The sequence below is a fragment of the Aulonocara sp. 'chitande type north' Nkhata Bay genome, linkage group LG23 (assembly GCF_057382095.1).
Source record: "Aulonocara sp. 'chitande type north' Nkhata Bay isolate Kocher_YH1m ecotype deep benthic linkage group LG23, A_spYH_male_GT1.1, whole genome shotgun sequence".
Taxonomy (NCBI): domain Eukaryota; kingdom Metazoa; phylum Chordata; class Actinopteri; order Cichliformes; family Cichlidae; genus Aulonocara; species Aulonocara sp. 'chitande type north' Nkhata Bay.
Window position 1 is genome coordinate 22972723 of NC_141365.1, and position 144179 is coordinate 23116901.

A 144179-nucleotide genomic window follows, 5' to 3' on the forward strand; every position below is an offset into this window, starting at 1 on the left:
AAACATCAGCAGCAGGCTGATATTATACTGATCCACACTGAGGACCTTCATGGTAAAGTCTGTTTTCTTCCTCTCTGGTTTAGTTCATTGACTGTACCAGAACAATATTACACATTTAAAACCTTCATAGATGAAAATGTCCTCCATCGGACAATTCATTCTGACACACTCACTCAGTTTCTCCTCATGGTTTTCTTCAGTTAAAATTCTTACCAGGGCTGGAACGAAATATTTTTTGGATTGATTAAGCTCTCACGTATTGGAATATTTTGTCTATCTAATTTTCAAAACATTAACTGTGTATGATGACAGTTCGATATTTAAATAAAAGGAGCTTTGGAGAAGGAAACATTCAAAAACATTTCAGACTAAGATCATAAAATGAAAAACAAAAACTGTAAACCTCCAGACTTGAATCGTTCACATGTGTTCAGCTCCTGCTTATACCCAGTATTAGCTCATAGTCTGTGGAAGAAGAGTAAACCAAGATAGCGCCAGTCTGCTCGGCAGGTTGTTTTCCTGCTACCTCTTCTTACCCTCGTCTCCATTTTCATACTTTTTATTTCGACTGTTGTGCGCTTCTTATTCTCGTCTTGGCTTTGTGCCTCTCTGAGAACAATGCTTTAATCACATATGATCGGCTAACTCTATTAAATCTCCGGCCACCTCTCTTCCATGAGCCGGAGCTACATTGGGACCTAGGAGACGCTACGCTGCCGCGTACCTGCCTGTCTACTAGAACTTTCTGCCTGCCTCCACCTTCCCTGTTCAAGAGGCACTCCAGGAGGCACGGTAAGCGGAGTGGACTTCGGGTTAACCTTAAAGCCTTACTTAAGGCACATGCTGCAGCTAACTCCTCTCCCTTCCTGGACTTTCTGCAATTTCCATTCACTTCCCACGGCCGGCCATCCTTCAAACTGCTCAGCCATCGCTGGATCTGCCCTGTTGGACTTCAATTTTATCTGGCCTTTCCAGTGGTGTGCTCATCGCTTCGGACCTGGATTGGGACCTTTGGGACTTGCGCTCAACACAGGCAAGCTGAGACGCGCCTCTGTCAGGGACAAGGTGACTAAGAGCGTTATGGCGTTGCTTAACACAAGATCACTGGTGAATAAAACCTTCATCCTAAATGATCTTTTTCTCACCCTGCACCTGGATGTTTTGTTCCTGACCGAAACTTGGATTTGCCCCAGTTAGCTTTTCTACTTCTCTGAACTCCTTCCCCTGACTGTGTTTTTTTCAGCTAACCGAGACTTTCAGGGAAGGGTGGAGGCATAGCAATGGTTTTTAAAAATAAACGTAAACTTCAGCGACTGCCTTTTTCTACATTCTCTAGCTTCAAGGACATTAAGGACATTGACAATGTTGGCATCTCTGATCATCATCTGGTTACGTTTATTGCTGCCTTAGGTGTAACACACATGAACACTGCTGATCTCTGTTGCCCTGTACGTGTAATCAACTCTGAGATTGTGGCTAATTTCACTACTGTCTTTGATATGATGGACCCCAAGTGTCGTACTCCCCCCTCGGCTGATGAAGTTATGAATGCTATGTTATCCTCATGCTCCACCACCTTGGACCTAGTTGCAGGACTCTAGAGTGCGACAAAATTTTTTAATGGGGCGTCTAAAAAAAAACAAAAAAAAAACCTCTGAAACTACGCTTCACATTTAACAAACATCGTCATGAATTCCCTCTTACTTTTGCTGTTTTGCTGCAAAAGTAAGAGGTTAAGTTAAGGCCTGATCCATCTGAAATTCATAGCCAGTGCTCTGACACGGAGCCATCAATCTTTGAACACTGAAAAAGCACAGTGTATCCAGAAAACACATTACATGTCGTGATAAATGCACTGCCCAATTGAGCAGGGCGATATGACCAAAAATATTTATCACATTTGAAAAATGTGATAAATGATATACATTTGAAAATTTGCGATAACAATATAACTGATGATATAATTGACACTAGACAAAACACTTTACAACTCCACAACTTTATTAGTGCAGAAAACCCCATCAATGTATTTTCACTTAAACAAGCAGCTGTTTTTTTTTTGTGCATTAAAGTTATATAAAAATGTGACAGTGCAAATTCCTTGCTGACAGTTTAACCAAAAGGCATTTCCAGTGGAAATTGGCCAACATATCCTCAGCATAGCCATGTATAATATCCACAAAACTTAAAAAGAGGTTATACACACACAATACGGTAATATTATGTTGAAGCACAGTACGTATCACTCCGCGAGGCTCCTGCCTACGATAGCCGTAATGCTCCGACAGTCCATCAAGTGGTGCGGGTCATAGCTTAGCCAAGTCGTATTAAAACATTTGACAGATTTTCGAGCGCCGTGTACCACATAAAATCGTTTCGAGGTCAGTAAACACAACCAGAATTCATACATAAGGCACACGGGATTATAAGGGGCACTGTCGATTTTCAGAAAAATCAAAGGATTGATTTTAAGTGTGTCGTATTTTCCAAACAACACGGTAATAATGACGACCCGCTAGCATGCTCTACCAAAAATAGTGCTTTGTTGTGTATCTGACGGACGAAAGCTAAACCAGTTCCGCACCACTGAAGTTGCAGCATTTTTACAAACCAATTCTGGTTCATCTGTTTCATTTAACGATCCACTTTCGCTCTTCTCTTTATCAGGATGTCCTAAAAACTCACTGAAAAGCCTTCAGCTAATCCAAAATGCTGCAGCAAGAGTCCTGACAGGGACTAGAAAGAGAGAGCAGATTTCTCCTGTTTTGGCTTCCCTTCATTGGCTTCCTGTTAAATCCAGAATTGAATTCAAAATCCTGCTCCTCACATACAAGGTCTTAAATAATCAGGCCCCATCTTATCTTAATGACCTTGTAGTACCATATCACCCTATTAGAGCACTTCGCTCTCGCTCTGCAGGCCTACTTGTTGTTCCTAGAGTATTTAAAAGTAGAATGGGAGGCAGAGCCTTCAGTTTTCAGGCCCCTCTTCTGTGGAACCAGCTTCCAGTTTGGATTCGGGAGACAGACACTATCTCTACTTTCAAGATTGGGCTTAAAACTTTCCTTTTTGCTAAAGCATATAGTTAGGGCTGGACCAGGTGATCCTGAATCCTCCCTTAGTTATGCTGCAATAGATGTAGGCTGCCGGGGGATTCCCATGATGCATTGAGTTTTTCCTTTCCAGTCACCTTTCTCACTCACTATGTATTAACAGACCTCTCTGCATTGAATCATATCTGTTATTAACCTCTGTCTCTCTTCCACAGCATGTCTTTTATCCTGTCTTCCTTCTCTCACCCCAACCGGTCGCAGCAGATGGCCGCCCCTCCCTGAGCCTGGTTCTGCCGGAGGTTTCTTCCTGTTAAAAGGGAGTTTTTCCTTCCCACTGTCGCCAAAGTGCTTGCTCATAGGGGGTCATATGATTGTTGGGTTTTTCTCTGTATCTATGAAGCGCCTTGAGGCGACTTTTGTTGTGATTTGGCGCTATATAAATAAAATTGAATTGAATTGAATTGAAATTCTCATTCTGCGTCGCCGCCATGTGCGTATTGTAACAGGGGTGTAACAGTATGTAAACATAGGCACTGCGCATGCGCGTTTTACCCATATTCTATCGCGATATTTCATTTTCCTATCGTTGCCCAAAATTACACCGGTATTACCGTGAACGGTATTGTAATGTTTGCATGCCTCAAACATTAATGATCACACCTTCAGTAGTTCTCAGTTCCATTCTTTAATTCTCAGGCTTGCAGCGATAACACAGTCTGCAGCGCTAACTTGTTCATTTTCCATTTCCTGTTCGACCTTTTCAAAATAAAACTTCTGTAAACATCACAATCACCTCCTTTTTTTTTTTTTTTTTTAAACAAACTTAGGTATTCAGCGAGGTGAATTATTAATCTGAACCTATGACAACGACACCTAATAAATTACCAGAGGTGGGACCAAGTCATTGTTTTGCAAGTCTCAAGTAAGTCTCAAGTCTTTATCCTCAAGTCTCAAGTCAAGTCTCAAGTAATGTCAGGCAAGTCAGAGTCGAGTCTCAAGTCACTGGTGTAAAAGTCCGAGTCAAGTCACAAGTCTGAAACTTTGAATTTCAAGTCCTTTCGAGTCATTAAAAAAAACGAAAAAAAGCATGTTGCAGTTATGCTAAATGTAAATATTAGACCATGTAATTTTTAAATCTGTGTTTTTCTCAACACATGACAAAATAGTGAACTTAGAAAATATACACAAATTGTGAAATTGCACCTCTTTAGAATGCAGCTCAATTAAACCTAGCTCCAAGAATAATTTTCACTGACAGTTCTGAGATAAGCTGCATGTTATTCTTGGATGCGGTTGTAGGACCGGCTTTAAAATCGCATGACAAAAATATCATACACATTAAAAAAAAACTGCATCACCAACGTAGCCTGGAAAACATTTGCTAGTTAGAAGTCAGCTATCTCATCGTAGCATATTTATATGCATATTTATAATTATACGGTTCTTGGAGTGAGTGCATACACTCATGAAGTTTAGTAACTTCCGGTCACTGCAACAAGCCCAGGTACAGTTTACCGACAGATGGGTACAGGACCTTGAAACGCACCGTGTAAAACGAAAGACCATCGTACGTATCATAAGTTTACCAGTCTCACAAATCGTCGTCATAAATACACATTCGTTAACCGTTTATTAATAGGACCTTTGAGCTCAATGGTAATTAATTAGTAGTGGAAATAATTTCTGGTACCCATCACAGAAATGTAGCAGTGACAACAATATTGTATGCTGTAATCGTACTGGGCAATTAGTGATACAAAAAACCTGTTTTATCCTGTGAATAAAAGTATATGTTTTTGTCAATGTACCATAATAACAGAAGCGAAACGCAATATTGTGTCAGGACAATTCACTATTTATGCACAATAAACAAAGGAGCATAGCGCGACAATTTCTGTTCAGCGCCAGACTTGCTTGTAACCTATATCACTAATTATGTTATGAAAATGACGTATTAACTACTAAAAAACACTGACCTTCGTGTAAATGCTTGGAGCAGACTAACCTGTGAGCTGGAGTGTTCTGGGACGTTATATTTGATCTTTGAATGGCTGCAATCCAGGCCATCCGTCGCCTGTTTGTCACTTCGGAAACATGGCTCGAACAATTTCTCTTAAACGTCGTAATCCGATAACAACCGATCTCTTTACCCGTCGGCTTCCCGTGGCTGTCATGCGACCGGCTATTGCAGTTAATAATACAACAGCTTCTTGACATTTTTGTGTTTCTTTTTATCGCTGTGTAACTGATTTTAATTGAAAGCCTGCGTGCGCTAGTACTTCTTGCCACGAGTTCCCAGAATCCTTTGCGGTTCTACCCGTGAATGACGTCACATTTTCAATCTCTATATAATATGCGTGTTAAATTTTATATTTGGGGTGAAATATCAAGTCTTTTCAAGTAAACCGGTTCAAGTCCAATTCAAGTCCCAAGTCATTGGTGTAAAAGTCCAAGTCAAGTCACAAGTCTTAGAACATTTTTTCAAGTCAAGTCTAAAGTCATAAAATTAATGACTCGAGTCTGACTCGAGTCCAAGTCATGTGACTCGAGTCCACACCTCTGTAAATTACTGAACGTTCTTATTACTTGAGTTTCTCCACACCTAAACATCACTTAAACAGCACTGCGTTTGCGCAGATCTGTGACTAAACACTATCAACATTCAACACTATAATACTGGTTACAGTGTTAGATTCAGGAACAACAAACATGTTACACGCAGCATAACCTTTAACTGGTCACTCAGATATTCAAGTCTTAGATCTGATGTAATCAGACAAATGCATAGGTGCGCGTCTGTTTGATCTGACTGGGTATCTGGGCTTGTCTGTTAAGGCGGGGTCGACATGCCGTCCAGGTGGGGCATCTTCAAGTCCATGTCTGATTTTCTTGAAGAATGAGGCATTCCTGACAATTGAGTGTCCATCCCGTGTAGCTGTAATTTCAGAACCCTTAACCTTAGTCACTTTGTAGGGTTTTGCATTGTATGGTGTGGATAATTTGTTGTGCTTGGGTTGGCGATGCAGCACTGTGTCACCCAGACTTAGTGTGTGTGGTTTGGCACGACGAGTTGCATCTGCGAACACCTTCATCTTGATCTTTGCACTATCATCCCTTGCTCTCACTTCAGCATCTGAACACTTCCGTGGAGTGGTGTTAACGAAAGGGAGCTTGGTGTATAGCTGGCGTTGAAACAGTATTTCAGCTGGTGAGCTCGCTGTTGTGCTATGAGGTGTAGATCTGTACTCACGAAGAAAGATGTTTAGTTGCTGTTTCCATGGTGTGCCCTGCGTCTCGGCAACTCTCAGTGCTTTACCTAGGGTTCTCATGAATCTCTCAGCAATGGCATTCGCCTGAGGCCAACAAGGTGTGATTTTGCGATGATGGAATCCTAGGTAGTCTGCAAACTGTGAAAAAGCCTCACTGTTAAAAGGAGGACCATTGTCAGTTTTTACTGTCCTTGGGATCCCAAACATGTAGAACACTTTGTCAATTACTGGGATAACAGAAGATGCTGATGTTGAGCGTACACTTTCAACGACTGGATAGCGAGAATACTCGTCTGTGATAACGAGCAGGTATTCCCCCGTAGGGAGTGGTCCATAAAAGTCTGCACTGACACTGTGCCAGGGCGTTTCCGGTAATGGTGACATCTGCAGAGGGTCAGTGTGTGTGACAGGTGTGCTAGCTTGGCATGGCAGACAGTTTTGAACTGCAGATTCTGCTTTCCGATCGATCTCTGGGAACCATACTTTGGTACGTAGCAACGCTTTGGTCTTGACGGTATCCTGGTGCCCTTCGTGTGCCAGCTGTATTGCTCTTTCTTGTAGGACAGTTGGAATGACTATCCTCGTGTCTCTGAGAATGAAGTCAGATGAGTCGGCTACTGTTAGTTCACTTTGAACATGTTTGAATGATTTCAAAATGTCAGCATGCTGGGATTTATCTGTTAGATGCCACGTGTTGTTCCTGATGTGACCAATGACTTCCTGCAGAACCTGGTCTTTCAGAGTCTCTGTTTTTATCTCGCGAAGTGTCATGGCTTTTGGGGTGGAGTGATAAGAGAAGAAATTGACATACTCTTCTGCAACCTTACATGCACGAGCACTTTCATTCTCCTGTGTTGGCACTGGATGACGTGACATAAAGTCAGCTGGATTATCTTTTCTGTATTCCACTCTGAAGTTATATGGCTGAAGTCTCAGTCCCCATCTTTCTATTCTGGCAGGTGGTTTTGATCTTGGGTTATTCCAGATGATTTCGAGTGCCTTGTGATCGGTCACCAGTGTGAATGGATGTCCATAAACATACAAATGGAAATGTTCGCAATTCCACACAATGGCGAGTGCTTCTTTCTCAGTCTGCGAGTATCTCGTTTCCACATCACTCAGTGCTCTGCTTGCATATGCAATAATGTGCTTCATCCCCTTTTCATCTTTTTGACAGAGAATGGCACCCAGTCCTACTGGACTAGCATCAACTATCAGTTCAGTCTGTCTGCTGGGATAGAAGTAGGACATCGTCGTGTCACTTGTGAGACTGACCTTGAGTGCCTGCAACGCAGTTTCTTGGTCTTGACCCCATGTCCAAGGGGTGTCCTTGTGCGTGAGCCTGCGCAGTGGCTCAGAGATCGATGAGAAGTCTCTGATGAACCTTGAGCAGTAATTGGCCATGCCAAGGAGACTTTTGATGTCAGCAGGTGTTTTTGGGTTGGGAGCGTTTTGAACTGCTGCAACCTTTTTAGGATCTGCTGAAACGCCACCTGCAGAGAAGATGAAACCAAAAAACTCAAGTTTCGTTTTATTAAATTCACACTTCTCTCGATTCAGAGTAAGACCTGACTCTGATAGTCGCTTAAAAAGAGCTGTAAGATTGCTGTCATGATCAGCCTGGTCCCTGCCAAAGACTATAATGTCATCACTGAGATTTTTGACTCCGTTCAGTCCTTGCAGTGTCTGATAAATAGCATTTTGGAACACTTCAGCTGCAGAAGAGACTCCAAAGCTCAGTCTTTTATAGCGCCGAAGTCCCAGATGAGTAGTGAACGTCGTAATGTAGCGGCTGTCAGGGTGTAATTCAAGTTGGTGGTATCCTGCCCTGAGATCAAGTTTTGAGAACACCGTAGCTCCATTCAGCTCATGGATTACATCATCAATCGTGGGCGTGACGTGTCGTTCTCGTTCGATTGCAGTGTTTGCTTGTCTCATGTCCACACATATCCGTACGTCATTCGGATTCTTTGGTTTTGGCAGTGTTACAATGGGTGAAACCCACGGTGTTGGTCCTGTAACCTTTTCAATAATGTCATCAGCTTCTAATTTCTGAAGTTCATCCTCCACTTTTTGACGTAAATGAAAAGGAACACGTCTGTGTGGTTGACAGGTTGATTTTACATCTGTGTTTATGTGCAATTTCACTTGAAAATCTTTGAGTTTTCCAATTCCCTGGAAAAGTTCTGGGTGTTGTTCTACTAGCTTGTCTGCAACAGAACGTTGAGACTGAGAAGAGACCGCAGTCACAATATGGAGGAGTCCCAAGGCTTTTGAGGTTTCAAAACTCAAAATATTGAAACCTCCTCCTTTAATGACAAAGAAGGAACACCTAACTGTTTTGTCTTGTTTTTCCACACTGCACCTGAATGCACCACACACAGGGAGAGACGTAGATGAGTGGTATGGGTAAATCTTGATGTCTGTAGAAGTCAAAGTAGGACGTGGTGTCAGTTTGTTGTAGGTAGCTTCAGTTAAGCAGTTAGCAGTGGCCCCAGAATCGATTAGCACTGGTATCTGGGTGCCCATTACTCTGATTTCAGTATGTGGGAGTTTAGGATGTTTAGCTGTGTTCACCACATATACATAGGCGTCATCACTGCTGGATGTGTGCCCTGTCTCCACATGTGCAGCGCTATCTGTTACTTGATGAACAGTTTGCGGTGGCAGATTTTTCTTATACTTCTTTCCACAATGTGTCTCTTTTCTCTTTGAGCGACATTACTTTGCAAAATGATTGTATTTGCCACAAGAATTACAGATTTTGTCTTTGGCTGGGCAGCCTTGCTCATGAGGATATCTGCCTCCACAGTTTCGACAGCGGTTATTCGGCTGCCATGAGGGTGTCCATTTGTTTCTAGCCACGGTATCACGTCCTGTTTTGTGCTGTACTTTATTAACTGCAGCTGTCTTGTCAGCTTCCATCCCTGTAGCTTGCAATTCAGACAACTCACATGCACGCCCGTGATTTAATAGATCATCCAACGTTAAATCAGGTTCTCTGAGTGCTTTTCTACGCAGCTGTGATGATGTACAGCTTTGGATAATTTGTGTTTTGATTTCTGCAGTCATGTCTGCAAACTCACAGTTTTTGGCTAGAATCCTAAGCCTGGTGTGATAGTTGTCCAACGTTTCACCTGACTCTTGCACCGCTTTCCTGAACAGATAAATCTGATACTGCACGTTTTTCTTAGGCGCAAAGTACGCTGACAATTTCTGTTTTGTATCTGCGTACTTGTCGCCATCCGTTGCTAACGTGTCGTAAACGTCATGCACTTTTTCACCAGCCACATGCAGCAATAATGCTCTTAATCTTGCATCTCCAGTAATATTCATTGCGGTGGTGTAGTTTTCAAACCTCTGAAGCCATTTCGTCCAGCGAGGTCCGACGGAACCGAGGTCGGTCTCCGTGTCGAAGGGTGGAAGTGGAGTAGCGTGTGCAGCCATGTTCTTGTCTCTTAAGCTCCGGGTAGGGCAACTTTCTTCGTCTTGCTTTGGTTGTAACCTTTACTCTCGTCGCCAATGTAATGTTTGCATGCCTCAAACATTAATGATCACACCTTCAGTAATTCTCAGTTCCATTCTTTAATTCTCAGGCTTGCAGCGATAACACAGTCTGCAGCGCTAACTTGTTCATTTTCCATTTCCTGTTCGACCTTTTCAAAATAAAACTTCTGTAAACATCACAGGTATGATATAGCCCAGCCCTACTGCCCAAGTGTCCCCTCTCCCCACTGCCTTTCAGTGGCAGGCAGCAGCAAACAGGTCATCAGAGGAGGCCAATGTGATGATTAATTTTAATATTGTCTACAATATTTCCAAAGAGTGCAAAATCACTTTAAGCACAAGATTGTTAGTTAATCATTTACAAATCAATATTGTCTGTATGGACATCAATTTACCCCCACAAAAAGTGCACATGTAAAACTGTGGTGTTAAGCGATGCGGTTGAAAAATTTGGATGCGCCTAACTTTTTTGCTGGTGCACCAGTGCAACCGTGGCAAAAAGTTAGTCTAGAGCCCTGCCTAGTGGCCCCCGTAAAGATGAAGCGTCTTAGATCCTCCCCTCAATCCTGGTTAAATGACTCTATATGAGATTTACGTTGTATCTGTCGTCAGTCTGAGAGGAGGTGGAAAAAAGATAAGCTAGACTAGACTAGACTTTGCCTCCCAAGCCCTCTGTGAGCAAAAACCGTGACCTAGGACAGGCTGATGGCATAAGATGTAAGTACAACTCCTTCGGTTTCATATGCAAAAAAAATTATTGCGCTAGCCTACATGGTTCCAGTTCTACAGGGATTTAAAAATAGTTATGCAAAACGGAGCGTGCCCGCTCCGACCGGTTTTAAATGGTTAATGGAAAACCAGTTATTGTGGTCATCAAACATGCAGAAATCTCAAACAGTGGAAACAGTGACTTTTTCAAATTATGTTTTGGTCTGAGCAACACTCCAGATTACAAAAAGACTGACTTTACTGTCATGCGTGTCAAAGAAAAGCATCAAATACTGTGTTTTGGGGATTATTTTTCAATGGTTGGATACCCAACACTTTATCCTGATCTGTTGATAAAATGTGAGAAAAATGAATTTTCCATAACTTTGTTGGAGTTTCTTGAAAACTGCTGGAAGCTGTATCCTGTTTGCTTCAACTGTTTGGAGTTTCCATTTTCTGAACTTCTACATTATGAAGCTACATTATGAAGTTTCAGGGGAAACCTCTGCGGATAAGAGCTGTGAGACCTTGCCTCATCCTATCATGTGTCATATTGAGGTCACCTGACACAAGATGTGAGTCGGTTTTCTCTTTCCAAAATGTGGACATTGTCATCCTAGACAGAGTCACCTTTGGCCTTTAGATGCAGATGTACCGCTGAGTGTTGTCCTGTCAAGGTGGCTCTATGTTGTGTCATCCTGTTATGAATTGGCTTTTTTTGGTTTCTCTCTAAAGGCCCCTCACATCTGATGATGAAATGATCATGAATGACATCACAGCCTATTGTTAGTCAGTGGTGCTAGTGTCATCATTATGCAAATGTACTGTTTATAAGGTTGGAAACCTGTAGTCAGCTGAGACTGAAGAAGTTACTTGGATACGTGATTAAACGTTTCTCCCACTGAAAACGTCCAGATGAACAGAATTAACTTTTTAAGATCCAGACAGGTTTTATTCATTTGAAAGCCTCATTCTTAGCCTTCTCCAGTCTAACTGGAAAACTGAAAAGAAGAGGTCACTGTAAAAAACATAATAATAGTACCAAATAGTTGATTTTTTCCATCCATCCATCCATCCATCTTCATCTGCTTTATCCGGGGCCGGGTCGCGGGGGCAGCAGCCTAAGCAAAGAGGCCCAGACCTCCCTCTCCCCAGCCACCTCCTCCAGCTTATCCGGGGGAATACCAAGGCGTTCCCAGGCCAGCCGAGAGATATAATCTCTCCAGCGTGTCCTGGGTCTGCCCCGGGGCCTCCTCCCGGTGGGACATGCCTGGAACACCTCACCCAGGAGGCGCCCAGGGAGGCATCCTTGTCAGATGCCCGAACCACCTCAGCTGGCTCCTTTTGATGTGGAGCAGCAGCTGCTCTACTCTGAGCCCCTCCCGGATGGCCGAACTTCTCACCCTATCTCTAAGGGAGAGGCCAGCCACCCTTCGGAGGAAGCTCATTTCTGCCGCTTGTATCCGCGATCTCGTTCTTTCAGTCACTACCCACAGCTCGTGGCCATAGGTGAGGGTAGGGACGTAGATCGCCCGGTAAATTGAGAGCTTCGCTTTTACACTCAGCTCCCTCTTCACCACGACGGACCGGTGCAGCGTCCGCATTACTGCAGCTGCAGCCCCAATCCGTCTGTCGATCTCCGGCTCCCTTCTCCCATCACTTGAGAACAAGACCCCGAGATACTTGAACTCCTCCACTTGGGGCAGGAACTCATCCCCGACCCGGAGTGGGCACTCCACCCTTTTCCGGCTGAGAACCATGGCCTCAGATTTGGAGGTGCTGATCCTCATTCCCGCTGCTTCACACTCGGCTGCGAACCGTTCCAGTGCGAGCTGGAGGCCCTCACCCGATGAAGCCAACAGAACCACATCATCTGCAAAAATCAGAGATGAGATTCTGAGGCCACCAAAGCGAAAGCCCTCCGCCACTTGGCTGCGCCTAGAAATCCTGTCCATAAAAATTATGAACAGAACCGGAGACAAAGGGCAGCCCTGGCGGAGCCCATCACCCACCGGGAACGAGTCCGACTTATTGCCGGCAATGCGAACCAAGCTCTTGCAACGGTTATATAGGGATCGAATGGCCCGTAGCAATGGGCCAGACACCCCATATTCCCGCAACACCTCCCACAGGACACCCCGAGGGACACGGTCGAATGCCTTCTCCAAGTCCACAAAACACATGTAGACTGGTTGGGCAAACTCCCATGCACCCTCAAGTATCCTGGAGAGGATAAAGAGCTGGTCCAGTGTTCCGCGACCAGGACGAAAACCGCATTGTTCCTCCTGTATCCGAGGTTCGACTAACGGACGAACTCTCCTTTCCAGCACCCTGGCATAGACTTTCCCAGGGAGGCTGAGGAGTGTGATCCCCCTGTAGTTGGAACACACCCTCCGGTCCCCCTTCTTAAAGATGGGGACCACCACCCCGGTCTGCCAGTCCACAGGTACTGCCCCTGATCTCCACGCAACATTGCAGAGGCGTGTCAACCAGGACAGCCCTACAACGTCCAGAGCCTTCAGGAACTCAGGGCGGACCTCATCAACACCAGGGGCAGTGGCGTGTCTAGAAAATTTTTGTTGGGGGGGCAGGTAGGGGCACAGATTTGGAGAAGGGTGGCAGATTTAATTGGCAGATAATGTTTAAAAAAAAATTCTACCAACCCTTAACCATAATTCAATAATCCTATAAACCTAATAACCAAATGCACTTTTAACTCTTATTAGAATGAGATTTTAACCACTACGGTGCAAAGTTTTTAGATACTGCGTTGATAAAGTACAAGAGATACAATCAGTGCTTTGTCAGTGTTTACTCAGCATTCAAGGACAGCAATATTTGCATAGTATTTTTATTGACATATAGTGCACATATGTTTTGGGCAAAAACATTTTTGAATATTAAAATACGAACATTTGTAACAAACAATTGACAAATTAGCCAATGCCAATGCAAAACTTTATCTGCCTGTTAAAAAAAGAAGATAATCTTCTCACAAACTGGTGTTTGATTTTGAAACAGGAAAAAAGTGGGGAAACAAATGAAAAGACTAACATTTGAATAAAACCTGAAAGCAAGTAAATACTTTCTATGCTGCCTTATCGTAAACTTTGGTAATATTGATAAAGAACAACACTGGCTGATGATAAAATACAGTCAGCTGGCATGGTGACACTGCCAGTATTAACCTGCAGGGCTGGACTGGGACAAAAAAATTGGGCATTTTTACTACTGACCGGCCCACCAGGTAGTAAAGCCATAAAGACTTTGACTGAAAACAAACCCTGTTGTGACAGTGATGTACAGTCTTGTTGGTATATGTATGATTTCTATACATTTTACGTCAGATAAAAACTTTGGTTGTAAGATTTAGATAATTATTTAATAAAAACTAGGTATTTTAAATGAGAATGAGAAAGAAAAGTATTTCTTTGTGCCCACCTTTCCCTGTTAATGCCCTACCTGGCCCCCTGGCAAAACTTTGCTAGACCCGCCCCTGCACAGTTACCAGCTGTCAGCTACATAAAAAAGGATCCTGGTGTTATTTGTCTCTCAGAAACAGTTCATAACTTCCCTTCAACTCATTCATGTCACCTAAAAGGTAAACCTGTTTCTCCATCACCTGTTCAGCTCTGATGGTTCAGTAAGGACATCTCCTGGTTTCATCTTCATGTTTCCCTCTCACCACATATCTAAACAGACATCATGACCAGCAGCTTTACAGCTGTGGCTCCAGCAAACATCAGCTGATACTAGAAATTAATATTAAATACATTCTAACAACAGCTGATCAAGCTTAAACGTGCTGCTGTTGTTTAGCGCAATATCTGCTGGTTTCCTCTTTCTGGCGCAAAGTGGGCGATAAATAAACAAGAGAGAAAAGCTGATCAGCTGATCATTGATCAGTTTCATGATTGAAGTAGCAACAGGAGAGGGAGGGGGAGAGAATGAGAGAAGAGGCAGCTGTGCAGCATAAAGACAGAATAAATCCAGCTTTGTGTCTTTTTTCCATTCTAGCTAAAGTCCGGGACAAACTGCGTCTCTTCTCAGCTCAATACGAAACGCGTAATATTTTCTCTGAATGAGGGACCATTCCATTTTTTTAAGGAGCCGTTGGCAACTCTACTAACTAATCTTATGAATAAAATAAAGTTCACTATCAGTAACATCATAGCACCCACCCAGCTGTATAAAAACTCCGTCACTCCACCTAAACTTGGTTTATATCTGACCCAGATAGACTGCAGGTCATAACTTCTTACCTGAAGTTCAGTTCACCTGACACTCGGACTGGCGGCTGCCTCGGGGCTCTCCTCCTGCCTCCCCTTCCCTCATCCACCTGTTGCCTCTGTGGAAGCCCCGCCATAGCCACCACCAAACAACGGAGTTATTTCTACACATCGACCTGCATCTGGCCAATCCACCACCTGTCATTGTTCATGCCATTACAAAAAAAAAAAAAAAAAATAAGTCACTGGGGATATGCCCGGTATGCCCGATGGCCAGTCCAGCTATGTTAACCTGCAACCAAATCTGCAGCTCCATACAGCAATGTTACGACTTAGATTATATCTTATAACTCATAACTCTTATGTTAGCTGCCCTCAGTAGCATACTGTCTGAAATATTCCACAGCTGCAATAATTCTTTAAGTGTTATTTTTTTCCTTGGTATTCTAATTTCACCGAAGTTTACTAAACTCAACAAACTTGATATTACTTACCGGGACATTTATTCTGTCCTCATTTTCTTTCACCGAAAAATTGTTTCCTGCAGTGCCATCTCCTACCTTTGCTAACGTGATGCTGTCATGATCCTGGGTCCTTTTGACCCAGCGTTTTGTGTTTTCTCTTCGCGATTTTGGTTCTGTTCTTCCTCTGGTTAGTGTTTACTCTGTTCTGCCCGTGTGTTCCTGTATCTAGTCCGCGTTTCTTAGTTTGTGTCCTTTCATGTGTAAGTTCCTGTTTTATTGTGAAGGTCTGTGTCTTATGTGAGTGTTTTCAGTTTGCCTCCCTAGTCTCGTCATGTTAATTACTCCCAGCTGTGTCCCCACCTGTATGTAATCCCCCTGTGTTCTCTGAGTGTATTTAAGTTGTGTCTTCTGTCATAGTAGTTGCTGGTTTGTCTGTGTTGTTTCCCCTCGGTCTCCCTGCATGTATTTCCCCGGACCTCCCTGCATGTATTTCCCCGGACCTCCCTGCATGTATTTCCCCGGACCTCCCTGCACCGTCATTCCTGGTTTGTGTGTTAGTTTACCCAGTTTAGGTTTCGGTTTCATGTTCACACCCTGTTGCTGTTTGTACCCACTGCTGTAAATAAACACTCACCTGCACCAGAGCTGCCGCCTTTTGGATCCTCACTACAAATCCACACGGCTTGCCCCTCAAACCGTGACAGAACGACGCAACCATCAAATGGATCCTGCGGACTCACGGTCTCAGTATCTCGCGCAGTTGTGGAACTACTGCCGGGAAGTAATCCACGCTGAGGACACCCCCAAGAGACTCCTTCAGGTGGTCTTTTTTGACAACTTTTTGTCTTCCACCCTCTGCACAGCTGGTTTTTTGGACATTAACAGATTAAAACAACTAATAACAGCTCTGAGAGCCAGGATATGCGTCGAACTGTTTGGCATGGGCGGTCCAGGCACGGTAGAGTCACCCTCCTGGAAGCCCTCGCTGCCTGGTATTCTCAGCATCAGCATCTGTTCCCATCAAGCCTTATCACTAAATCATTCCATCCTCCCTTAAGAGAGGGACTGCATCCTCGTTGCCTTCACCCCAGTACACCAGCGTCACCTGTGTCTCCAGCAGCTCAGCTCCCAGTGTCACCTGCCCCGCAGCCTCCCTCAGCTCGGTTAGCTGCCCCGCAGCCTCCCCCAGTAGCTCCAGTGCCGCCTGTAGCGCAGGCCCCAGTAGCTCCAGTGCCGCCTGTAGCGCAGGCCCCAGTAGCGCCAGTGCCGCCTGTAGCGCAGGCCCCAGTAGCGCCAGTGCCGCCTGTAGCGCAGGCCCCAGTAGCTCCAGTGCCGCCTGTAGCGCAGGCCCCAGTAGCTCCAGTGCCGCCTGTAGCGCAGGCCCCAGTAGCTCCAGTGCCGCCTGTAGCGTAGGCCCCAGTAGCTCCAGTGCCCCCGCTACCCGTAACTCTGGCTCCAGTAATAGTGGTCTCACACACTCACTCCATGCAGGGAGAAAGTATAGTTTTACCTCAAGGTGCTTTTCGTAGTTCAGCCGCCTTTGGCACAGTTTGCCGCTCCAGGGCTTCCCCAGAGGCTAGCACTGGCAGTCCCAGGCTTCTACCTTTCTACCTTTAAAACCCGCCACCAGCCAAATGGCTGGTAGGCTTTTAGCTAAGCTTTAGCTTCAGGCAAGTGGAAGCTAAATTGGCTAGTCATTCATATGTAAATTGGGTTGTTACCTGGGAATTCTGGAGGGAGGGGAGTGGGGGGGTGTGGATGAGGGGGTGGGGGAGCTGCTAAAAGCGGTGAGCTTCCTTTTGTGTTTCATCTTGATGCATTCTCAATCATCTAGGGAAACAAATCTCCAAAAGTCACCAACTTGGAGTGTTTCAGTTTGCCATCTTAGGGAGAAATCAACACACATGGGTGTATGTCCTTTGTTGCTGAGATTTATTGATAAAAACAGTACAAAAAATCAACCATTTGTACACATTTTTACAAATAATTATAAAAAGTGAGTGAGTACATTTCAACATTTTCAGCAATCACTCACAATCCTGGCACTGCCATGGTATCTGTAGTCTGCATTTACCTTGGCTTGGCTTCCTGATCAATTGTCCACTACCAAAAGGAAGCCAAGCCCTGTGATCACACCTTGTTTTGTTGTAAAGGGTGGCAGGGCTTGGCTTCCTTTTGGTAGTGGAGCATTGATCAGTCGTCCATTGTGGCATCAATGTGATCACACCTTGTTTTGTTGTAAAGGGTGGCAGGGCTTGGCTTCCTTTTGGTAGTGGAGCATTGATCAGTCGTCCATTGTGGCATCAATGTGATCACACCTTGTTTTGTTGTAAAGGGTGGCAGGGCTTGGCTTCCTTTTGGTAGTGGAGCATTGATCAGTCGTCCATTGTGGCATCAATGTGATCACACCTTGTTTTGTTGTAAAGGGTGGCAGGGCTTGGCTTCCTTTTGGTAGTGGAGCATTGATCAGTCGTCCATTGTGGCATCAATGTGATCACACCTTGTTTTGTTGTAAAGGGTGGCAGGGCTTGGCTTCCTTTTGGTAGTGGAGCATTGATCAGTTGTCCATTGTGGCATCAATGTGATCACACCTTGTTTTGTTGTAAAGGGTGGCAGGGCTTGGCTTCCTTTTGGTAGTGGAGCATTGATCAGTCGTCCATTGTGGCATCAATGTGATCACACCTTGTTTTGTTGTAAAGGGTGGCAGGGCTTGGCTTCCTTTTGGTAGTGGAGCATTGATCAGTCGTCCATTGTGGCATCAATGTGATCACACCTTGTTTTGTTGTAAAGGGTGGCAGGGCTTGGCTTCCTTTTGGTAGTGGAGCATTGATCAGTCGTCCATTGTGGCATCAATGTGATCACACCTTGTTTTGTTGTAAAGGGTGGCAGGGCTTGGCTTCCTTTTGGTAGTGGAGCATTGATCAGTCGTCCATTGTGGCATCAATGTGATCACACCTTGTTTTGTTGTAAAGGGTGGCAGGGCTTGGCTTCCTTTTGGTAGTGGAGCATTGATCAGGAAGCCAAGCCCTATATATATGATACAATCTCACTACACTTAGCCTAATCCTTCATTGCCCTGAAGAATTCTGTGGTGTACGGACCTCCTCTCCAAGGAAAGAAAATGCAGAGAAGACTCACCACTCAGCAGGCCTTGGAAATGATCCTGAGGGAAGTCGACCCTTGTGACTCGGATGGAGAAGACCTACAAGTTCAGCCGGATTCGGACTCAGAGCTGTCTGATCAGTCTTCCGGTTAGTTGCATTTCATGTTATTTCCTATTTCATTTCAAATAAGTAAGTGGATGTAGTTTGTAAGTAAGATATTTCAGACATTATTCTGATACAGAGGAGGAGATACTGGACCTTCCCATTGCTCACAATTTGAATTTGTTCACACTGCAGATGAGGAGACTGCTTCTGCACCTAAAAAGAGAGCTTGTTTGGGGACTGAGACAGCGAAAGATGGCACAGTGTGGCGTGAAGAACAGGTGGGGACCTGTCTCCCTTTCACCCCAATAGAAGCGTACGCTGCAGATGGAGAGCCAACGGCTAAGGCCAGGAGAAATATCACGAGTCGCCTTCGGAGCTTCCTGTGTTTCATCACTCTTGACATGCTTCGTAGCATTCAAGAATGGACTGTTCAACATGCACAGCAAACGGAGCATGTTCATTGGTTCATGGACCTCCCTGAACTAATGGCATTTATTGCAATTGTCATCTTGCGGGGGGTTACCAGGGTTCCATCTCTAAATGACTGCTGGTCAGCAAACCTGGGAAACCCACAGATAATTGGAACTATGGCACGAAACCGCTTCCAAGAAATCATGCAACACCTACGCTTTGATGACAAGTCCACCCGCAGTGATCGAGCAAAGACTGATAAGTTCGCTGCAATTTCCAGTTTGTGGGGATCATTTGTCACCAACTGCATCACGTGCTACAACCCTGGTCTACATATCACCGTTGATGAACAGCTTTTCCCATCAAAGACTCGGTGCAGTTTCCTGCAGTATATTGCAAGTAAGCCGGACAAGTTTGGGATCAAGTTTTGGGTGGCTTGCGACCTAAAATCCAAGTACATTTGCAATGTCTTCCCATATCTTGGCAAGGACCCCAGTCGTCCCACTGGGGAGAGACTTTCTGAAAATGTAGTAATGAGGCTGATGGAACCATTCCTAGACAAGGGCAGAAATGTTACCACGGACAATTTTTTCACATCGCTTTCACTTGCGCAAAAACTTCTTAGACGGAAAACCACCATCCTCGGCACAGTCAACAAGATTCGCAGGGAAATTCCTCAATCCACTAGACAGACAGATCGCAATGAATTCACCACTCAGGTATGTTGCAGGTCTTTTGTGGTTCTATGTTTATGTGTTTCATTGTGTGTAAAAGTGCTATGGAAATAACAATTTATCTTATTTCTTAGGTGTTTTCAACCTCTGCTGCCACGCTGACGGCGTATGCGGCCAAACGGAAGAAGACAGTCTATATTCTTAGCAGCATGCACGGCGTGGTTCAGACTGATAACACTACCAAAAGGAAGCCAAACACTGTCACCCTTTACAACAAAACAAAGTGTGGCGTGGATGTGATGGACCAGATGGTTCGGGAGTACACTGTCCGCAGAGGAACACGGCGCTGGCCAGTTGCCGTGTTTTATAACATGATTGACATGGCAGCACTGAATGCACATGTGCTGTATCAAGCATGCTCCGGGACGAAGGAAAGACGGGTGGACTTCCTGGTGGAGCTTGCAAGGGAGTTAGCTCACTCTCATGTATCCCGAACTGTATCCACGTCGCCGCCGTTGCCGTCCGCACGGTCGGCCCCCCCGAACTGTTTTGGACTCCTGTGCTGTTGGCCCCCTGGCCGGCCCCCTGAACTGTTTTGGACTCCTGTGCTGTCGGCCCCCTGAACTCTTCTGTTTTGGACTCTGTTTTTTTTTCCTGTGTTTTGGTGTGCTTCGTTTCTTTTGGTTTTGGGCTCGTTTTTTGTTTTTGTCTTTTGGCCTTCTGGTGCTCCGGTTTTGTTTTGCTTCGAGCCCTCCTTCCTGGGCCCCCGCCGCCCGCCCTGGTCGGGTTGTTTTCTGTTTTTTCTGGCTGTTTTGTTTCTTGTTGGGCTGTCTGGAGCCAGCCTTTGAGGGGGGGGTACTGTCATGATCCTGGGTCCTTTTGACCCAGCGTTTTGTGTTTTCTCTTCGCGATTTTGGTTCTGTTCTTCCTCTGGTTAGTGTTTACTCTGTTCTGCCCGTGTGTTCCTGTATCTAGTCCGCGTTTCTTAGTTTGTGTCCTTTCATGTGTAAGTTCCTGTTTTATTGTGAAGGTCTGTGTCTTATGTGAGTGTTTTCAGTTTGCCTCCCTAGTCTCGTCATGTTAATTACTCCCAGCTGTGTCCCCACCTGTATGTAATCCCCCTGTGTTCTCTGAGTGTATTTAAGTTGTGTCTTCTGTCATAGTAGTTGCTGGTTCGTCTGTGTTGTTTCCCCTCGGTCTCCCTGCATGTATTTCCCCGGACCTCCCTGCACCGTCATTCCTGGTTTGTGTGTTAGTTTACCCAGTTTAGGTTTCGGTTTCATGTTCACACCCTGTTGCTGTTTGTACCCACTGCTGTAAATAAACACTCACCTGCACCAGAGCTGCCGCCTTTTGGATCCTCACTACAAATCCACACGGCTTGCCCCTCAAACCGTGACAGATGCACATAGCGCAGAAGCCGATGCTGCATTCACTTACACTCGGATATCTGAGCGTCACCGTGAAAACATAATCGGACATTTGATATTTGATTGAATTTTATTGTTTTGCCTTTGGGGTGGCACCTGGGGTGGCCAGTCTGGTTTGGGGGGTGGCCTGTGCCCCCCCAGGCCACCCCGCTGGACACGCCATTGACCAGGGGCTCTGCCACCAAGGAGTTGTTTAACTGCCTCAGTGACCTCGCCCCCGGAAATTGGCGGGTCATTCCCCTCATCCCCAGACTCTGCTTCCTCCTCGGAAGACGTGTCAGTGGGATTAAGGAGGTCCTCGAAGTATTTCTTCCACTGCCTGACAATTTTCTCAGTCGACGTCAGCAGCGCTCCGCCAGCACTATACACAGTGCAGGTAGAGCACCGCTTTCCCCTCCTGAGACGTCTGACGGTTTGCCAGAATCTCTTCGAGGCAGTCCGAAAGTCTTTTTCCATGGCCTCTCTGAACTCCTCCCACACCCGAGTTTTTGCTTCAGCCACTGCCCGAGCCGCATTCCGCTTGGCCTGTCGATACCTGTCGGCTGCCTCCGGAGTCCCACAGGCTAACCAAGCCCGATAGGACTCCTTCTTCAGCCTGGTGGCTCCCTTCACCTCTGGTGTCCACCATTTGGTTCGGGGATTACCACCACGGCAGGCACCAACCACCTTGCGGCTGCAGCTCAATGCAGCAGCTTCGGCAATGGAGACGCTGCACTTATGGACACTCTTATGTTCGAACAGGGTGTTCGTTATGGCCAAACTGTGATTAGCACAGAAGTCCAATAACAGAGCACCGCTCGGGTTCAGATCAGGGAGGCCGTTCCTCCCAATCACGCCCCTCCAGGTCTCGCTGTTGTTACCCACATGTGCATTGAAGTCTCCCAGCGGATGGGCCCATGTCTCCTCTTCGGGCTGTGCCCGGCCGGGCCCCATGGACTAAGGCCCGGCCACCAGATGCTCGCTCTCGGGCACCCTCCCCGGGCCTGGCTCCAGGGCAGGGCCCCGGTAACCCTATCCCGGGCAGGGTAAACTGTTCCGTCGGTGTCCTTTTCATAAGGGTCTTATGAATCGCTCTTTGTCTGGTCCCTCACCCAGGGCCAATTTGCCATGGGAGACCCTACCAGAGGGCAAAAGCCCCCAGACAACATAGCCCCTGGGATCCCTGGGACACACAAACCCCTCCACCACGATAAGGTAGCGATTCAAGGAGGGGTAGTTGATTTTTTTTTCAATAAATTCTTCCATTAATGATTTGATTTATTCCACATACAGTATTCATTCTTTAGTGGCTCTATAGTATAGTTTACACATTTACCTAAAATTTGACATGTCCCTGCTTAAGACCAGGTATTAATAAGGGCATTATCAAACAAACAAACAAAAAAACAAACAAAAAAACAGGTCAAAATGTGCAGATCTGCTGTGGCAACACATTCTGAATAAGGGAGCAGCCAAAATAAGTGTTATTCTCTTTATTTACATTTTAATTAAATAAATGATAAATGTATTTCAATTTGATGTTTTTAGTGTGTGAGTTCAGGAAGTTGGATTTCTATAGTATCACTCTCCTGCTAAGTAGTTTAGCTTGTTTCAACAATTTCAGCATCGTTTGGTATGATTCACATTGTAGGTCTTACAAATGTCTTTAAAAGCATGTATTTTGATGTTTTAAATGGTCCTGGAAACTAGTATCAGTGTATGTAAATGTGAAAAAAAAATTTGTTCGAGTTTCTTGAAGAGTTTTAAAAATGGATCCTGTTGGTTTCAGCTGTCTGGAGTTTCCATTTTTTAAACTTCTACATTCTGAACTTTCTTCAGCTCTGAACAGAACAGAATAGAATAGAAGAATAGAATAGAATGGTCTTTTATTGTCACTATACATATGTAAAATGAAATACAGAACATCTAAGTGCAGACGTGGGAAAAGAAAGGGGTGTGAGGTGCACAGTTCTGCAGCACTATATACATATGAACAGTGTTCAAGAAATATATATAAAATGTACAAATATACAAATTGGGGGGGGGGGGGGGAATAAATAAATAGTGTTATATATTTACAGTGTGGGTTATTGCATGTAAAATTAAGTATTGCACATTGGTGATGACAGTTGTGTAGTTTTTAGGAAGTCCTGTGATATCAGGGTGGCTTTGGCTTTTAGGAAGAAACTATTTTTGAGTCTGTCATTCTTTTTGCTGATGCACCTGTAGCTCTTCCCTGAGGGAAGCATGTTGAATAGCTCAGAAGCTGTCCTTGATGATGTTTGTTGCTCTGCTGAGGCAGCGGGAGGAATAAATGTCCACCAGGGACAGGAGAGAACTGTAGGTATGAAACACTGATTTCAAATGCAAACTTTCTCTGATAAACTTACATCTCTCATTCTTTATACAGGTTGATGAACTGTGGTTTGTCAGAAATCTCCTCTCTGATCTCAGCTCTGAAGTCCAACCACTCCCAATTGAAACATCTGGACCTGACTTTCAACAACCTGAATTATTCAGAATTGAAGGAGCTGCATAGTTTTCAGGAGAGTTCAGGCTGCAGACTGGAGTAACTGAGGTCAGTCACCATGTTGCTCATTGCTCATTAGAAATTATTTTGTTAAAAAACGTAATTCTAACAGCCATTCCCCAAATCTCTGTGAATGGTACTCACAGCCACTGGTTGCCCATTGATCAACCAGTGGTTGTTGATCAATGGGCAAAACAATTTGCATATTAATGATCAAGGAACTGACCTCACAGCCCATTGTTCATTCTGTGGTTCTAGCTTCAGTCTTTGTGCAAAGATACTGTTTATAAGGTTGGGGAAACTTGCAGTCAGCTGAGACTGAAGAACTGAAAATGTCCAGATGAACAGAACCAACTTTTTGGGATTTCCTGACCTGGATGATTGAGCATGCATCAACACGCATAAAATGTCAGAGTATATATATAAATATGTATAATTTAAAAAAACCCAACATATTCTCACAAATAAACACAATCTAAAACATCGTTACATATTTACAGTTCTAAGGGACTGATAAAAGGAAACCAAAAAAACTAATAAAAACTATACCAGACTCGGTCCTTTACATGCTCAAATGGCACATGGTGTATGAACATGACCCAAAAGTCAAATTATTCCGACCCAACAATTGGAATAAGCTGATAACTCAATACCTCAAGTGAGGGGAAAATTGGACAAACTTGACCCGAGAGAAGGAAATAAGATTATGAAAAGTTCAATCAACTTGACCTTTGAATGTGATCATTGAGCTACTAAAAGGACAACTTGAACAACTTATTTTTTTAACTTCAACAATCTCAAAAAAATTAAAGCTTTTACTGAACTTGTTTGTAGATATTAAACTGCTTTCTTTATTTAAGAGTGCAGTGTTGCTTCATATTAGAGTCAGAGTTTATATTATGGTATGTGTTTTCTTCTCTGGCAACATGACACTAATCAAACCTTAGCAAATAATCACAAATGTCTCTGCCCTCTTACACACTCTTCTCCACTGGTCTATATTTATTTGATTTTCGTGTTCATGTTCTTAGTTCTTCTGCAATAACATTAAAGGCAAAAATCATCTTCAAGTTTATCAGGATTGATCTTTGGCTGTTTTTAGATCAGAGTTCCTCGTCCTCAGGTTTTATAGTATCAGTCTAATTGCCTGAGATTCTGTATGAGCGGCAGGTTTTTTTCATTAAAATCATGTCATTGCAGTAAATAAACAGTAGAATCCAACAAAAAAACTGCAAAGACAATATGATTTGTTGTAACACTGATCCTGTTTCACTTTGTTCCCTCTGCTCAAAATATCCCCTCGTGTTTTGTAGATTTAAGATGAAGACGCCTGTTCAGGAGCAGCTATTAGACCTGTTGGATGATTTGGGAGAGGAGGAGCTGAAACGTTTCCACTGGTACCTGCTGAATGTACCTGTAGGTGATTTTCCAACCATCAAAAAGAGTCATCTGGAGAACGCAAGCAGAATGAAAACAGTGGATCTTATGGTGGAGACATACACTTCTGGCCGTGTGATGGAGGTGTCCAGATTGATTTTAGAAATGACGAAGGAAGGTCAGTAGGAAAAAACACCTGGTTTAGTGTACGGACACAACTGTTGTAGTTATTTTTCAAAATGTCTTTTTAAAGCATTTTCAGTTTGACTTTATTTTCTTTACCTTGGTTTTGCTCCTCCATAGCTGATGTTTGAGAACAAAAACCCTCTGTTTGATTTTCAGGGTTTTTCTTTTTATTTCCTGGAGTGAAGTCATTCAAGTGTTTTTCTTACAAAATGGCAAAAGATTTAAAATGGAACTGAACTCTATCAGGAAATCGCAGAGCATCAACAGCTTCATCGGCACATAGGAGGCATCAGAGAGTCAGATTAAAGCAGGCACTTACAGGCATGCATGGGCAAAAGTTTCACCTCTACTGCACACTTGTATCGAACTAGTTGGGCATAACAAGTTTCCCAAGTACCAACTGTGGCCACAAGAGGATGCCAAATCATACAAAGCAAAAGCATATTAACACATTCAAGCTATAACAACACACTCCCCGCCTGGCATAAATTATTTTATACTGCTATTTCTTTTACTTTTCTGTTTTTTTTTACTTTTTCTGTATACCTCAGTCTTTGTAGTTTCCTTGGGGAACATAAGGATGAGCTGAGAGACTGGACCTAAGTAAATCAGTGGAGTATTTAGAAGACTGTTTATTTAAAAGTTTTGCAGATGCTGTTTCTGACACTCCTCCAGTGGAGGAGTTCAAGTATCTCGGGGTCTTGTTCGCGAGTGATGGGAGAAGGGAGCCGGAGATCGACAGACGGATTGGGGCTGCAGCTGCAGTAATGCAGACGCTGCACCGGTCCGTCGTGGTGAAGAGGGAGCTGAGTGTAAAAGCGAAGCTCTCAATTTACCGGTCGATCTACGTCCCTACCCTCACCTATGGCCACGAGCTGTGGGTAGTGACTGAAAGAACGAGATCGCGGATACAAGCAGCAGAAATGAGCTTCCTCCGAAGGGTGGCTGGCCTCTCCCTTAGAGATAGGGTGAGAAGTTCGGCCATCCGGGAGGGGCTCAGAGTAGAGCCGCTGCTGCTCCACATCGAAAGGAGCCAGCTGAGGTGGTTCGGGCATCTGATAAGGATGCCTCCTGGGCGCCTTCTGGGTGAGGTGTTCCGGGCATGTCCCACCGGGAGGAGGCCCCGGGGCAGACCCAGGACACACTGGAGAGATTATATCTCTCCCCGGATAAGCTGGAGGAGGTGGCCGGGGAGAGGGAGGTCTGGGCCTCTCTGCTTAGGCTGCTGCCCCTGCGACCCGGCCTTGGATAACGCGGATGAAGATGGATGGATGGATGGATGGATGGATGGATGTTTCTGACACTAGTCGTGTGGATGATCTATCTAGAAAGGGGTCAAGATAACAGTTAAGATCTCCAGCCACTATTATATTAGAATCCTTGTTATCTGTGAGCAGATCAAAAACTCTCTTAGAGAAACTCTGTTCATCTGTGTTTAGATCATATATATTTAGAAGTGGTAATGAGTGAGAATTTATAGTACCAGAGACCATTATATATCTACCTAAGGGACCGCTAACCACACAAGTCATCTGAAATGGGACATTCTTCCCCAATAATATGGTGACTGACATATCTGAGATACCCAGTTGCACTTTATCTATGTTGTGTGTCTTTTTTAATATGAGTCTCTTGCAGAAGGATAATACCTGCAGGTAAGGATTTCAAATGCTTGAAAACTTTCCCCTTTTTATAGGATTGCATAGTCCATTCACGTTCCATGAGATCAACTGCAGGTTTCTCCCCTCTTCCTTTACACCACCCTGGACACCAGCCATTATAAATATAAATGAACACACGCATCTGAGCTATAAAACAAAACAATACCCCCCCACACGCACACACACACAGAATTATTACCCAATAATTCAGGGATGAGGATGGAAATAAACTCGGTCTCCCTTCTTCTGAGCCCTTGTTTATGTCAACAATTTTTATATTAAGTCTCTGAGAACGAGCCTCCAAGTCCAATAGTTTGGGTTGAAACTGATCAACAAGCTTTGCCAGGTCCTCGCATTTGGCTTCAAGCACATCCATTCACTCGTCCAGCGCATTGACCGCTAATTCCTGACCTTCCGTTTGGTTCTGTAAGTCATTCTGTATGGACAGCACTGACTGGAACCTGGCCTCAAAAGCATCAAACCACTCATCAAGTTTCTCCAGGATTGATTTAGATATTGTCTTGCATATTTCCTGGCATATCTTATACATTTCACCCTTGTCATCCGGAGTGACAACTTTAGGCTCAACCAAAACCCTGCTGGTGCAGCTATCATTAGCATCAAGCTCGCTAACATTAGCGTTGCTAATGTATCCGTCGATGGTCTTATTCTTGCCTAGGTTTGAGGCTTTCTTCGGCGGTGACATTTCAGATATGCAGGGCAATGATTAAGCCAAAGGTACGAGTCGATTATATCAGCTCCTGAATGGTTTTATCATGGTATCTTGTGTTTTATGGAAAGCTGCGGTGGAGAGCTCAAACCCACACCTCTACATCACACACATGCGCACTAACACCTGTGAAATGATGTTTAAAGTGCTCCTTGTCATGTGAGTATGTGTAGGTCCTGAAGCAGAAAGCGTGGTTTAACAGAGAAATGATAATTCCAGTGATGATACTCATCATCTCTGACTGGGATTTTAGGTTTTGTCAAATCAGCTAACACAAAGAAAACCTGGACTTCCCATGATGCTCTGCTTTCTTCTCCACTCCCATCTTTTCAGCCATGCTGTCTGTTTTCTAGATGGTATAAAGTTGGTATGAGGGTGGAATTCAGTCAGTGATACACTGGGGTGAGGTCACCAAAAAGATAAAGAACCAATCTGACTCTAACACTGACTTATAGCAATGGCCTGTGTTCAGGATCAACATGTTAAACATACTGTAGAATATTAAACAACCTTTAAATAATGCAATTAGTCTAGTTTAGTTTGTTTTGCAGCAGGTTTCACAGTATGTCTAGCCTCAAATTGATTTGATGTGTGAAGGCTCGCAGTGACATGAAATAACTCTCCGCAAATGTGTTAAACCAAAACTAACAAGCCTGTTCTCAAAATATGAGTAGAAAGTACAGAGATTTGTTTAAAAATGTTTGGAGTAAAAGTAAAAAGCTGACAGAGAAGTAAATACTCTACTTAAGTCCATTAACAAAATACTTCGTTACTTCCTGCCTCTGGCCAGAGGTGTACTGTACATAAGAAAGTTGCCACTTTGTACCTAATAAAGTGTCAGCCATGTTAAATGTGTGTGTTTCTCATGCTGTATGTCCACAGTCACAATGACAGTCAGTGACACTGACTGAAGGATGAACAGGTTAAGATAGGTTGGAAACTTGTTGTCTGTGAAAGAAACAAGGCTGTGAATCATTTCAGTCTGTGTGTATGGATTGAAGTGTATTCGTGAAAATGTTGGATTGTTCCTTTATTAGTGTCTAACAGTATGTGTATGAGAGAGATGTAATGTCCATGTGTGCATATTGAAAGAGACAGTGCTGGTCTGACCCCCCTCCTCCTTTCAGGGTGCAGCCTGCTGGAGGCCGATGGTTGAGACCAGGTCTGAGGAAGTGTAAGTGTGTTTTTAATGTGATTCATGAAAACAAAGCAGCACACATTCAACCATCTTCAAACTGTCACATCACTCATTCACATCTCTGATGTCAGGAGTCATCATCAAAGTGTCAATCAATGAACAGATGATGGATCAATAACTGCAGCTGGATTGTGTTTGTTTCTCCATCAGATTCCTGTCAACTCACAATCGACACAAACACAGTGAACACAAACCTCAAACTGTCTGATAACAACAGGAAGGTGACACGTGTGGAGGAGGATCAGTCATATCTTGATCATACAGACAGATTTCATTATTGGCCTCAGCTGCTGTGTACAAATGGTCTGACTGGTCGCTGTTACTGGGAGATTGAATGAAGAGGGGACATTATATATCTGTGAGATGCAGAAGAATCACAAGGAAAGGAGACAGTAATGATTGCTGTTTTGGAGGGAATGATCAGTCCTGGAGTCTGTACTGCTCTGATGATGGTCCTTCTCGTGTCTGGCACTGTAAGAAAGTATCATCAATCTCCTTCTCTGTCTCTAACAGAGTAGCAGTGTATGTGGCACTCTGTCCTTCTACAGAGTCTCTTCTGACACTCTGATCTACCTCCACACCTTCAACACCACATTCACTGAACCTCTTTATCCTGGATTTAGAGTCCATCCTGGTTCTTCAGTGTGTCTGTGCTGAGTTGAGTGTAAAGAATGTCCTCCTGTTAGAGAAACTCTCTGACGGTTGAACAGGTAGTTCAATCTGTACATGTCTGTCTCTTTCACTCAGAAACATGTGTCCAGATTCATGGATTCAATCAGTTGATGTTCTAAACTCTTCTAAATGACTCCTTGGGAACTTCTTCCTCTTCAGTCCATTAATGATGGAAGCTGCAATTATTCCAGGATCCACATGTTCTTTTTCTGTCCTTTTCCACTCAAAGTTATTACAAGAAGTGTTGTTAACTGTTCTTTATGAATCATGCAAACAGTGTTATGTTAATATAAGTGCTGTATTAGAAATTTCAAGGATGACAAAATATAATATGATTAAAAAATAGTAAGTTACCTCAAATTGCTTTTTAATTTAGTAGAACTTGAAATGTTTTTCAGTTTGTAAACAATTAGTATTGCAGTCAGAAACATCAAGTTATTCTTTGTACTGTATAGTTGCAATGAATAAGTTGTCCTAACATAGTCATCTTAAGTAAGCTTTACTCATTTTTTTTGAGGCACTGAGTTTGCATAGTGTTTTTGTTTTGTTTTTTAGTTCTGGGAACTAATTTTACGGTGTACTCAAAGGTAGATTTGGTGGATTTGGTCTGCAAAGAGATAATGTGAGTTTGAGGATTGATGGCACATCAATCCTCAAACTCACATTATCTCTTTGATGTTATTGTAATAAAATCCCCTCCATCCATCACTCATCCCAGCTGATCCAGAGTAAGAATTGATTTAATGATAATCCCAAAGGCTGAGATACGCATAAGTATGACTTAGTTTCTCCAACCAGACAGCTGACTGCAGATCAGAAGAGGGTTGCTCTGATGGTTGGATAATACCAAGAGCCTTATTGGATATTTAAGCTTTCACTGCAAACTATGACACTCTCCAATAGAAATTCATCAGAACTGAACAATATGAACTGTAGCTGCAGCTCAATAAAAGCCAAATTTTGTTTTTTACATTTTTAGTAGATGTCAGGAAGGACAACACTTTATCAACATATACAGGCAACATATTAAAGGGTTATTTTGCTGGCAGCCCAGCAGTTAAAATGTTTTCATATTAACATATTGACACATTTGAATCTTGAAAATATGCACTCATTGTATGTGCGTGCACTATATATGGAAATGTATATCTAGAAGCTGATTCATTAGGAACTGTTGTTTCTCATTCAACCCTTTATTGAATGAGTGTGTCTGTTTGGTACATCCAATCTGTGAGGGCCTATGGTTACTGGGTTTCCCTCTTTTGTTCGCAACTTATAGATGTTACAGCATCTTTGTGTTACTTGGTTTGAGTGGACAGCATTATCTTAAACGTGTCCATTCCCCTGACCACTGCTGCCCATGGTCTTGATTAAAAGCTGGAATAATGCTATTGATTTTATTAATATATATTATTTCGGCACTTTCTGCTTGTGTGTGTGTGTGTGAGAGAGAATGTGAGATGCTGTGCGATCACAAATTCATAAGCCTCGGATAGCCATGTCATAGCTTTGTTTCTAGCTGCACGCTTTGCTGTCGGTGTCTGGTGTTAGTGTTTGTACAGAGTACCTACAGGAAAACCTCTCTAAAATGTGTGCACATTATTCTGACAATTCTTTCCTCTGGTCACTGTTTAGGGGCTGAAATCAACTCACAAAAGTACATGTGTTTTGCGGAGCTCATTGAAATGACTTGTCTTTTGAATTTTCTTTTTCTTTTTTGAGTTGTTTGTTCTCACATGATGCAATCCAATTTGCATTTCTGCTATGAAATCAGGTTTGTTTCTCTTCAGTACTTTGAATAATTTTCCAGAATGTTTGAGCTTTTAATTCTTCCATGAAACATGCTGTGTTGGATACATGCCATCAGTGTGACGGAAATAAATCATTGTAAACAAATATTCTATAAAATATAGAACAAAAAACATATTTTGATGTATAGGAGGAAGATCAGTCACACTTAAATCAGGCTGAAGTAATAGAGTGAAAAAACATAACTGTACAAGGGAGCTGAATTTGCTTTATTACTTGTTCATCTGGATACTGGTGAGGTAAATTAGGGTCCGTCCTGTTGGTGCTCTTTAGTATGTGAGGCCAAACAATTTTAAATCTTAATGCTCCAATCTTAATTTTTAAAGTCAACCTGGTCTTAAATCTTAATTTATCTGCAGAAACTTTTGTCAGCACCTGAAGCGGACTGTGATCCTGCAACATGAACATGATTTACTACAACTATAAATCACTGAGACGGAATCATCAGTTACAGACATTTGGCCTTTTATAATTTATTCCCTGAGTCCATTTGCAGCTGTAAACTAATATGGTAGAAGGTTTTGTTAACATGTTCCATTAATGAGGAAAACTGTCACAGAAAAAATAACCACTTTCACCCATGTCATGTAATATAAAATATGAAAACCGATATATGTTAACATGTTTATGCCCATTTGTTCCAGTTATGTCAAAGTACCAAACATAGTTTTCTCCTGATTGCTCACTTATTGCATCGTTCCTCTGAGAAGTGATTATAGAGTCTCTCTACTCTGTCCTGACTGAAAAATGCTGAGTAGAATAAGTACAGTTATCACAAAAGTACAATGAATAAATATGGCCGACTCACTGCATTGATTAAAAAAACAAAAACAAGTTGGCCTCTTTGTTTTGTCTCAATAGTCTAACAAAAAATAAAATAACTGAATCACCATTATTACAGAAGTTTCAGATGTGTAAACATCAGGATGGTCATCTGTCAAGGTTCAGCTGAAAACAGGTCCCAGGTAGCTGCCTGCAGGACTCTCAGGTTTAACAGGTAAATATAAAAATAGGCAAATTAAAGGAGCGTAAAACAGCGTTGGAACAAAACACAGCTGAAACCAATCAGGATAATGAGATGCATAAGCAAATATAAATACAATATACCAGAGACAAATCAATATCAAAATAAAACAGGAAGTAACTACATGAAGGATCAGATGCCAAAGATAAAAACTTGACAACATGATACAAATGGACACAGGTGACGCTGTACTTAACTGAAACACAAAGAAGTAAATATAACCAATACTCAAAATGTAAACAGAACCCAAAGTAAATGTTGCCCAGATATACTACCTCCCTCTGTCCCATCTGGGACTCTAACCAGTGTTGGTCCCACACTGCAATCTATCATCAACGTGTCGCTGAGGCAAGTTTGTGTTCCATCCTATTTTGCTGAGGTAACTCCTCTGTTGAAGAAACAGCTCTACTGGTAATCTAATCTTCTTTTAATCTGACATTCAGAATCTTGGAGAAATATTTGATTCTCCTCTGGGCCTTGGCTCGAATGTAAAATCATGAATTTTTCTTTTATTTTAGGAACATTTCTAAATTGCGACATAAGGTCTCCAGAGCTGAACTGGAAAAATTTGTTCATGCATTTGTGTCATCGTGTTTATATTATTGTTATGTCCTTTTTACCAACTTGAACAAATCATCTATTTCTCGACTCCCAAGCTACACAAAGTTCTGTGGCCAGACTACTAACACATTCTAGTAAGCATGTTCACATTACTCCTATTTTGTACTCTTTACATTGGCTCCCAATAGATTTTAAAATTTGTTTCAAAATTCTTGTTTTAACATACAGAGCACTAAATGGCCTGGCCCCAGATTATGTCTACTTCTTACTAAATACACTGCTGCTCGTTGTCTCCATTCAAAGACTCAGAATTTGTTGGTTGTTCCACAAACACAACTAAAGACGAAAAGGGACGGAGGCTTCAGTCTGTGGCACCAAGGCTGTGGAACAGTCTACCACCACAACTACATTTTGTTGACTCTGGATTGTTTTAAAACGCAGTTAAAAACTTTTCTGTTTAATCAGGCTTTCTGCTGAGATTTTTTTAATTGATTTATTTATTTTATTTTAAAAGTACCTGTTAACTTTACTGTATTTTATTATTATGTTTTGTATCGTCTATTTTGGCACCTGACGTTCTTGTTTATTTTAGCCTTTTGTCAACAGTGCTTTGTGACCGCTTGTCTGTGAAAAGCACTTAGTAACTTTACTTTACTTACTTACTATAATGGAGCTCGATTAGACAATTGAGCTCCATCAAAGAAAAATCTGTAGCAGCTGAGAAACAAAAGATACATCAGGATGAGATATATCCTGAGCCTCCATATAAACTGTCTTCTTAATGATCATAGAAAAAAGAAAAAAAATTAACATAGCACTCTAATGTTACTGTGTTGTACATTGCTGACTCCATGAACACAGCACCAGTGTTCATACTTCCTCCAATGTTTTCATTTAATGATGACGAGAAGAGAAAAAACCAACAACTACTTGACGATGATTCCTTCATATCTCACACTGCTTGTGTTCCTTGAAGGCTGCTCTGTGCACGATGTTGTTGCTGTAGAGTCTAGAAAGAGACCAAAGCAGAGAGAGCAGACGTCACTCATTCACTCAGAACAACATGAATCCATGTGAGCTCAGACTGTGAATGATTCCTCTGAGAGTCTGAGGAGAAACTCCTTCACTGATGGAGACTGATTCATGTTGGCTCACCGCACACAGTCGATGGAGGGGTTGATGGAGAGCAGCTGCAGTAACACATCAGTCGAAGCATCAGTGATCTGATTGTGACTCAGACTGTAACACAAACACAACAAGAGGCTCTAAGTGATCACTGCACATCATATTATTGTAGTGTGTGTGAACAGGCTGATGGTTATTGGTGTCTCCCAGAGAAGGATCAGTGTGTGACACTCACTCCAGGACTTGGACTTTGTGCAGATGTGTGATGAGAGGGAGCAGCAGCTGGTCAGTGAGCTGACAGTGACTGAGGTCCAGCTCTGTCAGCCCTTCACACGAGTCCAGCATCTGGACCAAAGCCCCACAGACCCTCTGATCCAGCGTGCTGTGACTGAGATCCAGCTCTCCACCCAGAGCTCTACACAGGGACACCGCCCGCCTCACTGTGTCCCTCTCACTGTTCACAGGAACCAGAGACAGCAGCTGGAGGAGGACAGTTTTACTGACTCTAAACAGGACAAACAGAGCAAAGAGAAACTGTCAGGATGCATCAACACCAGTGTGAACGAGCTTCTCTCTGGTTTAGACTCTTCTGTGGTCTTTCCCACCTGAGGCGGACCCTGTGGAGGACAGGAAACAGCAGGTCCAGCACGCTGTCCTCCACCTCACAATCTCGCAGGTCGAGCTGTGTGTCCTGGCTGCTGTGTGTCAGGATGGTGGAGACGGCCCTGCAGTCATCAGCAGTCAGACTCAGAGGCTCAGGCTGATCCTCCTCTAGTAGCTCCACACAGGAGGAGCAGGACAGATCCAAGCTGTGCTGCAGAGTCCTCAGCAGGCCTGACGCTGCCTCCTGCTGGACGTCACAGGCAGCACAGCAGTGGATGAACCTCAGCAGCTGATTCCTGTCAACACTGCAAGGAAAAATACAGGCAAACATAAACCAATTCATACACAGATACAATTATGACTACTCAGTTTACCTCAGCTGATCAGTTACTAACATCAGCTTCAAATCCAAATATCGCAAACTAAAAATAAAACACAGGAAATTAATTTAAAGGGAATTTATTGTCCATTTCCATTTTTGCCTTCATGATAATGTGCGCTTATTTGTCAAACTTGGTAATAGTGTAAGAATGTTAAAACTCCCTTTCACTGGGAAGATAATGGGGATATGGAAACTCCTAGAGTCCAACCTTAAGCCAATTGCACAAGTCACCATAAAGTACAGGATTTACCAAGGAGAGAGTCCCCACTACTGTATAAACCATTGCCACCTGCTCTACATCAGGGACATCAAGCTGTTTGCCATGAGTGAAGAATAGCATTGAGGACAGGTACAAGTACCTTTGAACAAATGGGAACCATGAAGAGGCCATTGGGAAAGATGCGTCTGCAACATAACCTCAGAAAGTAAGGCAAGTCGTGAAGAGTCAGCTGAATTGGAACAACAGAATTGGGGCAATCACCACCTATATGTATCCTGCTGTGATATTAGCTGGCCAAAGGAGGAGATAGAAAACACTGTCATTAAGAAAAGAAATCCCCTTGCTATGTGTGAAATGTTTCACCCCAAAATCCAGCACCCTGAGACTGTATGCTAAGCAAAAGGAACAATGCCAAGGACTAGTGAGTGTCAGAACAACAGTCCAGGGTGAAAAAACAAAGATTCAAAGAGGAAGTGGCTGATATCGAGAAATCCGGCAAATGGCTGAACAAATCTGGACTGAAAGACAGCACAGAGGCACTAACCATGGCAGCACAAGGACATGGTCTACCACACCAGGCAAGACCCCAGCTGCAGGCTGTAGAAATATGCCCCTGAGAAAACCCAGCACTTAACAGCAGGATGCAAAATGGAGCGCCATAACCAAGTGGCTGGCATAGTATACAGAAACATCTGAAAGGACGTGCTTGCAGATGTGAACACTGCCCTAAGCACGATCCCCAACCATCATAACTTAAACCAGTGAGCTGATATATGCCACTGCCACAGTAATCTCAGTATCACTCGGGTTGGAGCAGTTGGAGAAGAAGGCTGGAAGCAGAACTACAGTGTAGACCATGTCAACTTTCATTGTGCTCTGGGCTACAATTGCTTAATTCTTCTTTTTTTGTCTTTTAACCAATGTATTTAATAAAGTAGTCTGAAAGTAGCCTCAGTATTATAATTTCAAACCTGTGCAATTTTTTTTAGTAAGTATAAAGACATGCTCTCTTTATATTTTCTAGGGGTGTAATTCCCTTAGGTGGCGTTGGAGCCACCAATCATACATGACATGAAGATGTATGCCAGAAATCAACTATCACTATCTATAGTGAGGAAATCGGGACGTCATTCTGACTGTAAGTGTGGCCAAATGCTTGCAAAGAGAGGGAAGGTGATCCAGACTGATCGGGTGGTGCTACCAGAAGGCAGAATAGCAAATATACAGGACAGCTACAAGTATCTGAGTATTTCAAGTGCCAACATGAACCATGCTAAAGATGTATCCATCACCAAATACTCCCAGAAGGTAAGACAGAGGTGGAAAAGCCAATTGAACAATAGGAATAAAATCCAAGCTATCAATACATATCACCTGCTGGCTGTCAGACACCTAGCTGGAATAATAAGGTGGTCACAGCAAAAGATAAATGCCACTGATGTCAGGACATGAAAACTCATCACAATATACAAAGGTCCATCCATCCATCCAAGTCTTTCACAGTCAACAGGTCCCAAGCTTTGTAAAGGTGACCCAGGGACTATCGTGCACATAGTAGCAGGATTTAAGATGCAAGCAGGGACAGCGTACACTGAGAGGCACAAGTGGCTGGGATAGTTTACAGCAGAGCTTTCCGAAGTGTGGGGGGGCGCGGTACGAAAAGGAAAAAAAAACCCCAAAATGCTTGGACACTGCTAGCAGAGGGCACCCACACAAACGCAAAGCAGGAGATGAAGCATAGCTAATATGTTTCCAAACCAACTTCATTCTAAGCCAAAGACTAGAAAATATGGTGAAGCAAATCTTCCCTTTGGCTTCACCTGCACAAGTGCCAAGGTAGGTCTCCCCTGCAGAATTAGTTTTCCCTTCGTCGGGAGCAGCGCTGGGCTCTTCAAATCACGGACAAACAGTATCCCACATTCTTGATTTTTAGTTCACAAACACTTGTTGCAATGACTAACTACTCCTGACATTTTGGAGATGTGAGCTCTTTATACAGTAAAGTTACCGTGGGATACAAATAATATCAGACTGATCCTGCCATGATTTGTTCCCTCGGTTCAAATCACGGACAAACAGTATCCCACAGTTGTTTATGTTTTTAAACCCATTTTGCACAGAGAGGCATTTTTCGAAAAATGTATTGATAGCAATGTTGAATATTATTACACAGGAAAAAAACAACTACACATAAAATAATCACACCGTGACGCCTCTGCCTTTCTAAATGGAGGGACAGTAACTGCATGTGTATATGTAAACGTGTAAAACCTGCAGATGGTAAGATTAACAGTATTTTGTCTCTATCTGCAATTCATCTCATGTAAACAATAACGTGGCGCACAGCGTGACGTGAAAAAGGCAGATACCTTTGACATTACGTGACGAGCTCTGTATTCCTCGTCCACACGTAAACGCAAAAAAGGAGATTTAAAAAATCTCAGTTTTAGGTGATTCGAAACGCCGTTTACGTGTGGACGAAACAGCTGCGTGTTCAAAAATACCCGTGTAGGTGCGACGCAGCGTAAAAGAGTTAGTAGTTTATTTTATTACTACCTGTAATTTATTGCAGATGACTTGTATTTGCTTAATTGTTTACTAAATGTTTGAGGTGTGAAATAAACCGCAATGGAGCAAAATATGGGTGTGTGTGGTTGGAGGGTGGGTTTGTGCGCGCGCGGGTGGGGGGGCAGGGGGCCTAGCAAAAAAAGTTTGGGAACAAGCTCTAATATCTGACCTGAGATGAGAAACGTTGTCCAGCATGAAGAGGATGGACTCTGCTCCCTCTGCTGGTATGGAGGTCCACAGGAGGTTCAGTTTGACTCTGTCTCCGTGTTTGAGGATGAAGATCAGAGCAGCACAGTCCACTGAGTCCAGCTCTCTGCAGCTCAGGTTGATCACATGACCAAGTGACCTCAGTAAACTGGGTACAGCGTGACTGTCATGAGCTCTGCAGAGCTCTCTGATGGAGCTCATCACAAAGCTGGGACTGGGCCTGAAAACAAACAGTTTATTTCCAACTTTGTTTAAAGGATCCATAAACTGCTGATTAAAGATGAGACAGCATTTCAAATCCTCCTGATTAAACAGCAGAAACTGTGTTTGGTAAAAGATCAAACTACATTCAGCACCTTTTAAACACAATCCTGTCCAGAAAGGGAAGCAGACGTGTGGTTTCCTCCTGTAAGAAGAGGTTCTTCCTCAGGTTCACAGTGATGGTCTGAGCTGACGCCTGCTGCAGCAGATAGTGAAGAAGCTCCCAGTTCAGACAGCAGGAGGTCAGGTCTCCACCAACCTTACTGAAGAAGGACAGCGTCAAGTCCTTGTCCTGGATTTCATGGAGGAGAGACAGAAGCTGCTGGAAGCTCTCTTCACTCAGTCTGCAGAGACCATAAATATAAAATAAGATTTAAAGTAAAAATGTACATTTTATTTGGCCTGTGATGTCCAGGAAAGACATTTACTTGACTGTTAGAGGACCATCATGGAGCAGCAGAGTAATCAGACCCTGAGCAGGGATGCAGCTCTCAGTCAGGTCCAACCGTCCGACTGTCCAGTGTCTCAGCAGGGAAGCCAAACTACTGACAGCCCTCAACATCACTCTCTGTGATGGTCGGGCTTTCTTAGGCACAAGAGAAAGCTCTTCCACAGCCAGCGGACAGACCACTCTGCCTCTTCTTACCCACTGAAACAGGAGCAAGACCATGTCTATGGAAAGCCTGAAGATCAAAGAGACAAAAGAGCAGAAATGATGAACACCAAGAACCAAAGATTCAAAGTGGACAGCAGATAAATGGTGTTATAAGAACAAGAGAGTCATGATTTCACTTCCTGCCTCAGACTGTGTAGTTGTGTTGTGTGTCTAAAGAGGAGAGCGGCTCCTCTGGCAGACATCTTGCTGGGTGTGAGGACGAGATCCACTTTAGAGCCACACAGTCTGAGAACTCTCCCCACAGACCAGCAGCTTTTCCTGTGTAACTCTCCTGTTAACAGCAGCTGGAACCCCAGGAGCTGCAGCAGAGACTCCAGCTGCTGGGCCTCCTCTCTGGATCTTACAGACATGGATGTACACACACTCTGGAAGAAGTCTGGATCACAGCTGGAACACAGTGGAGATGAAATCAGAAAACACAGGCAGACCTACTCACATTACCACAAACCACATTTTGTGTTTCAGTCATCGATGAACAAGCTGATAAAACTAGCAATTAGTTTTGTTGTCATTCCATGAAAAATCAGGGTCTCTATTAATCAGGGGAATTTTTTGCACTTTAGTAAATTTAATGAAGAAATGTCCAAATTCCTCTTCATTAGTATTTTTTAGAGTTATAGGCCATCAAAGTAAACATGCATGGATCCATGTTATTTTTTCCAGCATGTTGATCCTCATGACTTAAGAAGCACAGTAGATATTCACATGAAAATGTACAGTTCCTCACTTACTAAATGTTAAATTTGAAGTTCTGCTTACTCAGGGAAATACAGCCATGATCATTCAGTGAACGGGTGAGGACTAAACATGTATACAGCATGTACAAAGGTGTAGTTTGTAACTAACTTTGACTTGTCCATGTTTCATATTAACGTTTAATCAAAATTCTGGATGGCTTCAGTAGAAATGTGAATTTCCCATTTGCCCCAATGTCTCCTCCTGTGTGCATCTGTCTGCGTGTTTTCAGAGGCTGAGCTTTGTTCCTGTACTTTTCCCTGTTGTTCATTCATCAATTACTCACCTGCTGCAACACTAGCCAAATCACCCATGTTTTACTAGCTAAATGTTCATGGAAACACCTACTCCCCCTCCCCTATATTGTATTATCTGAGGTTTTTTTTAAATAAATTATTAACTAATTTCTGTGAACTTTAAAAAAAGAAATACAAAACAGCTGATTTGGGGTCCAGGTGAAAACTTTTTTTAGATTAGAGTAAAAATAAGTTCTATCAAACCAGGCTGTTTTCACATAGCAATAGATAAGTTGAAATAATTACTTGACCAATACATGTCATTTGTCTACATTTTTACACTGTTAATGAAAAGTTGATTATTTCCAAGACACTACTGACTAAGTACTGTATTGTTTCTATTTACCTGAGCTGTGAGATATAAGGCAGACACTGAAGAAAATTCCTCACTTCACTCTCTTCATGTGGGCAGCCTCTCAGCTTCAACTGTTTTTTCCCTGATTGGACTTTAAGAATTTCCAGGAGGATGGAGGTCTTTCTCTCTGAGAGGTTTATGAACCAGACTGCAGGAGCTGACTGGAAAACTGATGTTTGTGTCTGTGTGTGCCTGTATGTCTGTGTCTATATGTCAGGTCGGGTATCAGACGCCACCTCTCTGGGGACATCTCAGGCCCTCCAAGGTTTGGAGGCCTATCTCCCCCTACCACCACTTCCCCTGCCAGTGGCGGACCCCCTCAGACATCGGTGCGTTGGTGGTTCTTTGTGTCCGGGGGTGGGCGTCCAGGTACACACCGGCTCACTCCTTGGCGGCCGCTTATCGGGGCCTGGAGCCTGGGGCTCGCTCGGGCCACTTCGGAGTTGGGGTGCCCCCGGCCTCTCGGCCTGGGGCTCGGTCACTCAGGCACAGCTGGCTGCCGGCGGAGCTCACGGGCACGTCACTGCAACTCCCCCTGGCTTCTGCTCCGCGGCTGCTGAGTGAGCCCTCATCTGGGACTCTCCTCAGCTCTTACTGGGACAGTGGCGCGGCTGCCCCTCTGTTGGTCTTCCTTGGTCTCTTGTGTTCTGGGGGCCTCTGGATGTCTGGAGTTTTGATCTCCTCCATACCTGCTTCATGCCCTGGAGGACGGGGCTGTGGCTCCCCACACTCCCTAGCAGATCGTTACATGGAGAAACCTTTGGAATGCAAGCATGCTGATCCACACAGGTATGCACACAGGTGTACACACGGGTATTCACAGACGCGGACTACAGCTTTCTTGGCTGCTGCCTCAAAGCACATTGTGCGCTGTCTATCTTGCGTGCTGCACAATATCGTTTATTATTTAGTATCTACTGCTAGCTAGTTTATTGTGATGGTGCCATTTTTTTTATTATGTTGCTCTTTGTTGTTTGCTTTCTCTTCTGTTTTTTTTCTCCATACAGGTGACCCAGGTGTTGTTTTTTTTTTTTTTTTTTCTTTCTTCCCCCCTTCTCACCGTCTCTTCTCCCCTTTGGTTTTCTTTCTCTCCCTCTCTTTCTTTCATTCTTTCTCCCTGTCCTATCCCCCAGTCATGTCTGTCCCGTTTGTAGCAACTGAAAATAAAATAAATTCATAATTATAATAAAGGTCAATCAAATGGACCAATATGGCAAGGCCATGATGATCCACTTGGTAAAATAAATCCGCTTGGCATCTTTCTTGGCCTTAAGACAACAATTCTGATGGCTAAAGATCCAAACGGGACACAAAAAAAAAAAAAAAAAAAAAAGATTTATATATATTTCAATTTCAAAGCACCAAAGTTATGTAAAAAGTTGATGCTATTTGTTTGTTAAAATCTTGTTATTCACATCATTGCATTAACTGTCACTGTCATATGGGTGGAAATTGGCTAAGATGTTCAGGAACAATCCAAGAACCCCCAAGTCACAGCTCCAAAATTGACACCTTCAATTTTGACTGATCAACTGAATGTTGCTGCTGCCCACATTTTATGGAGAAAGGTTTTTATTGTCAGATGAGACTAAGACTGAGCTACTTGGCCACAATGGAAAGAGATATTTTTGGAAGAGTAAAGGTGAAGCTTTAATACCTGAGAACACTGTACTAATTGTCAAGCATAATGGTGGTAGCATAATGCAATTAGGTCCGTTTTGCTGCCAATAGTACTGGTACATTGAACAAAGGGGATTGATAATAAATAATATAGTAATATTCAATTCAATTTTATTTATATAGCGCCAAATCACAACAGCAGTCGCTAATCTAATAAAGATGAAAATAATAAATAATAATAATAATAAAGATGAAAAAGGACTACTTCCAAATTCGTGAACTTCATGTTACCTCAACAACTGAAAGTTGCACAGAGTTTTCTGCTCCAACAGAATAATGATTCCAAAAACCATCAGAACTGGATTTAGAGTGGATAAAGCAGGCTAACATTCAACTTCAGGAATGGCCTTCAGGTTGGACCTAAATCATATTGCAAATTTGTGGACTACACTTAAAATCTGAGTCTGTGTCAGAAAACTAACCAATTTAAATGAACTTTCCAAATTCTGCCAAGAATGGTCAAATATCAGCCAGCATTATGTTGGAAGCTTGTTGATGTCAACTAAAACTGTTTGGTCAAGGTCAAACATTTAAACTAAAATTTAGTGGGGGTTTATATATATATTTAAGTCTCTCTGTATGATTTTAATCTGGCGTGAAAAATCCCAAATAAATCCAAATCTTGTTTTTTTTCTTATCTTCTTTTTTAATCATTAAAGTCATCTTGTACAACCATTCCAGCTGCTACCTGTCAGTGAGAGAGGCCACATCCCTAATTTTAAGTCTTGACAAAATCCAAATGGGCGAGTCACACAACTATATCATACTCTATGATTAGGTAATGTGATACAGCACCCATCTCTGAAAAGACCCCGTGGTCTACAATGGTGAACTCACCCATCGGAGAGATACTAGTAAAATAAAAAGTTGCTTTTCTGCACTGATTACAATCTCTGAGTCTTCATTTTGAGTCTCCAGATGTCTGTTATTTCTTTGTACTTATTTGCTTTCATCTTTCTGCATTCATCCACCTATTTAAAATATTAAACTGCAGAAAAAGCTCCGACAAAAACAGTTTGAAAGTGGACAGCATAAAGATTCATTGATACACATGTTGAGTGTCTGTAAACTTCTGACGACAACTGTAATACTGATGACAAATTATAATTTAATAATCTGTCAACTCACTTGGTGAATTTATTAGACTTCAAATACGTTTATAGCCCCTGGTAAGATTTCTGAAGTTGATATAAGTTTTATATACCTTTCCTGAGTTGATGCGCTTTTCCTGAAGGAAATTTTTTAACAATGATTGCTCTGTGACAAAATCCTGTAAAATTATTTTGCTATTGCAAACCTAATTTCTAACCAGGCAATGAGAAAAATATTCTAATATGCAGTGTACACCTGTGCATAAACTGTTTGGGTAATGATTAACATGAGATAAAAATGGATACTGTAAATTATTTTGCTGTGAAATTTATTTTTTCAAGACAAAATATTTTTTCCTGTTCTGTTGCTTCGACCATCCACATCTGTGATCTGCCCTTACGTTTTCCTTTTATGGTATTATTGGCTTTATGTGCTCTAAATTTTAATCACAGCTGATCGGGAACAACCAACATTTTGCCAAACTCAATGGTGGTGTTCGTCCTTGAAGGAGCTGTATGAACCTTTCTATTGTTTCACCTGACTGCTCTCTTGTTAGGTCCATTCTTGCTTTCCATCAGCCAGGCAGTAGAGCTTCATAAGGTCTGCAAAACTCTCTTTAATAACACACTATTTTGCATATTTAGATGTGTGGAGATTTGTTTTAGTAATCCAAATTATAATGTGATTACACGTTTTGTTTGTCTTCAACACTGAGTGATTCCATAAAACACTCCTCTACTTTATATGGAAGGAAGTCTGCTCTAAATAAAAATAACTGAATGATTCTTTGAATACAGTTTTATACAGTGTTATGTCACACATGTGATTTGTATGTTTGCTACAAATGAAAAGAGTTGAATAAAAAGCTTCCAAGAGTGGTGATTCAAGAAACGTTTGTAGTATGAAAGTGTAGCATGACTCATTTCAGGGAAAATTTGAAGCAAAAGAATGGATGAAAGTGACGTAAAAGAAAAACTGTCATAACTTTTTATTGTTTAAATAGGTATCTGTTCTGACGCAGTGTGAATTGTATGAAGAAGAATTCATTTACCCGAGCTGTGAGATATAAGGCAGACACAGCAGGAAACTCCTCACTTCACTCTCTTCATGTGAGCAGCCTCTCAGCTCCACTTGTTTCTTCTCTGGTTGGAGTTTCAGCACTTCCAGGAGGATGGAGGTCTTTCTCTCTGAGAGGTTTATGGACCAGACTGCAGGAGCTGACTGGAAAACTGACTGTAATGATGGAAGGACACTCAAGCCTGTTTTAGTCTCATAGTCCTTCACATGAGAGTACAGATCCAGCAGGAAATCAGACACATAAGAATCATCCATGTATCTCTCCTGAACAGGGAATGTTTGATAGCTGCACACTGATGATAACAGCTCCAGTATCTTCTCTCCTGTCTGCTGTTCTCTCTCTGCTGCTGCACAGAACAGATTCACAAAGCACCTGATTTCTTCATGAAGATCTGACCTCCAACGATCAACACTGGAACAATAAGAAGGAAACATTTAGTGATGATTTGATCTGAGCTGCATAAACACAACCACACACTACTGATGGACTCCATCTTGTCCATGTGTGTCCTGTATATAATGAAAGTCCATTTTCAAGCCGTCTTCCATCAGAACAGCTGAACATTGTTGTTAGACTGTTACTGACTCACAACACAAACACTAATCCTGTGTGTGAAATCACTGCGTGCTGAACTGTAACTGTCATTTTATTTACTGTCTGACTTTAGAGAGTAAAACACTAAATATGAACAACATAGAAACACAGAGTGGAACAACAACATCTACACTTCATATCTTGTACAACAGCAGCTTCACCTGCTGCTCAGATAACACACGTGTAAATCACACTTATTCTGCACATCTTCATGTGTTACAGGATTAAATTTAAGGGGGTGGCTGTAGCTCAGGAGGTAGAGCTGGTCATCTGCTAATTGGAAGGTTGGGGGTTCGATCCTTCAGTCTACCTGCCAAGTATCCTTGGGCAAGTTACTAACCCCAAGTTGCTCTTCAATGCATCCATCGGAGTGTGAATGTGTGTGAATGTAGTTAGACAGCACTCAGTTTACAGTCAGAGATTGTGAGATTGGCTGAATGTGACATGTTGTATAGAACGCTCTGAGTACTCCGGGAGAGTAGAAAAGCGCTATTTAAGAATGAGTCCATTTACCAAGATATAACTAGTTCACACATAGTAACTGCTCTTTTCTTTCTTATGAACTTGAATCTGACACGATATTCCAAAATCCATCAGCAATAGTGATTTACAGTGTTTCTGAACATCCAAGAATTATTTGTATCTTTCATGATGATGTTTCAACATGACTGTGTTGTTGTTACTGAGCTGCAATTTGATCATTAATCACATTATTTCAAATATTTTCATACAGCGAGAAGATTATTGCGTTTCAGACTCTTTCAGTCAAATAGTTCAAATAATAACATCTGTGTACTCCACACTCTTCTGTGATTCATTTGTTCAGTCACACAGGGACCTTCATTAACTTAGATTAGCTGCTAACAACTCACTGAAACACAACTGATTTTAAACATTCAAAGTATATTACTGATTACAACGATAAAATTAAATAAAACAATGTTTTGAAAATACAAGATTACTTTTTTATGTATGGTTGAAGAACATGTCATAAGGATTCAGCTGTTTTGAACTGATCACACATACATCTATAATATCAGGTTCAAGGCAACAAATTACTGACAATAATTAAATAAGCACAGTGCTGTGCAGAAAACAATGTTTCCCTCTGATATTAGGTACAGTAGAAATATAACTGAAATATGGACTCCAAGTGGATGAAATCAGAATGTGTAAACAGAAATATTGGTGACAAAAATATAATATTGAAATATTAAATTGTATCATTACAGTAAATTGTTGGAAATTAAAACATTTTTTTCCACTGAGTGAGTTCATTTACCTGAGCTGTGAGATATAAGGCAGACACTGCAGGAAACTCCTCACTTCACTCTCTTCATGTGAGCAGCCTCTCAGCTTCACTTGTTTCTTCTCTGGTTGGAGTTTCAGCACTTCCAGGAGGATGGAGGTCTTTCTCTCTGAGAGGTTTATGGACCAGACTGCAGGAGTTGACTGGAAAACTGGCTGTAATGATGGAAGGACACTCAAGCCTGTTTTAGTCTCACAGTCCTTCACATGAGAGTACAGATCCAGCAGGAAATCAGACACATAAGAATCATCCATGTATCTCTCATTAAAAGGGAATGTTTGATATCTGCACACTGATGATAACAGCTCCAGTATCTTCTCTCCTGTCTGCTGTTCTCTCTCTGCTGCTGCACAGAACAGATTCACAAAGAACCTGATTTCTTCATGAAGACGTGACCTCAGAGGCACAACACTGGAACAATAAGAAGGAAACACTTAGTGATGATTTGATCTGAGCTGCATAAATACAACCACACACTACTGATGGACTCCATCTTGTCCATGTGTGTCCTGTATATAATGAAAGTCCATTTTCAAGCCGTCTTCCATCAGAGCAGCTGAACATTGTTGTTAGACTGTTACTGACTCACAACACAAACACTAATCCTGTGTGTGAAATCACTGCGTGCTGAACTGTAACTGTCATTTTATTTACTGTCTGACTTTAGAGAGTAAAACACTAAATATGAACAACATAGAAACACAGAGTGGAACAACAACATCTACACTTCATATCTTGTACAACAGCAGCTTCACCTGCTGCTCAGATAACACACGTGTAAATCACACTTATTCTGCACATCTTCATGTGTTACAGGATTAAATTTAAGGGGGTGGCTGTAGCTCAGGAGGTAGAGCTGGTCATCTGCTAATTGGAAGGTTGGGGGTTCGATCCTTCAGTCTACCTGCCAAGTATCCTTGGGCAAGTTACTAACCCCAAGTTGCTCTTCAATGCATCCATCGGAGTGTGAATGTGTGTGAATGTAGTTAGACAGCACTCAGTTTACAGTCAGAGATTGTGAGATTGGCTGAATGTGACATGTTGTATAGAACGCTCTGAGTACTCCGGGAGAGTAGAAAAGCGCTATTTAAGAATGAGTCCATTTACCAAGATATAACTAGTTCACACATAGTAACTGCTCTTTTCTTTCTTATGAACTTGAATCTGACACGATATTCCAAAATCCATCAGCAATAGTGATTTACAGTGTTTCTGAACATCCAAGAATTATTTGTATCTTTCATGATGATGTTTCAACATGACTGTGTTGTTGTTACTGAGCTGCAATTTGATCATTAATCACATTATTTCAAATATTTTCATACAGCGAGAAGATTATTGCGTTTCAGACTCTTTCAGTCAAATAGTTCAAATAATAACATCTGTGTACTCCACACTCTTCTGTGATTCATTTGTTCAGTCACACAGGGACTTTCATTAACTTAGATTAGCTGCTAACAACTCACTGAAACACAACTGATTTTAAACATTCAAAGTATATTACTGATTACAACGATAAAATTAAATAAAACAATGTTTTGAAAATACAAGATTACTTTTTTATGTATGGTTGAAGAACATGTCATAAGGATTCAGCTGTTTTGAACTGATCACACATACATCTATAATATCAGGTTCAAGGCAACAAATTACTGACAATAATTAAATAAGCACAGTGCTGTGCAGAAAACAATGTTTCCCTCTGATATTAGGTACAGTAGAAATATAACTGAAATATGGACTCCAAGTGGATGAAATCAGAATGTGTAAACAGAAATATTGGTGACAAAAATATAATATTGAAATATTAAATTGTATCATTACAGTAAATTGTTGGAAATTAAAACATTTTTTTCCACTGAGTGAGTTCATTTACCTGAGCTGTGAGATATAAGGCAGACACAGCAGGAAACTCCTCACTTCACTCTCTTCATGTGAGCAGCCTCTCAGCTTCACTTGTTTCTTCTCTGGTTGGAGTTTCAGCACTTCCAGGAGGATGGAGGTCTTTCTCTCTGAGAGGTTTATGGACCAGACTGCAGGAGCTGACTGGAAAACTGACTGTAATGATGGAAGGACACTCAAGCCTGTTTTAGTCTCACAGTCCTTCACATGAGAGTACAGATCCAGCAGGAAATCAGACACATAAGAATCATCCATGTATCTCTCATTAAACGGGAATGTTTGATAGCTGCACACTGATGATAACAGCTCCAGTATCTTCTCTCCTGTCTGCTGTTCTCTCTCTGCTGCTGCACAGAACAGATTCCCCAAAAAAGTGATTTCCCCTGACTCCAGAGGCACAACACTGGAACAATAAGAAGGAAACATTTAGTGATGATTTGATCTGAGCTGCATAAATACAACCACACACTACTGATGGACTCCATCTTGTCCATGTGTGTCCTGTATATAATGAAAGTCCATTTTCAAGCCGTCTTCCATCAGAGCAGCTGAACATTGTTGTTAGACTGTTACTGACTCACAACACAAACACTAATCCTGTGTGTGAAATCACTGCGTGCTGAACTGTAACTGTCATTTTATTTGCTGTCTGACTTTAGAGAGTAAAACACTAAATATGAACAACATAGAAACACACAGAGTGGAACAACAACATCTACACTTCATATCTTGTACAACAGCAGCTTCACCTGCTGCTCAGATAACACACGTGTAAATCACACTTATTCTGCACATCTTCATGTGTTACAGGATTAAATTTAAGGGGGTGGCTGTAGCTCAGGAGGTAGAGCTGGTCATCTGCTAATTGGAAGGTTGGGGGTTCGATCCTTCAGTCTACCTGCCAAGTATCCTTGGGCAAGTTACTAACCCCAAGTTGCTCTTCAATGCATCCATCGGAGTGTGAATGTGTGTGAATGTAGTTAGACAGCACTCAGTTTACAGTCAGAGATTGTGAGATTGGCTGAATGTGACATGTTGTATAGAACGCTCTGAGTACTCCGGGAGAGTAGAAAAGCGCTATTTAAGAATGAGTCCATTTACCAAGATATAACTAGTTCACACATAGTAACTGCTCTTTTCTTTCTTATGAACTTGAATCTGACACGATATTCCAAAATCCATCAGCAATAGTGATTTACAGTGTTTCTGAACATCCAAGAATTATTTGTATCTTTCATGATGATGTTTCAACATGACTGTGTTGTTGTTACTGAGCTGCAATTTGATCATTAATCACATTATTTCAAATATTTTCATACAGCGAGAAGATTATTGCGTTTCAGACTCTTTCAGTCAAATAGTTCAAATAATAACATCTGTGTACTCCACACTCTTCTGTGATTCATTTGTTCAGTCACACAGGGACCTTCATTAACTTAGATTAGCTGCTAACAACTCACTGAAACACAACTGATTTTAAACATTCAAAGTATATTACTGATTACAACGATAAAATTAAATAAAACAATGTTTTGAAAATACAAGATTACTTTTTTATGTATGGTTGAAGAACATGTCATAAGGATTCAGCTGTTTTGAACTGATCACACATACATCTATAATATCAGGTTCAAGGCAACAAATTACTGACAATAATTAAATAAGCACAGTGCTGTGCAGAAAACAATGTTTCCCTCTGATATTAGGTACAGTAGAAATATAACTGAAATATGGACTCCAAGTGGATGAAATCAGAATGTGTAAACAGAAATATTCGATGACAAAAATATAATATTGAAATATTAAATTGTATCATTACAGTAAATTGTTGGAAATTAAAACATTTTTTTCCACTGAGTGAGTTCATTTACCTGAGCTGTGAGATATAAGGCAGACACAGCAGGAAACTCCTCACTTCACTCTCTTCATGTGAGCAGCCTCTCAGCTTCACTTGTTTCTTCTCTGGTTGGAGTTTCAGCACTTCCAGGAGGATGGAGGTCTTTCTCTCTGAGAGCTTTATGGACCAGACTGCAGGAGTTGACTGGAAAACTGGCTGTAATGATGGAAGGACACTCAAGCCTGTTTTAGTCTCATAGTCCTTCACATGAGAGTACAGATCCAGCAGGAAATCAGACACATAAGAATCATCCATGTATCTGTCATTAAAAGGGAATGTTTGATAGCTGCACACTGATGATAACAGCTCCAGTATCTTCTCTCCTGTCTGCTGTTCTCTCTCTGCTGCTGCACAGAACAGATTCACAAAGAACCTGATTTCTTCATGAAGACGTGACCTCAGAGGCACAACACTGGAACAATAAGAAGGAAACACTTAGTGATGATTTGATCTGAGCTGCATAAACACAACCACACACTACTGATGGACTCCATCTTGTCCATGTGTGTCCTGTATATAATGAAAGTCCATTTTCAAGCCGTCTTCCATCAGAGCAGCTGAACATTGTTGTTAGACTGTTACTGACTCACAACACAAACACTAATCCTGTGTGTGAAATCACTGCGTGCTGAACTGTAACTGTCATTTTATTTGCTGTCTGACTTTAGAGAGTAAAACACTAAATATGAACAACATAGAAACACACAGAGTGGAACAACAACATCTACACTTCATATCTTGTACAACAGCAGCTTCACCTGCTGCTCAGATAACACACGTGTAAATCACACTTATTCTGCACATCTTCATGTGTTACAGGATTAAATTTAAGGGGGTGGCTGTAGCTCAGGAGGTAGAGCTGGTCATCTGCTAATTGGAAGGTTGGGGGTTCGATCCTTCAGTCTACCTGCCAAGTATCCTTGGGCAAGTTACTAACCCCAAGTTGCTCTTCAATGCATCCATCGGAGTGTGAATGTGTGTGAATGTAGTTAGACAGCACTCAGTTTACAGTCAGAGATTGTGAGATTGGCTGAATGTGACATGTTGTATAGAACGCTCTGAGTACTCCGGGAGAGTAGAAAAGCGCTATTTAAGAATGAGTCCATTTACCAAGATATAACTAGTTCACACATAGTAACTGCTCTTTTCTTTCTTATGAACTTGAATCTGACACGATATTCCAAAATCCATCAGCAATAGTGATTTACAGTGTTTCTGAACATCCAAGAATTATTTGTATCTTTCATGATGATGTTTCAACATGACTGTGTTGTTGTTACTGAGCTGCAATTTGATCATTAATCACATTATTTCAAATATTTTCATACAGCGAGAAGATTATTGCGTTTCAGACTCTTTCAGTCAAATAGTTCAAATAATAACATCTGTGTACTCCACACTCTTCTGTGATTCATTTGTTCAGTCACACAGGGACCTTCATTAACTTAGATTAGCTGCTAACAACTCACTGAAACACAACTGATTTTAAACATTCAAAGTATATTACTGATTACAACGATAAAATTAAATAAAACAATGTTTTGAAAATACAAGATTACTTTTTTATGTATGGTTGAAGAACATGTCATAAGGATTCAGCTGTTTTGAACTGATCACACATACATCTATAATATCAGGTTCAAGGCAACAAATTACTGACAATAATTAAATAAGCACAGTGCTGTGCAGAAAACAATGTTTCCCTCTGATATTAGGTACAGTAGAAATATAACTGAAATATGGACTCCAAGTGGATGAAATCAGAATGTGTAAACAGAAATATTGGTGACAAAAATATAATATTGAAATATTAAATTGTATCATTACAGTAAATTGTTGGAAATTAAAACATTTTTTTCCACTGAGTGAGTTCATTTACCTGAGCTGTGAGATATAAGGCAGACACAGCAGGAAACTCCTCACTTCACTCTCTTCATGTGAGCAGCCTCTCAGCTTCACTTGTTTCTTCTCTGGTTGGAGTTTCAGCACTTCCAGGAGGATGGAGGTCTTTCTCTCTGAGAGGTTTATGGACCAGACTGCAGGAGCTGACTGGAAAACTGACTGTAATGATGGAAGGACACTCAAGCCTGTTTTAATCTCATAAGAGTACAGGTCCATGAGGAAGTCACACCAATTCTCTTTAAGAGGACTGTTTTTGTATCTGCACACTGATGATAACAGCTCCAGTATCTTCTCTCCTGTCTGCTGTTCTCTCTCTGCTGCTGCACAGAACAAATTCACAAAGAACCTGATTTCTTCATGAAGACGTGACCTCAGAGGCACAACACTGGAACAATAAGAAGAAAACATTTAGTGATGATTTGATCTGAGCTGCATAAACACAACCACACACTACTGATGGACTCCATCTTGTCCATGTGTGTCCTGTATATAATGAAAGTCCATTTTCAAGCCGTCTTCCATCAGAGCAGCTGAACATTGTTGTTAGACTGTTACTGACTCACAACACAAACACTAATCCTGTGTGTGAAATCACTGCGTGCTGAACTGTAACTGTCATTTATTTACTGTCTGACTTTAGAGAGTAAAACACTAAATATGAACAACATAGAAACACAGAGTGGAACAACAACATCTACACTTCATATCTTGTACAACAGCAGCTTCACCTGCTGCTCAGATAACACACGTGTAAATCACACTTATTCTGCACATCTTCATGTGTTACAGGATTAAATTTAAGGGGGTGGCTGTAGCTCAGGAGGTAGAGCTGGTCATCTGCTAATTGGAAGGTTGGGGGTTCGATCCTTCAGTCTACCTGCCAAGTATCCTTGGGCAAGTTACTAACCCCAAGTTGCTCTTCAATGCATCCATCGGAGTGTGAATGTGTGTGAATGTAGTTAGACAGCACTCAGTTTACAGTCAGAGATTGTGAGATTGGCTGAATGTGACATGTTGTATAGAACGCTCTGAGTACTCCGGGAGAGTAGAAAAGCGCTATTTAAGAATGAGTCCATTTACCAAGATATAACTAGTTCACACATAGTAACTGCTCTTTTCTTTCTTATGAACTTGAATCTGACACGATATTCCAAAATCCATCAGCAATAGTGATTTACAGTGTTTCTGAACATCCAAGAATTATTTGTATCTTTCATGATGATGTTTCAACATGACTGTGTTGTTGTTACTGAGCTGCAATTTGATCATTAATCACATTATTTCAAATATTTTCATACAGCGAGAAGATTATCGCGTTTCAGACTCTTTCAGTCAAATAGTTCAAATAATAACATCTGTGTACTCCACACTCTTCTGTGATTCATTTGTTCAGTCACACAGGGACTTTCATTAACTTAGATTAGCTGCTAACAACTCACTGAAACACAACTGATTTTAAACATTCAAAGTATATTACTGATTACAACGATAAAATTAAATAAAACAATGTTTTGAAAATACAAGATTACTTTTTTATGTATGGTTGAAGAACATGTCATAAGGATTCAGCTGTTTTGAACTGATCACACATACATCTATAATATCAGGTTCAAGGCAACAAATTACTGACAATAATTAAATAAGCACAGTGCTGTGCAGAAAACAATGTTTCCCTCTGATATTAGGTACAGTAGAAATATAACTGAAATATGGACTCCAAGTGGATGAAATCAGAATGTGTAAACAGAAATATTGGTGACAAAAATATAATATTGAAATATTAAATTGTATCATTACAGTAAATTGTTGGAAATTAAAACATTTTTTTCCACTGAGTGAGTTCATTTACCTGAGCTGTGAGATATAAGGCAGACACAGCAGGAAACTCCTCACTTCACTCTCTTCATGTGAGCAGCCTCTCAGCTTCACTTGTTTCTTCTCTGGTTGGAGTTTCAGCACTTCCAGGAGGATGGAGGTCTTTCTCTCTGAGAGGTTTATGGACCAGACTGCAGGAGCTGACTGGAAAACTGACTGTAATGATGGAAGGACACTCAAGCCTGTTTTAGTCTCACAGTCCTTCACATGGGAGCACAGATCCAAGAGGAAGGCAGACTGATATGCGTCATCATCATCATCATCATCATCATCAATGAAAGGGAAAGTTCCATGTTTGCACACTGATGATAACAGCTCCAGTATCTTCTCTCCTGTCTGCTGTTCTCTCTCTGCTGCTGCACAGAACAGATTCACAAAGAACTTTGTTCTGTCTTCATCTGATGTCTTTGTATCAACACTGGAACAATAAGAAGGAAACATTTAGTGATGATTTGATGTGAGCTGCATAAAAACAACTACACACTACTGATGGATCAAACCCTTGTTTCACTCAGTGACACACAAATCACTTTGTAATGTTTGTGTGTTTAATCTGGATCTTTGTTGATTTTCTGTCTTCAGTAAAATGAAACTATGATAAAAATCAGAGACTGTTTATTACTTTGTAATTCAGCAAACTTATAAATTGAGCAGAGGATCAAATAATTATTTCCCGCGCTGTAAAAAGGTAGAATACTCTGTGTGAGAACAGCTGTGATAGTGTTGTATTAATTCATGTATTTCAGAGTATTCTGAGAGTTGTCCATGTGTGTCCTGTATATTAGAGCTGGGCTGTATCATACCGTTCACAGTAATGCCGGTGTAATGTTGGGCAACGATAAGAAAATTAAATATCGCGATAGAATATGGGTAAAACACGCATGCTCAGTGCCTTTGTTTTCATACGCACATGGGGAAAAAGCATTTCAGCGACGGAGAATGAGAAGGGCGAAAGTGGATCGTTGAATGAAACAGATGAACCAGAATTGGTTTGTAAAAATGCTGCAACTTCAGTGGTGTGGAACTGGTTTAGCTTTCGTCCGTCAGATACACAACAAAGCACAATTTTTGGTAGAGCATGGTAGCGGGCCGTCGTTATTACCATGTTTTTGGAAAATAAGGCGCACTTAAAATCAATCCTTTGATTTTTCTGAAAATCGACAGTGCCCCTTAAAATCCCGTGTGCCTTATGTATGAATTCTGGTTGTGTTTACTGACCTCGAAACAATTTTATGTCGTACACGGCGCTCGAAAATCTGTCAGATGTTTTACTATGACTTTGCTAAGCTATGAACCCGCACCGCTTGATGGATTGTCGGAGTATTACGGCTATTGTAGGCAGGAGCCTCGCGGAGTGATACGTACTGTGCTTCAACATAGTATTACAGTATTGTGTGTGTATAACCTCTTTTTAAGTTTTGTGGATATTCTACATGGTTATGCTGAGGATATGTCGGCCAATTTCCACTGGAAATGCCTTTTGGTTAAACTGTCAGCAAGGAATTTGCACTGTTACATTTTTATATAACTTTAATGCACATAAAAAACAGCTGCTTGTTTAAGTGAAAATACATTGACGTTTGTTTTTTTGGGGGTTTTTTGCACTAATAAAGTTGTGGAGTTGTAAAATATTTTGTCTAGTGTCAATTATATCGTCAGTTATATCTTTATCGCAAATTTTCAAATGTATATCGTCATAAATATTTTTGGTTATATCGCCCTGCTCTACTGTATATAATCAAAGTCCATTTAAAGCCATCAGAGCAGCTGAACATTTTTTTAGACTGTTCCTGACTCACAACACAAACACTAATCCTGTGTGTGAAATCACTGCGTACTGAACTGTAACTGTCATTTATTTGCTGTCTGACTTTAGAGAGTAAAACACTAAATATGAACAACATAGAAACACACAGAGTGGAACAACAACATCTACACTTCATATCTTGTACAACAGCAGCTTCACCTGCTGCTCAGATCACACACCTGGAAATCACATATTTACTAACATTTGCTGAGAAATTAATTAATTTAAATTTTGATTCATTTACTTTTGAAAGTTTGCAAAATTATATTACATTAATATTTTCTGCAGCTGAAGAAGAGTCTTAAACACAAAGTGGATCATGTTGAGCCTCCTGTCAGAGTGTTTAGTTTCACCAAAGCAGCTCTCTTTGTACCTGGCTATATCACCATGGTAACAGATGCTGAACACACAGCCTGGTTTAGATCAGGTTATGTTCAGAGTTTCAGATTAAAATCAGCTGTAAGTGCCACATTTTCTCTGATTCTGTTATTTCCAGTCTGCTCTGAGTGTGATGTAGAGTCTCTGCTGAATCAGTACGTGTTATATATACAACCTGTTGATCTGTATCAGTCTGACTAACAGCACTGAATGAAGCCCAGCTGTAAAGTTACAGCAGCACAGTCTGTGTGTCACATGGTCACACAAGTTTACATGTATGCAGCTGCTGATGCAGTGTGAAACAGATGTGGAGCCTAATCTGCTGTTTAGTCCATTTATCACAGAGAAGATCCCACCAATAATATGAACTTCACTTTGATGTGGTGACAAACTAAAGAGGTTTCCTCGTCTCCTTCATCAGATTGTGTGTCAGACCTGAATGCAGCGAGTAACCTTTAATCTTTAAATGGATCAAGGTTAAAGTCTCACAGCTCTAATGTGCAGCTGTCAGCTTACAAATAAACTGCAGCACAGAGCGCTCAAACACATATATTCATTCATTCATTCACTTCATAGATCTTTATCATCCATTCATGTGATCATGTTTCTGACTGATGAAGGTGGCATTCGATTGGTCCATTTGGTGTGGAAGAAGAGACAAATCAAACTCCTCCTTTTATGTGAGTGTGGGCAGAGACTGAAGCTGAGTGAACACAAAGTTTTGAGCCCACATTGTGACAGCTGTTATCTCTGACTGCAGCTTTAGGTTTCATCAAGCCAGCGAACACAAAGAAAGCCTGGTTATGATGAACCTGCTTCATTGTTCAGCCCTCTGTGCAGCAACAGACGCTTGATCCTGTTTTATCTTAAAGTTGATGTGACATGTTCTTGTCCTTTTAACATGGCTGTGTTATTGTTACTGTTTGATTCTTATTAAACATCATTTCATTATTGTCACACAGACAGAAGACTGTCACATGTTTCAAAGTGGAAACTGATTGATTTAGTAAGTCAGACAGTGAAGCTTCAAAAACAGCTCAGCTCTTTCATTTGAATGTTCACGGGACTAAAAACTCAAGTGAGTGTTAACAACAAGTCAGTAAGAAGAAGAAAACATTGAACCCTGATCTTTAGTCAATTTACAACATTAATGTGAAATTAAGGATCAATGTGGATAAAACTAATGTGGCACTATAAAACTGATAGCAGAGAAATATTACATTAAAAATCATAGAACGGAAAATATTTTCACTGTTGATTTCAGTAAGCATCTCATCTTGTGTCGATTTAATCATGTGAAGAACATTTTATTTACCTGAGCTGTGAGATATAAGGCAGACACTGCAGGAAACTCCTCACTTCACTCTCTTCATGTGAGCAGCCTGTCAGCTCCACTTGTTTCTTCTCTGGTTGGAGTTTCAGCACTTCCAGGAGGATGGAGGTCTTTCTCTCTGAGAGGTTTATGGACCAGACAGCAGGAGCTGACTGGAAAACTGACTGTAATGATGGAAGGACACTCAAGCCTGTTTTAGTCTCATAATCCTTCACATCAGAGCACAGATCCAGGAGGAGATCACACCGATATTCCTCCAAATCATCATCACCATCATCATAGCCAACAAAAGGGAATGTATCAAATCGGCACACTGATGATAACAGCTCCAGTATCTTCTCTCCTGTCTGCTGTTCTCTTTCTGCTGCTGCACAGAACAGATTCCCAAAGAACCTGACTTCTTCATCACGATCCTCAAAATCAACACTGGAACAATAAGAAGGAAACATTTAGTGATGATTTGATGTGAGCTGCATAAAAACAACCACACACAATTGATGGACTCCATCTTACTGACTCACAACACAAACACTAATCCTGTGTGTGAAATCACTGCGTACTGAACTGTAACTGTCATTTATTTGCTGTCTGACTTTAGAGAGTAAAACACTAAATATCAACAATATAGAAACACACAGAGTGGAACAACAACATCTACACTTCATATCTTGTACAACAGCAGCTTCACCTGCTGCTCAGATCACACATGTGGAAATCATAATTATTCTACACATGTTCATGTGTTATTAGAGTAAACTGAAACGGATGCTAGTTCATCTGTATAGTAACAATTTGTTTAATTTTTTTACTTGAAGCTGGTGAGCTATTCTACAAAGCAATACCAGTTTTGTCCTTCAGTTTGTCAGTACTTCTAAGAAGTATTAATATTTGCTAGCAAACAGGACCCATACAAACATGATACAATGATTATAGTAACATGATTTGATACATTGCACTGTGACACACCAATTTAATTTACAATTTCTGATCAAATAAACTGTGAAATATATTTTTATAACACAGAAATATGTCACTGAAAAAATTTAAAGATATAAATAGTTCACATATAGTAACAGCTGTTTTCTTTTTTATGAACTTAAATCTGACATGCTATTCAAAAACCCAACAGCAGTGTTGATTTACAGTTTTTCAAAACTAGTATTTAGTATTAATTTGATCTTTCATGATGATGTTTCAACATGACTGTGTTGTTGTTACTAAGCTACAGTTTTTCTAGTAATCACATGATGTCATCATTTTCATACAGGGAGAAGATTATGACATATTTTCAGACTCTTTCGGACAAATAGCCAAATAATAACATCTGTGTTCTCCACACTCTTCTGTGATTCATTTGTTCAGTCACACAGTGACTTTCATTAACTTGGATCAGCTGCTAACGACTCACTGAAACACAACTGATTTTAAACTTTGAAAATATATTAATCAATGTGAGCATCTGGAAACTAACAAATTACTTTTTTATATGAACATGATGAATTGATAACAAGCCTTAATTTTTATGAAGTGATCACACATGTTTAAGATATCAGCCTTCAGGGGAACACAGAACTAAAAATAATAAAACAAACACAGTAGTGTACAGAGAACAATGTTTCCTTCTGAAATTAGACAGAGTACAAATATAACTGAAAAATTACCTGATGTGTGAAAAAAACAAAAATCACAATATCTAAAAACTAAACAAACTCAAAGACAAGAATATTAATTTTAAATCATACAATAACAGTAAACCTTCTGGAATTAAATTTTTTTTTGTACTGTTTGAGTTGATTTACCGCAGCAGCGAAACAATGAAAATGATGAAAAAAACTGTTGTAACTTTCTTTGTTTAAGATGTTATCTGTTCTGACGCAGTGTGAATTGTATGAAGTAGAATTCATTTACCTGAGCTGTGAGATATAAGGCAGACACTGAAGGAAACTCAGTACTTCACTCTCTTCATGTGAGCAGCCTGTCAGCTCCACTTGTTTCTTCTCTGGTTGGAGTTTCAGCACTTCCAGGAGGATGGAGGTCTTTCTCTCTGAGAGGTTTATGGACCAGACTGCAGGAGCTGACTGGAAAACTGACTGTAATAAGTGAAGGACACTCCTGCCTGTTTTAGTCTCATAAGAGTACAGGTCCATGAGGAAGTCACACCACTTCTGTTTAAGAGGACTATTTTTATATCTGCACACTGATGATAACAGCTCCAGTATCTTCTCTCCTGTCTGCTGTTCTCTCTCTGCTGCTGCACAGAACAGATCCCCAAAGAACCTTGTTGTGTCTTCATCTGATGTATTAGTATCAACACTGGAACAATAAGAAGGAAACATTCAGTGATAATTTGATCTGAGCTGCATAAAAACAACCACACACTACTAATGGATGAAATGCTAATTCCACTAATTGACACACAAATCACTTTATCATGTCTGTGTGTTTAATCTGGATGTTTGGTTGCTATTGTTTCTGTCTCTTTAGTAAAATGAAACTATGATAAAAAATTACAGACTGTTTTATTTCTTTGTAAGTCAGAAAACTTAGAACTTTACTTAAGGAGCTCTTTGGAACTGAACCTGACTGGACGCTGACCTGTATACTAAAACTAAATGACTACAAACCAGAGGAAAGTTGAACTTGATGAATGAACTAAAGAAATGAACTAAAGAAAAAACTCTTAAACGTCCCAGAGACACTTTCCTGCATTATCATGTGACAGCTTTTGTCACTTAAATATGAACATTATGTTTGTGCTGTTTACACTTGTCTGTGATGCTCTGTGAAATATTCCCTATTATTTATCAAAAGTTAATATTCACATCAAAAGTTTAAGACCACACCTCCAAAAAAAACCTGTATCCCCGACAAACAGAAATCAAAGGCTGTAAAACAGCCTGTACACTTTAAGCGTTGTTTTCAATAAATTGCATGGTCAAAAAATGTTTTCTCTCTCCCATTTATTCTTGTTGCATGTCTACTTGGAGCCTTGTTAAGATCCAACCATGCAAAAAATTATTTTCTGCCATTTTTCAAGTGGTCTTAAACTTTTGATCAGGACTGCACTTACCAATATTTACTGAGTAAATAATTAATTACATTTTGATCAATTTACTTTTAGAAGTGCTGCTGGAAGATTAAAAAAATAAAAAATTAAGTTAATATTTTTTAAAACTATATTGAGTTAAAACTATATCAAGTTTACCCAATTTCCTTCGGGTCAATCTTCAGGATCAATAAAGTTTTATTGAATTGAATTGAAGTTTTGTTTATGATGTGCTCTGCTGGACGGAAAAAGAATGTTTGCAGCAGAGTGGTGTCATACAATGAGCTTTATGAGTTAGTGTTGCAGAGTGTAGCACGGTGGAAAAGAATGGAGAGAATCCTCCACTAAACATTTGGGTTGCCAGTGCCACTACTTTTTTTTTTTTTTTTTTTTACATGCTTTGGGGTCTGTCGCTGCATCCCAATTCAGGGTCTGCAGCCTTAAACTACGCAGCCTTAACAGTCCACAAGGGCCGCGTACTCAAAGACTGCTAAGGCCTGAAGCGCGAGGCTTCTGAAATGGGATGGTCTAGCATCCGTCACGCTGCCCATGCTGCCTATCAACCGTGATACCAACCGCTGGAAACGTTTCATACAACATTGTTTGACAGAAATGAAGGAGAAAATCTTTTGTTCATTTGTTTGTTTGTTTTTATATGATTGTGTGATTGATAAGTATCTGAGGCTGAGACCACGGGACTGTGCAAACATGATTGTTGGGCTTCATTTCTGAAACGGAACAGTCATTTTATTATATTAACCATAATAGTTATTACAGCAGTGAACTTGAACTCTGTGCCCAATACTGAGCTTCAGTAAAGATTCAAGTTGCAGTTATTTATATTTCCTGTCACCTTAAATCTTCACTCAAAGATTTACTCAAAGATATATATAGATGTATTATATATAAGAGACAAATATTGTTCTTTTATTATGTTGGCATTACTAAATTTGGCTCAGTGCTTACACATATGTGTAAAAAGAAAATGTACAAGCTGTGAAAACTGTTTCTGATAGAATGAAGAGTAGACTGATATATGAAATATTCCTTTATTGGGTGAGAAAATCAGACCATGTCATAACTGCTTTAAGTCATACAGAATAGATATCAGAGCCTTAAACTCGCTGACTTCTGCTAAATGGGTCAAACTGGGCAGAAAGTCTACAAACACATAACATCCTTATAGAATATGATGTAACACTATAGATCAACTTACCTCAGAATATATAAAGCATATAAACAATTACAAACAATTCCAAAATACTCAAAGCTTCATAGAACTGAAACAAACATTTATTTTTAGGTCCATTCTGCTGCTGATACATACTTTAGGTTTCTGAATATTACACTTGTTGCTGCCTTTCATAGTGTGTAACTTGAAGGCCCTGAGTACTTTCTCCCACACTGAAAACACTGCAATGATACAATTATTTGAACATTACCTAATAAGACTGATTCAGGACAGACAGTTATGTTACAGTTTTCTAGCAGTCCTTCACAAACAGGGAACAGTCTGTCTATTCTCTCCATCTGTCAGCTGCTGCTGGCTCTTCCTCCTCCTCTTCCTCACACACTGCTGAGTTTGTCGTGGTGGATCATCAGGGGTGCAAAGCCTCACAGATGATGTGCAGCAGTGGGTCCCTCAGTCTGTCCTCACTCTGGACACTTGCAGTTGTCACACATGGAAATCAAATGTGTGATAAGCTGCAGGATTCAAACACAACTGTGACTTATAAATGAATGTTCATACTTTTGTTACACAATCAGAGAGAAAGAAACAGAGAGAGAGTGCAGGACAGACAGACAGGTTAAAGTCTCAGGTGTTTACACTGCTACGAAACAGCACAAGAGAAGGAGGATTTAGTGTTTGTGTTATTACGAGTGCTAAACAAGAAGAGTTCCCAGATGGTACAGTGGACACATGTGTGACTCCTGTGATTAAAGCATCTTTCTTTCAGCTTAACGAGTGAACCGTCAGCTCGTTCAAACACACGTTAAAGTCCGTTTGGCTCGACACCACCGAACAGAGGCAGCAATAAAACATAGCTAACATTAACAGTGCAGTGAATCCTGGTTGTGCCGTGATATTCAGGACTGCAAACCGAGCAGCATCACTGACTTTCAGCTTGTTGTGTTTGTGGATATATGACTGACTTTAATTATCCACAAAATCATCACAATCTCTGTAAGATTAAGGCCGACTATTGAACGGCGTATATTTTGAAGTAAAGGCTTTAAAGCAAAGCTGACACTGAGAGTACAAACAGCACTAATGTCACATAACTGCCGACATGTGGCCAACAGTAATGTTTTAATGTTCTTCATTATTAAACATTCACACATAAATAAGTGACATCATATTCAGTGCTTACTTTTAAGAGTTTACTCTTTGGCCGCCCCGCTTCAGCCGTCTGCCATTTTTTGGGGGGCAAAATTACCCACACCCACCGCTGCGCTATGAAGTCTGGGATATGTTGGGCCATGAATTCTACACTGCCACATCCTTAAAATTCAAGGAAATGAAGGACGCATTTGAGGGCCGCATTTGGAGCAGCCTTTGAATTGGGACAGCCTTCGTCGCGTCGATGTGACGTAATCGGCCTTAAAATGTCGCCTTTAAGGTTGCAGACCCTGAATTGGGATACACCCCGTGTGTCTTGTGTGAGGTGTGGGCCACACGCATGTGGGAGTGGACTACTCTAATCTAGCTGCCAGCTATTTGGAGTTGAGTACAGGGAGCAGTTGATTGGGAAGGATTGGAGCCCTTGTCTATAAAGGGGAGAGGAAACCTGAAGGGGGGTTGTTGGTTTTTTTTTGGTAGGACACTGTTGCAGCAGGAAAGCCAGTTGATCTTGGAGACTCCAAGCTGAAGAGTGCACATTTTAAAGGAGGTTTTCCCCTTTAAAAATGGGATTTAAGCAGTACTCTGTTACTTCTCTGTCATAAGAAACTTAACCATTGGGTACCTTCGCGTTAACTTTTATCAAGTGGAAAAAAGTTAGCATTCATCCTCCAGCTTCAATGTTGTTATATTATGCTAACATAGCTGTGTATCTAGCCACCACGTAGCACATCATTATATACACTCAACAAAAATATAAACGCAACACCTTTGTTACTGCTCCCATTCCCCATGGGATGGACGTAGAGACCTAAAATTCATTCCAGATACACAATATAACCATCCCTCCCAAACAGTGGTCACAAATCAGTCCAAATGTGTGGTAGTGGGCACATCTGCTATATTGAGATAATCCATCCCACCTCACAGGTGTGCCACATCAGGATGCTGATCTGACATCATGAGTAGTGCACAGGTGTACCTCAGACTGCCCACAACAAAAGGCCACCCTGGAATGTGCAGTTTTTTGCGCTATTGGGGGTCTGGGGACCCAGAACCGGTCAGTATCTGGTGTGACCACCATTTGCCTCATGCAGTGCAACACATCGTCGCATGGAGTCTATCAGATTGTCAATTGTGGCCTGTGGAATGTTGGTCCACTCCACTTCAATGGCTGTGCGAGGTTGTTGGATATTCGTGGGAACTGGTACACGCTGTTGTATACGCCGGTCAAGCACATCCCGAACATGCTCAATGGGTGACATGTCCGGTGAGTATGCTGGCCATGCAAGAACTGGGACATTCTCAGCTGCCATCTGCCCTGAACAATGTGAACCATGATTCATCCGTGAAGCGCACACCTCTCCAACGTGCCAGACGCCATCGAATGTGAGCATTTGCCCACACAAGTCTGTTACGGCGACGAGCTGGAGTCAGGTCAAGACCCTGAACGCCTGGTCAGAGACTTCATCATTTCTTCACTACCAGACACACTGGACCCACTACAGTTCGCTTACCGTCCAAATCGTTCCACAGACGATGCCATCTCTCATCTCCTCCACACATCACTCACTCACTTGGACACTAGAAGGGGGAATTATGTTAAAATGCTCTTCATAGACTACAGCTCTGCATTTAACACCATAATTCCCTCCACACTCACCACCAAGCTGGAGCATCTGGGACTCAGCTCATCTATGTGTCAGTGGATCTCCAACTTCCTAACTGGCAGACCACAGGCAGTAAGGATGGGCGGACATGTCTCAGCCTCCACCACTCTCAGCACTGGAGCCCCCCAGGGGTGTGTTCTGAGCCCCCTGCTGTACTCTTTGTACACATATGACTGTGTGGCCACTACCAGCTCCACCACCATCATCAAGTTTGCTGACGACACCGTCGTGGTGGGCCTGATCTCTGATAACAACGAGACGGCCTACCTGAAGGAGATTAGGAATCTGGAGAACTGGTGCCAGAGGAACAACCTCCTTCTAAACGTCAGTAAGACAAAGGAGCTGATAGTGGACTTCAGCACTAAGCAGGAGAGGAACTACCAGACCCCCGTCATCAACGAGTGCCCAGTGGAGAGAGTGGACAGCTTCAAATACCTCGGAGTTCACATCACGCAGGACCTGTCATGGTCCTGTCACATCAACACCATGGTGAAAAAGGCCCGACAGCGTCTCTACCACCTCAGACGCTTGAGAGACTTCCAACTGCCCTCCAAGGTGCTCAGGAACTTTTACTCGTGCACCATAGAGAGCATCCTGGCGGGAAACATCTTAACCTGGTTCGGGAACAGCACCATGCAGGACAGACGAGCTCTACAGAGGGTTGTGCGGTCAGCTGAGCGCACCATCCGCTCCGAGCTCCCTGACCTGCACTCAATCTACAGCAGGCGGTGCTGGACCAAGGCCAGGAAGATCGTGAAGGACCTCAGCCATCCCAACAACAGACTGTTCTCTCTGTTGAGGTCAGGAAAGCGATTCCGCTCCCTGAAGACCAACACAGAGAGACTGAGGAGGAGCTTCTTCCCGCAGGCGATACGGTCTCTCAATCACACCACCACACAGTACTGACCCACACATATGGTTCTTACACACACACTGGACTTTCTGGACTTTGGTTTTGCACAACACTGGTCACTATATTCTTCATTTCCGGTTAATACTTGTACAGCTGCTGTTATTGTGTATATATTTATTTATATTTAGATTTCTTCATACATTCTTATATAGTTCTATATTGTGTATTGTGTATTTTGTTGTACAGTTATTTTATTTTCAACTTTAATTTATATATTTATCTTTATCTTATTCTTCCCAGTTAAATTTACCCTTCATTCTAATTTGTGTTGTACAGTTATTTCATTTTTAACCTTAATTTATATTTTATTCCTTCCTAGTTAAATTTACCCTTTTTAATTTTTCATATTTATTTCCTTTCTTATTCATAGCCTTTTCCTTTTTTGTTTTCTTTAGGTCACGAGCAGTTGTCCAAGCATTTCACTACATATCGTACTGTGTATGACTGTGTACGTGACAAATAAAAATTTGAATTTGAATTTGAATTTGACCCCGATGAGGACGACGGGCATGCAGTTGAGCGTCCCTGAGACGGTTTCTGACAGTTTGTGCAGAAATTGTTTGGTTGTGCAAACCAATTGTTCCAGCAGCTGTCTGGGTGGCTGGTCTCAGACGATCTTGGAGGTGAACCTGCTGGATGTGGAGGTCCTGGGCTGGTGTGGTTACACGAGGTCTGCGGTTGTGAGGCCGGTTGGATGTGCTGCCATATTCTCTGAAACGCCTGTGGAGACGGCTTATGGTTGAGAAATGAACATTCAATGCACGGGCGACAGATCTGGTTGACATTCCTGCTGTCAGCATGCCAGTTGCACGCTCCCTCATTGCTTGTGGCATCTGTGGCATTTTGCTGTGAGACAAAACTGCACATTCCAGGGTGGCCTTTTGTTGTGGGCAGTCTGAGGTACACCTGTGCACTACTCATGATGTCAGATCAGCATCCTGATGTGGCACACCTGTGAGGTGGGATGGATTATCTCAATATAGCAGATGTGCCCACCACCACACATTTGGACTGATTTGTGACCACTGTTTGGGAGGGATGGTTATATTGTGTATCTGGAATGAATTTTAGGTCTCTACGTCCATCCCATGGGGAATGGGAGCAGTAACAAAGCTGTTGCGTTTATATTTTTGTTGAGTGTACCAGCTAGCCCAACTTCAGTAACCCTACAAACGTCACTGCTGTTTAGTTTCCTGTCTTCATTTATGCCAGAAGTGATAGCAGAGCTGTACGTTTTAATTTTTCAGAAATCCCTCAGTCAGAATGTGGTATGTTAGGTTGGAAATTAGTGAGCTAGCTCCCTGATAATTTCTGACTCCGTTAAATTTCATAAATTCTGTTTTCATGGATGCCTGGATGTTAAACTTCATTGTTACAACTAGTAAAGCAGCCACACTGATCATTTTCCAGGGTATAATTGGCTGTTTTTGACTACTTTTGATTTCACCTCTGCATTTCACCTTTAAAAACTGTTTATCTTGCCTTGTTTGGTATCATTCTGTTCAGCTCAACCTCACGTGTCTGAATTTGGAGTCTTTTTCATTTTGACACACTATAATAGCATAACTGATCTAAATTCAGACAAAAAAGCTTAAAATCTGAGTAGAAAAAGTTATATTTCATACTGTAAAAACCACAAACATGTTTCATAACTTGAAATGCAAATTTAAATTGTACATTTCTAAAAAATTATGCACAAGTTTTGTAAACAAAGTTATATGGTACTATTTACCTAAAAATGCAGCCAATGCCTGAGGCGTTTTTTATATAACCATTTAAAACTATTTACAGAACAATCAGGTGTACTGCATCAAATAAAAACCCAAACAAATTATTTGTGCCACTCCAAAAAATAGTCTGTCCACTATAAGACAGAGGAGCACACCACAGGCCTAAACTTTGCAGGTACAACATGAGGTGTGTCACTTCTCCAGTTTTCCACCTGGAGACAGCGTTTACACTGCAGTCTGCCTTTGGTGGCTTTTTTGGAGCAACTGTGACATTCACCAGTATAACTGACACACAAAACAAAACAACGACTACACTACACACTAACTACACAAGACAACACACCAAGTACACACTCCAAACACGCTAAATGTCACAAATCTCTCACATGTGAAAACTCGCTCTCTCTTTCTTTCGCTCGTTCGCCCTTGCCGGTCAACTCCTAAAACTTCCCCCCTATTCCTAAATAACCAAATGCCACATGTTGCCATTTAATTTTTTGATTGGTCGACATGATACGCTTTAACAGCGATAGGAAAGGGGTGTTTTCTTTTTTTTTTTTTCTTTTGCTCACAAGCGGAGAGTGCTTGCTAGTGCTATCCTTAGAAAACTGCGTTTTCCTTCTGCTGTAAATACCACTGTTTTATTCAGTAAAAACATTGTGAGTATTTTTAATTATAACTCTGGTTTTACGTGGCCTTTCAACACAATTTAAAAACTGGTATATAGTTTGAAGTCTGCACTTTCGATCCAAGTTGAAATGGAGACTGGGTTGCTGCATCGTGTTGCTGTGTCGTCTTAAATTGGGGTCCCAGAGGGTTAAAGATTAAATAATTTCGTTTTAAACTCTCAGTGATGCCTCAGTGTTTGTTTGACTTTGGGACCTGAAGTGGAGTTTGGACCCAGAAATGGCTAATGACGTCAGACTTAAAGACCGGAGAGCAAAGGAGAACAACATTTAGTCTATGTATGTTGTTGGTCAGAGTTTTTTTTCTCTTTAGTTCTGATTAAAAAGTTCTGATTGAAGACACAAAGTTGGGTTTTACTCTTGTGCTTGTTGGGAAATGAGGACACCTTTTGTTTTGATGCTGGTGTACCTCTGTTTAATTATTCCTTTGGATGTCTGATGAGTTACTGAGTTAGCATAGCAAGATAGCCATTAGCTAGGTATAACATAAATTCTGTGTGTTCCTTTAAGTGCTCTATTATCTTGTTTATTTAAAACTAAGAGGTATGTTTTCTTGACTGTAAACAGGTGATAAATATAACAGTGTTTTGTAATTCCCTCATGTAACAGTGAGGTGAATTCTCACAATTCAGTAAGAACTGGATTAATGTGGCTGCTGTTCAAAAAAGACAAGACTGTGTTGATAGCTGTAGATGGAAAATGTTTTAAGGTCCTTTAATTCAGTTTTTTATTTATTGCATTAAGTTGTTATATATGAAGAGATATAGTCACTTGCGGTGATGAAATTATCATGCAACACTGATGCAAAATGGTTTCACTGCCTGAGCAGGGTTTTCTTTTCTGCAGTCTAAAATCGTTCAAGTGCGACACATTAATCCACCTCTGATGAGTCAGGATGCAGGATCTCCAGCTTTGATGCAGCAAAATTTCCAGCCTACTTAGAAGTGATAGCTGCATTAATTCTGGACTGATAATCTTATGAGATCTCCATACAATACATTATCCGGTACTAACAATAACACTACACAGACACCTAAAGTGAGAAGACTGAAATGTTGTGAAATTTCAATATTGTGAAATGTTAAACTGCTGTTTATGGGGTTGTTTCAATAATTGTTTTAACTTTTCTTTTAGCTGTGTGTCAGTTGCTCCTTAGTTTTTACCTAGAGAACATAACCCCAAAGATCCTAACTTACTCTACATTCTGTAGTAGTGAAGTATACTGTGTTACACATGCAGATATGTTTTTAAAGGAAAACATATTTACCTGAGCTGTGAGATATAAGGCAGACACTGAAGGAAACTCCTCAGTTCACTCTCTTCATGTGAGCAGCCTGTCAGCTTCAGTTGTTTCTTCTCTGGTTGGAGTTTCAGCACTTCCAGGAGGATGGAGGTCTTTCTCTCTGAGAGGTTTATGGACCAGACTGCAGGAGCTGAAAATACTGACTGTAATGATGGAAGGACACTCAGGCCTGTTTTAGTTTCACAATCCTTCACATGGGAGAACAGATCCAACAGGAAATCACAGTCTGCACAGGAGCATCTCTCATTAAAAGGGAACGTTCCATGTCTGCACACTGATATTAACAGCTCCAGTATCTTCTCTTCTGGTTGCTGTTCTCTCTCTGCTTCTTCCCATGTCAAATCCGTTTGACTTGAGAGTAAAAATGAAGGAGAGAAACTGGAAGGAAAATTGAACATTTTGTCAGAAGTCAGTTGCATTACAGAAATGTCCATTATCATTTATATAAAACTGTTACATTTCAACATTATTTCATGCAGGGATGTCCTGGTTCATCCCAGAGATTTGGATGTGCAAAGATGCACAAACTGTTGAAGATAAACATGACAACTTGGACCTGTTACATTACCGGCTGTGAGTGAGAATGAGAGATGCATTTAGTGGAATTTTGTTGATTGACCTGACAATAAAAATTTTTTTTGATGATTCACATTTTCCCAACTGTACCTGACATCATGTAAAACTAAAACATTCCCCCTCCAAAAAAGACATTAAGAGGCAAAACTGTGTGCCATAATCAGGGTTAAATAGTGCTGGCATTTTTGTTTTCTTGGCACAACACCCAAACAACTGCAGGTGTCCATAAGTGTTGTTTGCAGTACTTCAGCATCTAGCTAGCCATACTAAAAATGAAAACAGTCACCTTATAAAACATCTGCTTACATCTTGTTGAATTTAGTTCAAAGACCTGTGAATCTCAGACAAGCAGCAGCCCAGATCAGCTAATCACATCACTTCTACACTAAGAAACAACACTAAGAAAATCTACTGGAGCTCTCAATAAAAATTATTCTGAGATGTGATTCTTTTCCCCATCCTGAGCCACTACAATGGATTTTCAGGTCCCACTCCCCCCATGCTGAATACCACTTTAACCTCTTCCCCACTTATTTCTGAAAATAGGCAAAGTTGAATCACTACTTCAACTTTTAATAAAGTATTTTTTTTTAAAAAACAAGTATCTGTACTTCTATTTAAATACATAATTTCTAAACTTTTGCCACCTCTGCTCCAAGCTCTGGCTAGTGTTAGCTTTAGCCACTTACCTTTTTCTACCTTCTATGAACTAGATATGTTTAGCTGGATCAAGGTGTGCTGACTGCCCATTTCATGGTCCTTGGTTGCTGACCCAGTGTTTTGGTTTATGAAATTTTAAGTTATGTTGCTGTTAAATATCTGTTAGTCTGCTACTGAATAGTTTAATTCTTATTTCAATTTTTTTTTTTAACATTTTATGCATTTCCTTTTTCTTAGTTTTGATTTCTTTGTTCCAGTTTGTGTCTCAGTTTGCTTTTCATTCCCCCATCCTGTTATGTCAACTCTTCTGTGCTAAGATCTTGTGTCTGTCTTTACATTTAGTTCTGGTTCTCACTGCTCATTTTTATTTTGGATAGTTACTTGTCTCCAGTGTCTTGTGTTTAGTCTCACTGTGCTTGACTGTGATTACCTGTGTCATGTTATCCAGCTGCTCACTTCCCCCAATTGCCCTCTTGTATATAAACTTAGCAAAGAAGGTAAGGACATTTGTGTTTGGTCAGCTATTTATTTGTTCTCACAATACTTCTTAGTAATAAATTCTGCTGTTGCTGTTGCTGGCCAAATGAAGGTTTCTGAAGCATTGAAGCTTGTATTGAAAAACAGTTCATTACTCGAAGCGTTTCAACACAGTCATCTATGGTGACATCTGGTGGCCAAAAATATGAAAAACAGCTTGAATCTACAACCTTTAATGAACTGCTTCATTATGATTGCCCACTCTACAGAGCTGAATTGACAGCTTCTGTTTTATGACAGTTCTGTCTGGTATCGGGCTGATATGGTGAATAAGGCTTCCTTGTTTAAACATGTACCACGGAGTGCTCTCATTTTCTTTATGACTTCTTGATGTGTTTTTATTAATAGAAATAACAAAAACTCTATATATAACAATGTACAACACAATCTTAAAATAAGTTAGGAGTATGTTTGCTGCCTCCATGTGATTATGTAATTAACCAGTGGGACAGGTACGTTTATAACTTCTATAATTATAAATATAATAATATCTTGTATTTCTTATGTACTTTTTAGACCTGGGAGCAGAATTGCTGATGTACTGGTTTTTATTTAGGAATAGGCAGAGCGTCCTCTTTTCCTGGCTTCATGTCTCTAATTGTGTCACACACCGGTTTGCCATCTCTCACACAAAATTACCAAAACACAGCACAAATCCCGCCATTCAATTCCTTATAAACCATTGAATCAGGTACTGAAGCAGTGATGTGCCAAATGAAGTTCAGAAAACGTTGATCACATAATTCTGTTCAGCTGAAGCAAGCCTCATCACAGTGTTTCTGAAGCACTGTGTTAGGTTTTTTTACCCATGGGCAGGAGCTTCAGCTTCAAACAGGCCATTACCAGCTGTTGGAAAGTCTGTGTGTTTGCTCTTAAATGGTGCCACACTTGTAAGGAAAATGCATTTGTGTGGTGAGCAGCAGAGTTAAGTATGTGTGTTGGAATCATGAAAAAATCTCATTCTTCTACTGACTCTTGTTTGGAGCTTTTGGTTCATCCAGTGCTGACATGCAGGTGCCCAATTCTATTGTAATGTACAACACAGAAGAGCATCTTTTCTTTTCTGTGGTAAATTGCTGTAAAAGCGTAATCTAAATGTTAAAACAAAATCAGAATTTTATAATATACTAAGCTTTGATTAATTTACCTAGTTTACATCACAACACTCTATATGTAGAGTATATCATGTAAAGTACAATTCATTTACCTGAGCTGTGAGATATAAGGCAGACACTGGAGTAAACTCCTCACTTCACTCTTTTCATGTGAGCAGCCTCTCAGCTCCACTTGTTTCTTCTCTGGTTGGAGTTTCAGCACTTCCAGGAGGATGGAGGTCTTTCTCTCTGAGAGGTTTATGGACCAGACTGCAGGAGCTGACTGGAAAACTGACTTTAATGATTGAAGGACACTCCTGCCTGTTTTAATCTCATAGTCCTTCACATGGGAGTACAGATCAAAAAGGAAATCACACCATATCTCTGTCAGAGGGAATGTTTTGTATCTGCACACTGATGATAACAGCTCCAGTATCTTCTCTCCTGTCTGCTGTTCTCTCTCTGCTGCTGCACAGAACAGATTCCCCAAGAACCTGGTTTCTTCTGAAGGCTCTGACAACGGAGGTATGACACTGAAATCATGAGTAAAAAAATGTGACATAGTTTTTAACTAAAAAGAAATATAGTTTTTGAACAGAAAAAGTGATACTATTACAAATTAATGTACATGCAAGATTAATTTCATATGCCATTATTGATGGCTGTTGGCAGAGTGCGGCCAACAGGGGCCCAGTGGGGGCACTGGCCAACTCCCAGATTTTCAATGTGCTACCAGAACTTTTTCTGAAATTTTACACATTTATTTCTTGCAATATGTCCACAGAGTCCTAGTAACAGATTTCTTTCTTTGTCACAGCAACTTATTATTTATCATATAGAAACACAGTTTAACACGTACTGTATTTTCCGCACTATAAGGCGCACTTAAAATCCTTTAATTTTCTCAAAATTCGACAGTGCACCTTATGTATGAATTCTGGTTGTGCTTACTGACCTCAAATAGATTTTGTGTGGTACGCGACGCTCAAATCTGTCAAGAAATGTTTTAGTATGACTTTGCTAAGCTACGAAGCCGCACTGCTTGATGGATTGTCAGAGCATTACGGCTAATGTAGTCAGGCGCCTCCCGGAGTAATCTGTTTCCAAAACTCCATCCTTTCAGGTCCCAAGGTCAAACGAACACTGCAGCATCACTAAAAGTTAAAAACTGTCTAAATTCTTTCATCTTTAATAAAATGATCAGCATTGCTGCTTTACCAGGTGCAACAATTAAGTTTAACATCCAGGCATCTATGAAAACAGAATTTATTAAATTTAACTGTGTTAGAAGTTAGCAGGAAGTTAGCAGAAAGTTAGCTCGCTAGCTTTCACCTAAACATGATATAGCATGTTCTGAATGAAAGATTTCTGAAAACGTTAAAACGTACAACACTGCTATCACTTCCAACACAAATGAAGACACAAAACTAAACAGCAGTGACTTTTGCAGGGTTACTGAATTTGGACTAGCTGGTATATAATGATGTGCTACGTGATCGCTAGCGACACAGTTATGTTAGCATAACATAAACACAGTGAAGCTGGTGGATGAATGCTAACTTTTTTCCACTCAAAGGGAAGGGTTCCCGATGGTTTGGGACAAATGCAATCGCATGGCAGGATGTTTTAAACGGACCAAACTTCAGTCAGGAAAACAACTGAGATAATCCATCCACAATACGAGGTTAGTCATTAATATACTGCAACAACATGGGAATAGAGCAGCTGCGAGACAATTCAGCATTAATGAATCAATGGTACAGAAGTGGAGGAAGCAAGAACAACAAGTTGAATAAAGTTTGACATATCTGACTGTTTTGTTTCACTTAATGCGCCTTATGTCGTGGTCCTGAGTCTGACGACTCAGTGTTTTGTAGTGATGTGCGGATCGATACTGAAATGTTGATTCCTCCGATACCAGTCATTTATGTTCTAGAATCGATTCTCACATTAAAATACTGATATTTTAGTAATTTAGGGTAAATTTGTAGTTTAACATTAACAGGAACACAGTGGAAAGAACCTATTTCATTCGCATTGTCTACATTGGAAGGAACTACTTCCTCTTCCGCCTTTCATAGTCATGTGCAAAATACGGCTGTATAAATGTGTCGCAGCCCCTTGGCGTGCGCACTCACAACAATGGCTGAGCGTAATTGGAGTCATGTGCGGACGTATTTTACATCCACAAACAGCCGAGACGTGGTTTGCGATACATGTGGCAAGAAAATGAGGTGTTGTGGTAACACCACAAAGTTGTCAAACACCTCAGAGTAAATCCTATCACAGAATATGACGAGCGTATGTTGGGGCGAACTGAAGAGGAGGAGTGGACAGGGACAGGTGCTGCTAGGGCGAGACGGACGTCTCTCACGGAGCCCTTCAGTGCTGCAGGCAGGCAAGGTGTTCAAATAGCGCACAACTTCAGGTTTTTTATTTCTATATGATGAACTTTGCATTATTAAGTGATAAGAACAAGCAATCTGATGTCCTGTAATCATTATGACGCTATAATTTGAGATACAATAAAAGACACAATAAATAAAATACGTTTTTGTACCCTCCTGTCTCCCATCCCTTGATTACTGCTTTGTGTATTTAAGCCCTGTGTGTTCTCCTGCCTGTTGCCGGTTTGTCTGCATTAATCCCCTCCATCATCCTGAGTGGTTTCCCTGCATCTGTCTGTGTCTCTCTGTCCTTCACCCCATTTGGTTATCATTTTAGGTTTGCTCTTTAGTTTTCCCAGTTTAGGTTTCCTCAGTTGCTTCTCATACCCCCACTGCCTGTTGCTGTCTTTTTGCCACTTTGAAAATAAACATTCACTCATATCATCCGTCCTTTTCCTGCGTTTTGGGTCCTTTAATAATTCCACACGGTTCATCCCACGAGCCGTGACACCTTATAATCCGTTGCGCCTTATGTATGAAAACAGATCCGTTCATCGACAGTGCGCCTTATGGTTCAAAAAATATGGTAACTTATTAACACTAACAGAAATGTGAATTTAACTGGCATGGTCCACTTAAGATCAAAGTGGGCTTATGTGGCCCATATTGTGAAATAAATTTGACAACTCTGACATAAATTAGAAAAATGTCATTCATTTACCTGAGCTGTGAGATATAAGGCAGACACTGCAGGAAACTCCTCACTTCACTCTCTTCATGTGAGCAGCCTGTCAGCTCCACTTGTTTCTTCTCTGGTTGGAGTTTCAGCACTTCCAGGAGGATGGAGGTCTTTCTCTCTGAGAGGTTTATGGACCAGACTGCAGGAGCTGACTGGAAAACTGGCTGTAATGATAGAAGGACTCTGAAAGCCATTTCAAAGTCACTGGAGTAGAGGTCCAGTAGGAAATCACACCATATTTCTCTAAGAGGAAATCCTTTATATGTGCACACTAATATTAACAGCTCCAGTATCTTGTCTCTTGTCCAGTGTTCTCTCTCTGCTGCTGCACAGATCAGATGGCCAAATAACCGGATTTCTTCTGAGAATTCAGGAACAACACTGAAATGAAAGAATGGACCTTAAGATATGGATTTTTAACAGACAGAGCAAAACATCTGCTTAAACAGTACAAAATGTGTTTATTTATTTTACACACTAGAAAAATGTACAATGGTGCAATTTCTTTAATTTAAGAATAATTAAATAAAAAAACAAAAACAAACACACATTGCAAAGACAATAATTTACCTGAGCTGTGAGATATAAGGCAGACACTGAAGGAAACTCCTCAGTTCACTCTCTTCACCTGACCAAGCTATGAGACTCAGTTGTTTCTTCTCTGGTTGGAGTTTCAGCACTTCCAGGAGGATGGAGGTCTTTCTCTCTGAGAGGTTTATGAACCAGACTGCAGGAGCTGACTGGAAAACTGACTGTAATGATGGAAGGACACTCAAGCCTGTTTTCGTTGTATAATAGTACAGGTCCATTAGGAAATCACACCATATCTCCTGCAGAGGGAGATTTTTATATGTGCACACTGATGATAACAGCTCCAGTTTCTTCTCTCCTGTCTGCTGTTCTCTCTCTGCTGCTGCACAGAACAGATCCCCAAAGAACCTGACTGCTTCTGATGATTCTGATGATGTAGTACTAAAACTGAAATCAAGAATATCAGCACATTTCATGAAAACTGTAGTATGAAAGTGAGTTGAAATATTTCATGCTTCTAGTATGACATTTCGTACCTTGTTCTGTTAACCCGAAATGCTGAAGTACATCAAAGAGACTCTTATGAAAACATAAAAGCATAAAAGCTAATACTTTACCTGAGCTGTGAGATATACGGCAGACACTGAAGGAAAGTCCTCCCTTCATTTTCCTCATGTGACCAGCCTGTGAGATTCAGCTGTTTCTTCTCTGGTTGGAGTTCCAGCACTTCCAGGAGGATGGAGGTCTTTCTCTCTGAGAGGTTTATGGACCAGACTGCAGGAGTTGATTTGAAAACTGACCACAAGGGTGGAAGGACACTCAAGCCCCTTTCAAGCACACTGGGGTAGAGGTCAAGTAGAAGATCACACCACTTCTGTTTAAGAGTGAATGTTTGATAGCTGCACATTGATGATAACAGCTCCAGTATCTTCTCTCCTGTCTGCTGTTCTCTCTCTGCTGCTGCACAGAACAGATTCACAAAGAACCTGGTTTCTTCTGAAGGTTGTGAAGCCTGAGGCTTGAAACTGAAATTAAGCAATATATATATGTTTTCAATGACAATCTGATAGCTTCTTTAGATGATGTTAATGTTCTTGGAATATTTAAATCTGCATAAGGAAAAAAACATCAAAGAGAAACACAAATAAAAAAAATGCTGAAAATTTACCTGAGTTCTGTGATATAAGGCAGACACTGCAGGAAACTCCTCACTTCACTCTCTTCATGTGAGCAGCCTGTCAGCTCCACGTGTTTCTTCTCTGGTTGGAGTTTCAGCACTTCCAGGAGGATGGAGGTCTTTCTCTCTGAGAGGTTTATGGACCAGACTGCAGGAGCTGACTGGAAAACTGACTGTAATGATGGAAGGACACTCAAGCCTGTTTTATTCTTATAACAGTACAGATCAAGCAGTAAATCACACCATATGTCTTTAAGAGGGAATCCTTTGTATCTGCACACTGATGATAACAGCTCCAGTATTTTCTCTCCTGCCTGCTGATCTCTTTCTGCTGCTGCACAGATCAGATTTCCCAAGAATCTGATTTCCTCTGAAGGGTCTGATAACTGAGAAATGAATCTGAAATCATACAGATTCTAAATATAATACATAATATTTTGAAGGCATACAATAATTTGATTGAGCAGCTGCTATCTTAAATAGATATCCAACATATTTACCTGAGCTGTGAGATATAAGGCAGACACTGCAGGAAACTCCTCACTTCACTCTCTTCATGTGAGCAGCCTGTCAGCTCCACTTGTTTCTTCTCTGGTTGGAGTTTCAGCACTTCCAGGAGGATGGAGGTCTTTCTCTCTGAGAGGTTTATGGACCAGACTGCAGGAGCTGACTGGAAAAATGGCCTCAAACCCTGAAAGTCACCTAAAACCTCTTTGCTATTCACATATTGAAACAAATCAAGAAAGATGTTGTCTAAGTCAGTTTTAACAGGAAACAATGGGAGGAGCATCTTCACTACATTGTAGAAGTTTGGTTCATCATGAAGTGCTGCTTTCAGGCATAAATCCATGAACAGCCTCTTCTGCTCCCTCTCCAGTGTCCCATGGTACTTCTCCTGGCTCCATGAAACTGGACCTCTGAAGCTGAATAAGAGAATTTCACATGTACAAACACATTTGTGTTAATCTTAATCTTAAAAAAAAATAATACAATTTACAGCAGGGAAGACACACAGGGTCCGTGCCATGCTGTAGTACAAATAGGTAACCACAACATTTATGATGGATATTTTGTGCAGAATGTCAGTGCTTGTACAAACCGAATTCTAATAAAGCTATGATGCTGTGTGACATATAAATACAAACAGAATAAAATGATTTGCGAATCTCATGAAGCAGTATTTTGGTCATCATAGAACATTAAAAAAAAACATATCAAATGTTGAAAATGAATTTGATGGGAGCAAAATGTCTCCAAAAAGTTGGGATGAGGCCATGTTTACCACTCTGTAGCACCCTCTCTTCTTTTATCAACAATCACTAAACACCTGGGATCTGAGGAGTGTGGTCCCAGTCCTGCCTGATAGAGGATTCAAGCTACTCAATGGTTCTTTTCATTTTGTTGTGTGTCAACTGGTGAAAGGTCTGTACAGCCAGCAGGCCAGTTCACCACCTGAACTATTCTACTATGATGCAGTATCTGGTTTAGCATTATCTGACTGAAATATGTAGGGCCTTCCCTAAAAAAGGTCCATTGTCTTTAGTTTAAAGGCATATATAATATGCCTTTAAACTTAATACTTAATATATATAATATATATATATTGCTCTAAAACCTGTTTATAAGTTTTAGCAGTGATGATGCCTTTCTGTTTGAGCAAGCTGCAGATTCCATGAAGCTCTATACTGTCAGAGATGCAGGCTTTTGAACAGAGGACTTAGTACTTTAGTCCAGAGGATGAGGGTCCAAATTTTCTAGAGAAGACAGCAATGTTTCTGGAGCAGTGTTTCATGTTCTCATATGTCTTCTTTACACGATCTTATATGAGCTTTAACATGTGGAGTTCAACCTGATATCATGGTAAAGTGTGTAATAGACACTGTGGCCATTTCACATTTTCCCTCTCCAAAGTGTGAAGTGGGCACACATGCAGAAGTTCCAGTACCAGCAGGGGGAAATAATACATATGTATATATATAAAAAAAAAAATTTCTATTTATACCTTATATATAATCTTATTTTGTCGGTCACAATATATTAAATATAACTTATTTTTAAATCATACATGTTAAAGTCAGACATTCCTTTAGATTACAGCTCCTTAGTGTCTGACTCACTCACTCCCCCTCCCATCCTTCTCTCTCACATCAACACACAGCCTCTGAGGCCATCTTGTAGCTTAAACAAGCCGCTCCATATGAAATGTCAGTGAGATGCCTGTTATTAGAATCATGTCGTAGATGATATTTTCTTTTTCATTATATTGGTTAAATTTAGACCTGATTATATTTTTATTTTAATGTATTTTAATTAAGTGTGGTTAAATATCAGTAAAACCATGTATAAATTATGATTTTGTGTTTAACAATTACAAAATACTTTATACAATTTCTCTCATTCAGAATCATGTATAACGATGGGCTGGTGACACATTTCTTTTCATTTTGAATTTCTGCAACCAGTTTCACACACACACAGGTCCTTATCGGCCAAGGCTGAAACTTTTCCCCCCTATACTCTCTGACAGTGTAGCAATCACAATTGTTGTCTGAAGCCTAAAAAATGTCAAGCAGATTTATTTTCACTACTGAAGTAGAGCTGGGCGATAGAACGATAACGATATGTATCGCGATATAACTTTTACTCGATAGAGAAATTAAGCTATCGCGATAGACCTCGCCGCTCTTGTCCTCTTAAAAAAAAAAAAAAAAAAAGAAAAAAAAAAGGTCAGCCAATCCAAATTCAGTAGCGCAGAGCCGAACCAATCACAGCCGCAGCGTCACGTCGCGTGACTTGTTACGTACAGCACAAGTGCCAAGCCGCACGTGTGTTTGTTTGGGAAGCAGCCAGCTGGTAATGGAGGAAATGAGTGTGCCGACTAGAAAAATCAACCGAGCGTGACCGAAGAGAAAACAGATGATGGTTCCAACGCCGGAGAGATTGTCGAACGGAAGAGCCATAGAAGTTCCGTAGTGTGAAGGTATTTCGGCTATTTCAAGTCTGACAAAAAACAGAGTAGCGTGCACTGTAAATTGTGCCGAAAGCAAGTCTGGAAATACAATAAACTGGTGCATGCGTCACACTGTGCGCCACGTTATTGTTTCGGTGAAATGAATTTCTACAATACTGTTACTGTTAATTCTACTCTCTGCAGTGTTTAAATGCTTACATATACACACAGTTACTGTCCCTCCACACATACGACTCGGTTCTGCTTCTATGCCCCAGCTTTGTTTACTTTTTCCCACCGAGGCTTCTAGACTTCTGATTGGCCAACATTTCTGCACGGTTAGGAATCTAGCGCCACCTGCTGCTTTGGCATGTTCATAGCAGCGTTTTCCTTCATTTCTGCCTTTATGTGTGGACGGGATTATTTTTTAAAATGGAAACGGAAAATCTGTTTTCAAAAATACCCGTGTACGTGTGGACGTAGCCTCAGTCTCTGACTGGAAGCGCTAATTCGTCATTCGTCTTTTGTCAGACTAAAGTAACTGTTAAAACTGTTTGAAAAGCTCAGCTATACAACAAGGAGAGATTGAGAATTTCCTTTTAGTTCTCAGTTTATTTGATATTGACAAAAGTTAGTCAGTTTTGTCTGTTCTTCTGTAAAACAAACTAAGATTTATTTTTAGAATTAATATTTTGTTTCTAAGTGGAATTGACAATTTAGTCTGTTTCATTTGTTCTATTTTGAAACTTAAACGCTTTAGCGGCTGCCTTTTGTGTAGTTTGCAATATTTGCCTTTATTTATCTGAAAAAGTCTCATGTTCCTTAAGTACATCTACCCTGTTGAACTTATTATGGGAAATAAATATTTAAAAACAAGCTGCTGATTATTTCACATTTTACTTGTGAGCAACGGCACATTTAAATCTTACAAATATAGTTATTTGGCTTATATCGTGATAGATATCGTTATCGCCTGAAATGAAAAAAACATATCGTGATATGAAAAAATCTCATATCGCCCAGCTCTATACTGAAGCATTTCAACATTTGCTATAATGGTCCACTTGGTAGTCATATTTTATTAGAACTTTACTAGGATTTTTTTATTTTGAGTTATTACAACCATAATGGACAAGACAGGGGGATGGAAAAGAAAAACAAGAAAGAAACACCGGGGAGAAAATTAATAGAAAGAGAGGGAGAGAAAAATAGAGGAGAAAAAGATGGATAGAGAGAGAAAGAGAGAGAGAAAACACTGATAATCTGCACCTGTTGAAAAGAAAAGAAAAGTAGAACACAGGCAGTCATGTGATTGAGCGGGCGGATGGAAACAATTAGTGATGGGGAGAAAAGGACCCAGATGCAAAACCCCTATGAGTGAAAGACCTAGGCAACAGCTGACCCTGCCTGGGATAGGGTCAAAGGGGCCCCACCCTGCTGCAAGGCACAGGGAATATGCATAAGGGCGAAAGTTGAATCCATGGGGTCTGGCCATACAAAGCTCACAAAAAGAACACCCTTCTGTAGGGCCACCATCTACATCACTGAAGGCGTGGAGACATTGGCAAACCGATCCCCAGCTACCAAGGCTAGCCAGTGGGACATGAAAAGTCACGTCTCTGGTGGCGTAAGGATGCTGAATAAGTGCATGAGGCTGAGAGCTACCGGCCAGATATAGTTGGGTTCACCTCAACACATGCCTTGGGCTCCAGAGCCAGTCATCTGGAGAGGGGCTGGACTGTCTCAATCTGGAGTTGCCTTTAATGAGAGGTGGCAGACTGGGGTGGGTTAGTATGTTCTCTGCGTGCTGCCTGTACATTGGAGTTTTTCCTAATGGATGAGAGGGTCTGGTTCCCTACACCTTTGCTCGGGAAACAGGTCCCGATTATGGTCTGCACGTACAGTTCAGAGTACCCAGCCTTCTTGGAGTCCCTATGTGGGGTCTTTGAGGGTGCTCCACCTGGGGACTCTGTCGTCCTAGTGTGATACTTCAACATTCATGCAGGCAACAACAGTGAGACATGGAGGTGTGTGACTGGGGGAAATGACCTGCCAATTCTGAACACAAGCGGTGTTCTCCTAGTGGACTTCTGTGCAGACCACAGTTTGTCCATAACAAACACCATGTTCGAACATAAGGGTGTCCATAAGTGCACGTGGGACCAGGATACTCTAGGCCACAGGTCAATGATCAATTAGATAATCATGTTATCAGATCTATGCTGGCATGTTGATGCCTGTTGTTGTGGTAACCACCAAACCAGACAGTGGACACCAGTGCTGAAGGGAACCATCAGGCTGAAGAAGGAGTCCTATCTGACTTGGGTAGCCTGAAGAACTTCAGAGGCATCGACAGGCTAAGCTGAGCATGGCTTTAACAGTGCCTGAAGCAAAAACTGGGATGTGGGAGGAGTTCAGTGAGGCCACGGAAAAAGACTTTGGGAGTGCCTCAAAGAGATTCTGGCAAGCAGTGGCTGTCCTTTGTCACTGATTCTGTTCATAATTTTTATGGACAGAATTTCTAGGTGTAGCCAAGTGGCAGAAGACTTCCACTTGGATGGTCTCAGAATCTCATCTCTGCTTTTTGCAGATGATATGGTTCTGTTGGCTTCATCAGGTGGTAGCCTCCAGCTCAAACTGGAGTGGTTCGGAGCTGAGTGTGTAGCGGCAGGTATGAGAATTAGCAAATCCAAGTCTGAGCTCATGATCCTCTGTCAGAAAAGTAAGTAGCTCAGGGTCTTGTTCGTGAGCGAGGAGCGGGAGATCAACAGAGAGAGTGATGCTGCGGCTGCAGTAATCCGAACGCTCCCAGTCTGTCATGGTGAAGAGAGACCTGAGTGTAAAAGTCAAGCTCTCAATTCACCAGTCGGTGTATGTCCATACCCTCACCTTTGCATGCTGTCCATGCTTTGGTGTGGGAAAGCATGGAAGGGACATTGTGGGCCAGCATGTCTATAACAGGCTTTGCCATGATACTGGGTTGGTATAATACAGTGAACTGTGTAAACAGACAGTGATTTCTGGAAATATTCCCAAGTTCATGTAGTGATGCTCTGTCTGTCCTGGTCGTTGTGTCCCTGGGCAAGACACTTCACCCTACCGCCTACTGGTGTTGGCCAGAGGGGCCGATGGCGCGATATGGCAGCCTCGCTTCTGTCAGTCTGCCCCAGGGCAGCTGTGGCTACAACTGTGGTTTGCCTCCACCAGTGTGTGAATGTGAGAGTGAATGAATAGTGGAATTGTAAAGCGCTTTGAGTGTCTAGAAAAGCGCTATATAAATGCAATCCATTATTGTTATTATTATTATTATTATTATTATTTTCATGACATAATCATGCTGGTTTGCTGCCCGAGGGCTCAAAGGTCATAAGTATCCAATATTGTTTTTCATCCTTGTCCTTTGCACACAGAGATTTTTTTCAGATTATCTGAATCTAATGATGATATTATGTACTGTAGATAATTAGATCTTCAAAGTCTTTTTTTTTTTACACTACATTATTCTGAATGGTAAATGCTCTTAAGTAGTTGCAAAACATCCCTTCAGCTTTTTCTTTTTAGTGCCAGCCTTTTGTTGGCCTCATCCCAAATTTTTGAAATGTGTTGCAGCCAATAAATGCAAAGTATCCTAATATTTTCCCTAAAATGTTAAATTTTCTTTGGTTCACAACAGGTTTTGATATTTAATAGGTTTTGTGTTCTATTGTGAATAAAATATGGGTTTATGAGATTTCCTATTTGTTTTTTATGTAAATTTTAAATAGTATCCCCGAATTCTGAACTTTTTCTGAATTGGGGTTTCATGAATGAAATGAAAACTAACAAATTAGACATTCAGATTCATCAAGCACCATGAGACCAGCCTGAGGCCTCTCGGATTCTATGAAATGTAAGGCCTCAGATTTACCGTAGTTTTCGGGTCATAAGCCGTTACATTTTTCCCACACTGTGAACTTATACTGACGTGCGGCTAATGCATATTTTTTTTCATACGGCCAAAAATATTTTGCCTGGTAACAGTAGACTAATAAATTGATAAGTAGTATATATATGGTATATATTTTTTACCGGTTGTTAAGAGACGTTGTAATGTTGTTTGTGCACTGTTCCGTAAAAAAACCATAAGCATCGTAATTTGTGTGTTACCGATACGTACGTATACTTAAAGGTAGCCGTGTTACAGGCACTGTTCGAGGAAAAAAAGCATTTGCAGTATGTATTTTTGTATGTTACCATAACGTTTACGTTAGCTTACGGATGAAATTAAACGTTAAAAATCCTCACGTGTAATATTTCTGTGTAAATATCTCATATTACAAGTGAAACGCATACGGCTTTAAATCCGGTGCGGCCTGTACAAGTACAAAATTGATTTTCTTTCTAAAATTAGAGCATGCGGCTTTTAATCAGGTGCGCTCTGTAGTCCGGGATTTACGGTAATCACATTATCCAGCTTTCAGTTCAAAATTTAAAGCTCCTTTTCTATTTTTTAAAATGCCACCACAAAATAAGTCTCTTTTTTTAACAGTCACAGACTATAAAAATAAGCAGGTACATAATTATTTGAAAGGAAAAGCTACATACCTGACTGAGCTGATGAACGGGAAAGTCTTTAGCAGAGACTCACACTGACTGTGACAGGGAGGAGTTTCATTGTCCCAGTAGAGGCAGACATTAACCTTTGTAGGCATCCTCTGCATGACTTCCACAGCTCTTTCATAAAGCTGCTTTTCACTATCAACTGGAAGGTGAAGGTTTCCATCTAGGCTGAGTAAGGTTTCAAAGTCCATCTGCTCTTCACTGATAAGAAAAAGCTCCCACAGCTGTCGAGCCAGAGAGTCAGACCTATAATTGAAAGAAGAGATCATTATCTCATTGTAAAACTAACCAAGAATATGAGTCTTATTACAGGTTGTAACCTAAGCAGTAATATAACCCTAAATCTACATGTTCATTCTTACCATTGGACATTTTCAAAGCATCCAAACAGCTGTCTCATTCCTTGTTCTGATATCGTCACGTCCTCGAGGTTCAGCCTTATTTTCCTTTCTTTTGACTGAGTGACCACAAAGGCCACAGCACAGCAAGGGTAAGGATCCAGACTGTCTCCACTGAGGTCAAGATGGTAGTCCAGTTTGTCTAGAAGGTAGACGCATGCTTCAGGACTCTGGGACTCATACAAGCACTGGCATACGAACAGTATGTCGACATGGAGCCCACTGCCCTCAGTATCAGCCTCTTCTTGCTCACACAGATGAGGAAGAAATGTGTTTATCAGCTCCTTGAAGAACCAGTTAGATGTATTCTTCAGGTCCTGATCTGGAATCAGATGCTTCATCAAACTTGGGCTCTTCTCATTCAACAATCGACACATGAAGGGGATCAGATGTTTCATGTGTTTCTTCTCCTCTGTGAGGCACTGCTGAAAAACATCTCTGACTTTATCAGGATTCTTCAGGAGCCACAGTGCTGCAAAAAACTCCTGCACTGTGTAATGGAGGAATGCATGTGTGGTTATTGTTTCAGTCGGGGCCACCTTGATGAGAAGTGGTTTCAGGAAGGACAGGACACAGATGTCTTCACAGGTCAGGTCTGTCAGGTTCACAGATTTTTGTTGGGTTGCAAGAAAAGCAGCTTCAGCTAGAGACAGAATTTCTTCTCTCTTGGTTTTGATGAAGAAATTCAGCTTTTGGTTCTTTGTTTTGCTGTTTATCTGAAGGCAGAATCGAACAATATTGATGTAGATCTCAGTTATTGTACATGGCTGTGGAGCATCTTTTGATGAAAAGCAAACAGCCATCATCAGTGCATACATGGGGACATGACAAAGAGTTATCAGTTCCACGCTACTCAAAACCTTCGTCTGATCTTCACCGAGTGTTGCAGATAAGTATGTTTTAATAGTCTGCTCACTAAAGCCTTTCACCTCCACTCTGATAAAGTCTCCAGAAAACAACTTTGTATCCTCATCATCTGGTCTGCATGTTATGATGATCTTTGCGAGAGGTAGTAATTTGTTCTTTAAAATCTTTGTAACCACTGGTGAAGAGATATCTGTGAGTCCATCAAAAATAATTGTAACATTGTCAGAGTGACTCTGTATGTCCTGTAAGACTTCATCTTTGTCTTCATCTAGATCACAAAAAAAGCTGAAAAGAAGTTCCTCCAAATTTTTGGCGTTCACGATCTGTGCTGTTTCCCTCATGTCAAAGTAAAACATGTAATCAAGCTCTTTGCTTTCTCTTTCTGCCCAGAGTCTCAGCATTTCACGAGTCAGTGCTGTCTTTCCAATTCCAGGTTTTCCAACCAAGAGAATGTTTTTATCCGTTTTCAGCAGCTCACTGGGAGAAATGGTGGGTTTCTCTTCGGGGATGTATGTCCTCAGTTTTTTAGGGCGACTCAGCTTGCTTTTCCTTTTTTTAAATTTTTTTATTTTAGATGGACAAACACTTTGCTCTGTGTCTAATATAAGTGATGAGTATGACAGATCAGGCGTCTTGTTTCCTTCAAACCAATTTTTACTTGCTGCCCAAAACTCATTTGACTTCTCTTTTGCATTTGACTTTAACATTTCCTGATATTTGTGGCATGACCTTGGCCCTAAAAGCAGTGAGAAAACAAATTCACTATGAATTAAAGCAGTTGTAACAGATACATTTATCCAATGCATTAAAGTGCAGTTCGTCAATACATCAAAGATTTTATTTTTATCAAGATTTTACTACAAAATACCTTGTAAGTAGTTTGTATCGACTTGTGTCTCCTCCTTGAAGGAAAAGCAGCTGATCCAATGATGCAGATCAAACTTGTTTTTCTCAGTGGAAGCATCGCTGTTTTTCTCAGGAGGAAGAAGCAGTTTCTCTAAAGTCCTCTTCCTTGTCATGTCGATAATCTTGAGTAACTCATAGCAGGCTGCTTCCCCTTTTTTTATGACTGAGATCAGTGTTGTTCTTCTTTTGTCTTTATCAGTTTTCTCTGCCTTTATATTGCTGACTTCTTCATCACCAAGAACTCCTTTCTGATTCAAGTTCTCCAAAATCACAGAGAGATCCTTTAATCCGCTTATAAGATGGGGTTTGGCATGCTTGACATAGTCTAATGCGGACTGTGATGTGCAGGCCATGTTTCCTTATGTGTACACGCTGACCCAACTTCACTGACCTGCAGATCAAAATACCAATTTAAAAATGTTCATTTAAACAGTTTAACTATATTTGAACTGTTTATAGTTATTATATTATTGATGTATTAGGTTTTTTATATATATATATATATATATATATATATATATATATATATATAATTTAAACCCAATTAATATTTACAGCTTAACAATGACTTGCAATTCAATAAAATTAGCAATCCGATAATACTGAGAATAATGCTGCAATAATATACAGTGATAATAGACAACACAACATATTATAACAGTCTGTCTGTAAACCCAGATAACAAACTGCAGCTTGCTTTTTACAATTTAACAAATATATAAGAATGTATGAAACCTTCAAAGAAAACTTTACACACATCTAGTCAAAAATATAAAATTTCTCCAGAAGAAATGGTAACATTTTAAATTGATGTATTTACCATCCTTGTGAAACGTGTCTGCCAACATGGTTGGTGCTGTTAACCTTATGATGTGTTGCCTCTAGCCACTTTGTTAGCACCTGCTAATTTTATCCCTTTGTAGATTTTTGCTAAGTGGAATTTTAGTTTTGCAAATGTGTCTGTCTATATATACTTTTCAGTCAGACAGAGGGGGGAGAGGGGTTTTCACCCATGTGAGACCCTGCCTGCGCAAAGTGGATAATGTATGCAGCTGCCCAACGCTGATTGGTTGACAAGTGGGCTGAAATAGAGCAGGGAGTAATAGCGGAGTTCACCAGTAATGAGAGAAATACAAAAACCTATCTGATGATAAGTGCCATCTAAAATTTCCTCAGAAGTCAGTGTGCCATATGATTGCATTAGCAATAAATGTAATAACGCTCTATATTAACAGTTACACACTCTATAGAACAACTTTCTAGAATTAAATTTGTTCGCAGATGTTGGCAGCTATCAGTGAATAGTTATCAGCTATTCTGAAACACAAAAGACACGTTTTATCCATAACAAGAACTCCATAACAGCAAATAAACTGTACAACAGACAATGCAAATGCTAATTATGGTCTCCTCACAACAATGATAAGAAAAATAAACTGTGCCAATATGACATGTTTTTTTTAATACAGGGATACACATGCTTTTTCTTGGGATGTTGCTAGCTGGCAGTTTTTTCAAGCGATGTTGAAATTTCCACATTCCGACCTTCAAATGCTTCAGGAGCTGTCCACTCAGCACAGCATCAGCACCGCAGAAATACACGGATACATCTGTAGACTCGAGACAGAATTCGCAATGTGTTTTCAGGACTTTCAGGTGTATGGACCAATGTTTTCTTTTCTGATCAAACCAGAAAGCTTTTTATATATATATATATATATATATATATATATTGTGCCATTAGTTAACCCTTCACGTGCCCAGGGTTGCCGACCCCTGTTATAACTTTTGAGTTTTTGTTATAGGATAACGTTGGAGGGAGTATATAAATGAAACTCTATGCAAGTGCCTTGGTGAGCTCTTGCATAGACATTTATTGTGCATGCTATTGGCTTCTTTCAAGTAAATAAATGTATTGGAGCTTGTTACTCTGTTTGTCTGCTTTTTCTTTTACACTACAGCTTTTGCCTGATGAGCCACTCAGACCCAGTACCAGATTACTCCTCATTTCCCAGTGATTTAACACCTGATGCAACATCTGTCATTTTGGAGGACACCCAGAGACTGCATACAGTCTTACAGATGCAGTTCAGCTCCAATGCTAACAAGCTTGGCACCCTGCTTACATACCTGCTTCCCCAGTGTTAATCCCAGTCTACTTTGTTAAGGCCCATAGCAATCCACTTGTATACCACCTAATGCATTAAGGGAGAGGAGAATGTGAATTGTCTGGAATGGGAGTTATTATCACTGTCCAAATTAATGTTAGCAAAGATCATCATGTTAGAAGAAAGTACAGAGAAATGAGTAAGAAGAGCAGCAAAGTCATTAAAAAAAATACTTCTTTGGTTTAGGTGGTCGGTAAACAGGTTATATGATTTTAAGAGTATGTAGAGGGACCTTTAAAGTGGTGAATTTCAATGAGTGAAAGATGGGAACAGAGGAACACAGGAAGAACTTTCCAGTGCTTGCAATGGATCATCGCAAGACCCCTGTTCTTCCCTAAGCCTCAAGTACACTCAACAAAAATAGAAACGCAACACCTTTGTTACTTCTCCCATTCCCCATGGGATGGACGTAGAGACCTAAAATTCATTCCAGATACACAATATAACCATCCCTCCCAAACAGTGGTCACAAATCAGTCCAAATGTGTGGTAGTGGGCACATCTGCTATATTGAGATAATCCATCCCACCTCACAGGTGTGCCACATCAGGATGCTGATCTGACATCATGAGTAGTGCACAGGTGTACCTCAGACTGCCCACAACAAAAGGCCACCCTGGAATGTGCAGTTTTGTCTCACAGCAAAATGCCACAGATGCCACAAGCAATGAGGGAGCGTGCAATTGGCATGCTGACAGCAGGAATGTCAACCAGATCTGTCGCCCGTGCATTGAATGTTCATTTCTCAACCATAAGCCGTCTCCACAGGCGTTTCAGAGAATATGGCAGCACATCCAACCGGCCTCACAACCGCAGACCTCGTGTAACCACACCAGCCCAGGACCTCCACATCCAGCAGGTTCACCTCCAAGATCGTCTGAGACCAGCCACTCAGACAGCTGCTGGAACAATTGGTTTGCACAACCAAACAATTTCTGCACAAACTGTCAGAAACCGTCTCAGGGACGCTCAACTGCATGCCCGTCGTCCTCATCGGGGTCTTGACCTGACTCCAGCTCGTCGCCGTAACAGACTTGTGTGGGCAAATGCTCACATTCGATGGCGTCTGGCACGTTGGAGAGGTGTGCGCTTCACGGATGAATCATGGTTCACATTGTTCAGGGCAGATGGCAGCTGAGAATGTCCCAGTTCTTGCATGGCCAGCATACTCACCGGACATGTCACCCATTGAGCATGTTCGGGATGTGCTTGACCGGCGTATACGACAGCGTGTACCAGTTCCCACGAATATCCAACAACCTCGCACAGCCATTGAAGTGGAGTGGACCAACATTCCACAGGCCACAATTGGCAATCTGATAGACTCCATGCGACGATGTGTTGCACTGCATGAGGCAAATGGTGGTCACACCAGATACTGACCGGTTCTGGGTCCCCAGACCCCCAATAGCGCAAAAAACTGCACATTCCAGGGTGGCCTTTTGTTGTGGGCAGTCTGAGGTACACCTGTGCACTACTCATGATGTCAGATCAGCATCCTGATGTGGCACACCTGTGAGGTGGGATGGATTATCTCAATATAGCAGATGTGCCCACTACCACACATTTGGACTGATTTGTGACCACTGTTTGGGAGGGATGGTTATATTGTGTATCTGGAATGAATTTTAGGTCTCTACGTCCATCCCATGGGGAATGGGAGCAGTAACAAAGGTGTTGCGTTTATATTTTTGTTGAGTGTATGACAGGTTCAAAAAGACTCAGATGGAGTGGCTTCATTGAGTGAGAAAAAGTCTCCAGTCTGTTGCAATGTTTCAGTCAAGAAGTCTAACTTACAGTCAGAGAGGAGATCCTGGACAAGATGCCCCTTGCCAGTAAGTGGATGTTTAATACACCAAAGCTAGGGGGTTAACATCCTGGCTGGTGTTATGGTAAGTATGACGAGTTGCAGACCAGGTGGACTTCATTGGTTTGGTGTTGTCATGGTTTAAACTTCGTCCAGATAGCAGCAGCAGCAGAATTAATAGCCTGAAAAAATTGAGAAAAATCCACAACAGGATTACTCTTAAATACTCATATGTTGTCCAGCAATTATAAAGAGTGAAAAAGCATCTAAAAGGGAAGATACTACGGTTTGATGTTTTGTTTTGTTTTCCACATAATAACGTAATACTTGATGTTGAACAAATTATTTGTTGCATTTAGTTAACTGTAGTTTCTGTGTAATGTGCAACTTTATTTGTAGACAACAGAGGTGGGACCAAGTCATTGTTTTGCAAGTCTCAAGTAAGTCTCAAGTCTTTATCCTCAAGTCACAAGTAAAGTCTCAAGTAATGTCAGGCAAGTCAGAGTCGAGTCTCAAGTCACTGGTGTAAAAGTCCAAGTAAAGTCACAAGTCTGAAACTTTGAATTTCAAGTCCTTTCGAGTCTTACAAAAAAAAAAAAAAAATTAAAAGAATGTTGCAGTTATGCTAAATGTAAATATTAGACCATGTGATTTTTAAATCTGTGTTTTTCTCAACACATGACAAAATAGTGAACTTAGAAAATATACACAAATTGTGAAATTGCACCTCTTTAGAATGCAGCTCAATTAAACTTAACTCCAAGAATAATTTTCACCGACAGTTCTGAGATAAGCTGCATGTTATTCTTGGATGCGCTTGTTGGACCGGCTTTAAAATCGCATGACAAAAATATCATACACATTAAAAAAAACTGCATCACCAACGGAGCCTGGACAACATTTGCTAGTTAGATGAAGTCAGCTATCTCATCTTAGCAAAAGAGAAGGACCACCTCCTGTTCTTTATGGAACTTCAACTGTCGGACAAAGTTGGAAGTTGTTCCATCTCTGTCTGTGATTCTCTTCTTGCATGTTTTGCATATTGCATTTCGGTTTTTTGTTGAATACTTCATAGTTTATGTATGAGAAAAAAATAACTCCTTGCAGCATTTTTGAGTTAATTTGATTGGCTGTGCTACAGCTCACGCAGACATACATACGGAGTGTGGTTTGAATTGAATGAATTGAACAAATGAATAACACTTTCTACATAATATGCGTGTTAAATTTTATAATTGGAGTGAAATATCAAGTCTCTTCAAGTAAACCGGTTCAAGTCCAATTCAAGTCCCAGGTCATTGGTGTAAAAGTCCAAGTCAAGTCACAAGTCTTAGAACACTTTTTCAAGTCAAGTCTAAGGTCATAAAATTAATGACTCGAGTCTGACTCGAGCCCAAGTCATGTGACTCGAGTCCACACCTCTGGTAGACAATGTTTTGAAAAAGATCACATGTTTGCTTGTTCAAATATGTCAAAAATCATCAGCTTTTTATCAGCTTTTTATGGTGATATAATTTAACATTAATTTAGACCGCATTAGAACATTTATGTCACATATTTATAAAACATTTGGAATACAGACAGAACTTTATTAACAACTAAACAAATTCATTTGTAAAATATGAAGATATTTATATACTTTAGATGATGCAGTTTAGATGAGTTTTTATTTATACTTTCACGTTTGAAAGAAAGAGAACTTGCAATGTTAGAAAATAAATGAGAGAAATGAAGCTGCTATTAAAATGCAAGTCTGCAGCATCAGGACACTGAATCAGCAGCAAGTCTTCAGCACTGAAAAGTGTGAGCTATATTTTTACTCCCAAACTAAAAGTTTAGTTAGTTTTAGTTTCGTTTTAGTTAGGTTTCATCTGTAAATGCTTGTTGCATCTCCAATTAATACTACTAATAATAATGGTAATGATAAACTTTGCACTTATAAATCTGAATTTAAACTTCATTATAACAGTTCAGCTGTACACAAACGAGGATAACTGTCACCACCACGTGACCGACTTCCATAAGCTGGCAGTTGTGGAGGCTGCCTCCAGTTCTTCCGGGTGGACACAGAGGCATTCCCGAGCTAGCAGCGGTTAGCGTGGTTAGCTCCCAAATGACTGAGCATGAGAGGCTCTTTTACAGAAAGCTGCGTTTATAGGCTTGATCCCAAAACATGTCTACGCGGTCTAACCACAGATCTCCGTTTTTCTCTCTGAGCGTCTCTAACACTGTCTGTGTTTATGATCCCGGAGATTTTAATTTGTAGCATTTGGAATTTGACAAAGTACAGGGCTGTTGATCCGAATAAAACTTCCTTATTTACCAACAACATCACAAAGTTACAGGAAGCCCTTTGTTTCAAAATAATGTAAACAAAGGGTTTATATGACGTACGAAAAATCCGGTTTGTTTTTCGTCGAAACGGAAAAAAAAAACCCTTGACCTTTAACACTGAGCTCCTCGAGTTAGCCTACACATGCGGGTCATTTACCATAAAGAACATAAAACGCGGATCTCCAAACGGACAGACAGAAAGTTTAAACCTGAAGTTTAAAGAGTTAGAGATAACGCAGTGAGTTATTTATAAATATTTATGATGTTATCTCAAATTTCCAGTTCACCTCAACAGCTGGTGACCTCTGTGCGGAGGCGATGGGGAAACCAAAGGGCTGTAAAAAGTCTGTTTCGTGTCACATTTAGAAACAACCTTAAAACGAAGTTCCTGCAGTTTGAAAACTGTTCATCTTTTCCTTATAATCGTACCTGTGTGATGCTGCTCTCTGCCTCCAGATATCATAGAAACTGTTTTCCTTTGGCAGTCTCTCAAAACTTGTTCTTTTAATCTCTGGGTGTGTTCAGGCTGAGCTGCTTTTACTATAAACTTTCCGTTAAAGCTTTTAGGATCCACTAGATGTCACCATTAGTACACATACAGCTGACAATCAGCCCTGTAAAAATATGCCACAGTGTGGAGTACTGGAAATGATGAGGAAATAAACACTACTGTAAGAAGAGTGAAGGGAATAAATAACATTGCTGGACATATAGTTTTACATATCTGAAAACATTTTCAGTAAATAAAAACTTTCAAAACTTTCAAGTTAAACAATGTAATTTAGATTTTTTTTTCTTTCTTTTTGTCATAGTTTGTGCTTAAGTATTTATTTATTTATTTATTTATTTATATGCTTTGAAAATGATACCAGAAGAAGATGAGGTAAGAAGCCAATCCTTGGGAGAGAAACTAGATTGTATTCTCTATTTTTCACCAGCTTGGACTCGCATGAATGATCTTCAGCGGTGCCATATTGATATAAAATAATTTAGATCATTTTCAAGTTTATACATGTACAAGTTATTAAGCTGTACATTATTATTTAATTTGGCTCTGCTGTGCTGAAGTTTAATCAGAATCTATAGAGCTCTCGAAGACACCCCCCCCACACACACACACACACACACACACACACACACACACACACACACACACACATAGTCTGCAGATTCTGCATGGAAGCAAAACTAAATCTTAACCAAGAGCCAGCTGTTTATTTAAGGCTGGTGAAGAATACAAAACAATTAGTAGAAGGAAACTCAGATGAAACTAACTAGAACTAAACTGGGAGAACTAAAATACTAAACAGTAGAGACATAGATCTTAAAACCTGAACAACCTGGAGCGTGACATGAGAAGAACAGAAAGTCTGACAAGGGACAAAGGGAAACCAGACAGAATATATACAGAGAAGGGCGATGAGAGAAGTGAAAACACTTCACCCTTGAAACAAGGAAAGGAACAAACATGGAGGCACATGACAGAAAAGAGATACTAAACACAAGGACATAGGACTAGGACCCAGTGACCCACTTTGCCACAATTTATCTACAATTCATTTCCATTCCTTCAGATATCTAGTGCAAAAATAACAGGAAGGTGAAACACTGGAGATTAAAAGTCTAGATTCTGAATACTTCACTGAGTTATATAACATTAGAGTTTTAGTCCATAGAGGGGAGGCAGTTTATGGGAACCAGAGGGTAGGGCTGTGTGCTTTCTTTACTCATGAATCAGAGAAACAGCCGAAAAGTAAAGCTTAAAAACTGTCCGCCTCTTCCTCATGAATTTTACCAGTATGTTACTAGTTCAGTGTGTCCAAACATCACAGAGACCACATCTTTTAGGATCGTTCCTCTTTGTCTGCATCCATTAGCTGTGGATAGTTAAAAAAGAAACAAAAAAAATGCCGGCTGCTGTTTTTCCTTTCACTTTGCTTGATTGGGAAGTAGGAAGTACTTGTAGGATTCACTAGATGCCGCCATTGTATGAAAAACTTGGCCATAAATCACCACGTTTCAAACCCGTCTGGTTAAAAAATTATGTAAAAATTGCTTTTTAAATACAGGGGCACATCTAAAAGGGTGGCATAGAGGGGCATGTGCCACCCTAAAATGATCTCTTGCCACCCCAAGTGCCACCCTAATTTTGCATATGACAGTGTTGTTTATTAAAATAAGATAGCATTAACACTTTTAGCATAGTTACAGTTAACAGTGAATATAAATGCTAAAACTGAATATATTGCATAGTGTTCCCTCAGTCCACCAATAACAAATGGGTGAGACCATAGTGCAGACCGGCTTCTTTGGAGCAAGCGATGCCTATGATTGTGCCAGAGCACATTTTGAAAAACACCATGGGAATTTCAGAGTTCACACAGGTGGCTGGTTGTTACACTCTGGAAATGGAATGAAGGTGAGTGTTATCAAATCAAATCAAATCAAATCAAATCAAATCACTTTTTATTGTCACATCACATGTGCAGGCACACTGGCACAGCACATGCGAGTGAAATTCTTGTGTGCGAGCCCCACAAGCAACAGAGATGTGCAAACACAACAACACAAACGAGCAAAATACAAGAATGGCCAACCTGAAACTAATAAATATATGTACAATATATAATAGTGTATGCATTTCTGGATGTGTATACTAAATATTTTCCTACGTGTGTGTGTGTGTGTGTGTGTGTGTGTGGTGTGTGTGTGTGTGTGTGGTGTGTGTGTGTATGCACATTTTTACAAATTAAATAGTTAAAATAAATAAATAAATAAATAAATAATAATAATAATAATAATAATAATAAAATATATAAAATATACAGAGTTGAATATGTGCAAAACAAGTGGCATTTATATACAGTGTGGAGTGCATAATGTTATTAACCCTCTGGGGTCCACAGACACCACCTCCAAATCACATGACTGATTTAAGCTGCAACTGCTGCAGTCTCAGTCAGTGTTGAAGGTTTGGACTTCAAAGTATACACTGGTTTTTACATTTTAATAAGATAAGATAAGATAAGATGACCTTTATTAGTCCCACAGGTGGGAAATTTGTTTTGTTACAGCAAAAGTGCAAAGTTATATAGCAGAAATTAGAAAACACTGGAATGCAATAAAATACAAATACTATATACAACTGAGTAGGAAAATACAAAAATACAACTTCGTCAGAAGAAGAATTGTACAAGAATTGCACATATAGCAGTCTTATTGCACATGTGTGGGTTTGTGTGTTTGATCAGCTGCAAAAGTCTTTATTGTGGAGTCTGACAGCAGTGGGGAGGAAAGACCTGCGAAATCTCTCCGTCCCACACCGTGGGTGCCGCAGTCTCCCACTGAAGGAGCTGCTCAGTGCTGTCAGAGTCTCATGCATGGGGTGGGAGATGTTGTCCAACAGGGATGACAGCTTAGCCACCAGAACAGAGCTAATGACAGGCCACTAAATCCAGAGTTATGATAAAAATATATATAAGCCATGCTTTTTTCTAAATACTATTGTCACAGTTTTTTTGTTGTTGTTTGTTTTAAAAGCATTTTCTAAGGTCAGCGTGAAAACAGTAAAGTAAAATGTACCATGTCGACCAATTTTTTAAAAGTCAACACGTGGGATTTGGTTGTTTAGGAAGAGGGGGCAGAGAGACAGAGCAAGCGAGTGACAGAGAGAGAGATAGCGAGTTTTGAGATGGGCGAGATTTGTGACGTTTAGCTTGGAGTGCATAGTGTGCGTTGTGTAGTTAGTCTTTTATGTTGTTTTTGTGTCAATGAGGGCACTAATGACTGTCACAAATGCAGATTACAATGTAAACACCGTCTCTAGGTGGAAAAGAGGAGTGATACACCTCCTGTTGTTAGGCCTGCAGGTTTATCCCTGTGGTGTTCTCCTTTGTCTTGTGGCGGACAAACATTTTTTTTTTTTACTGGAACAAATAATTTGTGGGGCATCTTATTGCAACACCTGATTGTTCTCTCATTTTAGTTATAGTAGTTTTTTTAATTGGTTGCACAAAATTAAAAAACGGCAGGTGTACTGGCTGCATTTTTAGATAAATAGTTGTACATGTTTACAAAATGTGTGCATACGTTTTCAAAATGTACATTTATATTTACATTTCAACTTATAAAATAATTTACTCAACATGTCTGTGATTTGTACAGTAAAAAAAAGCTATGACTAGGATTTTATGTTTTTTGTGTGATTTCAGATGAGTTGTGTTAATACAGTATGTCAATGAAAAAACAACTGTAAACTCGTGAGGTTGAGCTGAAAAGAATGATACCAAGCAAGGCAAGACAAAAAAATGGTGAAATACAAATGTGAAATCAAAAGGAGTCAAACATGGACGGTTATATTTTAGACCTCAGTGGGTTAATCCAACAAATCATGAAAAATTTGGTTTAAATTTTTGTTCATGACAGTGCAGATTTCTGACATTTTGTGTAATTTAATCGTGTAACAATTCGATTTTTTTTTTCTAACAAAAAAGTGTGACACTTAAGTTAGACTTGTGTTTGTAAATGAACCGCCCCACGTTGTGTAGCTTTCTGGATTGTATACTTAGTGGGCTACATATTTATTTATTATACAGGCTACAGTACATAGTATTAAAATTCGCATGTTTAATTATGTGGGCTACAGAAAATAATTAAGTTTATTAATAATTAAGATTATATTTATATGAAAAGCGTGTATACTTACTGAATTTGAATAATTTTAACCATATGTAACCACCTGTATATGTGTTTGAAAAAAAAAAGCCTTTGATTTTTCCACCCCATTTGATTCCGTTGACACCCTAATTTCTCTAGATCCGCCCCTGTTTAAACAGTCAGGAAGCTGTAAAACTAGGAAAACTCTGGTAGCTGCAGGAACTGCAGAATAGTTCTTCAATCAGTCAAATTAATTTAGTTTGATCTGCATACAAGCTAAGAGATCTTTTATTAGACTGGCACAGTGGCCTTAAATGTTTAAATGTATGCAGTTTAAAGTTTCTGATTCTGATGTGCAGCTGTCATTTAGTGCAGAAGAAGCGGCACCTGACCCCTTTGCTCGGGAGCGCGCACTGGGCAGTGAGATTGGGTCCAGTTGACTCCGCCTTCACAGTCCAACCAACTGGACGTGGAAGCAGTGATGTTTTACTTTGAGAGTCATTTCATTACCGTTCAACTTGTGGGTTACAACATAAAGTGATACATTTATTGTTCTCACATGGTGTCGACTATTTCAACAAACTGAGGACGTTTTGCTGAAAAAGAGGATAATCATGTCTGTGTGAACTTGATTCATAGAAAGTTGAACATTAAAAAAAACATGTTTTTCCATGATTTGGACACAAATTGTGGCTGGATTAGAGAGAAGGTGGGTCAGCCCCTGAGAGCATAAGGAGGATCCGTGGCGGTAAATAAAATCCATTAGCAGTGGTTGAACTTTGACCTCTGACTTTTACCACTTTCTGGCATCGTTTCAAATTACAGAGAGGTGTGTTTAAACAAATAGAACTGTGACAGGAGAGCGATTAACTACTGATGAATTTACTGGGAGGGATATAGAAACAGAACATATAGAGTTACATGAGATACACATGAGCTGCTGGACAGAGAGGTGATATTCATGTGAATGACTTCTCTAAGTACGAGTTTGAATTCTTTCTTTTATTCTTTTGTCAAATCCCGATGATTTTTGTCATGGCTAGTGGTCGGAAGTACTCAAAATGCAGATTTCAGTACAGTGTGTTTATTTACAGTGACACATGATCACACAGCAAAGCAACAGTCTGATGACCAAATCTCTCATAGGTGTGGTAATCGACCCAGGTGCAAATAGGCTGAGACACGCCTTTACAAAGCAAGGTGTGGCTAGTGACAACAGATACAGAGGGGTAGAGAAACACAGAGAGAGAAAGAGTGAGAGAGGAGAATATGAGCTAGGAGACTGGAGGACCATGATTTTTTGATTAATCGGATTATTTCAACTGACTGTTTTATAGAAGCCAGTAGGATTGTGTAGACAGTTTATATAGACGGTAAGTGATGCATGAGACTGTTAACTACACAGAAACTAAGGACCAGAAAAATGTTTTTTCCTGTGTGACTGTAGGGCAAAGTTTCAGATTTCAGATTTGCTTATGTAAACTTGATTGCTTTATGGAGGTACACCATAATATATACGATATGTTAAGGTATATGTGTTTTTGTTATTATCCTGAGGGTTGAAGACTTTTCCATAACTGCTCACCAGGTGATTATTTTTCTCCAGTTTACTTTTGCATTAAGGGAGCATGAGGTTTTTTTTTCTCTGTGTTACAAACCAAAAGTGAAACCAAATAGAAGGGAGCTGATAATAGTGCACAGTTTCTATGAATCAGTGATGGCTTCAGTCACAAAGACTGGGACCTAAAGTCAAATGATTACCTTTGAATCACTATCAGCACTGTATACAGCTGTAACTCACACAAACCTGCTTCACCAACACTTCAAATCCCAACCATGACACCAGAAAACCTGCAGCCTGCAAGCTGCCAGAGTCTGAAAGAGCTGCACAAACCAACCCACAGTGTCATTATTTCCACTGGAACATCTGCCATCCTCTGAGCTCTGCTGTGTTTGGATCAAACTTGCTGTTGTTTGTTTTCTTTTTCAGTTTATTGATTTATTGCTAAACAATAACGACGCCTAATCTAAACTTATCTATTTATTTCAGTGTTTAAGTTCTCCTGTTATGTCCGACACTGTCTGGTATTTGCATTCATGGCACTCATCTCTGAGTTCCTATTCATCTCAAAGCTGAAGGCACTTCTAAAAACATTTTCCCAAATAATTTAAGATATCCTGTTTCCAACTCAATCACTTAAAGATGAAGAAGGACATTAAAATATACATGAATGCAAGAATAATAACTATTCCGTTGCATATTTAAGTTTCACCTGTGCTTTTACTGTCTATACTTTAACTTCCCTTTGCTGCTAAAACATCTTTGCTTTTATTTCATGAATTTATGAATGGTTGAGATCAGTGGTGCAAACAAACAAAAACATAAGCTCTGAACTACAGATGTGAGGGAAAAAAGTTAGTCTATATGTTCTCCACAAATGTGACAGTGTGTGGCATATTAACGTTTTGATGAGAAGGTAAAGTCAGAAATGAATCAAATATATAATTAAACCAGTAAAACTATTTTTTCTGTTCAGGAATCTAAGTACATATCTGTGATCTGACGTCTTAATCAAAAAAATCATGATAATAATGTGTTTTACTAATGATTTCAGAATTTTGTCAAAACAATATATTTGAAAATTCATGGCTTACAATAATTATATGTTAGAGTTAAAAATAACATTTAGATCAAGAGCTTATGCATGCTGGTGGATTAACCATAAGAAACATAAGAAAATATTTAAGTAATTAATTACCAGAGCTGTTAATTTAGGGCAACCAAGGCATAAACTTTACACTGAGTGGTAAATTTGTTAAGCACTGTGTATGAATCATCCCCTATGACCTTTAGATTTACTACCGCTCCACTCAGTTTAACAACAGCAGAAGAGGTATTACTGATTAGCACATGATTACCAAAGTAAAAGCACAACGCAGCATTTCTTTTAAAGTTACAGCAATACTAAAAGAAAAAAAGGTAACTGGATACATTTGTGATATTTTCTGTGTAATAACTGCAAATCAGGGCTACAAAATGCTGACTGCATATTTTAATCACAATGCTACTGCATGTAAATAAGTGTCACCATTTTCAGCATAGTCTGTATTACCACTCATCAGATTTTCCTTAAATTTGTTAACTTTAAATGACAGGATGTCCAACTTTCAGCTAAGAAACATTTAGCTAGATTAACCCTGTTACGCATAGTGGTCACTACAGTTGACAGCTATTCAAAGGCTGTTTTCTTGTATTTGCGTCAGTGTTGATGGTATACTTGCACTTAAACCACTACATTGGACACTGATGTGTCACTCCATACCCTGCCATTTAAAAAAAAAACAAAAAAACAAAAAAAAAAACACGTTTAAAAAAAGTACATGTTTAAAAAAATGAAGTTCAAAATGCACATGTTGCATGCACATAGTTCAGAAATCTTTTTGTCATGCCTAAAGATGAATAAAAATACTTAAGAAAAAAAATCCTGATTGAGGTTGTCATAATTCCTGCATGAAAGGGTTAAAAAATATCTATTTCTATCCTGTGTTCTCTGTGTTGGAATTTCTATGTGATCACATGACATGACAAGTCCAAGGCAGGGTTAAACAACAAAAGCCCCATTTTGAGACAGAACAGAGCGAGCATCAGAGACAACAGAAAATTCTGACACAGTGGGGAAAAGAGCTGTTCTGTGTACAAACTGATTGTTTTCTATGTTACTTAGTGGGCGTTCCCAAAAATGAGTTTTCTGTTCCTGCTGCAGTCTTTTGATGCCACTACAGCTGAAAGTTTTGTTCACTTTTTAGCACACAGCTGTTTGATACATGCTATTATACACTAAGAGATTTGGTAACATAGATTGGTATGGAAATCAAGAAAAGTAAATGCTACATTCATCAGAGCATCTGACGCTGTTTACTGCAATAATAGCTGCTCATCAGAGGCAACATACAGCAAGAGCAATCATGCTCATAAATCACTGATATTTAAAGTCTCACTGCTGATCAAAATCCTTCAGCTTTTAGTTTGTTTTCCTCTTTTCAGAAAGCCAAAATGTCAAAGATAAATGAGATGAGCATTCTGGGGGTGAGGAGCTTCGGGATTGAAGACAAAGACAAACAGGTCATCTCTTTCTTCACTCCTGTGACTGTGCTGGTTGGACCCAACGGAGCAGGAAAAACAGTACGAGGACATTCAGATGAGATCAAAAGTTGACTGTGAAGTCAAACAATACATCATTTAGATTTTAATATTTAATTTTTTTTAAATGATTAGTGTTGTTTGTGTTTTTATCCATGTGCACCAGGACTTGTGTTTCCTGTTTCATTTTTTTAGACGATTATTGAATGTCTCAAGTTTGCGACTTCAGGAGAACTTCCACCTGGATCTAAAGGAAGTGCTTTTGTTCATGATCCAAAGGTTTGTCTTCAGTTCTCTCCTTTTAGCTGATTAGACTCTGAATTTAAAAATGTCCTTAAACAAAGAGTACAAAGAATTTTTTTACAGCAATTATGAGGTTGGATGGGCCAGTTTACATCATGACTTACTTATTTGTTTTAACGCATTGGTTCCTAAATTGTGTACTGAAAGGCAAACCTCCAAGTGTTGACCACATTTTATTATTTGAATACAACAGAATTAACACGTGGTTTATATATATATATATATATATTGACACCATAGAAAAGATATATTTATTTTTAAAATGCTGACTTAAGTTGAATGTATTCCCAAAGCTACCGGCCTTATGGCTTCAGTTGTTCATACTAGATCCAAAGAGCACAAAAGTCTTGTCAGAAATGTGTTCATCTAAAAAACCATAATCAAATGTTAGACTGAGAACATGAGACTCCTGCCTCTTTTGTACCTGTAGGCAAAATCTTTATCAATATAATGAATGTAGATTTTGTAGTGTGGGCACATCATATCGGAAAATCTGAGATTTGGTGTTGTACTTGACTTATTGTAGCCTGTCTACAGTTGCTGAGTCTGCAAGCCGATTTGCAACCCACCCTACCCTAGATTCTGTTTTTCATCTATTGTCACTGATGTCAGTAAAACTCCACCCTTTGTAGTTACAAATCTTATCATTTTTATAAATGTTGCAGGACGCCCAGAGGACAGTTGTACGAGCCCAGATTGAGCTCTCACTCTCAGACATCAAGGGAGAGGAAATCGAGATCCAACGCTTCGTGTCCTGCTCTCTGATAGAAAATAAATACTCCTTTAAAAGTGAAGAGCAGAACATTAAAAGAACAAAGTAAGAACCTGAGATATTCTTCATTTCCGGTTAATACTTGTACAGCTGCTGTTATTGTGTATATATTTATTTATATTTATATTTCTTCATACATTCTTATATAGTTCTATATTGTGTATTTTGTTGTACAGTTATTTTATTTTCAACTTTAATTTATATATTTTATCTTATTCCTTCCCAGTTAAATTTACCCTTCATTCTAATTTGTGTTGTACAGTTATTTCATTTTTAACCTTAATTTATATTTTATTCCTTCCTAGTTAAATTTACCCTTTTTAATTTTTCACATTTATTTCCTATCTTATTCATAGCCTTTTCCTTTTTTGTTTTCTTTAGGTCACGAGCAGTTGTCCAAGCATTTCACTACATATCGTACTGTGTATGACTGTGTACGTGACAAATAAAATTTGAATTTGAATTTGAGTTGTTTTAACTGATGTTTAAAAATGTATAATTTGGATTGAGGTGATATGGTGCCTGTCTTCATGTTCTTGTAGGGATGGAAGGAGGGTGAGCAGGTCTGTTAAGTGTGGCGACCTGCACCAGGAGATAACTTCTGCGCTGGGTGTATCAAAGTCAGTGTTGAACGACGTCATCTTCTGTCACCAGGAAGAGTCTAACTGGCCACTTAGTGAAGACAGAGTTCTCAAAGAAAAGTTTGACTCAATCTTCAATGTAACCAAGTAAATCCAACACTTATTTGTGTCTTTTTTCACATTAAATCACTTCAAACCCAACTAAAGATTTAAAAAAATATTGACCAGTACGCTCCTTTCAGATATTACAAAGTAAAGAATGTCCTGTCTTTCTTACAGGTATAACAAAGCGAGGTCAAAGATGCATGAGCTGCGTTTGAAGCAAAGTCGGAGAGTGGAACAGTGTCAGGCAGAGCTGTTTTACCTGGAGAAAAACAAGGAGAAGGCCCAGCATCTTAGAGACAATGTAGCCCAAAAACAGGCTGATCTGAGGGCCTCACAAAATCTGATCCTGCACATAGAGAACCAGATCGATCCACTTGAGGTGGGTTCATGAAACAGGCAAGAAAATTCTGGTACTACTTTTCTGTAAACCGTTCACATGAAGTGTAATCAATTCTGATTCAGTAAAGGACTAGATGTTACAGTTCCTGACAATGCATTGCTTTAAATGGAGAAAATCTTGGGGGATGGCTCTTATGAGGAAAAGTACCCCAGAAACTTTACCAGCGGCACACATCGTTGTGTGCCTCAACTTTCGTTGTTTTACCCAAGCTAATCTGCCATTTTTCCTTGGTTAGGTTTAGGGATTAGAGATCTGATCTAAATTCTCATATTAAAATTTGGGACACATCGTCAGCAATGTTCCCTCTAATTTTTCATGTGTCTGAGCGAACGCACAAACCCCCTGAGCGGTCCCTTGGACCACTGTGAGCGACAGCAGACGTGTGCACTGTGGTCACGCCAGCATCGAATCCATCCAAGTTACATGGTTAATTAAAATAATCAAATTACAGCATTTACATTTATGTTAGACTACTTTTAATTAAGTGCTTTAGCCCACTTACAGTGAAAATTTTAAAAAGTCTTGTTCATGACCTGTGTAGTATGTTAGCACTATTGGAAGTAAAAATAACTTGAACTCCAATTTTGAAAACACAACTTTCTTTTACATATATATAAAAATATAAAGCTCTGACTTGTACTATGAGTCTGAGTCTGTGGTCTGGGAGAGAGTCCTTTAACTCTCTGTCTGCAAAATACAGTATATAATGACCAATGCTGGGCAATTCATTTTATAGTTACTTTTTCAAAAAAGTTACTGAGTTTTGTGAACAAAGGTTTTTGCAGCTGTTTACTTAAAATGCAGCCAAGACGTTTTCTAAACAAACATTTCACAATATTTACAGAACAATCAGCTGTTCTGCATCAAATTTGATGCCACACAAATTATTTGTGCCACTCCAAAAATAATTTCCGTCCACTATGAGATAAAGGAGAACAACAGCCTGATACCTGCAGGCCTGACAACAGGAGATGTATCACTCCTGTAACATTCAGCAGTCGCCTCATTGCTCTGACACACACAACAAAACTATTGACTACACTACACACTGACTACACAAGATTTGCACTAAATGTCGCAAATCTCTCACATCTCAAAACACCGCCATCACTCCTAAAACTTCCCCCTTCCTAAACAAAACTAAATGCCATGTTGCCATATCATTTTTTGATTGGTCGACATGGTACATTTTTCGACCAATAGGAAAGGCTGGGTTTTTTTGGTTTTGGCTTTTCTCACAGGCGGAGAGCGTTTTTCCTTACAAAACACAGTTTTTATATAAGATATAAACTATGATAGTATTCAGGAAGAAACCCAAACATTGCAGATATTTTTATCATAACTCTGGTTTTACGTGGCCTATCAACACAATTTAAAAACTGGTATAAAGTCCACACTTTTCCCGTCAATTGTTCCGTCTGTCCTGCTCACATCTCCAATGGTTTACACGTTGTCATTAACGTGGCTTCACTCCACATCAGCCATGCCGCTTTGCTAGCTAAAACACCGGTGTCGGCACATAAGGACGCTGTCATAGCCTGTCAACGACGTTGATTAGCTGCCTGTATACGAATGTCAATCGCATCATTGGCTGGACTATGGGATAAGGTGGCATCGTTCTAATCCCATACTGGAGCAGCCAGTCACTCACTGACTAACACTGCAAAACAGAATTGTTAAAGTTTTAATTTTAACTTCAATTCAGGTTAGATTTTTTTGTGTGCAGAGACCGTGCCAGCAGTGCGCAATTGCGCACGCGCGCAGCTTAGAGGGAACATTGATCATCAGTAGTGGACCTTGGATTCATCGGGTGTTTCGGCTATTATCACTAGACGCCCTCATCCAAGGAGGCCCTGCCAGGGTTGATCAGGCCCCGGAGTGTGTCACTGGTTTATGTTAAAATAGTTTTTCTCTTCTTCTTTTAGTTTTCTACAGTTTATTCTATCTATTCACTGCAACTAAGAAATACTTACCTCTTTAACATTTATGGAGCCTAATTTCTTCAAAGGAACAGAAAAGGTGATAGAGAGAAGTAAGGCAAGTAAGTAAGATAAGATAGGAGAGAGCAGAGAAGAGAGCAGGAAGGGGGGCGCCCGATCTGGCTCCCACACCTCCCTGCCGGATCGGGCTGTACGCTCTACCTCCCCACTGCCTCCCAGAAAAGGGAAGAAGAGCAGAGGGGAGAAGAGCGGAACATTTTTCTTTCCTATTCTTTCATTCCTCCTTTTAGTTTCACTACCATGAGATTAACTGCACAGTCCCCAGGAGGCCCTGAGACAGCTGTATCAGTCAACCAGCAAAACTTCTAATGTTATGTTTTACCCTTTTGGCGCCCCCTGTTGAGGCAGGGTCACCACGGGTTGATCAATCCTGGGCATGTGTATTGCGGTTAGCTGACTGCCTTAGCTGCCCAAGTGATGTCAGCCCTTTTTATCCATAGCCAGTGACTGGTCCTCTCAGCAGTGTTAGCCAATTCTCTTATAGCCTGCCGTTGTGCCTGTCCTCTGATCCCAATCTCTCTCAGCAGTTTTGCTGTTGTAAAACTACTTAGAGCAGGACAACAAAGCCCCTGCACCCCACTTCCACCGGGCGTACCTTGATCTTCCAGCCTCTGTCCTCTGCCTCAGCTGCCAAGTTGGCATACCGCAGCTTCTTACGCTCAAATCCCTCCTCAACGCTTCCTCACATGGTACCGTCAACTTAATGACATACGCAAGTTTTGTGGAGTTAGACCAAAGGACGAGGTCTGGTCGCAGAGTAGTTGTTACAATCTCTGTCGGAAAAATTAGCCTCTGATCCAAGTCCACTTGCATCTACTAATCCCTGGCAACCTTCAGCGGGCCCAGGTCCGGGGTTGAGGGGCTCGTCCTCGGCCTGTCTCCCTCCCGGACAAATGCTGATGAAAACTGACGCTCCTCTTGATTCGTGAAAGGTTATCCAACTCTGCCCACAGAAAGCAAAAACAATACCTGATTAATGTGGCCACTATGCATTTCACGGTCATCTCCTTCTGCACTTCTGGACACTTCCACACTGGTTCTACCTTTAAATTACTCCCATCAAAATAATGGTTTTATTTTGGGGAAGAAGTTGAATTTTCAGGGAACCAAATCTGGAGAACAGAGCTGACAGCAAACAATAACTCTTAACCTATCCCTCCTGTTGCGTTTACCTCCCACCCCCTTACTTTAGTGTACCTGGGGTCTGTTTTAACAGCTCTTAAATTAGCATAACAAACATTTTTCACCACCAAATTCAGTTCAGTCGGTTGTTCAGTGAGTGAGTGGGTTCCCATTCATTTCCTATGGCGGACACTTTTGAACAGGAACACCAAACACATGTCACAAGGTTGATTAAAACCCTCACAATTCAACAAATTCATCACTTTTATATGTTCAAGTGCATAGTGTGGAGGACATGCTAAGACCTTGAGGCAATCAGATGTAAAACACAATATTTATGAGTGTTTTAAGTTGTAAATCAGTCAGATTTGACCCGAACGTGACAGGAAGCTTAAATGAGCTGAAAGTGCACAGTGGCACAGATTAGGTGGTTTCTGCTGAATTTTCTCATTCAAATGCCTTTAGATAATTACAGCAGAGCAACGTTCATGTTTGTTCTTGGCACAAGTTTGAGGGTCATGCTGATCTAAAAGTTGCAGCAGAGCTTATTAATATGTATGTTGTAAACAAGTGATACCAGGAGAGCACAAATATAAAAACAATGGGGGTTAAAGAAATGTATTTTATTATTTAATGTTTTATAATTTTTTGCAGACACTGCTGAGCGACATAAAAATGAAACTTGAAAATGTGACGAAGCTAGAAAATGAAACCAAAGCTCTGGACAGCTTGAGGAAACAGATGGAGGAGCACAACAAGGAGCTGGAGGAAACTATGGAAGAGGTAACACAATGTGTGAAAAATGTCTGAACAAATATGAGATGTTTTATTTTTTAGTTACAAAACTTCGAAAGATACTGCACTTTGGATGAAGTTTCATGATCTTGAAACTAATCGATCAAAGATTCATGAGTGTTAGATCTTTGTGATTTTCTGTCAGGTCCAAAATCTTTGCTCAGTACCTGATGTACTCGTTGGTTTTTCTTCCCTGTGACTTCCTCCACCTCCTGAAAGGGAAAATAAGATGACACAACGGAAGAGATCCAAAATACATGACAGAGCCATAGAGGATAACAAGATTTCCAGGGATCAACCTAAAAAACAGTCATGCTTATTTTAGTTTGGCTTTTGTGCTCCTTTGTGGGATCAATCTTAAACAAGAATGACCAAATTTAAATTAAGTTAGGTTTCTGAGGCTCCCAGGGCCATTTCTGGAAGTTCTTGATCACTTCTTTGACATTTTCATCACTGCAGTTTCCACTGGAGTCAGACCTCAAGAACTATTCATTTAACTGTAGAACAATTCCAATCCATTGACCTTTGTCTGTGTGTTTCAGGTGTTTCAGGGTTCAGACGAGCAGCTACAGCATACTTACGATAACCACCAGAGGACAGTGATGGAGAAGGAGCAGAAGCTGCAACAGCACCAGGAGGAGCTGCAGACCTTTGACCAAGAATACCAGAGACTGACCAGAGAAACGAATGATCTGCTGGTAGAAAAAGGTTCACTCACCTGCATATACCAGAGTAGCTCCTGACATTTTCCTCCACACCTGAGTATGAAAAGTAGGAGTGGGTTTTGATTATCAATTTTCCGATTAAAATCAATTCTAGCTTGAATAACGCGATGTCGATTCATTAAAATCCTGAATCAATTTTTATATATACATTTATTTTGCCCGAAACGCTAAAACAGTAAATGAGAGCAGATACACGGATTCTGCACAAAGATGTAAACACAAAGCGTGGCCCCGCCGACGCTTCAGAATCTGTGAGATGCCCGCTTTCTCACTGACGGCACGCACACGGACACGCCATTGGATGAGAAAGCTGACATCTCACAGATTCTGATGCGTTGGCGGGTCCACGCTTTGTGTTTCCGTCTTTTTTTTTTTTTTTTTTGCGCTTGATTATGAAGCTGCAGGTTTTGTGTCTCTCCAACCAAATTTGACTGAACCAGCAGCAAAAGATCCAAACTATGCTTCACATTTCGCTTTACATAAACATCATCATGAATTCCCTCTTGCTGTTTTGCTTCCACCACGGTAAAATGACACTTCATGCACAGCTCTCTCTCTCAGGTATAGTTTCCCATCTAAAAATATCTGTTTTCTGGTCTCATAGCTGCTGATTCTTGTCTGTGTACAATATTTACCATACTGCATGAAAAACTCTGTAGTGGGTCAGTTTAAGCAAAAGGTTTCCACTGAAATTGAGCCTTTACGATGTTAACCATGAACTAATCATGAACTGGTGAAGAGCCCTGACAGCAAACATCTCCCAACACTTACATCACAAACGTGTGATTGGTCAGTAATGATGGTCCTGGAACAACACTGATAAGAAACAACATCAGCACAGTCCTATTAGATCATGTACTTATCACCATATGTGTAACGAGTCATTCGTTAAGTCGTGTCTTGTTGTCGTGACATGTTTTCACAGTAAATATATCGCTCAGTACACTGACAGAATAAAAAATACTAGAAGTGGAATAATGCACAGGGTGGATGCTGTGTTTCCTCAGTACAGAATTAGCAACTTTTTTTTTCCCACAGTTCGTCTACAACATGAAGCTGAACGTCACACTAAGAACACCAAGGACCGCGACAGCCTGGTAAGAAGAAAGAAAACCTCTTCTTTCTTAACTTGTTTGTTTCTGTCAGGATAAAGCAGACATCGAGCTGTTTCTGTGGAGTCTGTAAATACACTAAGGTGGACTTAATCACTCAGAGCCAGCAGTGACATTAAATATGCATGTGGATTAATACAAGTACACAATGACTCTTTTATTTATTCACATGTCATCTGTGTCACAGGTCCACTCTTTGTCATCCTGTCTGGAGATGGAGGGTTATGACCAGCTGCCCTTTACCGTTTCTCAACTCGAGAGCTTTTACCATCAAGTCACACACAGGCTGGAGCAGGAAAATGAGAGAGTCAGTCAGCTCTTAGTAAGACGTGCTCTGTCACTCTCAGTTTTTGTCAGTATTTGTGTGTAATTTTTCACAGATAGGTTAATTGGATAATCCAAATTGCCACTAGGTGTGAATGGTTGTCTGTCTCTATGTGTTAGCCCTGCGACAGACTGGCGACCTGTCCAGGGTGTACCCCGCCTTTTGCCCTATGACAGCTGGGATAGGCTCCCGCGACCCTGAAAAGGATAAGCGGAAGCGAATGGATGGATGGATGAAAACAAAATTCCAAGATAAAATACACGTTAGCTAGAGATGCCTGCAAAAAAGTCATCTGAACAATCATATATGAGATATTTGTGCTCTTCACTTCTGTTCTTCCTCCTCTTAATATTTGGTTCGATCAGGCAGAGCTGCAGAAACTGGAGCAGCAGAAGCAGCAGTCTGTTGATGAAATGAGGGACAGGAAGACGTACATGGAGAGAACGGTAGAGATGAAAAGAGACGAGCGGCAAAAGAAGCAGCAAGAGCTGAAAAACATCACAGAAGAGCTGCAACGACTGCAGGATTCATGTAGTCGACTGCAAGAGCTGGAAAATAAACTGGCTGAAGTGGTGAGAATGCGCACACACACACGGATCATGATGTTTTTGAGGTTGTGAAATCGTCACAGGTTGATTTCTTTGATATTCTCTTTTTCTGGATCAGAGACTGGATATATCATGTGTGTCTCTTACACTAGATTGATCCTACTCTTTTACAGCTTGATGTATTTAACCACTGACTCTGTTACAGCTGCTTTGTATGAATCACAGTTCAAAAGCATCCTTCTTTGTCTGACACTTGTCTCCTCTTGAGCCTCTTTCATGTTCTTATATCATAGATTGTGTTTTGTGTGTGTTTCTCTTCAGGAGCGTGAGGATGCAGTTCAGAGCTCCAGCGTGGAGGAGCTGAAGGCCGAGGTCGAGGAGCTCCAGGAAGAAAAGGCTGAACTCGACTGCACACAGAGACAGCTCGACGAAGAGATGGAGACACTCAACATGCACACAGCTGCACTCACACAGATGGACATACTGAAAAAGGGCAAAGTAATGAGGAACCTAAACTCACTTGCTGCTGCTTTTCTACTTCTCTTACTGATCATCTCCCTTCTTTCCCTTCTCCCCTCTCATCTTTCCTCTTTCTGTCCTCCAGGCCGAGATGGAGGAGCAGATTCTTCAGATCCGGTCTCGTCACTGTGAGGATCTGGTGTCTCTATTGGGCCACTTTCCAAACAAGAAAGAGCTGGAGGACTGGGTCTCTTCCAAGTCAAAGGAAATCAGCAGCACCAGGGACAGACTTACAAAGCTCAAGTTAGTAACATTTAAGTAGAAAACAATGCTTTTAAGATGGATCTTTTCCCGACACTCACCACTGTTACATTGTGGTTTTCATCTCAGAATGGACTTGGCATCAAATGAGCAGAATAAAAGCCACATTACTGCTGAGCTGCTGAAGAAGGAGCTGCAGTTAGCCACAGATGAAGAGAAGTTCTTGAATGTTTGCAGCAGTCGAGATCTGGAGCAGGACCTGAGCAACCTGCAGAGAGAGCTGGACGAGATATTCAAGACAAAAGGTAAATGGTCTCAAACAGGAAGAGTGGTAGCTTCTTTGGACCTTGCGATCAGTTTTACGTGGGATCTATTTTCTTACTACTGTCTTCATCCACCAACCAAAAGAATACTGCAGCTATGTGACATTAGGTCGTCTGGGAGGTGCAGCATGAACGTTTACATCCTGTCATGCTGTCAGAAGCTCTCGTCACAGTTGATGCACGCTTCCTTCTGCAGAGGTAGTCAGAGAGTTGAAAGAAAATAGTTTCTACTTGCTCACAAAAATGTTTGTTTTTTTGTCGTGAGACACTGCTTCTAAATTATTATTATTATTTATATGAAGCTCTGAGCACCACAGGACGAGCACCATTTAGAAGAGAACTGCTTCTTTAAGCCTCCTAATGTAGTATCCATATGAATAATCATGATTCCTGTGTCCTTCTTTCTGCTTCTGTCCTGGTTTAGCTCTACTAGCTGGAACTAAAGTGGTGTACACCCAGTTCATCAGCGAGCTGAGCGAGCACAGGGAGCCCTGCTGCCCCGTGTGCCGACGATCGTTTCCCTCAGAGTCTGAGGTGCAGGAAGTTGTCAGAGTCTTGCAGTCTAAACTACACCTGGTGCCAGAGAAACTGAAGATCACTGAGCAGGACCTGGAGAGGACAGAGAGGAGGAGAGAGGAGATAGTGGCTCTCAGGCCTGTGAGGTACAGTGTCAGAGACGTTTGTGTCAAACCAACAGTCCAGTCTGTCCTCATTTCTTTGTTAGAGATAAAAACGAAGAATCGACTGTTGATTCATTGATTTTTCTATTTTATGTCTCGTCAGGGAGGCCATTGTGCAGTTTCAGGAAAATGAGCTGCCAGCATTGAGGAAGCGGCTGCAGACTGTGGACAGAGAAGCTGAGAGGCTGAAGGGTGATGTGGAGGAGCAGGAGGCTCTGCTCGCCGTCCTGAGGTCTGAGGAGGAAAAAGCCAAAGACTGCCTGCAGGGCATTTCCCTCATGGACTCATACCTGGTACCAAACATTTGTCTGTCTCATTCTTTCTCACCACATGTGCCAGACACAGCCAGGACCTGCACACATCTGTGCTGTTTTCATGACAAAGAATCAAGTTTAGAAAGTACATAAAAAGTGATGAGATCTGGATTTCCTTCTCTGTAGAGAAACCTTGAAGAGGTGGAAAGGAAAATTGATCAGCAGGCATCCAAACTCCAGGAAGTAAACCTGGACAACACATTTCAGCAGCTCAGTCAGGATAAACATGAAACTCAGGACCAGCTCGACACCAGTAAGACAACCAGCTCTGTTTCCAGCCCTGATTTTAACTCCGACCCTTGATTTCTCCCATGAAACCCACGACAGTTTTTACAAACTGTGTAAAAACTGGACTTGCGTCATATCTTTCATATCTGCGTCTCTGCATTGCAGCATGATTTCCTTTCCTTTGGCCTTTTGTGTCCTTGCAGCTTACAGCACAATTGTGCGTAAACATAAACAGATCCAGGACCAGCAGGAGCAGATTCAGAGGCTGAAAAGTGCAGCGATAGAGATGAGAGACGAGCAGCTTCAGCTGATCAGAGACAAACAGAAGCAGCAGCACCTGGAGGAGCTGAGTGCAGAGATCGCTGCTAGGATGGAGGCCTTAACCACAGAGATCAGGGTGCTGTTTATTTATTTATTATTATTATTCATTTACCTAATTTTATTTCTCTGTAAGTGGAAACAAATATTTAACGTTGCATTTTTTCCTCTGACTTTGTGGTCGAACAGGAGGGAAATGAAGAACTGTGCCCTCTATCAGCTGCTCTGGAGAAGCTGCAGCAGGAAAAGCAAAAGCTGGTGGAGCAGAAGAAGCAGAGAGAGGAAGAAGAGCAGAAGAAGGTGGATGCATACATGCTCTTTTAGTGGGAACGTGTCCTTCTTTCTATCTGCTGCACATTGTCAGGTTCCTTTGCTCGTAACCAAAACCAATGAATCAACACAGTTCAAATAACACACAGTTATAAAATACATTTGCACGTAGAACCGTGTTTAACATAACATCATGTGTGCAATGTTCTTAGAGCATTTCTATCAAACAGAGTTGTGATTGTTTATGAGGTAACTGCTGTAACTGTTACTGACAGATTCGTAACACTGAGGAGAGACTGAAGGAAATCACTGCTTTGCAAAGAGACGTCACTAAATATGTTGATGAGGGAAGAGACAAATTCAAAGAGGTAACGTGATGATCGCTGCTGGATAAACTGGATTTGATGTTTCTGTTTAAACAAAGGAAGCACTGAAGCACCTTTCCTGAGTGTTTAGAGGGTTTCACCAGTTTCCTAACTAATATGCACTTCAGTTAGGACTATCTCATCACAACTGTATCCATTTATTTTAAATGTGGACTGTAATCATGTTGATTTATTATTTTTTTTTATACTATCTGTCTGCCAATGTTGCAGGACAAAGAGTCAGAGTATCGAGCAGCAATGACTCAGCTCCAAGAGGCTGAGAGGAATAAAGAGAGGATCAGCACAGAGATGGGAAACATCCAGCAGGACATAGACACTCAAAAGGTCGGTGTTTTGATTCAAACTTAGGGTTATTTACTCTCATTGCTGATGTCACACCCACCTTTGCATCTATTTAAAAGTTAAACCACAAACTGTATATACAAGATGGTTTTAGCCCCATGAAATCAGTCCAGAAGTGACTTAAACCTGCATTGCTTCTAATGAACAGCAGGGGGCGACTCTTTCCTGATTGAGTTTATCGTTTAAACCTTATTGAATAGAATCTTATTTGAAATATTTTTGTAAATTATGGTCTTCATTAGGCTGATAAAGCAGGGAATGCGTTAGGGCGGGCCTACCTTTTGATTGACAGGTCGCTGCTGTTTCTCAGCCAGATCCACAGCTTGCTCGTCACTCTTGCTTGTTGCTAAAAAAGGGAGATGCCAGGAGTTTAATAACTCTACTGAAGCCTTTAAAACTTTGATTTCTTTACTAAATCGTGACGTCACAGTGGCTACATTCATCTTTTATATACAGTCTATGAGGAAACTCTGGGCTCGTTGTCCTTTAATTGCAGAAAAACTTCTTCAACATCCAAATTCTTGTGAAGAATGTAGCATAAAAAAGTCTATTTTATTATCACACTGACACTTTGTGTGCTCACTGACTTCAATGCTGCCATTATTGAAATGTTCCTTAGGTCAAAGAGCGCTGCTTATGGGACAACCTGACCTTGAGAAAGCACGTTAATAAGCTGAAGAACATGGCGGCCAAACGTGAAGCACTGCAGGAAGATCTAAGCTACATGCAAGTCTCGCTGCTTCAGCGGTGAGAGTGCTGCACTGTCAGCCCCAGCCTCTGCTAAAGCAGCAGTGTCACACCTCAGGTGGTAAAGATTACTCAGGGCCAAGTCAGACTCAGTTTTTTACCCTCATGTGTCTTTCTGTGGGTGTCCAGACAACATGAGGAAGAGGAAAGCAAGCTGGCCGAACTGAAGAGCGAGCGCAGTCGGGAGCAGGGCGCACAGAAACCCCTGGAGGAGCAGATACTGGAATACAGGTTTGTTACGCTGCTCTTTCTTCGGCTCTCACCATATCAGGTTAAAGCAGATTGCTGCACACCCTCAGCCTGCTTCTGCTGGACTTTTCTTCCTCTTAAGGGCTTTTTTCCTTGCTGTGACCAAATGCTGCACAAAGGGAATCGCTGGCTTTGCCTCTACAGTACTGCTAGGTTGTGTACTGGCTGCGATCCACCACCTTCTGCTCCACATTTACTCTGTCTGCCCACTTATTTTCATACCCAGTCACATTTTCTGCTAAGCAATCACTTCTACTTTGACACAGACATACAGCACTGTGCAAAAGTCTTGAGCCACCTGTCATTTCTTTATATTTTACTTCTAAGGAGCAAAGCTTGTGTAATGTGTTAACGTGCTCTGGAGCAACAGTGACCTTAAGGTCTTTCAGAGTGTTTCTTTGGACAGTGGCTCAAGACTTTTTCACAGGCCTGTACCTAAAATAAGATCATTTCAGTGATCGATGTTAAAACCACAATGAAATCAATAAAATTCCTTTGACTTTGTGCTCATGACTTAACCCTCTGGCTGTGTTCACCCCCTTACTTTAGTGTTCCCAGTCAAAATTGACTGGTCAGTTTTAACAGCTCTTAAATTGACATAAGAAACATTCTTCACCACCAAATTCAGTTCAGTGGGTGGGTCAATGGGTCGTTCATTTTGTCATTCAGGGGGTCAGAGGCCAACATGGGGGGGGGGGGGGGGGGGTAGATTCCCATTCATTTTCTATGGTGGGCTTTTGACCGGGAACACCACAGATGTCACAAAGTTGATTAAAACACCAACGAAAGAGGTGCTCATCACTTTTATATGTTCAAGTGCATAGTGTGGAGGATGTCATAAGGCCTCCAGGCAATCGGATGTAAAACACAATATTTATGAGTTTTTTCATTTGTAAACACGACGGGAAGGTTAAACACATTTCCCATAATTCATCGCTGTAACCCAGAGTACTTCGGGTATCTCAGGGTTATATGACATGATTCACACAATAAAGGCGACAATTTTCAGTATTCAACATCACATGTGAAACGTGTGCAAAACACTAGAAAAACTCCACGCTGAGTGTGGAGCCTGGACAGAGCTGAGAAATTCCCTGATTCTCCCTGAAAGTTCACATGAGCACATGAAACAAGAGCCCTTCACTCACTTTCACTCATCTCTGATCTGAACCTTTGATTGCAGCAAACAGCTGGAGGAAGATCAGTACGGCAAAGCCGAGGAGCTCCACAGAAACAAGATGATTGAGATGAGAACCACACAGCTGCTCAGCAAAGACCTGAAACTCTACGAAGAGGCTCTAGATCAGTAAGTTTACCGCAGGTCGTCGCTTGATCATCAGTGTGGGACAGAAACCATGTGAAGGTCACCAGAGTTTCTGTTTCTCTGTTGCTTCCACAGAGCCATCGTGAAGTTCCACAGCATGAAGATGGATGAGATCAACCAGAACATCAGAGACCTGTGGCGCAGCACCTACAGGGGTCAAGGTGCATCTCACTGACCCCCTCAGACAAAAATCAGCTCAGTGATCGAAGACGTGCTTGTATCTATGAAACTACAGCAGAGTGTGATCCAGACGTCTCAGACACATTTTACACGTCTGATCACCAGAAAACTGCTCAGTGGGTAAATGTGAGTGTTTGGTCTTCACCTCGTGTCTCCTCTGCAGATATCGAGTACATCGAGATCAGGTCTGAGGTGGAGGAGAGGTCGGAGAGGCGGAGGAGCTACAACTACAGAGTAGTGATGATGAGAGGAGACGCAGACGTGAATATGAGAGGGCGCTGCAGTGCTGGTCAGAAGGTATTTAAAAGATTTTCTGTGTCAGCGCCTCCGTCACTTAAACTCTTGTTTAGTTGGATGGATTGATCCTGTGTGTGTTTAGGTGCTGGCATCCCTGATCATCCGGCTCGCTCTGGCAGAGGCCTTCTGTCTTGACTGTGGAATCCTGGCCCTGGATGAGCCCACCACCAACCTGGACCGGGAGAACATCGAGTCCCTGGCAGACGCTCTTGTAGAGTCAGTGCATGCAAACGATGTGTTACCCAGAGAAACCTGATGTTTGTTTAGCCTAAAGCCGAACCTCTGACTTTGTGACTTTCCCTAAAGCAGACGGTGTAAATAAAAGCTCACAGCTTCAAAGTACAAACTTATAATAAATGGATGAAAGATCTCAAAGATAGCCTGACAGGACAAACATTAAACACACTCCAGACCTTACAGAGTCGTAGCTTCATCTGTTGCATTATTCAGGCTGCTTCTTGAATCCTCTCCACTTCTCTGTCTCCTCTGTCCTCTCCAGGATCATCAGGACTCGCTCTCAGCAGCGTCACTTCCAGCTGCTGATCATCACTCATGACGAGGACTTTGTGCAGCTGCTGGTTCGGTCCGGGTGCATCCAGCACTTCTACCGCATCAGCAAGAACCAGGACCAGAACTCAAAGATCACAAAGCAGAGCACAGCCTTCCTCTCTGTGTGACACCTTGTACCTCAACAGCTATGAAATCACTTCATGGTTCACCCTCTCACACACAGCCACGTGAGCTGCTCGCCCGGCATCAAAATTTGATGAAATTTGGATTTGGCGTCTCAGCTGATGACACGTCAGCACGTGAAAGTCTGTGGACTAAAAGACACAACCTGTTCAGCGATCAGAGGCAGCTTCCTCTGAGGGGACAGAGTTCTCTTATGAATATTTTTATGGGACAAAGAGGTGTGAGTGGTGTGTGCTGTGATTTAGTTTTTTGTTTGTTTTTTAGATCTCCTCTGGTTCCTCTAAAGGGCACCCAGGACAGTTCTGAACATCAGCAGCTGTTATAGAGCCAGAGGTGACCTGCATGCATTAAATTATGTTAATGCATGCAGGAAATCCTTTTTCCTGTTAGGGTGGCTCAATTTTGTAGTTTATTTTTCTTTACTGTTAAATTTGTTTTCCCTACAAATATTTACTGCTGGACTTGGTAGAATAATGCACATTTGTCAGCACTCGCTCACATACGTATGTAGTACCATCGACACTCTATTCGGTGTTTCAGTATTCATGTCTTCTGTTAAAACAGGATGAAGAAACCTTTATGTCTGAGAGGTTTTCATGGCAACAAAGATCTGTCTGCTCTTTGGTGAACGCTGTTTGGCTCATGCTGCAGGAGGTGCAGGTGTTTTTATAGGACAGCTGAGGGGTCTTTAAGACATGTTTGATCTGAATGTGACACATCACTTTATTCAGGTTTGTGAGAACATTTATTTATTTTATATTTAACCTCATCATAAATAATGTTGTATACAGCCTGTTTAACAACATAAAAAATATAATGCTATTAAAAAACAGAAAGAAACTCATTGTTACTTCATCGGATCTGGTAATAAGATCATTATGAGAACAACGGCCCTCGAGCGGGAGAAGTAGGAACTACAAAAACAGTAAAGGTTTAGAAAAACAACACAAACACTACTTCCTGTTAGCGATTTTAGTGAAGGTTATTGTTTTCGACCAAAGTACTACAGCTTGGCTTTATCTGATACTGTTTTAAACATTAATGTGTGACGATGGGCTGAAGATGTTAATGTGTGAAAATTTTTTCTTTCAGCCGTCTAAGCTAGCTCTCGCTAACTGGCACAAGCTAACCCGAAGACAGTAGGATGACATTTGAAGCTGAGTTGTAACTACCACTAGCTAGCTTCACTGCTACCTCAGATTACTTTCTGTAGAAGTGTTAGTAAAGTTTAAAGAGTAAAACAGCCGCTGATCACGTGAACCACACCGCTGTATCCTCTTTGACTTTATGTCCGTGGATCATAAACTACAGGATTTTCCCTGCCCTCTAGTCCATCGGTCCCCAACCCTTTTTTGCGCCACGGACCGGTTTATGCCCGACAATTTTCATGGACCGGCCTTTAAGGTGTCGCGGATAAATACAACAAAATAAAACTAGTACCGGTACCGAAAAAAAGAAAATTTATTCATAACACACGTGAAAAGACCCAGGAAAACAGAGTAAACGATAACAAAATAACGCTGAAAACCGATAAAAAACCCTGAAAACTACACATTTCACACCTGAGCCTCAACTCTCGCGGCCCGATACCGGTCCGAGGCCCGGGGCCGGGGTTGGGGACCGCTGCTCTAATGGACAACTGCATGTGTATAATCAAACTAGAGAAATTACATATGGAAATAACATCCGGTCTGACACTTCAAAATAAAAGGCCCCAATGTGGTTACGCGTTGTGACCACCAGAGGGCGGCATATATCAAACATACTGATTATAAAACTTACTGTAAAGTCTTAAAAAATGTTTGTTAAATGTTTAAAGGAAAGACAAAAGACACACAATTATTCAATTATGGATAAAAATACATTTATAAACCAATAACAGGTACTGTCTACAGGATAGAGATATATAGATAGATAGATAGATAGATAGAGATCTCTCTCTATATATAAAATCCTATATCAGAATCAGAATACTTTATTGATCCCTGGGGGAAATGATTTTTTAATTAATTTAATTTATATAATACTTATATAATACTAATATCCTACATAATCGCTGATGTGACTGAATTAATTTTTCTGTGTTGTTTAATTTTTCATGTGAAAAGATATCAAAAGTTGACCTTAATATCTATTTGATCATAAGCTGTTTAAGACACACTCTTTCCAGATCACTTTTCTCATGGGCATTTTTTTTTTTTTTACTTTTCACTTCCAGCTACATTATGTTTGACATGTTTGGACACCTTCTTAGAAAAGCTTAAAGTGCTTATCTTTAAGTCTACAAATTCCTAGTCTGCAGCTAATTGAGCTGAAAGTGTCATCTGGAGAGGCTGTCTTTCAGGGTTTATTGTTCTGATCCCTCAAACACAACTGATGGTGCGTTAAATTAAAAGAATTGGAATATTAAAATCAAGTGATCAGACTGATTTACTTCACTGCCAATTGTGCTAATATTTCTCACTGAAAAAAAGCACCTGCAGCATGCTGCAGAGATTTCAGAGCTCATGTTGGAAGAGTGAGACATTTCTCCACTCCTGTCAGTTTATTTGTAATGTCAAATGAAGATGTGATTAAAAAAGATCAAACCACCTGATTCTAAATGCACTCAGTGGAGTTACAGATGACCTGGAAAATTTCTGGTAAGCTAACAGAAGACTATAAGGAGACAATGTAAAGACAGACAGTATGTGTGGTTGGAATGGGTCCAGTTTTGCTGCAGGCAACTGCAAGTGACAAAACTTCATCACCATCATCAATAAAGTATATTAACAGAAGTAGCCTAATTTGCTTTAGCTTGCCTCTCATTCTGGTTATTCGTTGTAGCAGGTCAGTAAAGTTTACACAGCTGATATCCAGATAAACACAGCTCATTTATGTTAGCATCAAATAAAGTAGGCTTCATGCCAACTATTGGGTACAAGCTGAAAATAAAAATAATAAATGCTTTTCTGTTTGTTTTGTAATTTAAAAAAAAAAAAAAAAAACCCAAAAAAACCAAACAAACAAAAAAACCAAAAAAAAAACCACATCTATGTTTCTGGCAACAGCATGTGGTTTCGCACTTTGACCACCAGAGGGCGGCGGTGGTCGCCAAACATGGGTGAAAAAAAAAAACTGTCTGAAAATGTGTTCATGAATAAATGAAGAGGAAAAAGATACACAATTGTGAATTAGGTTCAAAGTAAATTAATAAACAAATACATGATGACGACAAACTATTATAGAAATAAAGATACTGAAGGTTGCCAAAAGAAAAAAAAAATCAGTAGAAAGTAAGACTGAGTAAAATAAATTGACAATGGATGTTTGTGTCAGCATTTACAGTCTTTTGATTGGGTGGATGGTGAACAGTCTTTGGGTGAGGTAAAAGAAAAAAAGTCCATTTCGCTCATGGACGGATACTGCTGCTCCAAACGGGAAGAGCGACGGCGGCGTGAGCCTAGCTGCTCCCTAGCGGACACAGCTGAGCGGCCGAGCGGGAGAGCCTCCGCTGAGCCAAGGTGGGAGGCGGAGTCGCTGGGCATGGTGAAGTGGAAGAGCCGGAGAATAAAACAGCTGGTTTGCGAGCGAGGAGCGGGGCGGCGGGAGAGCGAGCGGGCGAAGCTTGCCCTTTGACGCCCACTCTCCGCGGCGAATGCTCCGATGTAGGTGAGGCAGCAGGTGGAGGACCGCGGGGTCTCCGAGGCCCGCCCAGAGCCAGACGAGTCCCCTCAAAGACGTGCTCCCTCTCTGAGCAGAGCCGCTGTTTCCACCTGAGCTTCTCCGCCCAAATGGAGAGGGCTGCGTCCTGCCGCTCGAATAAGTCCGAGTCCGCTGGGTCATACACGTGTCTTCGTGGCACGGGTCGTGTCATTCTGTCAGGGGTTGTCGTGTACGGAGGCGAGGAAGAGACGAACCAAACGCAGGACTCACGGTGCAGAATGATGATGATGATTTATTAGAGCGAGTGAGTGAACACAGCAGGGACGGCAGGACTGACTGAAAGACTGAACGGCTGGCTGAACAACGGAATGTAGACGGGAAGGACAACATCAACATCAATGACGCGAAGATGAACGGATGGAACTGAGGACTTAAATACAGGCTGGGTGATGAATGTTTAGAAACCGGTGAGTACGCAGCTGAACTTAGTCTGACTAATGATACATGGAAATAACTGGAACACAATACACAGGCGGTACGCTGGCACAGAAAACGAGAAAACTGAATGTGGGAAATAAATTGAACATGAGAAACCTGACAGTAGCACAAGGACAAAGTTCTGATGGTTGAATGGTTTGTGATTTTGTTATGGACTGAAATATTGTTACCACCTAAATCTGGAAAATATGTGCTCATAATGTAATGTGTGTGTGATAGATCTAGAAGCACATCCATTAGAAACGATTGCTGAATGAGGATCTCTATAAAAGAGTTTGGTTGTTGGTACATCCAGTGAGGCTTTGAGGACCTGTGGTTAATGGACTTAATGACAATAAAGTTGTCTTTGTGTTATCCTAGCATGCCTGGATCTGTTTCTGCCTTGTGATAGTCTGGTTGAAGAAGATAATGTGAGGTTATAGTATAAACTGACTGTGGTTGCTGTCCATGGTGCTCACCAAGGGCTGCAATGATGCTATTTATATTACTGATTATTGCCATAAATTATTTTTGCACTTAAAATGTGTGTTTGAGGGAAAGGGAGAAAATGTGAGATTCTGTGTTTACCTAAGTAGAACGTGGCAGTAAAGGCCAGCAAAACGTCACAGTGTTTTTAAGTCTGAGACAGGGATATAGACTAGGGCTGCCACGATTAGTCGACTAGTCACGATTACGTCGACTATCAAAATCGTCGACGACTGATTTAATAGTCGACGCGTCATTTGAAGCTTTGTAAGATCCCAAAAGCAGGAATAAGTAGCAGGATTTAAGAGTGTAATAACGGACTGAAACAGAAGATGGCAGCACTGCATGTACAAGGATGCCAGCTGCCGTTAAACCCCGAAGAAGAAGAAACTGTGTCCCAGAATTCATAGCGCGGCCCAGCGCAGTTGTCAACAATGGCGGCAGCTAGTTAGTTTTAATATTACTCTTATTATTCTTTCTGGGTCACAAAATAAACGTTTAACATATTTTCAGGCGAGAATGTAGCTGTGTAAACCTCAAATATCTGCTCAGTTTATCAGGACACCACATATTTTCAAAAGCGCTCCGACGTTTTCGGAGGCGTCTGTTACCCACTAGCTCGATAGCTAGCCGGGGGCCATGAGAGCACCGGACTCCCGGCAGATCGTTTTCAAACCCACCGCCCTACTCAGGTTAAACATATACAAGTCACTTAGATAACTTAAAAATGTTATTGTTTGGCTTTTTTCAGTATTTTATTTGTTCCTGAGTAAATCGGCTGAGTTTATTAAACTCCACCGAAACAATCTGCACATTTAATTAGAATTCAATTAACTATCATCTTGTCTTTATTTTTAGTTAGCACAGACCTTAAACACTTAAAGCTGTAAGCTAATGATAGTTATATAAGAGCAGATGCTGCTGGTGCAATAAGCTGTACTTTTACATTCAATGGATGATGATCTGATTAGTCGACTAATCGCAAAAATAATCGGTGACTAGTCGACTATCAAAATAATCGTTTGTGGCAGCCCTAATATAGACTAATATCACTCTTTCTAGCTACACACTTTACTGTGTGGGTGAGGTGTTAGTGTTTGTACACTCGACAGGAAACTTCTAACATGTGTCCACATTATTCTGCAGATTCTTTCCTTCGGCCACTGTTTAGGGGCTGAAATCAGCTTACAAAGAGCATTAGTTATGATTCTGCCATGAAATCAGGTTTGTTTCACTTCAGGTCTTTGAATAATTTTCCAGAATGTTAACCTTTCAGCCTGACATGCAATATGCTGTGTTGGTTACATGGCATCAGTGTAACGCAAATAAATGATTGTAAACAAAGGTTCTAAAAAATATAGAACTGAAAAGTTATTTAAAGTATAGCAAGAAGACTAAAGTAACAGTAAAAGTGAAAAATTCTACCTGTACAGGGGGCTTAAAGGTAAATTAGGGTCTTTCCTGTTGGTGCCCTTTGGTATGTGTGGTCAAACAATCCAAAAGCTTAATGCTCTGATGTTACACTGTCAAAGAGAAAATGATGTGGTGTGATCCTGGTTCCTCTGTGCGACTGTGCCAGCTGTACTGACACATCCGAGTCTGCTGGATCTTTTATCTAAATGAGACTGACATACTCGTTAAGTATTTCCTGAATGATACAATCTCCCCATCCCTCTCAAGCTGGCATTTTGTTTCTGTACAAATTTCCTGAATTACAGATACTGTATAATGACTGACTTTCTATAACTACAATCACTGAAACAGAATCACGTCGATTACAGACATCCAAACTTTTATTATTTATTCCCCCAGTCTATATGAAGCTCTACATTAATATGGTAAAAAAAAGTTACATTTAAAAACCTGAAATACATTAAAGGATAAATTCTTGCACAGTGTTTTTGTATACTCCTGGGGCCGTTCTTCGTACATCGCTTACTACATCCAAGATCAAATGACACATTCAAGGTCAAATCATCGCGCCAACTTTGAGCTCGCTATTCTGGTTCTCCGAACACACCTGCTGTTGACAATTAGTATATCTTAGGGGTGGGGGAAAAAATCGATACTGTGTAGTATCGTGATATTTTGTTTACTAATAATGTATCGATACAGGGACAGCAGAAATCGATATTTTGTTACAAAAAAGGTTTTTGTGGACTGGAACTCTGACTTCAGAGCATGTTGATCCTTTTTCTGAGCAAGAATCCTGATATTCCTTCACTGTCCAAATGTGTTTAACTGTTTTTTGGCAGGAATAAACATGACAGTTTACTTATTTTAATTTAATTGTAATATAATATAATATACAATATACAATATAATTGTACCAGATGGTTGCATTCAGTTAAGTTGGACTAGACTGTAATACAAACCGTTCAGTTTGTCAACAATAAAACTGACTGAAATGAGAGACTGAGTGTGAGACTTTGATATTAGATAAAATGAATATTGATAAAGTTTACCTTTATGTACAGAATCTGAATATCGCAAAATATTTTTAAAAAATTGCAATAATATCGTATCGTGCGTTAAGTATTGTGATAATATCGTATCGTGGGATGTATGGTGATTCCCACCTCTAGTATAGCTGGATGAAGTAATGTGAGATCACTGGGTGGCTTAACAGGGGCTATGCATCGATAGTAGAAACATTGATCGGCAACCCTTTGATTGGTCGGCGAAAATGTCGAAGGAGCGCGCTCGGTATTTTTCGGCAGCAGAGCAAGAACTCTTGAGTGAGGGATTTCAGGAGTTTCAGAGTTTAATTAAAACGCAAGGGAACACTGCAAAGGCTGCAAAAGCAAGGAGAGAGGCTGGCAGAAAGTTGCTGACAAATTAAACTCGTAAGTAATTTAATAATAATAATAATAATAATAATGGATTGGATTTGTATAGCGCTTTTCAAGGCCACTATTCAGTCACTCTCACATTCACACACTGGTGGAGGCAGCTACGGTTGTAGCCACAGCTGCCCTGGAGCAGACTGACAGAAGCCAGGCTGCCATATTGCGCCATCGGCCCCTCTGGCCAACACCAGTAGGCGGTAGGGTAGATTTATTATATTACACCATATTATATTATATCATATTATATTATATTACATTATATCCTCTTTCACATTAGAGCCACAACAGGACCCACTAGAACATGGGAACAAGTAAAAGTGGAATATAAGAATATTCTACAGAATGGTAATATTTATCACTTATATTGCTTTTAGTCTCTTGGAAAGAGACCCTGAAATAATCTGTTTGTTTGTTTATAACAGCAACCAAGAAAAGGGCAGCGCAAAAAAAGACAGGTGGTGGTCCTGCACCCCCTCGTCAACAAGTTGGTTAAGTAAATAATACCCTCACGGGAAAATCGATATCTCTCAATGAGCACACTGTCGCGCTGAGCTAAAGGATCCTGTCTGTCCCGCAATATACGCTGAATTCTGAAAACTCTCCTTATCAATCTTGCACCTTCCGCAATGGGTTGGTCGCGTAAACGGACAGGACATGGCTGCGACAGGCTTCCCAAATCCACCTTCGCTTTTATAGCCGTGGTCTCATCTTGATTACATGAAGTAATTTACAATTACTACTCTGAAATATGAATTACATCTGTAATAATCACATACATGTAATAGAATGTTAATAGTACATTTCCCTTTTTTTAGGAAATGACCTGTATGTATCTGTGTGACATCAATAACAGGATCAAATACTGCATTATCTTTAGTTACATTGATAATATTTATTTATGGAAAAACAGTGGTAAAATATCGCTGTTGCTTTCGTATAAATGAAGCGGACATACCTGAGTGGCCGCGATCTAATCCTGTTTACATAAAGTGAACCTGCTCCCGAGCAGGTTTACGCTTACGGCTCTGTTGCTATGACAGCAAGTCCCGGATGAGCTTCGGAGAACCGAACGATCCAGGATCACGCGAAATCGTCAACAATCAAATCCAGCTAACTTACTTAGCGAGGTACGAAGAACGGACCCCTGGAGCACTCAAAGCACTTTACACAACATGCCTCATCCACACATTCATACAGGCACTTTCTCTGTGCTTAACTTGGGGTTAGCATTTTGCCTGAGGACATCTGACATGCAGGCTGGAGCAGCCAGGGATCAAACCAGCAACCTTTATATTAGTAGTTGACCTGCTCTACCCCGAGCTACAGCCACCCCTCATTATAAATGAGACAGAAAGAGGACAGAAAATGATCATTATCACATGTATCTCTTAACATGAAATACAAACTAAAAATGATTTACATGTTTATGATCATTTCTTCCAGTTTTGTTAAAGTACCAAACACGGTTTTATCCTGATTGCTCACTTATTGCATCGTTAATCTGAGACATCATTGTAGAGTCTCTCTACTTTGTCCTGTTGAAGCATGTAGACCAGAATAAATACCATTATCACAAAAGTACAAATAATAAATATGACCGACTCACTGCACTGATAAATGGTGATGGCTTCTGTGTTTTGTCTCAATAATAAAATAACAGAATCACAATTATTACAGAAATATCAGATGTGTAAACATCAAGATGATCATCTGGCAAGTTTCAGCAAGGCCAGTATGCAGGACTCTCAGGTTTAACAGGTAAATATAAAAGTGGGCAGATTAAGGGAATGAGACACAGCTGAAACCAATCAGGACAAGCAAACAAAAGGAACACAGACAAATGACTATCAAAATAAAACAGGAAGTAACTGCATGGGGAAATAAAGACTTGAAATCCAAAAGATTAGACCGAGAATGCAAAACTCAAAATTGTGGGTCCAAGACCCAGGACTGTTACATCATCACATGACCAGTTAGACATCTGACCTTCATCAAAGAAAAATCTGCAGTAGCTCAGAAACAAAAGCAACAGTGGGTAATTGAAACAAACATTGTTGGCTGCTCGTTGTCTCCATATAAACTGTCTTCAAGTCATTGTAGAAAAAAGAAAAAAAATTAAGATGGTCTTCAAAACCCATCTGATCTAATGTCAATGTGTCGTACACTACAACATTACACTGAGTCCATGAACACAGTATCAGTGCTCCCACTCCACCCACTATTTTCATGTAATGACGACAAGAACAGAGGAAACCAGTGAATCCCAGATAATGATGATGTTCATCATGATGATGATGATGATGGTGACGAGTGCTTCACCAGATCTCACACTGCTTGTGTTCCTTGAAGGCTGCTCTGTGCACGATGTTGTTGCTGTAGAGTCTAGAAAGAGACCAAAGCAGAGAGAGCAGACGTCACTCATTCACTCAGAACAACATGAATCCATGTGAGCTCAGACTGTGAATGATTCCTCTGAGAGTCTGAGGAGAAACTCCTTCACTGATGGAGACTGATTCATGTTGGCTCACCGCACACAGTCGATGGAGGGGTTGATGGAGAGCAGCTGCAGTAACACATCAGTCGAAGCATCAGTGATCTGATTGTGACTCAGACTGTAACACAAACACAACAAGAGGCTCTAAGTGATCACTGCACATCATATTATTGTAGTGTGTGTGAACAGGCTGATGGTTATTGGTGCCTCCCAGAGAAGGATCAGTGTGTGACACTCACTCCAGGACTTGGACTTTGTGCAGATGTGTGATGAGAGGGAGCAGCAGCTGGTCAGTGAGCTGACAGTGACTGAGGTCCAGCTCTGTCAGCCCCACAGACCCTCTGATCCAGCGTGCTGTGACTGAGATCCAGCTCTCCACCCAGAGCTCTACACAGGGACACCGCCCGCCTCACTGTGTCCCTCTCACTGTTCACAGGAACCAGAGACAGCAGCTGGAGGAGGACAGTTTTACTGACTCTAAACAGGACAAACAGAGCAAAGAGAAACTGTCAGGATGCATCAACACCAGTGTGAACGAGCTTCTCACTGGTTTAGACTCTTCTGTGGTCTTTCCCACCTGAGGCGGACCCTGTGGAGGACAGGAAACAGCAGGTCCAGCACGCTGTCCTCCACCTCACAGTCTCGCAGGTCGAGCTGTGTGTCCCGGCTGCTGTGTGTCAGGATGGTGGAGACGGCCCTGCAGTCATCAGCAGTCAGACTCAGAGGCTCAGGCTGATCCTCCTCTGGTAGCTCCACACAGGAGGAGCAGGACAGATCCAAGCTGTGCTGCAGAGTCCTCAGCAGGCCTGACGCTGCCTCCTGCTGGACGTCACAGGCAGCACAGCAGTGGATGAACCTCAGCAGCTGATTCCTGTCAACACTGCAAGGAAAACACATACAGAAATGAACCAGCTGATGACTGTGTTGGACAGCACTGAGAAACAAGCTCTAATATCTGACCTGAGATGAGAAACGTTGTCCAGCATGAAGAGGATGGACTCTGCTCCCTCTGCTGGTATGGAGGTCCACAGGAGGTTCAGTTTGACTCCGTCTCCGTGTTTGAGGATGAAGATCAGAGCAGCACAGTCCACTGAGTCCAGCTCTCTGCAGCTCAGGTTGATCACATGACCAAGTGACCTCAGTAAACTGGGTACAGCGTGACTGTCATGAGCTCTGCAGAGCTCTCTGATGGAGCTCATCACAAAGCTGGGACTGGGCCTGAAAATAAACAGTTTATTTCCAACTTTGTTTAAAGGATCCATAAACTGCTGATTAAAGATGAGACAGCATTTCAAATCCTCCTGATTAAACAGCAGAAACTGTGTTTGGTAAAAGATCAAACTACATTCAGCACCTTTTAAACACAATCCTGTCCAGAAAGGGAAGCAGACGTGTGGTTTCCTCCTGTAAGAAGAGGTTCTTCCTCAGGTTCACAGTGATGGTCTGAGCTGACGCCTGCTGCAGCAGATAGTGAAGAAGCTCCCAGTTCAGACAGCAGGAGGTCAGGTCTCCACCAACCTTACTCAAGAAGGACAACGTTAAGTCCTTGTTCTGGATTTCATGTAGGAGACACAGAAGCTGCTGGAAGCTCTCTTCACTCAGTCTGCAAAAAATAAAGAGAGAGAAAAACAAGTTAATCTGTTTTTAAAAACTACATTTTATTTGGCCTGTGATGTCCAGGAAAGACATTTACTTGACTGTTAGAGGACCATCATGGAGCAGCAGAGTAATCAGACCCTGAGCAGGGATGCAGCTCTCAGTCAGGTCCAACCGTTCGACTGTCCAGTATCTCAGCAGGGAAGCCAAACTACTGACAGCCCTCAACAATACTCTCTGTGATGGTCGAGCTTTCTTAGGCACAAGAGAAAGCTCTTCCACAGCCAGTGGACAGACCACTCTGCCTCTTCTTACCCACTGAAACAGGAGCAAGACCATGTCGATGGAAAGCCTGAAGATCAAAGAGACAAAAGAGCAGAAATGATGAACACCAAGAACTAAAGATTCAAAGTGGACAGCAGATAAATGGTTTTTATAAGAACACGAGAGAGTTATAATTTCACTTCCTGTGAAGCTGTTTCCAGAACATTAGTTTCACTTACCTGAGCTGTGAGATATAAGGCAGACACTGAAGGAAACTCCTCACTTCACTCTCTTCATGTGAGCAGCCTGTCAGCTCCACTTGTTTCTTCTCTGGTTGGAGTTTCAGCACTTCCAGGAGGATGGAGGTCTTTCTCTCTGAGAGGTTTATGGACCAGACTGCAGGAGCTGACTGGAAAACTGGCTGTAATGATGGAAGGACACTCAAGCCTGTTTTAGTCTCATAGTCCTTCACATTGGTGTACAGATTTAGCAGGAAATCACACTGATAGTCATCATCCATGTATCTCTCATTAAACGGGAATGTTTGATATCTGCACACTGATGATAACAGCTCCAGTATCTTCTCTCCTGTCTGCTGCGCTCTCTCTGCTGCTGCACAGAACAGATTCACAAAGAACCTGACTGCTTCTTCATCTGACGTCTCAGGATCAGCACTGGAACAACAAGAAGAAATATTTACACATATGCAGGTCATCTGAACAGCAATGAAAAGCCAATAACATAAGATAAGATAAGATAAGATAACCTTTATTAGTCCCACACGTGGGAAATTTGTTTTGTCACAGCAGGAAGTGGACAGTGCAAAAGTTATGAGGCAAAAATTAGAATACAATAAGAATAAATACAGTACACAACTGTACAGAATAGAATAAAATAAAATACTATATACAGTAGAATAAAATAAAATAAATATACAATAAGATAAAAATAGAATACAAATACAAATACTATATACAACTGAGTAAAAATACAACGATGACAGAAAGGATTATTGCACTTAGTATTATTGCATATGTATGGATGTGTGTGCTTGATCAGTTAAAGTCTTTATTATGGAGTCTGACAGCAGTGGGGAGGAAAGACCTGCGAAATCTCTCCGTCCCACACCGTGGGTGCCGCAGTCTCCCACTGAAGGAGCTGCTCAGTGCTGTCACAGTCTGCTGCATGGGGTGGGAGATGTTGTCCATCAGGGATGACAGCTTAGCCGCCGTTCTCCTGTCACTCACCACCTCCACTGGGTCCAGAGGGCATCCTAGAACAGAGCTGGCCCTTCGGATCACCCTGTTCAGTCTCTTCCTGTCCCCAGCAGAGATGCTGCCGCCCCCAGCAGACCACACCATAAAAGATAGCAGAAGCCACAACAGAGTCATAGAATTTCTTCAGGAGTGGGCCCTCCACTCCAAACGACCTGAGTCTCCGCAGCAGGTACAGCCTGCTCTGCCCTTTTCTGTAGAGGGCGTCTGAGTTATGAGTCCAGTCCAGTCTATTGTTCAGATGAACACCAAGGTACCTGTAGCTGTCCACAGCCTCAATGTCCATACCTTGGATGTTCAGTGGTTGCAGTGGAGAATGCAAAACATATCATATAACAAATACCAGTTTGAACTTATTCTGTTTTTTTATGGAGTATTTTCCTTTCTTTGTGAATTTTATAAAGACTGAATTATTGTCGTTAAATCAGTGCTCTGTGAGTTTATTTTTTATTAAATAAATGAGATTGTAAAGTCATTATACCTAAAAAATAACAACCAAAATCAGCACTCTGAAAAGAACAGTATGTAATTTGGTTGTTGTTCTTTAATCCATAATAACAGCTCAGTTTCATGAACTCATGCATGTATGTAAAATACAGCATTAGACTTCAAAGCAACACACAACTGACAAAGTCCAACACAGCGGTGAACATGTTTCCGTATGAAATGGAGTAAAGTTGACATTTAACTGACATATAATCCTGTGTGGATGAAATCACAGTGGGTAAATATAATATTGGTGACAGTGAAATATATAATTATTTAAAAGAGTAATGTAGCCAGGTGGAAGGTCAGTGTTATGGGACATGCCACTGGCTGGCTCTGTTTCTTTTGGGGTACCCCTGGGAGCGCAAGGGATGATGGGGATCTACGGAGACATTCACAGAAGTGCTAGCTTGTATTGGTGTAACATGGGTGTTCAACGCTGTGTTTTCACTGCATGGTCTGTTTAAGCGCAAAGGGTGGAATAGTTAAGGCACCAGGTGTTGCTGTGTTTGACTTCACTAATCATCTCAGGGGGAGCTGTACTCCGTTTTTCTGCTGGATTAATGCACTGTATGTATTTGAGTTCACATCTGTATTGTAATGTTTCATTTGTAAGAGGGAAAATGTACTGTGGTTAACTGTTTAATTTGGTCTCTGTAATTTAGCAGGAGAAGCCACTAGAGTCATTTTTGCACTGCTAAGTTTGTTTTGTTTCTGGACGGGTTTATATCAGTCACACATTGACATTAGACATCTTTGAGTTCCAGACTCTGAAAAGTTGGAACAACTACCTGCAGTAGCAGTGGGTTACCAGTGCACACAGCTGTTACTTGATGAGAACTGTGTGTAGCAATTTTATTTCCTTGTTTTTACAACCTTTCATCTGGACGCTTACTTTATAATTCAGATTAAAAGAACCCCAAAGATAATCTGTGTTTTGGGCTGGTTGATTTAGCCAGGCTACAGTTAAATAATATTTAGATTTACAGGTCTCAAAATGTTGTTGTTATATCTTTTTACCCATAATCTATCTGTTCTTATATAAAGCTAATCATGTAAAGTAGAAAAAGAGTGAAGAACTTTATGATTAAATATTAACCAAGGCAGATAAAATAGAAGGACAAGGGTCTAATTACATGTGTGTTATTAGCTATGATGACTTCAGATTAGATTAACAAAAAAAATGCTTAAATACATTATTAGACTGTAAATTAAAAATTGCTTTCAAAGTCACCTGGTAACTAAGCATTAGTTTAACTTACCTGAGCTGTGAGATATAAGGCAGACACTGCAGGAAACTCCTCACTTCACTCTCTTCATGTGAGCAGCCTGTCAGCTCCACTTGTTTCTTCTCTGGTTGGAGTTTCAGCACTTCCAGGAGGATGGAGGTCTTTCTCTCTGAGAGGTTTATGGACCAGACTGCAGGAGCTGACTGGAAAACTGACTGTAATGATGGAAGGACACTCAAGCCTGTTTTAGTCTCATAAGAGTACAGGTCCATCAGGAAATCACACCATTTCTCTTTAAGGGGCAATCGTTCATATCTGCACACTGATGATAACAGGTCCAGTATCTTCTCTCCTGTCTGCTGTTCTCTCTCTGCTGCTGCACAGAACAGATTCACAAAGGTTGCAACTTCTTCATCTTGCCTCCGAGAAGCAACACTGGAACAATGAGAGGGAAACACTTAGTGATGCTAACTGTCTGCTAACTGCTTCCGTCAAAAGTTCTCTGATGACTCAGCAGTTGTTGGCCTCATCATCAATCGGGCCAACAAAGACAGAAAACTGACCGAGGACTTTGTCGATCGGTGCCAGTGGAAGTGCCTAGAGAAGCATCTGGGCCAATAAACTGGACTGGACTAACAATACAAAGGCCATGGACACAGACATAAATAATATTATTAAAATTAAAGTGAAAGACATATATATGGTATCCTAAAACAAATCAGCCAGGAAACCAGGAAAGTCTGGAAAAATATAAAGAAATGAGGGATTGATCCCAGTCTTTCACAAAACCATAGAGTTAACCATTTAAAATACAGTTCATTTACCTGAGCTGTGAGATGTAAGGCAGACATTCAAGGAAACTCCTCACTTCACTCTCTTCATGTGAGCAGCCTGTCAGTTTCACTTGTTTCTTCTCTAGTTGGAGTTTCAGCACTTCCAGGAGGATGGAGGTCTTTCTTATTGAGAGGTTTATGAACCAGACTGCAGGAGCTGACTGGAAAACTGACTGTAATGATGGAAGGACACTCAAGCCTGTTTTAGTCTCACAGTCCTTCACATGGGAGTACAGATCCAGCAGGAAATCACACTGATATTGAAGATCTGTATGTGTGTCATTAACAGGGAATGTTTGATATGCGCACACTGATGATAACAGCTCCAGTATCTTCTCTCCTGTCTGCTGTTCTCTCTCTGCTGCTGCACAGAACAGATTCCCAAAAAACCTTCCTCCTTCATCTGCCCATAAAGTAAAAAAACTGGAACAAGAAAAAGGGGAAAAAAAGAGTATTGATAGTATTTCATGAAAAGACATGGTACATTTTGAATGTAGTGAAGGTATCCCCACAGTTCAGTGATTGTATATTAGTAGAGTTTTTCCTCATGGATGAGACTGCTGCTTTCTTGCACCATTAGGGTTGAAAACTGGGTCATGATTGTCATTTATGTGTATGCTGCATACAGAGTACCCAGCTCTTTAAATTATACATTTGGTGTGCCCTCTATCTTGTGACTATTATCATACTGGGGACTTTAACTCTTATATTTAATTAAATATAAATACATAAAAATACTGTAGTTTTACATTTGAATCCCTCTTGGTAAAGCATCTTGCGTAGATAAAGTCATGGTATAAATATAATAATGATGATAAGTAAATATTACAATTTAAACTAGTACAATGGTTTTATGGAAAAAATTATTACTTAATGTTGCAGAAATAATTATGGAACCATCAACCAAAATATCACAGAACTTTGCTGCTTTTATAACTACTGTATTTAAAATGTTTGAGGCACAGCCTAATTAAAAATATTCTCCATTATGTTGGTTTCAGCTTTCTCTTCACCACAGAAATGATTCTGCGATCAACGACCACTATTGTCGTCCGTGAAAGTCCAGGTCTTTTTGCTGAGTTCAACAGTGCTTTCTTTTTTTTCAGGATGTACCAAACCGTAGGTTTCACCACTCCTAATATTGTAACAATTTCTCAGATGTATTTTTTCTGTAGTCACAGATTAAGGATGGCTTGTTTCACCTGCATGGAGAGCTCATTTGACTGCAGGCAATCTACTGAGAGCCAAATCTTTCACATGCAAGCACCTCAAATCAGCTCCGGGACTTTTATCTTCTTAATTCATAATTACATAACAAAGAAACCTGCCCATGAATTAACCTTGGAATCAATTGTCCAATTACTTTTGGTCCCTATAAACAGAGGGTGGCACATGTTAAAGAGCTGAAACGCCTAAACCCTTCATCCAGTTTGAATGTGGATGTCCTTAAATGAAAACTGAGAGTTTACACATTATGTCCATGTCCATTATATAACTATAATTGGGATATGTTTCAGTAAACATGTAAAAAAAATTGTGTCAGTGTCCAAATATATTTGGACATAACTGTATTTCCCACGTTGTCTTTGGTTAAAGCATGTTTATTTGTTGGCTTTAGTTTGTCTTTTCTTCTTATGGACATTCTACTGTGGGCTTCATATCAACAGTTATTACAGGTGCATTTTCATTTCACTTTTGCCCGTCTTCCAATCTGCATTTGGGTGATTATACTGCAAAACACTATAGTACACTCTGGCTAGTAATGCACCCAGCAACCACTTATGGGCAAGCCGCACTTGGAGCCCTGAACATACGGAAGCAACGTTGACAATTTGGGAGGAGGCTTCAGAAAAGTTCTGATTTATTTACCTTTGGCAAGAGTAGATGAGGGACTACAACTACCTTGGACTCTACTCTCTACCCATTGGTCACAGCTGCCACTTCTGAGAGGAAATGGCATTGTCACATTCCTCACCTAAGGTCACTGTTGCAGCCAGGCCCAGCCTTGTCCAGGCTGTTGTTTCTATGTCTAAATCTAAGCTGGCTCCATAGAAACTGTTTATCATGGGCCTGAACCCCTGAGTCTGAGTCTCCTAAGCCACCCAAGCCAGCTGACCCCAAAGCTGAGCATATGTTTTCCAAACATGAGCATTTCGACTGCAAGACTGCCTTCTTGCAGAAATGGAAATTACACAATGATTTAAGAATGTTTTCTCAGCATAGAGTGATTCTATATGAATCTAATCTATCTGGGGAAAGGAACTGCCATTAATCAAAATAAATGTTTTATTTTGAACTAGGTGTTATCAAGCCAGAATGTTTGGGTATTTAAAAAAATAGCTTTGTGCCCCCAAACTGTTTCCATTCCATAATTGCCAGTTTTTGTGGTTCCCTCAGAGCAGCTCTCCTGATGCAGAATTCAACATGTAAAGTAGAATTAATTTACCTGAGCTGTGAGATATAAGGCAGACACTGAAGGAAACTCCTCACTTCACTCTCTTCATGTGAGCAGCCTGTCAGCTCCACTTGTTTCTTCTCTGGTTGGAGTTTCAGCACTTCCAGGAGGATGAAGGTCTTTCTCTCTGAGAGGTTTATGGACCAGACTGCAGGAGCTGACTGGAAAACTGACTGTAATGATGGTAAGATGCTCACGCCTGTTTTGGTCTCATAGGAGCACAGGTCCATAAGAAAATCACACCATTTCTCTTTAAGAGGGAATCTTTCATATGTGCACACTGATGATAACAGCTCCAGTATCTCCTCTGCTGTCTGCTGTTCTCTCTCTGCTGCTGCACAGAACAGATTCCCAAAGAACTTAGCTTCTTCACAAAAATCTGAATTCTCAGGATCAACACTGAAACATCAAAAGACAAACATTTAGTGGAGATTTGATCTGAGCTGCATAAACACAACCACACACTACTGACGGACTCCATCTTGTCCATGTGTGTCCTGTATATAATGAAAGTCCATTTAAAACCGTCTTCCATCAGAGCAGCTGAACATTGTTTTTAGACTGTTACTGACTCACAATTCAATTCAGTTTTATTTATATAGCGCCAAATCACAACAACAGTTGCTTCAGAGCGTTTATATTGTACAGTAGATCGTATAATAACAGATACAGAGAAAAACCCAACAATCATATGACCCCCTATGAGCAAACAGTTTGGCGACAGTGGGAAGGAAAAACTCCCTTTTAACAGGAAGAAACCTCCGGCAGAACCAGGCTCAGGGAGGGGTGAGAGAAGGAAGACAGGATAAAGACATGCTGTGGAAGAGAGACAGAGATTAATAACAGATATGATTCAATGCAGAGAGGTCTGTTAATACATACTGAGTGAGAAAGGAAAAACTCAGTGCATCATGGGAATCCCCCGGCAGCCTACATCTATTGCAGCATAACTAAGGGAGGGTTCAGGGTCACCTGGTCCAGCCCTAACTATATGCTTTAGCAAAAAGGAAAGTTTTAAGCCTAATCTTAAAAGTAGAGATAGTGTCTGTCTCCTGAATCCAAACTGGAAGCTGGTTCCACAGAAGAGGGGCCTGAAAACTGAAGGCTCTGCCTCCCATTCTACTTTTAAATACTCTAGGAACAACAAGTAGGCCTGCAGAGCGAGAGCGAAGTGCTCTAACACAAACACTAATCCTGTGTGTGCAATCACTGCGCACTGAAGTGTAGCTGTTTGTGGTTTGTGATGAACATGAGTGGAACAACAACATCTACACTTCATATCTTGTACAACAGTAGCTTCACCTTCCTACTCAGTTTCTGAATTAGGTTGGAAGGGGTGTTTACTATTTTACTTGTGCATTCATTGATGGCTTATAATTTCCTTTTTCAATCACTGGATTGTTAAACTGAAACAGTTAGTTGTAACCCTGGCCTTGACTGCATTGTGCTCTGCCTGTGCCGTTGCAGATTTTGACCGTCTATTTCCCTATGCACAGTTTTTTTGGAATTTCTCCTGTGGTGTCACGAGCCTGACCCTGAGTGTGAGAGAGTGAGAGCACTCTACACTTTGGACACTTTGGATCCCCTGCCCAGAATGCCTTTTCCCCCTGCACATTGTTGAGATTGTTGTAAATATTTTTGGCACTGTAAATAAACACACTGTTGAGCTCCTCCAACTCTACGTCTGAATCCACCCACTTGTTAGCCCTGACACTAAGGCTACGTTCACACTGCAGGTCTTAATGCTCAATTCCGATTTTTTGATCAAATCTGATTTTTCTGTCTGCTCGTTCACACTAAAAATAAAATGTGACAGCAAACGTGCTCTAGTGTGAACCCTCAAAGCGGCCCGCATGCGCAAAAGACGACGTCACACACAACGCGCTCTGTTTAGACTCAGAGCAAACAATATTGTTTGACTGTTGGCCCTTAATATAAAGACTTGTTTCGGACTTTATGTTTCCCAATTTTGCTTTAAGTTATAAAGTTATTTTGTTATTTACATATGGCCTAATAATGATCCTTATTGCTGTTTTAGAGAGGAGCGGTGCTTCAAAGGATAGTTGCTGATTTCTGTCAGAATCTGCAGATTTTACAGTACAAATAAAATGTTCACGTTGTCTTCCTAACAGTTTCACTAACATCTACACGGGATGGCCAGGAAGCGTTCACGATGTCTTCTCCGGTGCTGATAATTGGCGTCTGTCTTGTGTCAGTGACATAAAAGACGTATTTAATGCGACATGACCGTTCAAACAGCAGTCGCTTTCTAAAACATCAGATATGTATCGGATTCAGTACCACATACGAAAGTGACCCAGGATGGATTTGACAATATCGGATTTGTGCCGTTCACACTGTCATACCATGATCGCATATGGGTCGCATAGGGTCAAAAAAGTTGGATTTGATGCGCTTTCACCTGCAGTGTGAACGTAGCCAAAGAGTTCAGGCTTTGTTAAAAAGGTTGTTAGAATTTTACAAACTGTTTCTACTCTCTATGCTGTATTTCTATGTATGTTTGCACATGTTTCAGCTGAAGAAAAGGTCTAATAAACACAGTTGTTTACAGGGCGCAATGTTTCCCTCTTAAATAAGGGAAGAACTGAAATAAAACTGAAATATGACAACATATAAATGAAGTCACAAATATCGTTTCAATAATGATGAAAAAATATATCACTATTGGATTTTGTAAAAATAATTTTTGGATTTGTTTAGCTTAAAATATCCCAGCAATACATTTCTGAACAGATACAGTATATAGTAACAGAAATGATGACTTATTTACCTGAGGTGTGAGATGTAAGGCAGACACTGCAGGAAACTCCTCACTTCACTCTCTTCATGTGAGCAGCCTCTCAGCTTCACTTGTTTCTTCTCTGGTTGGAGTTTCAGCACTTCCAGGAGGATGGAGGTCTTTCTCTCTGAGAGGTTTATGGACCAGACTGCAGGAGCTGACTGGAAAACTGACTGTAATGATGGAAGGAAACTCAAGCCTGTTTTAGTCTCACAGTCCTTCACATGGGAGTACAGATCCAGCAGGAAGTCAGACTGATATTCATTTTCTTCAACACCCATGTCTCTGTTATTTAGAGGGAATGTTTCAAAGCTGCACACTGATGATAACAGCTCCAGTATCTTCTCTCCTGTCTGCTGCGCTCTCTCTGCTGCTGCACAGAACAGATTCACAAAGAACCTGATTTCTTTATAAAATTCTACTGGAGGATGAACACTGGAACAATAAGAAGGAAACACTTAGTGATGATTTGATGTTAGCTACATAAATACAACCTACTTATGGACTCCATCTTGTTCATATTTCTAACTGTATTCCTTACTCATAACTGTAGGGAGAAATTCTTTGTGGTAAGTATTTCACTTTGGAGTAGTGCTTGTAAATACAGTCACTTCTCCGAATCTCCTCTAACTTTATTATAAGGTGCGCCTGTAGCCCACTGTCCAGTCTCTCACAGCATTTTGCTCTCATCTTGGTTGCAGATGGCAGTGACCGGCACAGGTATGTGGAAAATGGAGATAATATCTGTAGATTAGCTTTCAGAGCACATTTGTTGATTCCTTTACTAGTGTTTGTGGACCAGGTTTATTTTCCCTGGTGGTTGCTTCATTGTTTAATTTTTAATAATGGTAGTTATATTACCAATCAAAAGCACACAGGCTTATTATTGACAAGGCAATGGTGTTGCAAATTAATTACAAGACTTGTGCTGTAGAAGTTAAACCGCAGGGTAAGAACATTAACATTCAGTTAATTGTTGCTTGATTATTATTATTCACTACCACGATGTAATTAAAATAGCAGTTCAAGCAACCAAAAAATTCATACAATGATGGGCCACTTGGTTAAGCAATCTGCAGGGACGAGCGACCAATGGTGCTACCCGTTGTTCACTAAATGAGCCTCACTACAATCATCAAAACAGTGTCTTGTACCTGTGCCCAGTGCTTTCATACACACACTTGAATGTCGAGGAAGGACTCACCAAGGGTTGTTAGTTTCAATCGTTATGCCAATGTACTGTATTCAGCTGCAGTCAGCTAAGACTGAAGAAGTCACTTGGATGAGTGATGGAATATTTCGCCCACAAAAAATGCTACATCCAGACAGACAGAATCAGCTTTTGGGATTAATGATGTAAAGTAGAATTAATTTACCTGAGCTGTGAGATATAAGGCAGACATTCAAGGAAACTCCTCACTTCACTCTCTTCATGTGAGCAGCCTCTCAGCTCCACTTGTTTCTTCTCTGGTTGGAGTTTCAGCACTTCCAGGAGGATGGAGGTCTTTCTCTCTGAGAGGTTTATGGACCAGACTGCAGGAGCTGACTGGAAAACTGACTGTAATGATGGAAGGACACTCAAGCCTGTTTTAGACTCATAGGCCTTCATATGGGAGTACAGATCCAACAAGAAGTCACACTGATATTCATCAGAAATGTCTCTGTCATTAAAAGGGAATGTTTGATATGTGCACACTGATGATAACAGCTCCAGTATCTTTTCTCCTGTCTGCTGTTCTCTCTCTGCTGCTGCACAGAACAGAATAATCAAGGTTCTTTTGGTTCCTTCATAAAGATCTGACCACCAAGGAACAACACTGGAACAATAAGAAGGAACGATTTAGTGATGATTTCATCTGAGCTGCATAAACAACCACACATTACTGATGGACTCCATCTTGTCCATGTGTGTCCTGTAAATAATGAAAGTCCATTTTAAAGCCGTCTTCCATCAGAGCAGCTGAACATTGTTTTTAGACTGTGACTGACTCACAACACAAACACTAACAGAAAAAGTGAAGAAATTTGCGTTTAGTCAATTATTTCTTTGCGGTAACAATGCTTTTTGGCATTAAGTCCTGTTGAAAACATGCTTTGTTTCCCCTCAAATGGGGCCACATTTGTAAGGAAACTGCATTTGTGGGGTGAGCAAAACTTGCCAAATCTTTTCTGCCAATACCAAACTGTCATGGTCGCTGTGTGGCAGGCAGGATGAGGACCCAAAATGCAAACTCACGGACTCAGGGGATAAACTCAAAATGCAGCTTTATTGCTGACAGGTGACAAACGAAAGCAGTGATACCAAAGCAATACAAAACTAAACTACACTGGGAAAAGCTAATTGTAACATATACCAGAAGACACGGGGAGAACCACACACAGCATGAGGGAGAACGCGACGCCGAACAGAGGGAGACGCAGACAGAAATACACAGAGGGTTAACGAGGAAAGTGGGAACACACGGGGAACACAGCTGACACAGATAACCATAACGAGACAGGGCGGGGTGAACATAACACTGACGGGAGACGGGCAGAGTCAAACAGGAAGTACACAGGTTCAGACAGGAGGAGAGAGAGCACGGGGAAAACACAGACATAACGGGCTGGGGAAACATGGAATAAAACATAAGGAGAGACGAGGGCTCACAGATACACAGAGGGGCACACAGGGGGTAAAAACCACGAAGGGAAAACACTTAGGGAACAACACAACAGGGCAACTCAGGAAACATGGCCTAAATAGGGAACAAAATACAAACATACAAGAAAACTAAGAATACTGGGCCAACATGGCCCAGGACCATGACACAAACTGCCTATTCTGCTATTCACTTTTGAAAGGTGTCATTTATTGAATTGGGGGATTGAAGTCTGAAGAAACAAGACATATTTGCAATATAACAAATGATTCATTTAATAAACAGGTGCCTCAGTAGCACCTGGCAGAACCATACACAACCACAAAAGCCTGGTACCTCCTCCTGGTTGGGCTGGTCACCAGCTTGGTCACACACTGCCTTGGGATGGCATCCCATTCTTGCAAGTCAGCCAATGTAGCTGTGTTGTTGACTCTGCCATGAACAGCATGCCCAACTGATCCCTCAAGTGTTCAACCCACAAAACATTTTCCTTACTTGTAATACACAGGCTTTCCAACAGTATGAGATGTATTGCTAAGAAGCAAAGAAATAAATAATCAACCAAAGATAAAATTTCTTACTTTTTGTGCTGCATTTATATGAATACTTAAACCGTACAATAATACCAAACTTTTTGGCTTAAAATACATCTATAAATCATTTTCAAAACATCTGATGTAGCATTAATGATGCAAAGTACAATTTGCTTACCTGAGTTTTGAGATATAAGGCAGACATTCAAGGAAATTCCTCACTTCACTCTCTTCATGTGAGCAGCCTATCAGCCTCACCTGTTTCTTGTCTGGTTGGAGTTTCAGCACTTCCAGGAGGATGGAGGTCTTTCTCTGTGAGAGGTTTATGGACCAGACTGCAGGAGCTGACTGGAAAATTGACTGTAATGAATGAAGAATACTCGATCCTGTTTTGGTCTCATAAGAGTACAGATCCACAAGAAAATCACACAATTTCTGTTTGACAGGAAATCCTTTGTATCTGCACACTGATGATAACAGCTCCAGTATCTTCTCTCCTGTCTGCTGCTCTCTTTCTGCTGCTGCACAGAACACACTCCCAAAGAACCTGATTTCTTCATCTAACTTCCACGGAATAACACTGGAACAAAAAGGAAGAAACATTTTGAGCCTGCAATCAATGAGTAACTTCAAGCGGCTATATAAAGTTTATGGAGATGCATTTTAAAGTCTTTGGCAATTTTAGCATATGTGAGAGCACTACAAAACTTTGAAAACTCACTCTGATATATTATACTATTGTCTAGGTGTAATGATTCTACTCTGATTCCCTCCTAAATATCTGACCTCACACACCCACCCTTTGGATGTCAATTTTTCTGTCTCTACCCAGAGTTCATGACCATAGATGAGGGTTGGGCTGTAAATTGACCAGTAAATTGACAGCTTTGCTTTTACACTCAATATGTCTGATGTGTCACCTGAGGTGTCAATTTCCCTCTCGCCTCACTCATGATCAAGACCCCAAGATACTTGAAATCCATTTGGGGCAACAAAACGTCTCTAACCAACAGTGGAAGCTCCACTCCTTTCCAACCAAGAACCATGGCCTCAAATTTCAGGATGCTTCTCATTCTCACCACTTTATACTTGGCTTAAAACCCCTCCACTGCAAACCATCTAATGAAGCCAACAGAACCACAACATCTGCAAAACGCAGAAATAAGATCAACTTCTAGGTAAGTGACCTCCACCTAGCCTCCTTGTAGGTGGCTAGGTGGACGACCCAGTAGTCCAACACCCAGTAGAAATGATTCTGACGTTTTGCTGGCAATCAAGCGCTTACTGTGGTTGTGCAGGTACTGAAAAGCTCATAACAACAGGCCTGATAACCTGTACTGCTAAAGCACCCAATAAAGGAATCCCAGAGGAACAGTTCAATGCCTTCACTAAGTCCACCAAATACATGTGGACTGCTTGAACCAACTCACGTCCCTTCAAGAGGATGAAGAGTTGGTCCATTGTTCCAAAATCAGGATGAAAACTCTACTGTTCTTCCTAAAACCAAGGTGAAGAGGCACTGGCTCAGATCTCTGCATGATGTCCACCGAAAGTCTTGTTCCATGGTGTCATTGAACTCATTCCACAAGTTTTTCCTTCAGTTACTGTTGAAGTCATAATCCAGTAGTAGCTGTCAGTTGCCTCTGCAGTCCCACAGGCTGACCAAGCTTGTTAAGACTCTTTCTTCAGCTTGACGGCTCCCTTCAGGAGTCCACCATCTGGTTTGAGGCCTTCCAATAGCCTCCAGTTCTCTAATTTTCTTTAACAAAATTTTTTGACTTGTTTTGGAGCAGCCATTTTAATGGTGTAGGCAGGATTATGATCTAAGATATTTAAAAGTATCAGCACAAAAAGAGATCTTCCATAACATTAATTTCTCATTTTGCCAGCTCCTTCCAATACTGTTGAAACCTGGCCGCATAACCGTACAATCGTTTCTTTAAGTTAACTTATGTGTTTTACTGGCTTGTGACCCCATGATAACGTAAAAAAGTATCTCAAACGCTGCTCCCAAATTCTTTTTTTTCTTTTATGTCACCTACTTAGTCTACTTTGCACGTCATAAGTAGGATGAACATGCCGCTGCACGTCACTGCCATATGAGCGATCAAGACTCATGCTTGCCCTTTTATTTATGAATATTTCAAAAGTCGATTAATATCAAAGTCCCACAACACTATCACCCATGCATTGCTTGCGATGGTTCCACAAAAACTCTTCTGTTTGGTATTTTTATTTATCAGCTCAACTTGGTAAACTGCATTTGTCCAGTTATTAGTTCATAATATGTACAAGCCAATGCAAGTATTGACAAGCATTCTATGGTTCTTATGAAAATCAAATAGTGGTTGCAAAAAATATAACTTGGAGAGCTTTTATGTAGAGTTAATCATGTTAGTGCAGTACATTTACCTGAGCTGTGAGATATAAGGCAGACACTGGAGTAAACTCCTCACTTCACTCTCTTCATGTGAGCAGCCTGTCAGCTTCACTTGTTTCTTCTCTGGTTGGAGTTTCAGCACTTCCAGGAGGATGGAGGTCTTTCTCTCTGAGAGGTTTATGGACCAGACGGCAGGAGTTGACTGGAAAACTGACTGTAATGATGGAAGGACACTCAAGCCTTTTTTAGTCTTATAAGAGTACAGGTCCATGAGAAAATCACACCATTTCCATTTCAGAGGGAATGTTTTATATATGCACACTGATGATAACAGCTCCAGTATCTCCTCTCCTGTCTGCTGTTCTCTCTCTGCTGCTGCACAGAACAGATTCCCAAAGAACCTGGTTTCTTTATCTGAACAGCTAGTGTCAACACTGGAACAATGAGAAGGAAACATTTAGTGAGTATTTGATCTCAGCTTCATAAATCCAACCACACACTACTGATAGACTCCATCTTGTAATGAACAGACATCCCAACAGTGTCTCCACTTCCCAAGAGTTCTCAGGAGGAACAAACTGGAAGAGAAGCTATTGCTCACGTTCAACCCCTCCACCAGATAGAGTATGCTGACATACTCAGTCTCTGTGTGACATGCCACATAATAGGACATTGACCCTTTAGTCTTTTTTCACTTGTCTCCAT

General features: G+C 40.9%; 2 protein-coding genes and 1 pseudogene across 4 annotated transcripts in view; 1 reads left to right on the top strand and 2 right to left on the bottom strand.

Moving 5' to 3' along the window:
* Nucleotides 1-31056: 31056 nt before the first annotated feature.
* LOC147301742 (uncharacterized) lies at nucleotides 31057-92889 on the bottom strand. 2 transcript variants are annotated; one of them, XM_086282387.1, is made up of 29 exons: nucleotides 92805-92889; nucleotides 90032-90223; nucleotides 86029-86457; nucleotides 84258-85896; nucleotides 83881-84141; nucleotides 76847-77269; nucleotides 76338-76745; nucleotides 75787-76194; nucleotides 75209-75616; nucleotides 74621-75019; nucleotides 71626-72045; nucleotides 68610-69023; nucleotides 58865-59269; nucleotides 56939-57382; nucleotides 53413-53856; nucleotides 51541-51948; nucleotides 49636-50073; nucleotides 47739-48167; nucleotides 45836-46273; nucleotides 44112-44370; nucleotides 40101-40291; nucleotides 38847-39110; nucleotides 38476-38730; nucleotides 38143-38391; nucleotides 37749-38006; nucleotides 34412-34714; nucleotides 34042-34311; nucleotides 33837-33920; nucleotides 31057-33690 (listed from the first exon to the last, which is right to left on the bottom strand). In XM_086282387.1, exons 3-29 carry the CDS (start codon nucleotides 86417-86419, stop codon nucleotides 33627-33629), a joined length of 10374 nt encoding a protein of 3457 aa, XP_086138513.1. In that variant the 5' UTR covers nucleotides 86420-86457; nucleotides 90032-90223; nucleotides 92805-92889; the 3' UTR covers nucleotides 31057-33626. The 2 variants fall into 2 exon arrangements, with proteins under 2 accessions (XP_086138513.1, XP_086138512.1); XM_086282386.1 differs by lacking the exons at nucleotides 40101-40291; nucleotides 44112-44370; nucleotides 49636-50073; ... (14 more) ...; nucleotides 90032-90223; nucleotides 92805-92889 and having other exon boundaries at nucleotides 31081-33690; nucleotides 47739-48153.
* An 8196-nt stretch (nucleotides 92890-101085) lies between these two features.
* LOC147301743 (DNA repair protein RAD50-like) lies at nucleotides 101086-118405 on the top strand. The gene is made up of 27 exons (XM_086282388.1): nucleotides 101086-101214; nucleotides 101368-101451; nucleotides 102141-102292; nucleotides 102790-102975; nucleotides 103108-103312; nucleotides 107110-107238; nucleotides 107793-107958; nucleotides 109014-109072; nucleotides 109275-109409; nucleotides 109778-109984; nucleotides 110282-110458; nucleotides 110565-110722; nucleotides 110810-110985; nucleotides 111428-111665; nucleotides 111787-111976; nucleotides 112124-112250; nucleotides 112429-112622; nucleotides 112733-112843; nucleotides 113089-113181; nucleotides 113410-113523; nucleotides 114161-114288; nucleotides 114418-114519; nucleotides 115721-115843; nucleotides 115937-116022; nucleotides 116205-116338; nucleotides 116421-116554; nucleotides 116838-118405. Exons 1-27 carry the CDS (start codon nucleotides 101086-101088, stop codon nucleotides 117013-117015), a joined length of 3915 nt encoding a protein of 1304 aa, XP_086138514.1. The 3' UTR covers nucleotides 117016-118405.
* Nucleotides 118406-123427: 5022 nt separating this feature from the next.
* LOC147301744 (uncharacterized) overlaps nucleotides 123428-144179 on the bottom strand; it is a 29559-nt pseudogene continuing 8807 nt past the window's right edge. The window contains exons 7-23 of the transcript XR_015127207.1: nucleotides 143507-143908; nucleotides 141273-141674; nucleotides 139296-139736; nucleotides 139074-139099; nucleotides 137911-138376; nucleotides 135111-135518; nucleotides 132656-133087; nucleotides 132395-132463; nucleotides 131865-132266; nucleotides 129082-129516; nucleotides 128676-128930; nucleotides 128337-128585; nucleotides 127943-128200; nucleotides 127560-127862; nucleotides 127222-127459; nucleotides 127017-127100; nucleotides 123428-126870 (exon numbers count right to left, since the gene is read on the bottom strand). The product of XR_015127207.1 is annotated as an uncharacterized LOC147301744 (transcript). The remainder of the gene's footprint in view (nucleotides 126871-127016; nucleotides 127101-127221; nucleotides 127460-127559; nucleotides 127863-127942; nucleotides 128201-128336; nucleotides 128586-128675; nucleotides 128931-129081; nucleotides 129517-131864; nucleotides 132267-132394; nucleotides 132464-132655; nucleotides 133088-135110; nucleotides 135519-137910; nucleotides 138377-139073; nucleotides 139100-139295; nucleotides 139737-141272; nucleotides 141675-143506; nucleotides 143909-144179) is intronic.

Bases quoted from the DNA above. Each gene is read 5' to 3' on its own strand.
- LOC147301743 (XM_086282388.1), top strand. From the start codon at position 101,086: ATGTCAAAGATAAATGAGATGAGCATTCTGGGGGTGAGGAGCTTCGGG. The intron at 101,215-101,367 runs GTACGAGGACAT...TCATTTTTTTAG, and splicing joins CCAACGGAGCAGGAAAAACA to ACGATTATTGAATGTCTCAA. The intron at 114,289-114,417 runs GTGAGAGTGCTG...GTGGGTGTCCAG, and splicing joins CAAGTCTCGCTGCTTCAGCG to ACAACATGAGGAAGAGGAAA.
- LOC147301742 (XM_086282387.1), bottom strand. From the start codon at position 86,419: ATGGCCTGCACATCACAGTCCGCATTAGACTATGTCAAGCATGCCAAA. The intron at 77,270-83,880 runs GTATGTAGCTTT...TCTCTTATTCAG, and splicing joins CCGTTCATCAGCTCAGTCAG to CTTCAGAGGTCCAGTTTCAT. The intron at 48,168-49,635 runs GTAAATGAACTC...TTATTGTTCCAG, and splicing joins CCTTATATCTCACAGCTCAG to TGTTGTGCCTCTGGAGTCAG.